Source organism: Natator depressus, chromosome 14, assembly GCF_965152275.1.
Source record: "Natator depressus isolate rNatDep1 chromosome 14, rNatDep2.hap1, whole genome shotgun sequence".
In the NCBI taxonomy this organism is placed as follows: Eukaryota; Metazoa; Chordata; order Testudines; family Cheloniidae; genus Natator; species Natator depressus.
Window position 1 is genome coordinate 13,795,220 of NC_134247.1, and position 141,510 is coordinate 13,936,729.

At 47.8% G+C, this 141,510-nt stretch overlaps 5 protein-coding genes and 1 long non-coding RNA gene across 6 annotated transcripts; 1 reads left to right on the forward strand and 5 right to left on the reverse strand.

Moving 5' to 3' along the window:
- Nucleotides 1–9,467: 9,467 nt before the first annotated feature.
- Nucleotides 9,468–26,330, reverse strand: LOC141998638 (CMRF35-like molecule 6). Its single transcript, XM_074971494.1, has 7 exons — nucleotides 26,291–26,330; nucleotides 21,121–21,447; nucleotides 19,884–20,022; nucleotides 13,565–13,674; nucleotides 11,191–11,243; nucleotides 10,561–10,701; nucleotides 9,468–9,923 (listed from the first exon to the last, which is right to left on the reverse strand). Exons 1-7 carry the CDS (start codon nucleotides 26,328–26,330, stop codon nucleotides 9,771–9,773), a joined length of 963 nt encoding a protein of 320 aa, XP_074827595.1. The 3' UTR covers nucleotides 9,468–9,770.
- Nucleotides 13,051–102,753, forward strand: LOC141998644 (uncharacterized). The gene is made up of 4 exons (XR_012641875.1): nucleotides 13,051–13,157; nucleotides 89,538–89,595; nucleotides 98,647–98,740; nucleotides 102,425–102,753. It is a non-coding gene; the product is annotated as an uncharacterized LOC141998644 (long non-coding RNA).
- Nucleotides 39,745–44,315, reverse strand: LOC141998643 (CMRF35-like molecule 2). The gene is made up of 5 exons (XM_074971501.1): nucleotides 44,236–44,315; nucleotides 42,612–42,947; nucleotides 41,335–41,494; nucleotides 40,462–40,589; nucleotides 39,745–39,829 (listed from the first exon to the last, which is right to left on the reverse strand). Exons 1-5 carry the CDS (start codon nucleotides 44,273–44,275, stop codon nucleotides 39,807–39,809), a joined length of 687 nt encoding a protein of 228 aa, XP_074827602.1. The 5' UTR covers nucleotides 44,276–44,315; the 3' UTR covers nucleotides 39,745–39,806.
- Nucleotides 46,427–61,381, reverse strand: LOC141998776 (CMRF35-like molecule 5). Its single transcript, XM_074971766.1, has 5 exons — nucleotides 61,137–61,381; nucleotides 50,469–50,920; nucleotides 48,927–49,044; nucleotides 48,340–48,480; nucleotides 46,427–47,716 (listed from the first exon to the last, which is right to left on the reverse strand). The coding sequence occupies exons 1-5, from the start codon at nucleotides 61,379–61,381 to the stop codon at nucleotides 47,710–47,712; spliced, it is 963 nt and encodes a 320-aa protein (XP_074827867.1). The 3' UTR covers nucleotides 46,427–47,709.
- Nucleotides 73,575–84,370, reverse strand: LOC141998640 (CMRF35-like molecule 6). Its single transcript, XM_074971495.1, has 8 exons — nucleotides 84,331–84,370; nucleotides 82,550–82,879; nucleotides 81,630–81,750; nucleotides 80,874–80,897; nucleotides 79,928–80,037; nucleotides 75,943–75,995; nucleotides 74,151–74,288; nucleotides 73,575–73,806 (listed from the first exon to the last, which is right to left on the reverse strand). The coding sequence occupies exons 1-8, from the start codon at nucleotides 84,368–84,370 to the stop codon at nucleotides 73,657–73,659; spliced, it is 966 nt and encodes a 321-aa protein (XP_074827596.1). The 3' UTR covers nucleotides 73,575–73,656.
- Nucleotides 102,754–123,068: 20,315 nt separating the features above from the next.
- LOC141998812 (uncharacterized) lies at nucleotides 123,069–136,017 on the reverse strand. Its single transcript, XM_074971794.1, has 8 exons — nucleotides 135,830–136,017; nucleotides 134,973–135,445; nucleotides 133,016–133,247; nucleotides 129,060–129,144; nucleotides 126,918–127,030; nucleotides 124,969–125,006; nucleotides 124,228–124,362; nucleotides 123,069–123,264 (listed from the first exon to the last, which is right to left on the reverse strand). The coding sequence occupies exons 1-8, from the start codon at nucleotides 135,867–135,869 to the stop codon at nucleotides 123,112–123,114; spliced, it is 1,269 nt and encodes a 422-aa protein (XP_074827895.1). The 5' UTR covers nucleotides 135,870–136,017; the 3' UTR covers nucleotides 123,069–123,111.
- Nucleotides 136,018–141,510: the final 5,493 nt, after the last annotated feature.

Here is a 141,510-nt window from a genome sequence, read left to right on the forward strand (position 1 = left end):
AACCTCATTGATCAGAGGGAAGAAGCTAGAATAGGAGCCCAAGTAGCTGCGGCTGAGCAGACCCTGGCTTCATGAACTTCAGCAGGTCCCTTTAACCAAGTGACTTGTCTGGGCTGTGTTTAGGGATCTCAGAGATAAGTCCTCAAGTGTCTATGGATGGGTGCATTACCCCTTTCAGCCAAAGCATCCTGGGTGCACTCAGGGAGCCCTGCCCTGCAGCTGAGCTATATAAACAGGAAAAGGAAGCAAGGGGCAGAACAGGGAACTGAAACCCAACTGCACTTTGGCTATCCCAGGCATTAGGTCACTAGTCCAGGGGTCGGCAACCTTTGAGAAGTGGCGTGCCAAGTCTTCATTAATTTAAGGTTTCACGTGCCAGTAATAAATTTTACGTTTACAGGGGCCACCGACAGAATCCCAGACTGGCAGCGGGCTGAGCGGGGCCGGTGGCCGGGACCCCGGCTGGCAGGCGCCGGCAGATGGAACCTGAGACCGGCAGTGGGCTGAGTGGCTCAGCGCGCTGCCGGTCTGGGGTTACGTCTGCTGCCCGCGCTGCCGATCTGGGGTCCTGGCCACTGGCCCTGCTGGCGGCTGGGAACACGGCTGGCAGGGGCCGGCGGACAGAACCCCAGGCCGGCTGAGCGGGGCCGGTGGCTAGGACACCAGCTGGCAGCAGAGTGCCACTAAAAATCAGCTTGCATGCCACAGGTTGCCGCCCCCTGCGCTAGGCTGATCTGGGCCCTAGGTGCTTTATTCTCAGTCAGGGCTCTGAGGTCAGGGCCTTATGAATTGAGCTCTGTGGCTCCTCTCCTGAGCTGGTGTCTAGGGAAAAGGCCAGCTTCCCTCCTGGAACACTGAGGAAACTAGAAACTCGCCTGGCTGGGGTTAGTTGGGGGGCTTCTCAAAGGGAATGTGTTTGTCTGGTCACTTGGCGTTGGCCTGCACAGCACGCAAAAGAATTGTTCGTGTTTCTGCTATTGGTCCCTGTTCTGAGAAAGTGAAGGGAGGTGCAGGAGGCTCTGTGGTGTGTGGAGTGGCTCTAGTAGAGAGCAGGGGGAAGAGACTTTCTTCTAGAAAAACTGACTCGGTCACCCAGATCCCAACACCAGATTGCTTCCTATGCTGTGGGTCTACCCTGCAACTCTCACTCATGCAGGTAGCCCCATTGAAGTGCTTGGGACTATTTGTCTGAGTAAGGGCTGCAGTCTTGAGTCCAGTTTTAAACAAGTCAAGTTTAACTTAAGTCTGCAGAGCTGGCAGGGAGGGGAGTTCCCTGCCTTGTTAAGTGTTTCCAGCTGAGCCCTGAGTGGGTGATCTTGACTTAGCTGCAGCCCTGAGCTCCTCATGACAGCTGTTGCAGTTTCGTCCTACCTGACAGTGGGGCTGGATTTCCGCATAATTGCAGTCAGAGTTAGGAAGGGTCTCAACATTGCTGTAAAATCTTGTTTGGTCAGTGGCTGCAGGAGAATCTATAACCGCATACTCTGGGCTGCCGCCTGCCGCATTGTTCCCAACCGCCTGAAACAAAGATGAGCTGAGTTCAGCGCAAGAAGATACACCAAGGGCTCCGTATCTTAGTCAAATTGACAATGTAGCTATTGGGAAGGCAGCTGGGGTGGAAATAAGCACCTCTTGTCATGGGATCTCCTCACCTGCTGAGGATGATTAAAAGCTGCAAGTGACCCAGAGCAAGAGATTTTAAAGGCAATGAATTTGCTTATATCCTAGTATAGTAAAGACACTTTCATAGATTCATGGACATTAAGGTCAGAAGGGACCATTATGACCATCTAGTCTGACCTCCTGCACAACGCAGGCCACAGAATCTCACCCACCCACTGTCAGTTCCACTCTTCCTCACCACTTATTTCAACATTTCCAGTTCTGCAGTTACAGGCACAACAGATGGACTCTCAGGTCTTCCAGACAACAAGACAACAGATGAAAATGAAGAAATGGAGTTACAGCCTGGGAACGTGGACATGGGAACGAAGGGGTCAGCCGGTCCTGGGTCTAAAGATGTTGACTTTCAATGAGGCAGGTGCATAGATTTGTACACACCTAACGTAAACAAATACGGCTCTGCCCACAGGAACTGGGTATTTTTATCCGTTCACTCGTCACCGCAGTCTGGCTGGGTTGGAGGGAAGGTGCGGCGCGTTAATGATGTCATAGCCATGCACATTTTCCAGCAGGGTGGTCCTAGAATCTCATCATGCTCAGAAAAAATAGAAATCCCTCCACCTGCTGGGGCTGATTGATGTGCAAGACTACATGTATAGCATTGCACCTGACTGACACTTGCCAGGCTATTCGCGCCTCTACAAATAATCTGTGGCGTGATTTGTGTGCACAGTTGGTGTAAGTGCTCATGCAAATGGGGCATGAAGATGTGCACAGCCTAGGGGTCCTGGGGTTTGCAGAAATCCAGCCCAGGATGGTTAATATGTGGATAGAAATGTTACTGGTGGAAGACAAAAATCTCAAGGGGAGCTGTAACAGGGAGGAGTGAAATTGACATAAGAGTCACACCAGCAACTCTACACCACCCAAGATTTCCTGTGTGCTGGGGTGACTTTCTGAAGGCCAGATATGCTGACTTTGGGGCCGCTTTGCTCTGGTAGAGGGGTGCAGCACTGTTCGAATGCAGGAGAGAATCTGGCCTGTTCATTTGTAGTGGAGTCACTCTGGATTTACACTGGTGTGAGTGGAGAATAGGTGTTTGTAGCTCCTGTTGCTTTATTTCCCATGAACTACTTATTCTAGTGGAGAGATACATGAACTTCTCCATTGTGGCTTACTACAATTAGAATATGGATGAACAGATCAATGAGCTACTGGTAAATGAAAGCATGAAACCAATGACACGCGCACAGTCGTGGCAAAAGTCCAGTTGTGGCTCATTGTTCTATTTTAGTTTTCCTGTTGCCAGTTTCCCTGTGTGAATTCAGAGATTCCCCATTTCTGCAGTTTCTCTTTTTTGGAAATGAGAGCATAGGTCACTCTGATGCAATTCAGTAAAATCTGAGTCGGTCTATTGAGAATGGTCCCTCTTGAAGGCTTGCTCTCTGGGCCCTCTTACAGAACGTGAGGTCCTGTGGGCTGATGTGTGCAGAGCCCCATGTACATGGGCTTCTTAGCTACCCAAGAACTGACTTAGACATCACAATGGTTTGGTGATTAGCTTTTGTTCTGGCAAGGAGAAACACAGTCCATGTCCTGGTGGCTGCATGACAAAATTTATATTTTCCAGTCTGGATCTGCTCACTGCCTTCAGTGAAGTGGATCTGAAAAATTTCTGCCTCTGAATTGAGCAGAATCTTTTGCTGTCTCTACCCCTTAGGACAGTGGTGGGCAATCTGCGGCCCGTGGGCCGCATGCGGCCCATCAGGGTAAGCTGATTGTGGACCGTGAGACATTTTGTGGACGTTGACTGTCTGCAGGCACGGGCCTCCCGCAGCTCCCAGTGGCCACAGTTTGCTGTTCCCGGCCAATGGGAGCTGCGGGAAGCGGCGGGCCCTGGTCAATGGTTGGGCTAGATGACCTCCTGAGGTCCCTTCCAACACTGATATTCTATGATTCTATGTGTGGTGGGGGAAGATCTTCAGGCCACTATACCTGGCCACTTCCTGCCAAAGAGGTGGGCCCGGGGATGACAGGCTGGAGGCATGCCTGGATCCCAGTTGGCTGTGCTGGGCTCTGGCTGCAGATCTGCTGTGTGCTGATGCCCAGCTCCCGGGCCATTGTCAGCTCCAGCCACCCAGGGGCCAGACAGTGAAGCAGGAACACCTCAGAGCTTCGAGTGACAGCACCAGGCCAGAGCTGCTGGGTGCATCATAGGAGGAGGGAAAGTTGCATTGGGAATCTCCTGCTTCTTTCCCCAATAACTGCACCTCCCTCCAACTTTCTCCAGCATCCACCCCATTATCCTGCAGAGGTGGCTGTTCTCTTAACAGAGAAAATTGGTCTCTCTCTCTCTCTCTCTCTCTCTCACTGCTCCCCTTCCAGCTCCCTTCATCCACATTTGGGCCCCAGCTTGCCAGGAGAGCAGAACATGGACTTGCCTTTTGGTTTGGTAAAAACAGTCACGTTGACAGGAGAATTGAAATCAGGTCTATTTTTTACATTTATCCCACACCCGTAGGTCCCAGCATCTCCCAGGGTCAGGTTCTCCATGGTCACACTGAATGTGCTCTTGGTGTGATTGTCTCAGATGGCGACTCTGCCCCACTTCACCTCAGCCTCCAACCCTGCGGTCTCAACATCTTTGGAGCAGGATTTCCATTCTGCTCCTCTGCACCAGTATTTCGGATATTGCTGAAATCCTTCCTGGTACCGACACTGTACAGAAACCAACCCACCCAGGGGCCCTCTCACCTCTCCAGGGGCAGTCAACTCACAGAAATAGCCTGAAAAACAAAACCAAGCAAAACTCTAATGAAGGGTAAAGGATACAGAATAGCACCTCATGGGACTCCTCTCTCAGCCCATGTTGCATTATACAACGTAGCATACAATGCACCGGAGGACCCTAACAAGAAGTATATCTCAGGGAGTCTCTCCTTTGGTGCCACTGGTGTTATATACACAATAACCAACAGTTAGTGCTAAGGTTACACAATATACCCCACCCCACCCCCCACATACCTGTTAGATTCTCTCTTTACTAAAGCAGACAGAGGGAGAAGAGAAGAAAAGGAATCTGAGTCCACTGGTGAATCAGGCTCCTGGGTAAAGTCAGTGGCATGAATGGATGAACGTGAACCTCTCACCTGGAAGGAGGAGAATCACCCCAGCACAGGGCAGCTGCATCTTCCCAACAATCACCCCTTTCTCACGTTTTTTCTTTAAAATGCAACAAAAATGCACACGGCTTCTGAGGTGGTGATGCTTCCGACTGGAGTTTGTGAAATTTTCAGTGTCAGTGGCACCCAAACACTTCTGCTTCTCTTTTCTTATCTAATTCCTTTTGATCTGTGTGAACCACATGTGTCCCTTATACACTTTATAAAGCAAGAGGGTAAAATAAAGAGAGAGAGAGAGACCAGGCAGTTTGCGATGGGAGCTGTTGAGGAGATGAGTTTTGGTTACTGCAATGCTTCCGTGATGTAATATATATTTGTTTAGCTTTATAGAGCACATGAAAAGCTTCTATCTGGGGCTCTAGCTGCATTTGTCATATATTAAAGATACACTCAAACTGTCAGTGACTGTGATGTGGGTGGTCATGCCTAGTGATCAGAGCAGGAGTCAGGCCTCACGGTCAGAGCCCAGGTGTCCAAACCAAGGGTCAGAGCTGGAGTCAGAGGCCAGATTCTGGCTGGCGCCAAGGATCAGAACCTGATTAACTGACGTGAGGCAGGGCTGGGAACAAGCCAGACACAGGAGCTAACACAGCCATGGGCAAGTGCTTTGAGCAGCTCTGCTCTGCACTGCTGCTGGGCTTAAGATCCATCTGCTGGCTCTTCCAGCCAATCAGGCAGTGGTAGCCGACCAGGTAGCCTACTACAGGCGAGCTATGCTCGTTTAGTCTCCCAGAGACTGGCTGCTGCAGGTCAGGATTCCTGACACAAGCGAGTACAGGCAACAGTAAATGCAACAGCTGCCTCGAAACTAGGAAGGGGACTGCCCCCAGCATTCCCCCTCTCCCCAGCACATGCACACTCACACACACTGAAATGGGGCTGGTCTGAAATGGCCCAACTTGATTATCATACACATTGTAAGGAGAGTGATCACTTTAGATAAGCTATTACCAGCAGGAGAGTGGGGTTGCGGGAGAGAAAACCTTTTATAGTGGTAAATACCCATTTTTTCATGCTTTGTGTGTATAAAAAGATCTTCGATACTTTCCACAGTATGCATCCGATGAAGTGAGCTGTAGCTCATGAAAGCTTATGCTCAAATAAATTGGTTAGTCTCTAAGGTGCCACAAGTCCTCCTTTTCTTTTTGCGAATACAGACTAACACGGCTGTTACTCTGAAACCTTTCATTGAAACAGTTTTCCCGTGGAAAATAATGATTTGATGAAAGTGAATGGTTTGGCGAAAGCGCATTGATTTTGGACAGAATTACATTTAGGGAAAAAATGGCTCTTTTCGTTTTGTTTTGTTCTGAAAAAGTCAAGACCTCTCTTTCTTTTTGACTTTTTCGGGACAAAATGTTTTGATTTTTCTGTTTCAAAATTGACTTTATGTATAGGCTTGAAATCACCAGGTTTTGAATTTATCCCAATGAAATGTTCCCGTGGACCTGAAACAAATTTTATTTTGCGAAAGTTTGATATGCTAATGAAATACAGAATTCAGAAACCCCTGCACATGGCATGCGGAGAGACAGAGGCCTCTAAGAGATTCCAAATGCTGGGACTATGGAAATACAGCTTCAGTGCAAACTACTTTTTATTGGCACATCTACAGTACAGAAGGAATTGAGATGGTCACTTATTACAGATTACAGTCTTTTTGTTAATTTGTGACAATATTTCCCCCCAAAATACTGACATTTTTGCAGCTCTCAAATCTCATTTTCCAACCAGCTCTACTCTTGAATGATACATTTGGTGGCAATTATGTTATTCAGCCACTAGTTGTCACAGTGTATTGCGTAGAGATCCAGGCAGGTTATTATCCCTGGTAAACAAAAGAGGTAAAGCTGGAATTTAAGCTATGTGGAAGCCTGTTTGCTTGTGTCTGTAGTTGTATCTGTTTTCTTTAATAAGCACTTCCTCTTTTAGAGAGGTGGTCATGCCACTCATTAGAGCACACTCCAGTCACTGATCCCAGCTCATGATATGCCATGAAATGCCAACAGTCTATGCATCCCTCCCTTCCAGTACCAGGTTTACAATGGTGCCATTGGGGCCATGGAACTGGGCCCATGCTCAGAAGGGGCACCAGCCTGCTCCACTTGCACTGCGCCCCAAGACCCCGCCAGCCCGCTGGCTACCCCCCGCCCACCACTTGCTCCTTTTAGCCAACCCACTGGCTGGCCAAGTCTCCTCTTTGCCCCCTGGTCCCACCTGCTGGTTTCTCTCTGTTCCCAGACAGACCACAGTGCACCTTTGGCTCTGGGCAGTCTCTGCTTCCCACCACCTGTGAGGCCTTGCCTGTCTCCCCAGAGCTGAACTGCCTGGGACTGGTGCAGAAGCCTGGCCAGTCTTGGCCTATTCGGGAGAGGGACAGTGCTGGGGGCTTGGCTGGGCCCCTCCAGGCAAGTGGGTCTTGAGGGTGCCCGGCTGGGGTAGGCCCTGGCCTGGCTGATCACGCCACTCCCGAGGCACAGTTGTCTCCCAGCAGGCCCCCCAGTGGGTGCGGCCGGGAGGCAGGGTGTGGGGGAGCGGGTCTCTGGGGGGGTCAGAGGGATGCTGGGATGTGAGGGGGAGGGGAAGATCTCTGTGTATTGGGGCACTAGGGAGTGGGGGTGCTGGGCAGTTGTGGTGGGGCTGTGAACAGCTGATCAGCGGTGACAAGCGGCACTGGGGGCGAGGGGGAGGAGCTGATAGGCGGGGCCGCCGGTGGGTGCTATTTTTTTGTGTGGGTGCTCCAGACCCGGAGCTCTCACGGAGTCAGCGCCTGTGGGGTGTTGGGTGGGGGGGCTGTGTGGCGTGGCAGGGGCCCGCCCCTGAGGGCAAGGGGCATGCTAGCAGCACAGGTCCGGGTGGGCCACTGTGTGTCTGGCAACTGCCGGTTTGTAAATAGTGCCCTCGCACTGGGCTGGGCGGAGCGGGGCTGCCCTTGCCATTCCATGCCCCTGGCTGGCCACTCGCTCTGGAGACGGACCTCCCCGTGCCATGCCCCATTGCCTCCGTGGGGGCCCACAAATATGTTTGGTGCCAGGCCACAAAAGGTTAATCTGGCCCTGCTCCCTTCCCAAACGCCTGAGGGAAGAGATGGGCTTTGTAGTGGCAGGACAGCTGACTATTTTGGTGTAGGGGCCCCTCATAAACACCCTGCCAGCAGCTTCCTCTTTAAACAGAGGCCACTGTGAGTGTGACGAGAGTGTGACTGTCTACAGCCATACTCACCTCCTCCTAGAGCCTGTTGGCCCTCTCATATTGATTAATCATCACACAATCAATATGTTATACCTTATATATTCGTTGTATGTTAATTAGAGTTGATTTGCAGGGTTATAGAAGTATAAGATTGATCCGTATTTAGAGGAACTATGTAGTAGACATAAGTGAGACAAGCTGAAATCCAAGAAACTGGGCTGAGGCCTGCAAGACTTAAGCTGAGCTTCTTTCGGCCTTGGAGACAAGAAATGACGGCATAAGTCAAGGACTGAGAAATAACCCGAAAGATTGTGGGAAAAGAGGTACCAACTGGTAATATTGCAAAAGTCTAGCTGGGAAGATTAAATTTAAATTATAAAATGCTGTAACAACACATATTGTCTCCAACGGGTGCCTTAACCGCAAGATAAAGGTGGTACCTACCCAGTCGATAGAATTCAGGGTTCCTTGTGTTTCTAGGGGACACAGTCAAATAAGAAAGAGAGGATTGACACTTTCATGTCCATGCACAGAATGTAGGTACAGACAGAATCATAGTATAAAAAAGGGTGCCCAGAGCAGGAAAATTGAGCTTCCTGTGAGAAACTCCAGCAGGAATCACTCCCGTATGGATGATCAATCCATGAGAGGGCCAACAGGCTCTTACACCATCTAGGAGGAGGTGAGTATGGCTGTAGTTATAACTAGTACATGGTACCTATCTTTATTTGGAATTGTATATGCTGGGACATTTATGATTTTGTTGGTAACTTTAATAAAACTGCTAAAAGCTAGATGCTCTTGTAATTGTCTGTGTTATTTGTCTGTGGTTTCATGTGTTCCTATGGGCTCTAGACCCAGAACAAACAGAGATAACTCTGTTGAACTTGAGACTGTAACTGCCACAGCTGAACCCACTGAAGCATAATTAATATTAAATAGAATAAAAGGCTTCACAAGGTAGCCTCTGTCTCTGCTGACTCTGTCTCTATGATTTCAGTAGCATTGCACTTGCTTATGCCATCTGTGAATCTGGCTCTTTGCTCTCCTACCTCTGCATCCCGTTTCACATGTTCATCACAGGGGGACTCTCCTGTCTCCCTGGCATGAGCTGTTCATTGGGAAATTTTGCTACTAATTAATTATAAGGATTCAGATACCCCTGAGCATGGGATGCAGAGAGACAAACACCTCTAAGAGATTCCAAATCCTGGGAGAGTGGAAATACAGCTTAGTGCAGACTACCTTTTACCGGCATATCTACACTACCGAAGGAATTGAGCTGATCACTTATTACAGATACAAGCTGACATTAGCCCCTTCCCATGTTGTCCCTTGCACCCTGTTATTAAGTCATTCCAAGGAACTCAGTCCAGAAGAGAGAAAAGAGCTTTTTATTAACAATTGTCTAACTTTAAAGCACCAAAATTCTGGTGGACACAGGGGGAGTGTGCTAAACCTGCAGACCCATACAAAGTCCTTCTAGAAATGCTCCCAGTCATCCAGAAGGTGAAGCCACCAGGAATATGTTCTGTGTCAAGTTGAGGTGAAGAACGAGAAGCACTGAGCGGTAAGTAAATCTGTGAAACCTGTCTTGCTGGGAATGGGTCACAATCAGCAGCAACACTAGCATCTCAGTGCAGGGGGGACCTGGCATAAGAAGAATAATGGAGGAACATGAATCTGAAAGCATCTATGTAACTGCAGGGAAATGAGAACAAGCTGCTAAAAATTCCAACAGTAGGAGGGCGAATGTTCCAAGAGCATTGAGCTTCATCCAGTATCTTTTTTCCCACGCTTTCCTTGAGGACGAGAGGGGGATGTCCTACTGCGTGTGTTTGGATTCATTTTGGGATAGGTGGTCTGCTGAAGTGAGGTTGGAAATTTCACTGTGCCAGGAACAACCTCTTCTGTCGATCTTGAAGCCTGAAACAAAACACCATGAATCAGAGGACGCAGATTATTTTGCAGCGGCTCCAGGCACCAGCGAAAAATGACCTCAACTGATTCTGTTGCACTTTCCTGTAGAGTTCATTAGCTGTTGCCACTAGATGAGACCAGTGATCTTTAAGACAGAGCAAAAGGCTCTGTGCCGGAAGGGCCAGAGGGAAGAATTTGCCCACAGATTCTTTTCATTACTTGATCACTCCATCAGTTAGTGGGAAAATGTCTCTTTTCCATGGAAAATTAAGACAAACCCAAATATTTTTGGCATTTCCATGGAAAACTTGGACTTGTCATCAAATACCCAAAACCCAGTTTTCTTTTGTTTTCAGCAACAAAAACCAAAAAAAAAAAAAAAAAAAAAAAATCCAGTTGAAAACTGCCCCAAACTGCAAAATGTTCCAGTTTTTGGATATTTGGTTTTCTGATGAAAAATCAAAACGTTGTGAGGAGGCCAGATGCTATCTATGAATTTTTTTGTTGAAAATCCAATTTTCCATTGGAAAACATCTGACCAGCCTTATCCCCTGCTCTGGTCTCATGAAGAATTCCCATGCTGGTGACTTACACTCTCCAGCAGCACTCAGCAACAGTGGTAACCATTGGGCTTTCTTCCTACCTGGGTCTCATGTATGGCATTTTCATAGACAGCCTCATCATCTGCTGAGTCAGGTGTCTCCTCCATGGTCATGCAGATGGCTGCCTTACAAGAGGCTTCAGGTTCACTGGTAACGAAGGACGACGGGGTATTTCCAGGTACCTGAAACAGGCATGTGAGGTGCTCAGAACAAAGAGAAAACTTCTTTGAGTCCCTTCTTCCCAAAGTGCCACACTGGGGAGCTCTAGGGCTAGAGAAGCCAGGAATCAGTTTCTGCTCTGCACCTTTGCTGACTGTGTTTGAAGAATGACCCCTAAACAGAGTGATCAGTGGGGCTTGAATTTGACACTTTCAGCATTAAAAGATTGAAAACGCCACCACTTACGCTACGGCAGTAACTCTGCTAAGTGGTGGTTGTAGTAAACTCTTGTATGTGGACCAGCCACTAGAGGGGGAGAAAGTCACACGTTGGGCTAGTGTGGGTCACATCTGCAGTTACTTCAGCCCAGGAGAGACAGGTGCCCCCTTTCGAGGGCTGATATTTAGATCCGTCCGCACTAGGTGACCGGTCCTTGGAACACTGCCTTTTCCCGTTTTTGAGCAATGTGTGAAATACTCTAAACTCAGGCATCTGCCTCGGGTCTGCCTTACCAGCCGATAGGGATGTAAGTTCTTGTCCCTTTGTCCAGGTGCTCCCTCAAGGGCTGAAAGAACAATGAAAGAACATCCGATGAAGTGAGCTGCAGCTCACGAAAGCTTATGCTCAAATAAATTGGTTAGTCTCTAAGGTGCCACAAGTCCTCCTTTTCTTTTTGCGAATACAGACTAACACGGCTGCTACTCTGAAAGAAAGAGGCAGTGCATCAAAGTGAAGTCAAGCTATTTTTATGTGTGTCTAGGTGTCTCTAAGGCCCGCGGCACACCAATATCTAAGCACCTTTATGCAGTGCCAGGTAAATGAAGTTACCCTCGGAAAAGGCATAACACACAGCAATTTTCATCATCTGAGCGCTTTCTGAGAATGAGTTTGGTAAACACCTCTGTGCCTATGTAGCCCACTGAACTTGGGTGATCCAGTGGTGCTAACATGGACTCAGCCCAGGAGGTCTAAATCAGTGGTTCTCAACCTATTTACCATTGTGGGCCGCATCCAATACTACCTCTATGACCCTGAGGATGTCACATGGGCCGCAGCTCTGTGCTGATTGGGCTGCAAGCGGCCTGCGGGCTGCAGGTTGAGAACCACTGGCCTAAATGAACCAGGTGAACCTCCCAGTACAGAAGTGGTTCTAAGTCTGTGGATCCCCAGATCCACTATGCTTTTCACTGCACGTGGAAAGTGGTAACATTGGTAATACAGTGTGTTTGCCCTTCTTCCACAGCTCAGCCCCTCTTTCCTGCTACCATGAGGTTAGGACTCTGCGGATATGTTTGGCAAGGAGAGAACAGAGCCAGGCAACACTACCCAGGGAGGACTTCCCATAGTTAAGCACTGCAGAAACTTGCCAGAGAGTTTAACACTGGTCTGACTGGCCTCAGCTTCACATGGTGGGATCATTATGCCCAGCTTTGGGAGCATTTCTTTGGTGGAAGGAGCCAGCCATGCTGCCAAAGGAGAGTCGGCTGCCACCAGCAATGCAGAGAGACATTGTGACAAGGTGGCCTCAGGCTCTGTGTACTTGTAACTGGTTTGAGATGCAAATAGAAGATCTTGGGCATGTGCCAGCAGCATTTAAACGCAGCAGGGTCATGTGGTTAAGGTGGCTCCAGGGTAATGGAGTGCAAACAGGTAACCAGGTAAGTCGCTTTGGGTGTGAATGACACACCCTGGGATAGCAGTTGGAGGGCGAATGGAATAGCTGTGGGTACAGTGGAATGAGGATGCCCTGATATAACCCCCACCAAAATAGTTAAGTTGCTTCCATCGAGATTTAATTTTTTTGAAATAAGGTGCAAGATAAACAGATAGATATAAGATATAAGACCGGTTTCAGAGTAGCAGCCGTGTTAGTCTGTATTCGCAAAAAGAAAAGGAGGACTTGTGGCACCTTAGAGATTAACCAATTTATTTGAGCATAAGCTTTCATGCGCTACAGCTCACTTTGCTGTAGCTCACGAAAGCTTATGCTCAAATACATTTCTTAGTCTCTAAGGTGCCACAAGTCCTCCTTTTCTTTTTGCATTTCTCACATAGATAAGCCCTGGCTCTTCTGCTTTGTATGTGTGCAATATAGGCAGGGTGGGAAAAATCATTAACTTTCCTTTTGCTTTCTAAATAGCTGCAGCGTTCTTTCTCACCTTGTGCCAGAGCTAGTAAAAGAGAACTCCAGGGTTTTACCCCCGTGTCTGGGGCTCATTAAAGCCCAGCTGCAGGTCATTGAAGCTAGGAGGAAAGATCAGTGTTACCCAATAAAAGGAGGTCTTACAGAGGTTGTTCCAGGAAGGAGGGAATTGGTCTGTTTGCTTCTGGCTATTAGAACCTGGCTAGCCCAGCTGCGGCTAATAAAGTCAGAGGTTCAGCAATTCCCAGAGTGCAAAATCCAAGCCAGCCTGGGGCTTTCAAGGTACAGAAAGCCTTTGTAGCAGCAGCTGGCAAAGAGCTGGTGATTCACCATCAGGTTAGTGAGAGACGCCCTGCTACTATGTGTTTCTCAATTGTTTTCTTTCCATTTGTATTGGAATGTATGAACTTAAAAAAATTGCAGGCTTCTTAGAAATAAACACGCCCACCCATCCAGTTGGCCAGTGTTAGGTGTCTATGCTATGACTGGGATTGGGGGTTCTTGGGGTTTGATCCTGTGGAGACCTACTGCCTTCCAATTTTTACGTCCTCTCTGTGTGAGCAGTTGCTGGGGTGGGAGTGACTGTGGCTAGATGCTTGTGATATATGTGGAGACCGTTTCTCTGCAGTGACCTTTGGTGGAAGGAGCACTGCGGGTCAGAGAAATGAAATGGAACATGCAGGCTGCACTGGCTAATGAGTAAAATGACTCATTACTTGGGAAAGTGATTGATAATTTTTTACCTTTGTGTCTCCTCTGCGACATCCTTCTAAACAGTACAGCAGTGAGCAAAATCAGAAGTAGAACCAGCAGGATGCATGGTGTCAGGATATGGAGGACTGGGTCTGTTGTACTTTAAAAACAAGAGAAAAAGAGAGTCTGTTTTTTACCCTGCTTGATACTTACACTTTGTTTAGGTAGCATTTTAATCAAAGAGCTCATTGCCTTTGACTGAGATGTGAGTATTACCCCCATTTTGCAGAGAGAGAAACTGAGGCATGAAAGTTTAGTGATCATCTCCAATGTGCTACAGTGAGATAGTGGAAGAGCTGGGAACAGACTGCGGATCTCCTAACTCCCTGCCTTACAGTCTAAGTGCTAGTCCCTTGACTTCAGCTGCCAGTTAATTTTTTACATTTACATTCCTAATGCTCAGTGAGGGAGAGCTGGGTTCAGATGGGAACTGGCAGCCAGTGAAGTGTGTGCTTTGTTTCGTGACTAGAAAACCTTGGGTGCGATTGCCTGTGGCCTCAGCCCCTGGAGGCCTGTGATGAGGGCAGTCTCAGCTTTCATTTTTAAAAAAGTCTCCAGCCCTCCTGCTTGCCGAGAAAGGCTTGCTGATGTGACCTGAGTGTAGCAGTGAAAATAGATCTGAACTGCCCCATGCATATCAATGAAGAGCTCGCTTCAAGAGCCTCTGTTCTGCAGGGCCCTGCCTACTGCATGCCCCCCAGCAGAGAGCTCTGTATGCTGCAGGAGAAAAGTGCAGTGAGTCCCTCCCGAGCAGTTACAACCTGGTTGCTGGGATGCTGCCCCTCTCCCCTATCCAGGTGGGGGAAGGTGACTTCTCATGCAACCTTGATCCCCTCAAGGGGAGGGGATAAGTGGGGTCCTATGCTACTTCCCCTGCTGCTCCAGCCTCCAGGTGGAGATGGTTCAGGGCTGGGCTGGGAGGGGGCAGGCAGCTATGGGGTCCTGTGTTGTGGTGTCACTGAGGCTCTGATTGCTTTAATCTAGCCCTGACTTCAATGCTGCTGCTTCAGACCAAAGATGTGAGTTCACGTGCCTCCAATCGGGTTTCGTGCTGCCTTCCGGCAGACCCTGGATGGTATTTGTCCTAGACTCAGGGTATGTCTACACTGGCAGAATTACATCACCGGCAGTTACAGCGCCGCTCAGAGCGCTGAAGGGAAACCGCTGTTGTGTGTTCACACTGTCAGTTGCCAGTGCAATAGCGTGTTCACGCTTGCAGCGGTACTGGGAGCGGTACGCTCTGGGCAGCTATCCCACAGAGCATCTCTTCCTCTTCTGCCGCTAGGAGTTGTGGGAAGGCGGAGGGGGTCGCGGGGCATCCTGGGTCCTGTCCCAATGCCCCGTGATTCATTGCTTGGCATCCCAGCAAGCCCTGTGCTTCTGTCCGCATTTGGCGCCTTCTTTCAATGCTTTGCGTACTGCGTGCTCGGCCTCTTCAGGCTGCAGGAATGGATCCCGCACTGCTGACCAGTGTGCTGCTCGCTCTCACTATCATGTCATGAGTGGCAGTGGAGTTATTCCTTAAACTACAAAGGTAAGAGGAGTTCAACACCGATCTCGCCACGCGTAGAAGCTACGACACGGGATTGATCGTGACATTCATGGAGGTGCTGACCACAGTGGAATGCCGCTTCTGGGCTCGGAAACAAGCACTGAGTGGTGGGATCACATCGTGATGCACGTCTGGGATGACGAGCAGTGGCTGCAGAACTGCTGGACGGGGAAAGCCCCATTCATGGGACTGTGCGATGAGCTCGCCCCAGCCCTGTGGCACAAGGACACGAGAACGAAAGCTGCCCTGCTGTTGCACTGTGGAAGCTGGCTACTCCAGGCTGCTACCGATCAGTCGCTAACCAGTTCGGAGTGGGAAAGTCGGCCGTTGGACTTGTGTTGATGGAAGTGTGCAGGGCCATTAATCACATCCTGTTCTGAAAGACGGTGACTCTGGGCAACGTAAGTGACCTTAGGGAAGCCCATTTTGCAAAGCCATCCACAACGGTGGAGGGGTGATAGATGGCACACACATTCCAATTCTGGTACCAGACCACCTAGACACCAAGTACATTAATCAGAAGGGGTATTTCTCTATGGTTCCCCAGGCTGTTGTGGATCACCGTAGGCATTTCACGGACATTAACGCAGGCTGGTCCGGAAAGGTGCATGACACACACATCTTTCAGAACACTGGCCTGTTCAAGAAGCTGCAAGCAGGGACTTTCTTCCCAAACCAGAAGATCACCATAGGGGAAGTCGAAATGCCCCTTGTGATCCTGGGAGACCCCGCCTACCCCTTAATATGGTGGCTTATGAAGCTATACACGGGGAACCTCGACAGCAGCAAGGAGCTGTTCAACAACAGGCTGAGCAAGTGCAGAATGACTGAGTGTTTGGCCATTTAAAGGCCTGCTGGTGCTGCCTATATGGGAGGCTGGACCCGGCTGATAGCTGCATGCTGTACACTCCAAATTCAGCCTCCAGGTGCAGAGCCTCAGCGGTCCAGCCCTGAGCAAAGCTTTCACCCTTCCCATCACACATATTATGAACAGCCAGAGATCAGGGCTATTAGAGGGGCACACTGCGGGGCCATAAGGATCAGGGATGCCTTGAGGCAACAATTTGAAGCAGAAAGCCACTAATAATTATTGCTGTGCTCGGGAGTGCAGTGCTTGTAATGCTAGGAGGTGATTGTGATTGGTGCAGACAATGCATTGTGAAGGCTTTGCAGGGCTCTGTTTGCTTTCAATTAATGAAATAAAGATTGCTTCAAGCCAAAACAATTCTTTTATTATAAAACAACTGGAGAAGAGAGACCACAAAAAAACACATCGGCACTGAGGGGGATGGGGAAAGGGAGGGCCCCAGGAGGAGGTGGGGTCCGGGGACAGTTAAAGATTTGTGTATGTCCAGGTATCATATGCAGCCTTGTCCTCTGGAGTACAGTGCAGCGGGTACTGTTCTTCAGCAGGGCTAAACTGCAGAGGGACGGGTGTTGAGTGCAGTGGGTACTGGGAGTCCGGAGGGCTGGACTGTGACGGGGCAGGAGTGGAATGCAGTGGGTAGAGACTGGAGTCAGGAGGTTGATAAGAGTGTGTTGGCGGTGTCTGGGGGATGCATGGGAAAGAGTTTTGTGACAGCGGATGCAGGGGAGGGTGGGCGCGGAGCTGCTTGGTTTGCAGAGCTAGTAGCGCCTGGAGTGTGTCCTCTTGGCGCTCCATAACGTTTAAGAGCCGCTCCGTGGCTTTGTCCTGGAGTGCCATGTTCTCCTTTCAGTCCCTCTTCTCGCTGTCCTGCCACTCCTTCAATTCTTGTTTTTCAGCCATGGAATGCATCATGACATCATGCAGAAAATCCTCTTTAGTTTTTTTCGTGGCCACTTTCTAATACTGCTAAGCAAGCGATAATAAAGAGGGAGGCTGGGCTCCCAAGGTCATGTCTGTGAAGCCAAAATGCGACGTTTTACAGAAGCAGTATTGTTTGCAACACACACACCACTGATTCAATGATTTAAAACACAGCCGCTATTCACATATCTGTGACTAACTGGCTGATCCCAGGCAAGCACACACAAGCCACAAGACCCCCAAAATGGTGAGTAACTGCAGGGGCAGGGGAAATCAGTGTTCCAGGACTATACTGTACACTGGGCACGTGGCTCTTGGGGAGAGCCAGCACTGTAGGGGGGGGGGCCTTATAATAATTTCTGTCCCCACGTTTTCCCCAGGCTGTGTTTATTATGGAAGATATCTTGCTGAGGGTGAGCAGGGAATCAATGGAGGGTCTTCTCCAAGACTGCGGCTTCCGCCCTGGCCCTTATGTGGCTTGCCTGTGTGCAGCAATGGTGTCTCCTACCCCCCGCCCCCATGACGGCAGAGTGCCATGGGAAAGTTACCCTTCATGGGCCAAGAAACAAAGCAGCTCTGCCAAAGAACCTGTGGCAGTGGATTGCCCAGTATCTCCGTGAGAGTTTCCTGGAGATCTCTAAAGCAGATTCCCGTGAAGGGAGGGAGTCAATCAATGCCCTGTTCCGCCGCTCAGACTAGGCATGTGGTGGTACACGCATCATACAGACAGAAGCCTGCTTTCTGCAACCCTCCTGCCTCCAACAACTCACTTCAGCAATTCCCAAAATCAAAGCTACTTACCAGGGGCCTCCTCTTCTGTTTGCGCTTCACCAAGCTCCAACCGTTGTGGCTGGCTAGCCTCTTCCGGGGTAGAGAAGAGCTCCTGGCTGCATGCATCTCTGACCTCCAAGTTGTCCTCTGCCTCTGGGTCCCCCTCCCCTTCCACGTCCTCATCCAAGATTTCCTCCTCCTGTCTTGATCCATTCTTGACTGGCACGTGAGCCACCGAAGTATCCACAGTGGCCTTCGCAATGGAGGTGGGGTCGCCACCGAGTATCATGTCCAGCTCTTTGTAGAACCGGCAGCTCGTGGGCGCAGCACCGGAGCGGCGGTTTGCCTCCCGCACCTTGTGGTAGGCATTCCGCAGCTCCTTCGCTTTGACCCTGCACTGGAGCGTGTCCAGAGGTGAAAGTAAGCCAGTACAGTCCGGTACGGCGTACTGGCAAGAGTCGGTACGTAGCTGACCATACTGGCAGAGGGCAGCTTCCCCAGGCCAGCGATTTAAAGGGCCCAGGGCTCCTGGCAGCTGCCAGAGCCCCGCTGCCAGAGCCCTTGGGCAGCGGCGGCGGCTGGGAGCCCCAGGGCTCCTGTGGCGATTTAAAGGGCCTGGGGCTCCCAGCTGCCGCTACCACAGCCAGAGCCTCAAGCCCTTTAAATCTCGACTTAAAGGGCCTGGGGATTTAAAGGCCCACCCCCTTCTGGTTGAGCCCCCCTGCTTTCCGGTTGAGGCCCTTCCTCCCTGCTCAGGACTCCGGCGTACCAGTAAGTCCTTTAGGTTACTTTCACCCCTGAGCGTGTCCTGGTCACCACCCCTTTCTGTCATGCATTGTGAAATCTGTCCGTAGGTATCATAATTTCTACAGCTGGAGCGTAGCTGGGACTTGACAGCCTCCTCTCCCCAAATGCCGATGAGGTCTAGCAGCTCGGCATTGCTCCAAGCTGGGGATTTCCTGGTGCATGGAGCAGGTGTGGCCACCTGGAAAGATGCACTGAGAATACTGCACATGTCACTGAGCAAACAGGAAGGGGACTTGCAAAATTCCCAAGGAATTTAAATTTACGGGGTGGGGCTCACGGTTGGTCACCTGAGGGCAGGGCAGTAGAGGTCAAACCAGTGACCAGAGAGGTGAGAACAGGCATTGTGGGACACCTCCCAGAGGCCAATCGCAGCACCGTAATCATAATTGGGGGGGAGGGATAGCTCAGTGGTTTGAGCTTTGGCCTGCTAAACCCAGGGTTGTGAGTTCAATCCTTGAGGGGGCCACTTAGGGATATGGGGCAAAAATTGGGGATTGGTCCTGCTTTGAGCCAGGGGGTTGGACTAGATGACCTCCTGAGGTCCCTTCCAACCCTGATACTCTATGACCAGGGTGTCTACACTGGCACTGCGGCATTGTAGCCTCGGTGCAGAAAGCTGCACACCTCTCGTCGGTGTGGTTTTTATTTTTTTTTTAACAGCGCTGCAACTGTGCAGTTTCTGCGCACTAAGTGGCTTGGCAGCGTGGACACCTCTGGAGTTACACCGCAGAAAGCTGCTTTACTGCACAGAAACTTGCCAGTGTAGACAAGGCCTCAGATGCTATTGGAGTTGAGCTTGTCTCTAAACCTCCAGGACTATGGGTGTCCTCTGCAGGGAGTGCCTGCCCTCCAAGGGCAGTGTAGAAACCCCAGCCATGCCAGAATGCTCCATGAAACCGGCTCCTCCATAGTGCCCTTTGGTCAGGGGCTGTGGGTATTGAACCCTGGTCCACAGGACTCTTAAAAGCAGGTATATTCCAATGTGCCACCAGAACGCAAACCTGAACTTAGACTGAGGACTCTAGTCCTGGGATCTGAGTAAGAAAACGCAGAGGATCCTGACCGGTTCTCTGCTTCTATTTAAACTGAGCAGAGGTACAGGACATGGTCTGTGCAACTCTGTTTTTCCATGCTTACGCCCGCCTCCCCTGGGCTACCAACTCCTGGTGCCTGCCTCTGACATCCTGACCTGGCGCACCCCGTGAGCCTGGGCCTCTGGTCTGTCTTGGACTCTGATCTCCTCGGAACACCTGACTCTTGGTCTGCCCTCTGGCCTATCTCCGGTACAGGTCTCCTGGTATCCAGATCTGGCCTGGCTCCTGCTCTGATCACTAGGTCAGACTGCCCACGTCCTGGTCGTGACCCCTCTAGAATGTGCCTGGACACTCACCCTGCAGGAGGGTTGCTGCTGTGAACGGTGGAGCTTGATTGAGCCACTTCAGGGGCAGTCCCTCTGAAAGGAGACTCAGTGGAGGCCGCGTGAACTGTTGTGTCTCTCGTTGGTGCTGGTGCTGGTGAGGTAGGAACAGCTGTAAACAGGCAGACTTAGCTGTGTTAACCGTCTTCTGACTTTTTGCAAACTATTTTGACTTCATATTAACTGAGCATGTACCTGCCTTTGTTTTCAGGGTATTGAACACGCTGTTTGTGCATTTGCGGGATGACTCCTATTAATAATACCTAGCTCTTACATAGCCGCGGTGTCTGGTGCTTTGGTCTTAACCCTGTGGGTCTACTTATATCTCCTGGTTTATTTCTTGTGGACTGAAACTGCAAATAGCTATTAAAGGTTTAGAAAGATGAAGCTTGGTTTCCTGTGCAGTGATGGCTGCCCTGTCCCATCTCCTTACAAATATAGTATTCACGGCCTGACTACGATGCATGCAAAGCTCCAATTAACTTGTAACAAGACTTTGACATTCAGCAAAAGCATCCCAGCTCAGGGCGGACAAGTTGCTACTGCACATGTGTAACTTAAACATTCTGTTTTACAGGTATTGTTACTATGCTCTCTGTCTGCCGGCTGTTTCTGGCCTCCCCTCTTCTTCCCTACGCCATCCTAGCCTAGGTCACTATTCTTTCTCCCACACCGATCTCTGGCACGCATTTATACTGCAACATGGGCATTGTCGTACTGGATCAAACCAGTGGTCCATGTAGATGTGCTTCTGACAGTGGCTGCTACTTTAGAGGAAGAGGCAAGAATCCCATAATGTAGAGAATAATCTGCTCATTGGGGACACTTCTTCCAGCTCCCCTCAGTTAGTGGTTGGTTTTTGCCCTGAAGCAGGAGGGTTTATATCCCTTACACGCTTCTCTTCAGTTTAGGCCTGGTCTAAACACGCAGTTGCGCTGATTTAACTACACGTGACTGAAAACCAATTTAGTTAAACTGGTACAACTTTGTACGTGGACACTCCGAGACCCCAGGTTTAAAATTGTAAGCTGAACTGTTAAAAACATCTGCAGACTGGCCTACACACAAACGTGCACTGCAATAATTACTGCTGGTTACAGTTCACACCCCTTGTTCCAGCATAAGTCTGTGTGCAGACACTTTGGAATAAGTGTCCTTAAATTTTGACTTAAGCCAGTAAAAATCAAAGAAGACTCATGCAGAAACTTACCTGGAAGAACATTCACTTTCACAGAGAACATGAGATCCACTCCCAGTCTGTCTATCCCACACCAGTAAGTCCCAGAGTCTCCCTCTGTGAGGTTTTTCATGGTCACTATGAACGTGCAGAAAGTGTGAATGTCTTTGATGGAGACTCTGTTGCTCTCCACCTTTGCCTCTGACCCTGTCGTAACAACTATGAGGCAGGATGTCCAAGTTGTTCCTCTGCACCAGTATTTAATATAATTCTCATAGCCTCTGCCGTACCAACACTGTACAGTGAGCTCTCCATCCAGGGGACCTCTTGCCTCCTGAGGGCCAATCAAAGCCCAACATCCTACAAAAAAAAAATCCAGAAAGAAATGGAGATAAGAACATAAGACCAGCCAGACTGGGTCAGACCAAAGGTCCATCTAGCTCAGTATCCTGTCTTCAGACAGTGGCCAATGCCAAATCCTTCAGAGGGGATGAACAGAACAGATGGATATAAACTGGCCATCAACAAGTTTAGGCTTGAAATTAGATGAAGGTTTCTAACCATCAGAGGAGTGAAGTTCTGAACAGCTTTCCAAGGGGAGTAGAAGGGGCAAAAAACCTGACAGTCTTCAAGACTGAGCTTGATAACTTTTACGGAGGGGATGACAAGACTACCTATAATAGTATGTAGCTGATCTGCAACAGCTATTAGCAAATATCTCCAATGGCTGGAGATGGGACACTAGATGGGGAGGGCTCTGAGTTACTACAGAAAATTCTTTCCCCGGTGTCTGACTGGTGGGTCTTGCCCACATGCTCAGGGTCTAACTGATCACCATAATGGGGTTGGGAAGAAATTTTCCCCTGGATCAGATTGGCAGAGACCCCGGAGGGGTTTTTTGTTGTTTTGTTTTGTTTTTTGCCTGCCTGTGCACCATGGGGCATGGATCACTTGTAGGTTTAAACTAGTGTGAATGGTGGATTCTGTATAACTGGAAGTCTTTAAACAATTATTTGAGGACTTAGTAACTCAGCCAGAGGTTATGGATCTATTTCAGGAGTGGGTGGCTGAGGTTCTGTGGCTTGCAATGTGCTGGTCAGACTATACAATCGTTATGGTCTCTTCTGGCCTTAAAGTCTGAGTCTATAAGAACAGGGCAATTTTTTGACTGATCCATCCTGTCATCCCAGCCCAGCTTCTGGAAGTCAGAGATTTAGGGACACCTAAAGCATTGGGTTGCATCTCTGACCATCTTGGCTAATAGCCATTGATGGACCTAGCCTCCATGAAGTTATTGAATTCTTTTTTTGATCCAAGTTATGTTTTTGGCCTTCACAACATCCCCTGGCAATGAGTTCCACAGGTTGACCTGCGCACTGTGTGAAGAAGTATTTCCTTATGTTTTAAAACTGCTATCTATTGATTTTGAGTGACCCCAGGTTCTTGTATTTATATAAAGGAGTAAATAACACCCCCCCCCACTTAGTCACCTCCTTTCTAAGATCAACAGTCACTATCTTTTAATCTCTCCTTGTCTGGAAGCTGTTCCGTAATCATTTTTGTTGCCCTTCTCTGTCCTTTTTCCAAATCTAATATACGTTTTGAGACAGGGTGACCAGACCTGCAAACAGTATTGAAGGTGTGAGAGTACCAGGGATTCCTAGAGTGGCATTATGTTGTTTTCTGTCTTATTATCTATCCCTTTCCTAACGGGTCCTAACATTCGCTTAGTTTTTTTTGACCGCTACTGCACATTGAGCAGATGTTTTCAGAGAACGGTCACAATGACTCCAAGATCTTTCTTGCGTGGTAACAGCTATTTTAGACCCCATTGTTTTGTGTATATAATTGGGATTATGTTTTCCAATGTGCATTACTTTGCATTTGTCAATATTGCATTTCATCTGCTATTTTGTTGCCCGGTTTTGTGAGATCCCTTTACAGCTCTTCACAGTGTGCTTTGGAGTTAACTATCCTGAATGATTTTATATCACCTGCAAACTTTGCCATCTCACTGTTTACCCCTCTTTCCAGATCACTTCTGGATATGTTGAACAGCACTGGTCCCAGCACAGATCCTGTCTCCACTGTGAAAGATGTTTGTTCCTATCCTTTTTCCTATCTTTTAACAGTTACTGATCCATAAGAGGACCTTCGCTCTCAACCCATGACTGCCTACTTTGCTTGAGGGACCTTGTCAAAGGCTTTCTGAAAGTCCAAGTACATTATATCTGTTAGATCACTCTTGTCCATGTGCTTGTTGACTCAAAGAGGATGAAGGCATGATTTTCCTTTACAAAAATTGTGTTGATTCTTCCCCAACATATTGTGTTCATATATGTGTCTAATTCTGTTCTTTACTGTAGTTTCAACCAATTTGCCTGGTACTGAAGTTAAGCTTATTGGCCTGTAATTGCCAGGATCACTCTGGAGCCTGTTTTTAAAAAATCTGTGTCATATTGGCTATCTACTAGTCAGCTCTTACTGAGGCTGATTTAAGCTATAGGTTACATATCTAATGTGAAATTGCAGAACTACCAACTAATGAGTTCCTTCAGAGCTCTTGGGTGAATGCCATCTGGACCTGGTGACTTATTACTGTTTAGTTTATCAATATTTTCCAAAACCTCCTCTACTGACCCCTCAGTCGGGGACAGTTCCTCAGATTTGTGTCCTAAAAAGAATGGCTCAGGTCTGGGAATCTCCCTCACATCCTCTGCAGTGAAGATTGTTGCAAAGAATTCATTCAGCTTCTCTGCAACGGCCAGTTCTTCCTTGAGTGCTTCTTTAGCACCTCGATCATCCAGCAGCCCAATAATTAATAATTTTTGGTTTTGGTAGCAGAGAAGATTTATAAATAGCATCAGGATGAGGAAACAATCTGACTGGCTAGTAGTACTGTCTGCATCTTTACAATCGGACAGTTCAGAACTAGTTAGCTGCATCTTCCTATCTTGTGTAGATTCCCATGTATCAAAAGAAAACACTGGCTTGGCTGTCCAAAAACAGACTAAATGTTTTCCTTTTGAGGTGTTTTTTTTTTTTTCCCCCTTCTCACTTGTGTGGAGGAGATTGGATCATCTGTAAGACCTTCCTCCTGCAGCCCGACCTAAACAACTTCTCTGAAATGAACTAATAACCTGAGCTTTCTAGTTCCAAAGTGCTTTGTTAAATCTCTCGCCCCCACCACCACACACACCCTCAGCTAGGATAGTGACACAAACATTCTGGCCTCTTTGCTCCACTTTCCCACACCTTTATTGTTTTGAAAAACAAATTGATCAATGGCAGGGAGTGGAAAAACACCAGTGCGCCCTTTAACCTAATATTTGTAAGATGCACTGACATTATATTATTTAAATCTAAAGAAATAAAATGCTTGATAAAGATGCCTCTTCAAGGCCTAACACATCATTAATAATAAGATCGCAACCAGCATTAAAGTAATCACCAGGAACTCGGCGAGCCACCTACCTACCAAAACTCCTTTCAATTCCTTCAATGTGCGGTAAGTATTAGAAACCTAGAGAGGGGAGGGGGACACTTCTTCCCTTAAGGATCATATTGCTGTTAGTCTGAAGTGTTTCTATGCTGTGACAGATCTGGCCATGGAGAGGAAAGCCCATTACTACACAGCCACCACGACAGATGACAGAAGGAGGGGAACCAGGTTGTTCAACAGGGCTTTGTTACGTCCATGTTGCACAGAAGAAGATAAAATGAATAAGAAACAAATACAGACAATTTTTAAACATCTACTCCTAATGTTTGTAGGACACCCAACAATGAGCATCAAGAAATCTGTGTCTTCTCACTAAAGTGAGGCCAAGACTTCGCAAAAGAGTCGTGATTTTTGAGTACCCCATTTGCAACCCCTTTAAAGAGTTCTGAATTTTCAAAAAGTGCTGAGCACTCACACTTCCTGCACCGGGGGGGAGGGGGGCTTCAAGGTACTCAAAATCACTAGTGACTTTATATAACCTTGGGCTGAAGTCTCAAACACCCACACAGACCAATTTGGAAGACGACTCACTAGCTACCCCAGCTGACTGTGTTACCCAAGCTAATCTCCAAATCGGAAATTCCTAGCCAATGCTGTACCCAAAAGCAATACTCATCAACCAAAGTACTTTCACAGAAGTGAATATGTTCATTTATAATCAAGGGAAATGCCTTTCTGACCTCTAACAATGTTTCCAGTCCTTTTTATCTTTGTGCTAGACTGCAGGCAAACATTTCTTTTATGACCAAACAGATATTTCAGCAGGTAAGTAAACCTAATACCTCCAAAGTAATTTTTCTCATGGTATATCCCAAGGTGCATCTGCACACTGGTTGTATGCATTAGGGACAGAACTGCTATCAGTCACATTGCTAACAATAGATTATCAGCCCAGCAAAGTGCATGAAGCTTAGAGTAGGGAAGAGGTGTTAATGCCACAGTTCAAAGCTCCTGACCTTTTCCAGCAGCAGGCAAGCATGGAAATATTCTAAGATCGTTGGCAGGCAAGATTTAACATTCTATGGTACCTGGATGTTTCCAAACCACTTAGATCACTTTCAAAAATGCTACCCAATCTACAGCCGATCAAAGGGCAGATTTTACAAAGGTATTTCACCAAGTAAAGATGTAGCTAGATACCTAGTGGGGTTTACAAAAGTGCCTAATGTGACTCTAGGTGCTTAGGCTGCTTATGTGTTTCTTGTGAACCCCACTAGGTGCCTAACAACAGTGATTTAGGAGCCTAAGTCCTGTTGACTTTCAATGAGACTTTGGCACTTAGATTAAGTCACTTAGCAGCCAGAGTCCCATTTGCAAAGTTACTGTAGCAGTATTCGCAAAAAGAAAAGGAGTACTTGTGGCACCTTAGAGACTAACATATTTATTTGAGCATCTGAAACCTGTAGCAGTATTGAAAACTTTCCCTTAATGCTTCAGCTCTTCAATTAAAAACAGTTTCCAGGTGGAGTTCTGCAGTTTGGGTTCCTACCTGGAAAGTGCTTCTGGGAATTTATTCTTTAGCCAAAATGTTCAAACGTGTGTGGTGAAAATTAGGCATGTGGGTTTGAAACCATTGCCTTTGTTCCAACAGTCCCTTCCTAGTCATATCCTCCTCCCACCGATACTGATGACAAAAATCCTGTAGCAGGATTCTTAGGCCTTTGCCCTTGTTCCACTGATCCCTAAAGAACTCCTCCTCACCTGGGAAAACAATCCAGCCCCAGCCAGGGAAAATTCTCATTGTCCTGGTTCCTTCTCCGCGCAGCAGAACACCAAAGGGAAAGTAATGCACTCTGCAATAAGTTGAGCTTTCTGTGTGGTACTAGGCCAACCAGGACCACCTTTCTCCTCTAATAGGCTACGGTAAAAGCATGACCCCTTATGGACAATTATTTAATTTTAGTTTATGATTTCCTGTTTTTTGACCGCTTCGCTTCCTTCTGAGAGGAGTAGATGCTGCTCACTCTGTTCTTTGTGGTTGGGTTATTTTAGGGGGGAGGAGTGTCACTCACTTCACCCGTTTTTAAACTTCTGTTTATATTTTCTTCACAATCAGGCCTGGTTTTTTTTGAACTCCTGCATCTTGTTCTCTCAATGGAATGTCTAATCATGCCCCAAAAGCATGAACAGTAACTGTGTGTGGTGCTTACATCATGAGGCCTAAAACAAGATCATAGTGGACCACAAGCTAAATATGAGTCAGCAGTGTAACACTGTTGCAAAAAAAAGCAAACATCCTTCTGGGATGTATTAGCAGGAGTGTTGTAAGCAAGACACAAGAAGTCCTTTTTCTGCTCTACTCTGTGCTGATTAGGCCTCAGAGTATTGTGCCCAGTTCTGGGTGCCACATTTCAGGAAAGTTGTGGATGAATTGGATTAAGTCCAGAGAAGAGCAACAAAAATGATTCAAGGGCTAGAAAACATGACCTATGAGGGAAGATTGAAAAAACTGGGTTTGTTTCTTCTGGAAAGGGAGAACACTGCGAGGGGACACGATAACAGTTTTCAAGTATGTAAAAGGTTGTTACGAGGAGGAGGGAGGTAAATTGTTCTCCGTAACCTCTGAGGATAGGTCAAGAAGCAATGGGCTTAAATTGCAGCAAGGGCAGTTTAGGTTGGACATTAGGAAAAACTTCCTGTCAGGGTGGTTATGCACTGGAATAAATTGCCTGGGGAGGTTGTGAAATCTCCATCATGGGAGATTTTTAAGAGCAGGTCAGACAAACACCTGCCAGGGATGGTCTAGATCAGTGGTTCCCAAACTTGTTCCACCGCTTGTGCAGGGAAAGCCCCTGGTGGGCTGCGCCGGTTTGTTTACCTGCTGCGTCCGCAGGTTCGGTCGATTGTGGCTCCCAGTGGCCGCGGTTTGCTGCTCCAGGCCAATGGGAGCTGCTGGAAGTGGCGCGGGCCGAGGGACGTACTGGCCGCCTCTTCCAGCAGCTCCCATTGGCCTAGAGCCGTGGACCGCGGCCACTGGGAGCCGCGATCGGCCGAACCTGCGGACGCGGCAGGTAAACAAACCGGCCCGGCCCGGCCCGCCAGGGGCTTTCCCTGCACAAGGGGTGGAACAAGTTTGGGAACCACTGGTCTAGATAATACTGAGTCCTGCCATGAGTGCAAGGGACAGGACTAGATGACCTCTCAAGGTCCTTTCCAGTGCTATGATTCTGAGATAAGACGATCCTGAGATGGAGTAAATTGGTATAACTCCATTGAATTTGAAGGAGTTGATCTGATTCCCACCAGCTGAGGATCTAGCCCAATAAACATAAAACCATCCACCTGCCTCCTGAAAAAACCTGAGTAGATCTAGAAAGATGGAAACACCTTGTTGTGATCCTTCAAGGTGCTGAACTCCACCTGAAAGAGGTATGCAGCATTAAAGTCACTAGGAACAGAGGATACCTGGTGGTGGAGGAGGGGCTCAGCACTTCACAGGACCATGTCCGCTAGATGTGTGTGTGTGTTTCAGAATACATTAAATCAATACCACTGTGACACTCTGTACCTCAGGGGAACCCCCTGAACCCCCATGTTTTCATCCTTATAAAATGATTGTGTGGTATCCAATACAAAGTTTGTCATGTTGGGTGCCTTTGGAAGGCTCCTGTTGCACTGAGCATTGTTGTTAATGTTGTAGGTTGTAATTTCATGTATATAGTTATGAGGCTGAAAATGTATCCTCATGGCTTAGAAAAAGCCCAGGCAAAAACTCTGCAGGAGCAGAGGCCCAGGCAAAACTCTCCAGAAGCAGAAGGGCAGTTCACACCTCATCAGGGCATGTATGGGACAAACCCAGCCCAGCCTCACAGAGACAAAGGATGCTGGCCTAGGCAGCAACAAATGATCTGTTGGACACTCGAGTGGGTCACCTTCCTTCCCTTGGTCAGTTTGGGACTACGATGAGGTAATGCTCACCTCACTCTGAAGTGGGGGGGGGGGGGAAAAGCCAAGAGGGAAGAAAGAACATGATAAAAGGGAGAGACATTGGCCATGCACTCACTCTTCCACTTCCATCTATAGATACCACCACCAAGTGACTAAAGCGCTGATCAAAGGGGAGAGCCTGACTGAAGGGCAACTAGCCAGCCTGTGGTGAGAAGCATCTAAGTGTGTAAGGGCACTGAAAGTGTTAAAATCAGCTTAGAATGTGTTTTGCTTTTATTTCATTGACCAAATCTGACTTGTGCTTTGACTTATAATCACTTAAAATCTATCTTTTGTAGTTAATAAGTGTGTGTGTGTGTGCTACCTGAAGCAGTGTGTTTGGTTTGAAGTATGTCAGAGACTCCCCTTGGGAGAACAAGCCAGGTACATATCAATTTCTTTGTTAAATTGACGAACTCATATAAGCTTGCAGCGTCCAGTAGGCATAACTGGACACTGCAAGACGGAGGTTCCTAGGGTTGTGTCTGGGACTGGAGATATTGGCTAGTGTCATTCGGTTGCACAATCCAAGCAGTTTACACACTAGATGCTGTGTGTGAACAGCCCAGGAGTGGGAGTTCTCACAGAAGAGCAGGGTAAGGCTAGCTCCCAGAGTCGAGGATTGGAGTGACCTAGCAGATCACCAGCCCAGATAACACCAGGGGAATGTCAGAGCCACCTCTAAAATAAACTGACCACTTCCCTCTCTATCGTCTTAACAGGCTGAATTTTGCTCTCAAACACTTGCAACCCATTGACTAAGTGTATGTCTAATAGTTGGCTGGCTGGCTGGCAGGCAGGCAGATCTGCCACTGGCAGCTGGCTTTGGATCAATCTCTTTGTGTCCATCTGAGTCTTGGATTGTAAGAATTTTTGCTGGCTGTGGTTAGCTGGATCAGGTCTCCAGTTACAGTATAAGAAACAAAGCGCTGGATAAGACAAGTTTTTTTTGTTTTTTAAATCCACCTCAGACAAGCCACATTGAGCCAGGACCGCAGAACAGAAACCAGTGAAGCTCCACCAGAGTTGATTTAACCAGCCCAGGCCCATAATCTCTTATGGGATTTTCTTCATGTGCATGTGAAATTAAATTGCTTATTACCTTGTTTACCTTCACGGAATATCTTTCTAGATAAATGCTCTATCAATGACGCATTCAAATACCAGGGAGGCTTTTTTATAGCACACCACAGATGTGCAAGGTGCTGTATAAGTACCAACAAAGATTGAAAACTATTCTGGGCAGGAAATCAATCTACATCAAGAAGAAAGCAATGGGGGGAGGTGGACTACTGAGGAGGGTGAAGTTAAAATTGAGTAGGATTGTGTGATGGCTAGGGAGACTAGCGCATGTGTCCAGGTAATGTGCAAACTCTTTATCTAGTATAATTTTAAGAGAGCCGTACTTTGGATTCAACCTTTAAATGGGGTTTGAAAAGGGACTTCAAGGGGACAGGAAAGGTGTTCACAAGTGAGTCTTTGGCCAGCAGTTTAGCCTGGGAAACGATTGCAGCATAAGCCCTTTGGAACTCTAATAGGTGGTTTGTTGGGCATCTCTTCTTCGTTCCTGTTTAAGTGTTCAGACTAACTCTAAAATGCACCATTTTAACACCCAACTACTCAAGAGGTTTCTCTACGGCTGCCCCTTTTTACATGAGGGTGGAGAACACTCATCTCTTAGGGACTGATTCTGTTTAAACCATTGTGGAAGTTGTTGAGGCCAAGACTTTCCAAAGTGACAAGCGTGTTTGGATGCTCCCCTTGAGCCATTTTCTTCTAAAGAGGGTGAATGCTCAGCACGTTCTGAAAACTGGCTCCACAGAAATCAAGGCACACACAGTCCCTGTGGGGATTTTTTTAACTTGGCCTGAAAGCCTTCCAAACCCTCATTTCTAGGTCAGTGTTCCATTGTTCCTCGATGGCCCACTTCAAGCCGTGGGGATAGAATTCTGGGCATCATCTGTCAAGATGACAATTCTCGCTGCACATTCATCCTGCCCTCCTGCCTGAGGCCTAGCCTGGCTGTGAACTAACAGGAATTGAATATGAGCCATCGTCTAGCCTGCAATAAGGGAAAGGAGGAACTCAAATACCACAAGCCTTCTACAAATAGAGAACTACATCTGTTACAAGGAAGTGTTATGGAACAATGAAATCAAGGTCACGATGGGCCAAACTATATGTATTCTTGTTTTGAGAACACTAAGCAAATAAATCAAAAAACCACCAAGAGCTTTTCTTTCACTCCTAACTAGTTGGAAGTGCAGAGGTGAACACATCATTAGGGATCTATCCTGAGATTTTTGTCTGGTTAAAGGTACGATGGTCAGTTTGCATTTGTGTGTATATCTATCTATAATATACATTTTTATCATGGTCTGGTTTTATTGTAACTCAGTTTAAATAAACTGGGGACAGATTAGTTAATCTTCACACCAGCCTTCCATCTTAAAGGGCTATGTTCCTTCTCTCCATGTGCAGAAGGCACCATTTACTGTTGAAAGCAGCAAGTGTAATCAATTAGAACTTGAACTCATTGATTTTTCCCTCCCCACCCCTTCCCCAGGGCCTTACAGATACTTCTGCATTTCAGCTGTCACTGATTGACCCACAGACCAATCCAGCCCACCCAGAAATCCATATTCTCACTGAAAAGATTTTATTGGTTTGGGTTTTAGCACATGACATAATGTGACTGTTCACGTCCTGCAGCATGAATGGCACTCCAATGCTTGTGCGTCTTTCCTTAGCTGATGCCTTTCAGGTGCTAACCTCATGTGCCTCTTACACACTTCATAACAAGAGGGTGAAGTGAAAGGAGAGAGCGAATGGGTAGTTTGTTATGGAAGCTCTAGGAGGGATGGCAGTTTTGGTTACTGGGATGTATTAGTGATTTGAATATTTTATCTATTTTAGATGTACAGAGAATATCAAAAATTCCTCTCCAGGATTCTAGGTGCCTTTGCCATATAGTCAAAATATACTTGACTAGTACAAACAAGAGTTAGGGCACTAGACTCCTCAAAATTAGGCCAGAAATGCCCCCCCCCCCCGCCCCGGAGACTCTGGTTCTCATTCTTGTCTCACTGACACTGGCTTTACACCAGTGTAGCTTGATAGACTTCACTGGAGCTGTTCCACATTCTCACTTGTGTGAGAAAATCGAGCTCATTCGGTGGTTGGGCAGATACACAGGGCTGTGGTCTGCTAACCTCTGCTGGTTCTGATCCATTCCTAACCTCTGAATGAGGCAGGTCATGAGCTGAAACGAAAAACAGAAGCCACCAGTTACTGGATGCAAAGCCCTCAATGTTGGTTGCTTTTTTCATACCCATCATGGTATAAGTCTGCTCCTATGGGTCTCTCTGAACTCCTGAGCAGGGCTATGCAGTAGTGTATGGGGGGGGATCTCCTCATTCATACGCTGGGGAATAAAACTACACTAAAAGTAATCGGATGCAGTGTAAAACTCCCCTGGGGGAGGCTCTCACCATGTCCATTGGGCACCAGCTTCTTGGAGTTTCTCTTGTTCTGTATGCTCACCCAGATTGCAGCACAGACTAGGCACAGGAAAATGGAGGTCTTCAAGAAGCCCAGGAGTAACAAAGGGATGAAATGGTTGCTGAGTTGGTATCTAGGTAGGAGAAAGAAAATGGCACCTGGTCTGTAAGGCTCTGTGTGAGAGATCAAACCTGTCTGAATAAAACTGGCCTGGCTCCTCTGTCTGAAAATGTTTGTGAGATTTCTCAGTGAAGGGGAGGCCTCAGCGAACTCCATCCATTTGCTCACAATATTTACCTGAAAGCAGCAGGCAAAATCATCTGGAATGTTAGTGTTGGCCCAGACAAGACCTGACAGATGCTTCAACATTTCAGCTGTTCCCCATTGACCTACAAATCAATCCTACCCTCTCAGAATCCATGCTGTCCTGAGAATAGACTTTCTTGTGGCATACGATATCTGTGAGAATTCTTTGCTCTTGTTAGGGAATTGGTAGAAAGCAGAGGAATAGAAGGTGATGATGGGGTTTCCTCTGTCCAGAAGGACCACAACAAACTTCAGCCTTATCACAAGAAATGCTGATTCTGGGTTTCTATAGTGCACCATGATGACAAAATGGTTTCATTGAGAAAAATTGGGGTGGGGTTGGGGTGAGGGTGGTAAATCTTAGAAAAAGAGAGAATTATGTGGAACGTTATCTCCAGCATAGGAGCACATGGGAGAAACCTCTTGTTTTCTCTGAGCGATATTGGCAAGGACGCCCTCAAACCTTCCCAGAATAAAGAAAGGTTAGAAGCTACATGTGCCATGGATTTCACTGAGATTGAAGCAAACAGACCTTCTGGACTCCAGCTCTGGTCCTGAGGAGAAGTTACTACTCTGCTGTGTGGGATGCGACATCTCTGTTTTTGGTGCAACTGGTGATGGAGGAAAGGCTAGAGATGGATATGGAGTAGAATAGAAAAACTCTGTTTGACAGAAAACAAAATATCTTGATGTGATTTATGCGATATTAACATTCACGCCGCACTTCTACCATGGCTTCGTGTGCTGAGCTGGAAGCTCTTCACAAATGTTAATTAACTCATGCCCAACCCATGTGCCATAGGTTCAAAAGGAATTAGGGAGAACATAGCGAGAATCCCACCACATATCGGCAGCTACGGCTGGGGTACTAGCCCTTATCAAGTAGGGGATTAAACATGGAACAAAGCATTCACAAGGAGCTACCAAACGTAACCACTCCTGTTGAGTCAACTGCTGTCCAGGGTTGAGGATGGTGCAAGATCCCAGAGCTTCCTGGTAGGTGCCCCTCCAAGGCACTGTAATGAGGACCCCGGCTCCCAGCAGGCAAGTTTGGAGTAGAGTGGAGGAGCTATCCTTTGCCCACAGCCTCCCTCTCACCTCTCTGTTGTGGGAGCTGATTGACTGATGTCGGGCAGCAGCTACCCCTCTTATTTTGCTGAGAGAGAAGATATTGAGGCTGCTACCCTCACACCAGGGCTAGAAGTCAGGCTAGAGCCAACCTTGGAGCCTCTGTCTCTGAGCAGTGCTGGCTCATTCCTGATCTACCACATGGTTCTGCCTGCTGGTTGGCAAAGCAGGCCTCGGCATCTCCTAGCTGCAGCCAGCCTGGGAGCTGATGCAGACCAGGCCAGGTTTGGAGAGGAGAATGACCTCTCTCTTCCTTCCAGGGTGGAGCCTTTGTGATGTGATAAATCATTACATGTGGATCCCAGGCCCCACTCTGACTTTCTCAAATCCATCCTTCCCCACCCCATTATTATCTTGTTGACCAAGAAGGGGAGGGGCCAGGCATAGCAAAGATTGGCCTTAACCCTGCTCTCCCCCACCTTGAGCTACATTTGGGCTCCGCTTTGCCACAAAGAGATCAGAGCAAGGACTCACCTTGGAGAACAGTCACGCTAACAGGGGAATTAAAATCACTTTTGCTTCTTAGATTTATACCACACCAGTAAATCCCAGTGTCTCCCAGTGTCAGGTTCTCAATGGTCACTGTGAACATGCGCAGGGTGTGATTGTCTCTGATGGAGGCTCTGTCCCACTTCACCTCGGCCTCTGACCCTGTGGTCTCAACCACTTTAGAGCAGCTCTGCCAAATTATTCCACTGCACCAATATTTTGGAGTTTCCTGATATCCTTCATGGTACTGACATGGCACAGACACTGACCTGCCCCCTAGCCCACTCACTGCCCTTGGGCCAGTCAGCTCCAGGGCCGCCAGCCCATGGAAATAACCTGAAAAACAAAATAAAGCAAAACTTGTAATCTCTGGCCTACACAGAAGGGTTGAGGATACAAGGCCACGCCTCAAGTGACTCCTCTCCCTTAGCTCAGGCTGGTCACTGTGTTCTACATCTTACTATCCCTTGCACTGGATGGGCATGACACCATGCAAGGAACCAGGGGAAACCTTATAAAAATATATTGGGGGGGGGGGGGAGTCTCTGACACCTCGGGGGAGTATAAACACAATAACCAACAGTGTTAGCGCTAAAGATTCCATCAGACGGAGATCAGAATACCCACCAGTCCTGCACTTGTAGGCGTCTCTTGTCTAAAGCAGATGGAGGGAAAAGGGAAGAGAATGAATCTGAGACCACTGGTTAAATTAACCTCTCGGGCATGAATGGATGAACATGAACCTCACACCTGGAAGTAAGAGAATCACCCCAGCACGGGGCAGCTGCATCTTCCCGACAGCTGATCCTTTCTTGCTCATTTTCTTCCAAACGCCCCAAAAAGTGAGTAGTGCTTCTGAGGTGGTGACATTTCCCTCTGGAGTTTGCAAAGCCTCCAGTGTTAGTAACATCCAGACACTTCTGCTTCTTTTACTCTTAACTGATAACGTGTTTCCTTTGGCTTTGTTTTAATTTCACATCCCTCTTGTACACTTTATATAAAAAAGAAGATAAAATAAAGAGAGAGACAATGGGCAGTCTGAGACAGGAGATCTTGGAGGATATGTGTTTTGGTACTAGGACAGCGGTTCTCAAACTGTGGGTCTGGACCCTGAAATGGGTCACAACCTGTGGTGAGCTGCAGCCGGTTCGCATGAACCGGTTGTTACATTTTTGAAGCAGTTTTAGAACCGGTTGTTAAAAATTGTTACGGCTCCCTGAGCTCCCGGCTGGGGAGGCTCCCCCGGCCCCTCCCCTGCCTTCCCCCCTCTCGCAGAGCCTCAGCGTGCCGCACCACCGGCACCAGCGCTCTGGACCGCTCCTGGGCCGCTCGGCAGCGCCTGTCCCTTTGAGCGGCTTCGTAAGGGGGTGGGGCTGTGAGCTCCAGTGGGCCGCGTGGCATCCATACACGCTGTCCTGAGCAGCATGGTGAGGGGGCTGGGCCAGGGCTGGCAGGAGGGGTTGGATAAGGGGCAGGGAGCGGTTGGAGGGGGCAGAGGTTCTGGGGGGGTGGTCAGGGGACAGGGAATGGGGGGGGTAGGCGTGGGAGTTCTGGGGGTCTGTCGGGGTGGTGATGGTGGATGGGGTCGGGGCAATCAGGGGACAGGGAGCGGGGCAAGTTGGGTAGGGGGTGGGGTCCTGGGGGGAAGTAAGAGTGGGGGGTCTCAGGAGGGGGTGGTCAGGGGACAAGGAGCTGGGGGCAGTTGATGGGTTGCAGGTTCCGAGGGGGGCAGTCGGGGGCAGGAAGTGGATGGGGGTCAAATAGGGGATGGGGACAGGCTGTTTGAGGGGGCACAGCCTTCCCTACATGGCCCCTGACACAATTTTGCAACCCCGATGTGGTCTCGGGCCAAAAAGTTTGCCCACCCCGGTCTAGTTTATTATTTTATTAAGAGGGGTCGCACTTGCCTCGTTCATTATGTTGATATGCGTTTAATAAAGCAATACTTTGTTTCTATTGTAATAAACATGTAAAATGTTTTTTTATTTTTTTTATTGTTAAGTATGACTCCCAATGACTCAGTGCATTGCCACTTCTTATGGCGAAAGGTACAAAAAATACATAGTGCGGCACATCCCTTAAATCCAAACTTTTTATAGGGAACCGGTTGTTAAGATTTTCGCAGCTCATCACTGGTCGCGACCCTGTTTTAATGGGGTCTCCAAGGCTGGCTTACACTTGCTGGGGCCCTTGATCTTCGGCTTGGCCCCCACCCTCCTGGGGGGGTGGGGCTCAGGCTTTGGCCTCCCCACCCGGAGCAGCGAGGCTTGGGCAGGCTCAGGCTTTGTTCCCCGCTCCTGGGATCGTGTAGTAATTTTTGTTGTCAGAAGGAGGGGACAAGGAGCATTGTCCCATTGTCAACCCATTGTCACTGTGCAATGAAGTTTGAGAACCCCTGTACTAGAATGTATCAGTGATGTAATATATGAGAACATAAAAATCATCTATGCAGGGTTCTAGGTGCCTTTGCCATATATTAAAAATACAAACTAGTACAATCAAAAATAAATGTACTAGCCTCTTCAAAATTAGGAAGGGGAGCCCCCTGCTCTTGAATTATGTGTCGTTGTAGTTATGCTATTCAGCAGCAAGTGCTGTATGCTGTATAGGTCCTTAGACAGGGTATGATTGGAAGTAAACAAAAGAGACAAAGCTGGAACTCAAGCTGTGTGGAAATCTGTTTGTTCCTGTAGTTGTTTGTTTTCTTTAATAAACATTTTCTCCTTAAGAGAGGTGATAACTCACTCCAGCCTTGATACACAAATATCAACTCTCAGTGCTCCCCTTCCTCTCCAGAAACCTGGACCAGAGACAGAAGTTGTACTGGCAAGACAGTTCCCTATTTTAGACTAAGAGTGAGAGTGAATTCCATGAAGCAGGTTCCCTCATGGGTCCCTGTCCTGGCAGCTCCCTCTATACATTGCAATCACTGAGAGTATGTGGACAGGGTGATTGTCCTCTCTGCAGACTCTTTTCTGATGCAGATCCTGTGTTTGACCCCATGATTTCAGTAGAATTGTGCTTCCTTACACCATATGTTAACTTGGCTCTTTGCTCTGTCACCCCTACATCTCAAGACAAGTTCCCCCCTCCCCCGTATGTTCTTCACATTCAAATTCTCCTGTCTCACTGACACAAACTGTTCATTGGGGAATTTTGAAAAGGATTCAGACACCCGAACCATGCACAGGATGCAGAGAGAGAGAGAGACTCCTGCAGGAGACTACAAATGGGGGAAAAACCCTTCAGTGCAAACCACCTTTTCCTCACAACCATGAAGGCTACAAATGCACTTTTTAAAAGATGAAAACTGAAAACTCACAAATCACATGACTCCAGGACCCAGGTCTTTAAGAAAACTATCAAAACATCACAAGACTCCCAATAAAATTATAAGAATTGGCAACCCTCTTATCTTCTCCATCAACAACTTTCTCAGGAGACTGATTTCGATGTAGGAACAGATTCTGCACAGCTTGTCAGTCCCATCTGTTGTAGGGTATAATCACTGCAAGGGCATATTTGGGGCTTTCAAGCTCCCATAGTGAAGCCAGAAGAGCTTGTGAACTTTGTAAACCCAATAACTTCAGTGTATTTCCAGTGATCCACAAAGAGTCTGTGAAGGGACACACACTCATCCTGTTATGGAGGAGGTTAACCAGCTCCTCCGGGCCTGCTCCATGCTAATGAGATGCACCTGCAAGGATTGTTCAGCCTGGAGGGGGAGCACCTTAAAAGGCAGGAACTCCTCACAGGAACGGGGGTGAATAGGAGGAAGGCAGCTCTGCCCAGGGACTGCTGGAGACAGAATGAGTCCAGCTGAGGAGGAGACAGCTGTGAGGCATACTGCTCACGAAGCTGGGCTGACCGATGGTAAAGCAATACGCCCCGGGGAGAGGGGTAGAAGGCAAACTCTGCAAAGGGGCAATAAACTCAGAGACACAGCTCTTAGAGATGACTCTCTAGGGGCTGCCTGAGAGACTGGTCCTTGGTCCTTGATCCAGCCAGACCTTCCCCACCTTGCAAAGGGAAGGAAAGAACAGGAGCCAACCCCAGCTTGTTGGCTTAGCCTGCAGAGAGCTTCCCCAAAGGCTGCCCACTGGGGGAGAAGAGGGGGTAAATGATGGACAATGGGACCTGTGGGGGTCCAGGGAGCCTGTCTCCTCCTCCCGCACAGAGCCCATGTCATTCTCACCTTTGAGAAGAATCCAAAACAAAACAGGGAGAACCCTCATTGTCCACCTGGTTCCCTCAGCAGGTGAATCTCTTGTCACAACAATCTGATTTCTCCAAGATAGCGCAGGGATCTTCTTTCTTTTGCCACTGTTGAAAATGAAACCCTGAGGCTCCCTGGCCAGTTCTTCAATTTGGAGTTTCCAGATTTCTCAGCTACCTCACTTCTCTAAGACGGTCCTGCGAGTGTACAGGTCTCTCTGAGAAGTTGGGTCTACTCTGAGGTTTATGGCAACTGGGGTAACAACAGCGAAGAGGCTGCACAGGTGCAAACCCCATATTGCCAACCTCAAGTGTTCAAAAATTAATGAGTCAGGCCCCAAAAAATCATGAGGCTGGCTTAAAAGTACTGAGTACGTGTGACCTGGATGCCCCATGTTGGCAACTGATAGAGGTACATAGTTACAAGTCTATTCTCAGGGACTTGCCTAAACAGGCATGGTTTACCTGCGATCACCATCTTCAAGATTTCACCTAAGAGTGAAATTTAGTCTGTGCCAAAATCTAAAAACTCTCCGATCGTCGTGGTTATTGCAGCTAACTCAGTCGAGTGAGAACAAGTAACGTCTTTTGACCCAGCCCAGCCAGGTGTTGACGCTCTAGACAAGGTGCAGACTTGGGCCTTTACAAAGCGCAAAAGAACTCAAGAAAATGACCTTGAATCGGGGGACCATTGTGGGCAAAATGAAGTTGTAAAAACCACCCAGGTTATGACAAGAGACTCTCTGGAACTGTATAAAAGGAAAAAGAAGGACACAAGATGGTAGCTATTACAGAGGCGACACTGGGCCAGCAGGAGTGTCTTGTGAAAGGTGGATTCCAGCTTTATTAACTGCACAAGCACTGTATGGGCTGACCATCGGGTGAGAAATACCTTCTTAGATGGGAAAGGAACTTATGAATAAACATAGGCTCTAGATTACATTTTATTTTTTTTTTTTTTTGCCCGTAGCCATGTGTTTCCAGTCCCTGTATTTGCTTCTATTTGAATCTTTATGTTAAGCTGCTTCCTCTTCTGGTGCACAGCTCCAAGAAAAGTTTCACACTCTGTGACTAAACCCAGAGCCTGTTGGAGTGTCTTTGGCCTCCTTTTATTCATCTTGATCTGCAAGTCCAAGTCCAGCTGAGCATCTCTAAATGGTCCATTGCCAATTGATCCTGGAAGGCCACGGTGCTAGCTGAATATGTCAGGAACACAAGTCTCTGCAGGCCTTCCACCACTTCAGGTGGGGTTACTACTTTCCCTCTCCTAGCTCTTAGCTGTGTCCGAGCCAGCTCAGATTGATGGCTAGCTCCAAACCACGTGTCAAGGGCTTGTGCCAGGTTTGGAAAACTCCGTCTTTTTTTCTGGGGGTAAATTCTGCAGCACCATCAGCGCTGGGCCACCTAAGTTGGCTGCAAGAATACCCACCTCCCCCTTTTTTCTTGCCAGCCATTCATTGTGTTTATGATGTGGACCTGAGCCTACACATGGGAACCACAGAGACAGACAGCTGCAGGAGATTATCCCCTAAGAATGTGGAGAAAATAGTTTGTTTACATGAGAGGAAAGTCAGGCCCACTCTGTGGACTTATGATGTGGGCAGAGCTGAGGGATGCATCCTTCTTCTGCCGATTCTGACCCATTCCTAAGTTAGGAGAGGGGCAATTCCTCAGCTGTAACAAAACACACAGACGTCGCCAGTTACTGGATGAGGAAACTGGATACTGGATGCTTTCTGTTCATACCTGTCAGGGTGCACAGCTGTTCTGCTGTGTATGTTCCTGATCAGGGATACAGAGCAGTGAGGATGTCTCCATATTCACCACCATACTCACCACAGTCATATACGGAGGGTTCGGGTCAACGGGCCCTGCTCGTGCAGCACAGACGGTTTGGGGGTGTGTTCTGGGTAGCCATGCAGGAGAGGAAGCGGTCTCAGCAGAGTTGTTACCTTACCCCAGTCACAGATGGATGCCGTGGTTGGGGAACGGGTGGACCATTGGCTCCCCCTCCCACAGTGCACTGGGCAGCAAAGCAGTGGTGGTGCCCCAAGGAAAATATGCTGGACCAGGGACAGACCCAGTATAGTTTGCCCCATCTCCAGAAGGATGGGGAGACTAGAAGGGACCATGTAACTTGAGCAGTTGCAATCTCCCTCCCAGGCTATGTGGGGCAAGTCAATAACTCACTGTCCCTTACTCTGTGCTCATGGTAAAGCTCTGACAGTCCCTGGGGAGCAACAGAGCAAGACAGCACTGGGAGCCACCCAATGGAGTGTCATGGTGTGAATGTCAGAGGCTCTCACCATGTCTGTTTGGCACCATTTCCCTGGAGTTCCTCCGGTACTGTATGCTCACCCAGATCACAGCACAGACCATGCACAGGAAGACGGGGACGATCAGGAACAAGGGATAGAGGATGTTGGGTTGGGATCTATGCAGTAGAAATACAATAGAAACTGTAAAGCTCCGTAGATTTGACTCAACTCCTCCCTCTAATACATTCCCTGGGTGCTCTCTGGGCAAAGGTGCAAACAAAGCTTCATTGGGGAGAAGAGGTAGCACCCATCGCCTCAGCACCCTGTCCTTATACCAAACCCCAGCACCCACCTCTAGTTATTCATTTATCCAGTCAACAATAATCTGATGTGACTGGACTCGGACAGTCCCTGTCCAGGGCTCCTCTGCATCTGGAATTGCCATTGTCCTTCATGTGACTCCAGCCCTACTGAAACTCCAGGTTCTTGCTGATAAAAGCAATGTTAGTTTTTCTGTGGGATGTTATCACCAGTCATGTCATTATTCTTTGTTCCTCCGCGCACAGGGAGGTGATGCAATGGTCACATTTTGTGATCTCTGTTCTCTTAGCTGGCTTTAGAGGTCTTAAAAACTCATTGATAGGTCCATGAGTTGATTATTTCGGGGGCTGGGGAGGACAATAAACAAAGTGGGTTTCCATAGAATCATGTAAGGGAAGTTGGATCCCAGCACCAACAGAATTCTCCGGAAAGTTACTAGGATCCAATGGAAAACCTCACTAGCATTCACTGGCTGGAACTACTGAGATGCTGCAGAAATCTTAGGCGGGGGGGAAGAGAGCCGAAGGACCCTACACTCCACAATTGACTGCACCGGGGGGAAGCCTACAGACCCAGTGAAGTGTGAGCTCTGGAACGTACTGTGCTTGGACGTCACTGCTGTCCAAGGAGCTGTTACTTGAGGACGTCCATGAGCTAGAGACATGGCTTCCGGTGGAAATCCGTGTGAAGGCAGGAGCAGCTGGCTGGTCTGTTGTCTGTGGTGCCTTTTCCATTGGGATTGAAGAAGGAAGAGCTGCAGCTAAAAACAGAAATTCAGCACAATTAAAAACACGCGCAACCACAAACGTCTCCACCTTGCCCCTACTTCCCCAAAAGAGCCTTCCATGTATATCATCATGGAGTATGTTTGTCATGGAAACAACACACTTAGTCCTGACCCACATCGGAATCCAAACCGTAGCATTTTGTCAGGGCTCCTCAGATCTAAGGCCTTTGTACCAACTCTTGGAGCGAAGGAGCGCTGAGCTCTGCACACATGTGTGGCTAACTCAGCTAAGCTGGGAAGGTATGCCTAACTTTTCAGGACAGCTGCTCTTTCAGTGAGACAGGGATCCGCAGGAGCCACGGTGAGTTTGGCCAGCACCACTCACCCCTTACATTTAATAGTATCAGCAGTGGTGGTGTAGCTGTGTCGGTCCCAGGATATTAGAGAGACAAGGGGGGTGAGGTAACGTCTGTTATTGGACCAACTTCTGTTGGTGAGACAAGCTTTTGAGCTACACAGAGCTCTTCCTCGGGTCTGGGAAAGGTACTGTCAGTCAGAGCCTGTATTTAGCTGTGCCACTCGGCGTACCTTTCCCAGACCCCAGGAAGAGCTCTGTGTAGCTCGGCTGCTTCTCTCTCCAATCCAATACAAAAAAATTAATAATCTAGTGATCCCTCCCACCTCATTTACATGCTACGTGTCTCTCTTCCCCCATTTGGGGAATTGTCCCCACCCCCATCACACCCACCCCCTTGGGGAATGACTCCCCCTTCCCTTTGGAGAATTGCCTCCCCATCCCCCTTTTCTCCTGCCCTCTCTCTGGCTAAGGTGGGACTGGGGGTGGGGGCTGGGCAGGAAAGAGGAGCTCAGTTCTGAGTGGCTTTAGGGCCTCAATCAAGAGTAGCGCTGCATGAAGGGTGCTGCAGGGCTGGAGCAAAGAGGCTAATGTACCTGTTTGCACTCAGACGGGAGTTCCTTCCCCACTGTCCCCAACTAGCTGGAGCCCTTTGAAGGAGGCAGCAGCAGCGTCTGACTCCCCTGGGTTAGAGGAATGTCTTCAGAGCTACAGACAACCCTCCCTGCCCCATCCATCCCTCCTCCAGCGTCCCCTCTCTTGTCACTGCCATGGGAGAGCAGAGGAAAGCTTTACCTGGGGAGACGATGACTTCGATGGAGTCCCTGGGATTAGGGAGGCCAATCCTAGCTACCCCACAGAGGTAAGTCCCCGCATCTGCCAGCGTCAGGTTCTCCAGGGTAACTGTGATAACGCGCTGGGTGTGATTGTCACGGATGGAGACTCTGCCCCACGTCTCCTCAGCCTCCGACCCCTTGGTCTCAAAGATGAGGTGATTGAAACACAGCACAACTTTGCGTCTGCACCAGAATTTCGGATAAGCCTCATAGCCTGCCCCGTACCGGCACCGCACAGACACCAAGCCGCCCAGCTGGCCATGTGCTGTGCCAGGGCCCGTCACTGCCCAGCAGCCTGCGAGAGACAGAGCCAAAGAGAGAAACTGAGAATCCTTCTAGCTATGAACAGCAGTGCACTGCAGCCAGTGCTGGGGGGCAGCGGATTGTGGGGGATGCTCGAGCATTTGGAACGTGTGTGTGCAGCAGGAGGAGCAGAGCTGGGAGAATTGGCAGGGGCAGGGTCTTTCCTAGCCCCAGTTGACTGGGAGTTATTTTAACTCAAGGGAGGACATGCTGGAACCCTGCAGGAGCAGGCATTGCCATTCAGCGTTGCTTTGTCTTTGCAGTAATATGAAGTAAATTAGATCTGGTTTTCTCTCTCAATATTGCTGGCTGGAGACTGGCTGGAGGTCACTCCTTCCATACAAGTTGCTCATATCTCGCTTTACCTTCTCTATTCTCTGGGGAGAGACACAAACCAGTGGCTTGTCCCACCACCAGGGTCAGTTACTGAGTCAAGGGGAAGAGGCGTCTCTGCACAGGGACTGCAGATTCCACAGGGTCTGGCTTCTGAAGTTCATGTCTCTAACCTTTTAAAAAGCTGACTTGGGAGCAAGAGCAACTCACGTGCTCCACGGCACGGGCATTTACACCAGTGCAAAGTACCGTAAACTACTGTCATGCTGATGTTGTAGCCTTTTACACCCACTTTCATTGACGTAAATGCCTATGCAAGGTGCAGGGCTGTGGTGAAGTGGGCCCGTCATTCCGCGCAGGGGTGGTGCACACCTTAGCTCACAGTAGGAGCTATGATACTTAACTGCAGCCATCGGTTAATATCTCAGTGTTACCAAATCCAAGCGTTGCAAAATCAGGTCAGTCCCCACCCCCACCCCCGAGCATAACAAGGATTTAGGAATCAGCAGATTTTAAACATAATACATCAGTGGTTCTTTTTTCTTGGCTTTCTGGATTTGAGTCTTTAGGCTGCATTTATGGCACATTTTCAAGTTTTTCTCTGCAACCACAAGGGCTAGAAACATTATCGTTTTTTCCTCAAGGAGTGCTGAGATTCTCACACATTCACATGACTGTCTGGGCTGCGTCTTAAAGCAAGCAAACAGATACACAAGACTAGACCTTTTTGTGTCTTCTCCACAGAAAGCTTTGTTAGGATACAGATTTCAAATCTTTACTTCCCTGCATGGTTTGCAAGCTCCATCTCCAGTAGGCTGTAACAACTGCAGGAACCTATCTGGGGCTTTCCAGCTCTGATGGTGAAACTGGGAGAGCTTGTAAACTGTGCAAACCCAATCACTTCAGTGTATTTCTAGCAATCCCCACAGTGCCGACATCACTCTCACCTGGGAAAAGAATCCAAACCAAAATGGGGACAGTCCTCATGGTCCTGGTTTCCTCTGCACAGGACTCACTCCCTGGGAAAATCAGGTTTCTCCGAGACCTCTGGGACCCTTCTTCTTTTAGGCCAGTTGACGATGAAACCTGGAGACTCACTGACCAGTTCTATAATCTGAAGTTTCTAGATCTCTCAGCTGCTCCACTTCCCTTTGAAGAGGCTGGTGTTTCACGAGGGAAGGAAGTTGCTCCACGTCCATTCCCTACGGTGGTGTTTGCTATTTGCATTGAGGACGAGCGGGGACACAGCATAAAATGTGGCTTATTCCAGAGGCTGATGGGAAAACTTTAGCCACAAAATACACAGATCATATGATGGTAGATCTCTTGAAAAAAAATGTTACTAATTGTAACACAACCTAGGGTTTGGGTCACAACCTCCAATTAGACACCCCTACCTCCTCCCAGTGGAACCTGGTTGGTTCCACTGCAGGGACCCCCAGAGAGAGAGACCCTGCTGCAGTTGGCCTGTGCTAGCTAACCAAGGCTAAGGAGCTCAGGCTACGGGGCTGTTTAATTGTGGTCCAGACATGCGGGCTCAAGCTGCAGCCTGAGCTCTGGGACCCTCCCACCTTGCAGGGTCCTAGAGCCCTGGCTCTGGCTCCAGCCCAAGCCTGAAGGCCGACACTGCCATTAAACAGAGCCCTAGCCTGAGCCCTGCGAGCCCAAGTCAGCTGGCACAGGCCAGCCACCGGTTTTTAATGCTGTGGAGACCAGTGGTTCTCAACCTGTGGCCCGCAGGCCGCTTGTGGGCCAATCAGCACACAGCTATGGCCCATGTGACTTCCTCAGGGCCATACAGGTAGGATATATATTGTGTGGATGCAGCCCACATAGCCACAGAGAGCTGCATATGCAGCCCACAATGGTAAATAGGGTGAGAACCACTGGTGTAGACATACCCCCTGAGGCTTCAGCTCTCTGTGTGTCTACATCACTTATTATTTCTATGTGGCAGGACTGATATTGTCCCCCCTCCCCAGCATTCAAAAATCATGTGTAGGTCTCAGCAACCATGAGATTGGCTTTACAATCTCAAGAGCTTTGGTTTATTTAAAGATGTCTTTTGGGGTTCTTTGTTTATCTTCCATTTTTTGAAACCTGAGGGTGCACTCAGGTCACCTTTTCAAATTTTTGAAATTTTTGAGGGTGGGCTGGAAATGTACTGTTTCCTTTTCTAAGGAAAGCTGAGATTCTCCCATAATCCCAAGAATCCAGGAGCTGGAACTTTTAAAAAAGCAGCGAATGTTGTGAGACTTGCATTAAAACCGTGAGAGTTGGTAACATTGGGGCAGCCGAGTGGATCTGGTGGCAGCTGTGCAGGCAGTGAGGATCAGCATGGAGGTGGTGGAGGGGACAGAGTTTAAAGAAGAGTGGAGCTCCTGTGGGCAAAATAGGGAGAAGGAGCAGATTCCCCACTCCCGCCCACCCCCCCCCCCAGCATCATTACTCAACCTGGGGTTACTAGAGGGTGGGTGGTATGAGGGCCCCTAGTGGTGCACATGGTGGAGATGAGGCTAGGAAGGAAAGGCTGGAGAGCATAAGGGGAAAATATGGAAACTGCAAGGGAGAAAGAAAAGAGGGGAAGTCTCCAAGTATGAAGACTGGAATATACCATGCTCCTCCCTCACCCCCCAGTTACTGTCTCTGTGTGTGTGAGTAAGAGAGAGAGAGAAAGGATGAAAGTAACTCTGAGTCCAATTGATAAGTGAAATGGCTCAGATAAAGTCACAGGTTTGAAGGCAAAACCATGAACTTCTCAGCTAGAAAGAGCAGAAATCACCCCAGCGAAGGGCAGGTGCGTCATCTCCACAGATGCCCCTTTCTCACTAAGCTGTTTTCTATCTTTTCTTCAAAATGCCTCAAAAGAAAATTGCCTCCCTTTGGGACAGTCACATTTCCTGTGGGACTTTGTGGAGCCTTCAGCTTTTCTGAAACCTGAAAAAAATATTTTTCTCATCAGGTGTCTCATTTTCTGTTCTCTCCCACTGCCCCTTTTACACAGTCTATAAACCAGAAGGTGGAAATGAACAAGAAAGAGAGTATGTGTAACCAACAAGCTGCTGGGGTAGCCTTTGAGATCTTATCCACTTGATTCCCAAGAACTCAGCTTGACTCCAAATGCATCACTGAGGTTTCTTTATTGGCATACAATCAGACTATATGTGAGTTGATCAGGCTCAAGTGTAGAGGGTGGGAACAGGGTATACCACACATCCAATGTACATAATCGTGAATCAGCTTCTAGACACACTCTTAATACTACTGGTTAATAGATCAGATCACACACTCTGTGATTGGTCCACTTATTTTTGTACCCAATCCCTGTCTAGATCATGAGCTGTACCCAAGCTGCAAGCAATCACATGTTGCCTACTATCTCTTTTCTACTAGCTATGTCTTTTACATATTTACAAGGCTACTGTTCACGCTTTGTTCATTGTTTCGTGTTCTTGCTCAGAACAGACAGACATGGACTACAATTCAATGTGTGACAATTTTGGTCACTGTAATGTTATAGTAATTTAATGTAAAATACTGTATCTATTTATTTACTTATCTAAAACATTAAAAATTCTATCCAGGGCTCCAGGTGCATTTGCCATAAACTAAAAATACAAACGAGTACAAACAAAAATAAACACAGCAGCTTCCCCAAATCTAGGAAGGGGTTAAAAAGAATATTCGACAATAATATGTGTGCTTGCAATTCCATCATTCATCCAGTAGGGGTCTGTGTGAACTGTACGTTGTCCCAGAGAGGGTGTGGGGCTGGGTAAGCAAGCAGGCAAGCTGGGACTCAAGCTGTGTGGAAGTCTGTCTCCCTGTGCAGTTGCATCTGTTTTCTTTCATAAATGGCTTCGCTTTAGGAAAAAATGTTATTCCATTAGCGTGACCCCGTGCCTCGATGCACAAATCCCAGGTCTTAGTACAGCCCAGCTCCCCAGAAGCCTGGAAAATGAGATGGCCTTTGCAGTGTCAACAGATCTGGGAGGATCCGGATCAAGGGAATTCCAGGTACAGAATCCCTTCTGGAGAACACCTGGTGGCAGCTCCCGCTTTTCACCTCAGGTCACTGTGACTATGTAGAGCCCAGCTGACTCAGGGGCAGCCTCTGTCACTGCTGGCTCTGACCTTGTGTTTGGTTCTGGGACTTCAGTGGAGTTACACTTGCTTAAACCAGGCATGAATTTGGCCCTGGGCTCTCCAACCCCCTGATAAGAACCTGGGTTCCTGGGCCTGGGAACCATCGAGACAGACACCTCCGGCAGACTTTATCCTCGGAGAACGTGAGGGCAATAGCTTCACTTGACAGGAGAAGAAAATCAGGCCCATGGTGTGGGATATTCTGCGCAAAGCTGGAAAATGAATCCTCCGTCTGCCGGTTCCGATCCATTTCTAAGAGCTAGCAAAGAGGCAGTTCATGAGCTGCAACGAAAACAAGGACACCACCAGTGACTGGAGGAGAAACACTTCATGCTGGAAGCTTTTTGTTCATAGCCGTCATGGGGTGAGTCTGGTTCTATGAATTCCTGATCAGGGCTATAGAGCAGCGAGGATGTCTCCCTATTCACACACAGACTCATCACAGTCCTATGTAAAGATTGAGGTCAAATCATGGCCCTGCTACGACACCAGGGGGCCATAAGGGGGTGCAACTTAGGGATCCATGCGGGATTGGAAGCAGACGCAGCAGATCACCGGACAGGTCGAAGCTAAAGGTTGGGGAATGGGTGGATCATTGGCTCCACCTCCACAATGGACCTGGCAGTGTAGCTTAGCCGATTCACCGCTGGAAGTACTCCGCATCAGTTATAGATCTGGAGGTTTACTCCATCTCTGAAGCAAGGAGGGGGGGGGAGAACGGAAGGGACATTGTAACTTGGGCAGTCATGATCTGCCTCCCAGGGTGCTCCAAGGGCCATGCAACAACTCACTGCCCCTTACTCTGCTCACAGGAAAGCTATAATTGAGCCCTTGGTGTTCAAGAGAAGACTGAGAACATTCCCATGGTCATGTCACCCCATAGTGGGAGTGTTAGATGCTCTCACCTTGTCTGTCTGTCTGGCATCATCTCCCTGTGACTCCTCCTGTAGCGTACGCTCATCCAGATCAGCACACAGACGATGCACAGGAGGAGGAGAACCTTCAATAAGACCAGGAGCAGGAAACAGATGATGATGGGTTGGAATCTATGCAGTTGAAATACAATAGAAACTTTAAAGCTCTGTCAATTTGACCAGACTCCTCCCAATAAAACATTCCGGGGCTGCTCTCAGGCTGAAGACGTGCACGAGTTTCACGGTGGAAGATGCAACACACAGAGCCTCAGCACCCTGCCCTTATAGAGAACCACAGCACCTACTTGGGGATTCATTCATCCTGTTATACAGTCTGATGTGACTGGACCCAGACAGTCCCTGTCCAGTGCTACTCTGCATCTAGAATTGCCATTTTCCTACATATGAATCCAGCCTCACTGGCCCTGCAGGTTCTTGCTGATAAAAGCAACATTTGTTTTTTCTGTGGGACGTTATCACCAATGATGTCCCTATTCTTTGTGCCTCTAGAGATGGATCTTGCTAGGGCATTGGGAGAAGTGACCGGAGTGACAAGGGACAGGAGTAATGGCACTCACCGTGCAGGAGTGGTGTGTGCAGTAGGGGAGCAACTGAATTCAGCCGTTGTTAGAGAAGACAAATCTGGCTGCTTTGTTCCTTGTGGTGTTGTTTCAGTCTGAATTGCATAAGGAACAGCTGTAGAGAAAAACAGAGATCTAGTCTGCTCCACAAATCAACCCAACCTGAAATGTTTGGCATAAGTCTGATCATTAATGAATCTCCTGCTGTCTCAGAACCTTCACGCTTAATCCTGGCCCACATCACAGTTCTAGCTTTTGTTTGCTGCCAGCTGTAACATTTCCTAGGATGGATTGCTCCTGAGGACTAAGCACATTATCTCCCTCGACTTCTGGCTAACTTGTGTGGCTAACTTTGCCAGATCATGAATGGACATACTCATTTGGTGTGCTTTAAATGAGGTCGGTCCATCTGCAGACTCTATTGTTTGCTGGGCCAGCATCCCTCTCTCCATTAATTTAATAGGCTAGGGATACATCCCAGCTCAGTTATTTAAACAAAAGACCACATGACTCTGGCTTCATCTAATCACATGAGAAAAAATATTGTCAAAAAAAATGAAAATGTTCAGAATAAAAACCTTCCTTTCAGAAACCAAGGGACAGAGAATTACTTGCCTGTCACTGCCCTTGGAAACTGCAAGCAGTTGAAAATCAAGGAAAGGGATATTTCAGGACACCATGGACCTTACACTGCCCGCATAGGAAAGGAACGAATCTTCTCAAGTATATTTCATCCCGACTCAACAGCCCCAACTCTGAGCCCAAATGAAAACTACTCGCGCACCAAAATCTCGCCCTTTGCCCCCAGCACTGTCCCCTGAATGTGAGTTTAAACAATGAGCCGGGGGCACTTGAAGGCCTCAGGGTCTTGATCTACATTCCAGTTACTCGGGGCAGGTTTCGGTTCGATCTGTCAAGAAGTGGCAAAAGCAAATTTCCAGCATGAAACTGAACGGAGGTCCCCGCTGCTGTTGACTGCGCCCATCCCCCCCCCCAATATTTGGGGTACCGATATCTATAGTGCAGGGGGACGGGTATGGAGTCTGGCAGCTCCCGCTCCTCTGGTGGTTCTGCCAAGGGCCTTCCACACGCCTGGCCCCACTTCTCTCCCCCTCTTCCAGCCCTTCTCCTCCTCCCCCCCCCACCTGTCGGGGAGGCGCCCCGCCCCTGCCTGGGGTTGCCCTCCCCCCTCGCTCCGGCTCACGCAGCCACTGGGGAACGAGGGGCCGGGCCTGGGGCTCTCAGAGGTGGGGTGATTAGCCGCTGCCCGGCGCGGGCGCTGCGGGGCTGGGCAGGGGCAGGGGCAGGGGCCGGGCGGAGCAAAGGGCGCTGCGGGGAGCCGCGGAGGGGCTGGATGGCCAGTGCGCAGCTGGGGGCAGCGCCCGCCCTCCAGCCCCTCGCAGCTCCGGGCCGGGCGCTGCGCCGAGCCCGGGTTACCGCAGATCTGCCGGTCCAGACACCCGCCCCCCTCCACCGCCCCCCGGCCGTGCCCCGAGCCCGGCAGCCCCGACACTGGCGGGGGGCGGCGCCGGGATTTACCTGGGGAGACGGTGAGTTCCACAGCGGCCCTGGGGTCAAGCCCAGCCTTCCCGACCCCGCAGTGGTACGTGCCGGCGTCTGCCCGGGTCAGGTTCTCCACGGTCACGGTGAAGGCGAGCTCGGTGTGATTGTCCCGGATGGAGACTCTGCCCCGCCTCACCTCGGCCTCCGACCCATTGGTCTCCACGATGCAATGCCCGTTGGAACAGCGCCAACTTCCTCCTTCCAAAACTCCTGCTTCCTGGCACCAGAACTTCGGATAATCCTCAAAGCCGCCCCGGTACCGGCACCGCACAGCGACCGACCCGCCCTGGGGCCCGCGCACTGCCCCGGGGCCCGTCACCGCCCAGCAGCCTGCGGGAGACAGGGACGAGACCCGGGCACCCTTCTGGCTGCCTACAGCGATGACATGACCCACGTGCCCGGGGCGGAGAGGGGGGTTGTGGGTGATGCTTCAGCCCTTTGGGGGGAGGACAGCGAGTCAGAGCCAGGTTCACCTGTCCAAACAGTGACTTTTAAAAACGGTGCAAGGGGACCAAGAGCAGTTGCCCCTCTGACCTGGGGCTGCGTGGGAGCAGGTGAATGGGGCAGGGCGGCAGCCATGGGCAGGGTATGGGCTGGTCTGCTCTCAGCAGGTTAATTAACTATAAAAGGGGCTCAAAATTAGGCTTGATTCTTATTTACCCGCAGCCCCCTTTGCACCACTCTGGCAGTGCACAGAGGCTTAGAGTGAATGCAGGTGTCAATGATATTTTCCACTAATATATTTTGCAATAGGAACATTTGCTGCAGGAAAAATTCTGTTTCAAAACAATATTTGGATTTTCCGTGTGGGAAAATTGAACATTGAAATGACCAGTTCAGTTTCAAACTGACTTTTCAAAATGAAACTCTCTTTTTTCATTTTCCCCTAAAATGTCATTTTGTTTTGGTTTTCCATTTCGGGTTCATATTTTGGGGGTTCTCCCCACCCCCTTCTGCTCCAGTGTGATGCTCCAATGTGCACCATGCTGGGATATCTCAGCAATGTAATCCTGACTAGTTTCGCACTTTCTAAAATACAGTTTGGAAGGTGTGAGTTGCATAGAGCTAGCTGCTTGATCTAACATAATATCGATGAATGCTAGTCTAGACAAGGGGTCAGAAAAGTGCCCCCCCTCTGTCCTGCAAATATTTACCCATGTGCTTCATTTTCAGTACAGGAGAACTCCTTTGGGGTTCATTGGCACTCCTGCTTAGAGCCAATCAGTGGGATTAATCATGTTGTTAAAATTAAGCATGTGTAAGTGCTTCTAGGATTAGGCCCTACATTGGTATTGTTTGGTTCACTTTTGTGACAGTTATTCTTTCTTTATTTTATTTTAAAAAGCAGCCTTTGAAAGTTGCTTGAAAGATACTTTGACGATAAGGGCCATATTCGCAACTAGGGAGACAAAACACAGCCTAGAAAACTAATTGCATCAAATACTTGATGGTGCCCCCTATGTCAAGGTTTCAGTAGGACTTACCTTCTCCCATCCTATTTCACAGGCTCATCACCAGAGCTGATCAAATAGTTTGTTGTGAATAATATTTGTTACAAATTCTGGCTATCTTTTCATCAAGTAGTTATTAGTGAATAAGGGTTTCCATTATTTAACTGTCTCTGCAGATAATGGTCTGAATAATTCTCCTCTTCAGCCGAAGTTATCCTGGCTTTGTCTGAGACCAGAGATGATGTTTTTGTGCAAAACCTCATCAGTGATTTTTAGTTTAGTCATTTTAAAAAAACATTTCCCCCCATTTAAAAAAGTATGTGGGGGCTATTTGAAGGCTTGTATCTAATTCAGAAATAGTACATTGAACATTCAATCTATTCAGAACATTGTAGTACATTGAACATTCAGACTATTCAGAAAGAGTACACTGAACATTTGAAACTTTCAGGAGTCGTAAGCTTTCAGGAGTCGTTTACGCCAGTGCAAAGTGAGTAGAAAATGCTGCCATTCTGAGATTGTCATCTTTGACAGCCACTTTGCATGGATGTAAGTGACTACACAAGGTGTAAGGTATGGTGAGTCAGATCTTCCATTCCATGCATGTGTGGTGGGAACTTTTGGAGTAAAAGCTGCAATACTTAACTGTTGCAGTAGGTTAATATCTTCAATATATCCAACCCTCAGGACTAGTCTACACTGGGAACATACATCGGCGTGGCTACGCCGCGAAGGGGTATGAAAAATCCACACCCTGAGAGAAGTACCTATGCCGACCTAACCCCCTGTGTAGACAGTGCGAGGTCGATGGACGAATTCTTCCATCAACCTAGATACCACCTCTTCGGGAGGTGGATTACCTGTGCCAATGAGAGAACCCCTCCCGTGGTGTAGGTAGTGTCTACACTGAAGTGCTACAGCGGCGCAGCTGTGAGACAGGAACAGTTTAAGTGTAGACATACCCAAGTGTAATCAAAACTCATGAGTCAAGCCACCCCCCCCCATCATGAGACTTTTTGAAAAAAATAATAAATTTGTGGGGGTTTTTTGCCTTTTGCATTTTGAGTCTTTAGGTTGCACTTGGATCATGTTTTCAAGCTTTTTCTCCACAAGTATGACAGCTAGAAACATTTTTTAAATGAAAGCTGAAACTCTCCCCAAATCACAGGTATCTAGGAGCTGGAGTGTTAAGAAAAAAACCTCCAAGTACTGAGAGAATTGCAATAAAACCACAAGAAATAACAACACTGCAATCACCTAATATAGACAGGGTGCACCAGTGCAAACCGTGTCTTCATTAGGGGTTTGCTCCCTTGAGCTCACTCCTAGTGGCCCTCAGCCTGGAGCTACAGTTTGATCTTAGCTCTATATTGTGGTGAAGACCCTGTTCTCCAAACCAGAGGCCTTGTCTCGTCAGTGACTGATCAATCTTTCCCAGCTCTTATCTCTTTAGGGACCTTTCCAGCTACAGGCCTTTTCAATAACTATTCCATTCCCTGTGTGTGTGTGTGTGTGGTGTACAACACAGATAAGTGATCACACACCAGTAACTTTAGCCACTGGTGCTCAATGTCCCCAATAGCCAGACAGGGGAAGCCGTAATGCCCCAAAATGCACCAGGCTGGGATGTCACACCTACCGCGGAACTCATCTTGAGCATGATCTTGCCTCATAGAAAGTCTGAAAAGGTCCAAACTGTACGATTTGGTGCACTTTTGCAAACATTCTTTGAAAGATGCTCAGAGTCTACAGTGATGAAAGCCATTTTCTATAGCTAGAAATAATCACACCCTCTAGAATTAGTTATAACTAATACATGGCTCGTGCCCCATATCATCAAGGTTACAACATGACTTTTATTATAACTTATCGTTTTCATATGCTCATGGCTAGAGTTCATCTTATAGGAACAGTGGAATAACCAGACTAGATGAGACCCAACGTCCAGTATTCTGTCTCCAACAGTGGCCAGAGCCACATGCTTTAGAGAAACGTGTAAGAACCCTGCAGTATGCTGATGTGGGACAATGTCCCCCCGCCCCACCACAATAGGTCTCTTCCTGAACTCTAATAGCTAGACATCGCCTTAAGCCCAGAAGTATGTGCTTTCAATTCTCATCCAAAAGTTTGGTTGATGCTAATTATGATAACTCTGGATATTCTCAATATCCATGTAAATATCCAATCTCTTTTTGAATCTGGCTACATTCTTAGCCTCAGTATTTGTTGCAACTAATATTGTTTGCAAATGCTGGCAAAGTTTTCATCAAATAATTCTAATGAATATTGTTTTCTGTTCTTTGACCAACTGTGCTGAGAACGTTCTGAAAAATTCTCCTTTCAGCTGAAATTTTCCTTGCTTTGTCTTCCTAGAAAACTTTCTCCGCAGACACAGACACAGAGTCTGTGCTGAAATCTTTACTGTCCTGCCCACTTTGTAAGTTCCATCTCCCGTGTGAGTTAGCTCCACAGCAAGAGCACAGCTGAGACTTTCAAGCTCTGTTGGTGAAGCTGGCAAAGCTTGTAACCTGTGCAAACCCAATACTTGCATTGTATTTCTAGTGATCCACAAAAAGACCATGTCATACTCACCTGGGAAAAGAATCCAAAGCAAAACAGAGAAAATCCTCATGGTCCTGGTTCCCATGGTGGGGGAATCTCTCCGCTGGAATATCTGGGCTCTCCAGGAGATCCCAGGGACCCTCTTCCTTTAGTGAGAGTTGAAAATGAAACCCCAAGACTCACTGACCAGTTCTATTGTCAAGTTCCTCAATCTGTCAGCCGCCCCACTTCCCTTTGAAAAGGCTGCTGGTTGACCTCAGAAAGAAGTTGCTCAACCTGCATTCTCCGGCGATTGGTGTTTGCTTCTTTTTTTAAAAAGGAGACGCATGATTAAAGGAAATGTCACGCTCACTGAGAGAAAAGCTGGGCCACAGTTCCCATCATTTGAAGGTTTCTGAAAAGTTTTACTGAGTGCCATGCTAAGACTTTGTCTCCACTGCGGCTTAGCGGCTGACATAGCTACAGCGATTAGAGCTGAACTGGTGCAAACCCAGTACTGCCAGCTTCAAGCATTCAAAAATCACATGATCAAAGAGTTCACGCTTGTGGCTCTCTTATCCAGGCACCGACATGGCCACAACCAAACAGCAAAAACTACTAAGTGTCAATATCACATGTCAAGATATACACAATAAATATCCTAAAACCAGAAAGATCTGTTGTTCTGTGTGGCATATAGAAGTTGAATTTTTTTTGCCCAAATCGTGTGATGTGACATAGTGTGACAAACGTGGGGGGTGGGGGGGGGGGTTGTATTTCAGGAAACTTGTAAGGAAACAAAATGTCGCCAGTACCTAAAAAGAAGATGTCAGATGCACGGAACAGGAAATGGAAAGCTGCGAGAATGACTGGGATGAAGAAAGATGCAGATGCAATGAAAAAATACTTGAAATCTGTTAACAGCAACCCATGCGGTAGTAGCGAGACAGTCAGAGCGGAGACGTCAGAGGAGAAGTGCATAGGTCATCCACAATTCAACGTTCAAGAATCATTGCCAGAGAAACAGAGACCCAAACAAAACTGAAATTCTTTATCTAGACCAGAATAATACTGATGCAACTAGTGATAGAGGTGAAACAATTCCCACTGTAGGCGCTGGTGATGCCATTTCTGATCCTGCTTTATGGCCCAATCTAACACCCAGAATTCGAGATCTGTTAGCGACCAATGGTCCACCAAAAGTAAAGGATGTGGATTTTCCTCTGGATAAGCAGAATTGCCATTTTCCTATGAAGATTTTGTGCAGAAAGCTTGAAAATGGTGAAGTTCTGAAGCGGTGCTGGCTGCTTTACTCAAAATCCACTAACCTGGCTTTCTGCTTCTGCTGCAAGCTCTTTGACTTGAACCCAAAATCATCCCTAGCATTTGAGGGAGTCAAATGATTGGAAGCACACACCTCAGATTCTCATGTGTCATGAAAAGTCCATAGTCATTTCAATTCCTTCCAAACATGAGTCAAAGCAGAGCAAAGGTTAAAATTGGATAATTGCATTGACATGGAGCTTCAACATGTGATTCAACAAGAGACAAAAACAGTGGGAGAAGGTTATAAAGAGACTCATGACAATAATACTTTATCTTTCTAAAAATAACATGGCTTTCCGATTCTCATCTGACAGGCTCTTCACAGGAACAACAGGAACTTCCTGGGTTTGGTGGAGTTACTAGGAAAATACACTGAAGTAATGAAGGGGCATTTGCAATGCATACTTTCCAGGGAGGTGACGGATCACTGTTGTGGAAAAGAATCCAGAATGAGATAATTGAATTGTTGTTGAAGAAAGTGCTGCAAGACATTATTAAAAGGTTAAGGGGTGGCAAGTACGAGTCCGTGGTATTGGACTGCACTTCAGATGTGAGCCATTCTGAAAAGATGTCTTTCACTGTTCGGTTTCTTGACACTTCCCATGGCAAAGTGACAATTCAGGAGCACTTTATTGGTTTTAAAACAGTGGATGAGTCCACAGGGAAGGACTAACTGATACTATATTCACTACTCTGCAGGAATGTGACATAAATATCCAAGACTGCTGGGGCCAGGGTTATGACAATGGTGCAAACATGACAGGGAAAAACAAGGGTGTACAGGCAAGAATCCTTAATCAAAACCCAAGAGCATTTTTCATTCCATGTGGATGCCGCTCGCCTAGTCTTGTGGTGGGGGAGGCTGCAACATCTTCAGTAGAGTCCATGTCCCTCTTCAGCATTCTGCAAAGGATCTACGTTCCGTTCTCTGCCTTTGTTCGTCGTTGGAAGATTCTCACAGATCATGTCAATGTCACTGTGAAGCCAGTATGTGAAACACGCTGAGAGTGCAGAATTGACGGTGTTAAAGCCATTCGATACCAAATAGCTGAAATCTACGATGCCCTCATCGCCTTGGCTGAATCGGAGCAAGCGGATGTTGGAGTCCATCATGAGGCATTTAGCCTGGCATGTCATCTAACTGAATCCAAGTTTCTTGTCTCTATTGCGGTGTGGTATGCTATCCATTTTCAAGTCAATGTGGTGAGCAAAAGCATGCAAAGCAAGAAAAACATGGACATTGTTGCAGCCACAAACTTGATAAATGCCTGTCGTAACTATATACAGGGAAGTCGGGTATGAAGGAGCTCTGACAACAGCTAAGGAAATAGCTGAAGATCTTGATGTTGATATAGGGTTGAATTTTTCAATTGAAAAATTGAATTTTTCAGCCAGCTTTTAGACACTGTATAAGTGTCTCTGGAAGAATGGTTTGAGTAAATGAATCAACATGTGAACCTTTGGGGCTTTCTATATAACGTGACCAGACTCCTTGACAAAGAAACTTTGATGAAGCACTGTAAAGACCTTCATTGTGTGTTGACATATGGAAAGAGTTCTGAGTTCTGACATTAATGGCGTTGACCTCTCAAAGATCTTGGCTATCTCAGAAGTCTGCTGCCAATGGACTGTAGGGCTCCTCAAGAAGTTCTGCAATTTATTGACAACAATCAACTTCATGGCATCTTCCCAAACAGTTGGATAGCACTCAGGATCCTGTTAACCATGCCCTTATCAGTGGCAAACAGTGAACGGACCTTCTTGAAGTTGAAGCTCCTAAAAACATACTTGCGATCGACCATGGGAAATGACAGGGCTATCTTCACTGGCCATCCTGTCTATCGAGAATGCTGTGGCTCAAAATATAGACCTGTCCCAAACAATATCAGAGTTTTCAGCAGCAAAGGCACGCAGGGTTTTGCCTCCTGATTCTTACACTCTTGGTGAGCAAAATATTGTATTTGTTATTCATTAGTTTAGTGTTTCATTTAATATTTAGTTCATTTGTCACTTAGCTATAGTGTTATTGTTATGCCTTACATCGTTTATTGTTTGAATAAAATTGAATGCAATAGAATCACATTTTGTGTCATTTGCTCCTTTGTATTTTTTTTTAGTAAATTATAAAAACTTTTGAGATTGCAGCTTTAGCTCTGACATTGTCACTAGCACTACTACATACTTCAACTCAAAGGGCGCCAAAATACAAGTTCGCCCAGGGCGCCATTTTCCTGAAGGCTGGCCCTGCTGCGGCTGGCCTGCGCGAGCTGAGGAGAGCTACGGAACTCCGGCTCCAGGGCTGTTTAATTGTGGTCCAGACATGCGGGCTCAAGCTGCAGCCTGAGCTCTGGGACCCTCCCACCTTGCAGGGTCCTGGCTCCAGCTCCAGCCCAAGCCTGAAGGCCGACACTGCCGTTAAACAGAGCCCTAGCCTGAGCCCTGCGAGCCCAAGTCAGCTGGCACAGGCCAGCCACCGGTTTTTAATGCTGTGGAGACCAGTGGTTCTCAACCTGTGGCCCGCAGGCCGCTTGTGGACCAATCAGCACACAGCTGTGGCCCATATGACTTCCTCGGGGCCATACAGGTAGGATATATATTGTGTGGATGCGGCCCACATAGCCACAGAGAGCTGCATATGCAGCCCACAATGGTAAATAGGGTGAGAACCACTGGTGTAGACATACCCCCTGAGGCTTCAGCTCTCTGTGTGTCTACATCACTTATTATTTCTATGTGGCAGCACTGATATTGTCCCCTCTCCCCAGCATTCAAAAATCATGTGTAGGTCTCAGCAACCATGAGATTGGCTTTACAATCTCAAGAGCTTTGGTTTATTTAAAGATGTCTTTTGGGGTTCTTTGTTTATCTTCCATTTTTTGAAACCTGAGGGTACACTCAGGTCACCTTTTCAAATTTTTGTCGACTGCGGGGTGGGCTGGAAACGTATTGTTTCCTTTTCTAAGGAAAGCTGAGATTCTCCCATAATCCCAAGAATCCAGGAGCTGGAACTTTTAAAAAAGCAGCGAATGTTGTGAGACTTGCACTAAAACCGTGAGAGTTGGTAACATTGGGGCAGCCGAGTGGATCTGGTGGCAGCTGTGCAGGCAGTGGGGATCAGCATGGAGGTGGTGGAGGGGACAGAGTTTAAAGAAGAGTGGAGCTCCTGTGGGCAAAATAGGGAGAAGGAGCAGATCCCCCTCCCCCCAGCATCATTACTCAACGTGGGGTTACTAGAGGCGCTAGAGGGTGGGTGGTATGAGGGACCCTAGTGGTGCACATGGTGGAGATGAGGCTAGGAAGAAAAGGCTGGAGAGCATAAGGGGAAAATATGGAAACTGCAAGGGAGAAGGAGAAGAGGGGAAGTCTCCAAGTATGAAGACTGGAATATACCATGCTCCTCCCTCACCCCCCAGTTACTGTCTCTCTTTTCTAGAGGTGTGTGTGTGTGAGAGAGAGAGAAAGGATGAAAGTAACTCTGAGTCCAATTGATAAGTGAAATGGCTCAGATAAAGTCACAGGTTTGAAGCAAAACCATGAATTTCTCAGCTGGAAAGAGCAGAAATCACCCCAGCGAAGGGCAGCTGCGTCATCTCCACAAATGCCCCTTTCTCAGTAAGCTGTTTTCTATCTTTTCTTTAAAATGCCTCAAAAGAAAATTGCCTCCCTTTGGGACAGTCACATTTCCTGTGGGACTTTGCAGAACCTTCAGCTTTTCTGAAACCTGAAAAAAATATTTTTCTCATTGGGTGTCTCATTTTCTGTTCTGTGTTCTCTCCCACTGCCCCTTTTACACAGTCTATAAACCAGAAGGTGGAAATGAACAAGAAAGAGAGTATGTGTAACCAACAAGCTGCTGGGGTAGCCTTTGAGATCTTATCCACTTGATTCCCAAGAACTCAGCTCGACTCCAAATGCATCACTGAGGTTTCTTTATTGGCATACAATCAAACTATACTTGAGTTGATCAGGCTCAAGTGTAGAGGGTGGGAACAGGGTATACCACACATCCAATGTACACAATCATGACTCAGCTTCTAGATACACTTACACTTAATACTACTGGTTAATAGATCAGATCACACACTCTGTGATTGGTCCACTTATTTTTGTACCCAATCCCTGTCTAGATCATGAGCTGTACACATGCTGCAAGCAATCACATGTTGCCTACTATCCTACTATCTCTTTCCTACTAGCTATGTCTTTTACAGATTTACAAGGCTACTGTCCATGCTTTGTTCATTGTTTCGTGTTCTTGCTCAGAACAGATGGACATGGACTACAATTCAATGTGTGACAATTTTGGTCACTGTAATGTTATATTTCAGAGTAACAGCTGTGTTAGTCTGTATTCGCAAAAAGAAAAGGAGGACTTGTGGCACCTTAGAGACTAACCAAAAATTGAGAGCGTGTGGCACAAGCTGTCAGCATAGTCTGTGTGGTATGTAGATTGTAATGGATTTTTTACCTTCAGTCCTTTTGGTATGATGTCCATCTGTTTGCATTTGGAAAGGAAGATGATGTCTGTCTGTATCTGTACAAGTTTTTTCATGCAGTTGATAGATTTCCACTCCATACGGCTAAAATGCAGTGCCTTGCATAATGACAGGTTTCAGAGTAGCAGCCGTGTTAGTCTGTATTCGCAAAAAGAAAAGGAGGACTTGTGGCACCTTAGATACTAACCATTTGTTATAGTAATTTAATGTAGAATACTGTACCTATTTATTTACTTAACTAAAACATTAAAAATTCTATCCAGGGCTCCAGGTGCATTTGCCATGAACTAAAAATACAAACAGTACAAACAAAAATAAACACAGCAGCTTCCCCAAATCTAGGAAGGGGTTAAAAAGAATATCTGACAATAATATGTGTGCTTGCCGTTCCATCATTCACCCAGTAGAGGTCTGTGTGAACTGTACGTTGTCCCAGAGAGGGTGTGGGGCTGGGTAAGCAAGCAGGCAAGCTGGGACTCAAGCTGTGTGGAAGTCTGTTTCCCTGTGCAGTTGCATCTGTTTTCTTTCATAAATGGCTTCGCTTTAGGAAAAAATGTTATTCCATTAGCGTGACCCCGTGCCTCGATGCACAAATCCCAGGTCTTAGTACAGCCCAGCTCCCCAGAAGCCTGGAAAATGAGATGGCCTTTGCAGTGTCAACAGATCTGGGAGGATCCGGATCAAGGGAATTCCAGGTACAGAATCCCTTCTGGAGAACACCTGGTGGCCCCGACACTGGCGGTGGGCAGCGCTGGGATTTACCTGGGGAGACGGTGAGTTCCACAGTGGCCCTGGGATCAAGCCAAAACCTCCCTACCCCGCAGTGGTACGTGCCGGCGTCTGCCCGGGTCAGGTTCTCCACGGTCACGGTGAAGGCGAGCTCGGTGTGATTGTCCCGGATGGAGACTCTGTCCCGCCTCACCTCGGCCTCCGACCCATTGGTCTCCACGATGAAAAGCCCGTTGGAACAGTGCCAACTTCCTACTACCCAAACTCCTCCTTCCCGGCACCAGAACTTCGGATAATCCTCAAAGCAGCCCCGGTACCGGCACCGCACAGCCACCGACCCACCCATGGGCCCGTCCACTGCCCCGGGGCCCGTCACCACCCAACAGCCAGCGAGAGACAGAGATGAGAGCCGGGGCACCCTTCTGGCTGCCTACAGCGATGACATGACCCACGTGCCCGGGGCGGAGAGGGGAGTTGTGGGTGATGCTTCAGCCCTTTGAGGGGAGGACAGGGGGTCAGAGCCAGGTTCACCTGTCCAAAAACCTGACTTTTTAAAACTGCGATTAGAGCTGAACTGGTGCAAACCCAGTACTGCCAACTTCAAGCGTTCAAAAATCTCAGGATTTAATTAAAAACAACACATTTGGGGATCTTTGTATGATGCCAAATCTTGTGATTTTATCACAAGTGTCATGATATTTGGTGCTTGTCTTTAAGCACCCAGCTCCTGGAGCCATGTGATTACCAGAGAATCTCAGCTTTGCTTTAAAAGAAAAGTATGTTTCTAGTCCTTATGGCTATGGAGAAAAGTTTGAAACCATCACAGAAGTGCCCCATAAAGGGCCTAACCCAGAAGACCAGTACAAATTCCTAGAGTAGATCTGCTGCACCAGTGAAAATCATGTCCACAGTAGGGGTTCTGCTCCCTTAAGTTTCTTCATTGTGGTCTTTTCTCTGGACCTTTATTATGATTTTAAGCACATTCTGTGGCAGAGACCTGTTCCCCAGAGCAGAGTCTTTGTCTCTTCAAAGCTGAGCATTCTTTCCTCCTGGCTATTGGCTTATTCTAGAGGGCTTGGAAGCAGGACTTCCAAGAAAGTAACTTAACAGGCTTAACAGGGCGGTCGGGGTCCTGGGCAAGGTGGGGAGGGCGGCTCTGGGCCCCCAGAAGGGGTGGGGCCTCAGGCAGAAGGAGCAAGGCTGGGGCCAGACTCCCCCAGCCAGCCCTCCAGCACTGCCCAGCTCGTGCTGCCTGGGGCTCCGACGGCTATTTAAAGGGCCCATGGCTCTGGCTGCTGCCAGGAGCTCCAAGCTCTTTTAAATCGCCAGTCCCTGGGGCAGCTGCCCCTTCCCCCTCATCAGTGGCCCTGCCGGTACGGTCAGCTGTGTAGTGGCTTTCTTACCAGTACGCCGGACCGGACCAGACTGGCTTACTTTCACCTCTGCCTGGAAGACTATACCTGTCCTAGGACCCTTTGGCTGATGATAGCACATTGACTCTGCTCCCCTGAGCCTCTGATTCGGCCATGCCTCCCCCTAGCAGCTGCTGCCTGATCCACTGTGGCCTTGGAACTGTTTACACCTCCCGTGCCTTCCCCGTTTAGTTGCTGGGCTTATGGCCCCTCATTACTAACTCTGCTCCTCCTCAGCAATTCCCATCCGCCTCCCCTAGCCCCACCATGCAGCTGTCTTGGTGTTGTGTTGCTCTCCTCTTCTCAATCCTGCCCTAGGCCACTTGAGGACCCCTCCCACCAGCCCATCGAGGCCAGCTCCTCCTGGCTCCACCTCTACCTGCAGCCATCCCTCAGGTCCTGCTGCTTGGTCCTGCCTCTGCAGCCACTGCCCCCCCTGCTCTCTCTTCGTGTTCCTGATTTCCAGTGCCCTTTGGCTGTCCCTTCCTGTTCCTGGTTAATACATATCACACTGTGCCCTCCATGGCACTCATCCCTGCCCTGCCTTGTGTGATTCATGCCCCAATCCTTGTTCTCCAGGCCATGCCAAGGGAACAGGGACTCAGCGCTGGTCCCCAGGTCACCTTAGAATCTAGGGATGCAATGGTTGCTTAAAGTCACCTTTGCCACCCCACCCCTGGAGGCAGAGCACAGAATTTCACCTGTCCTCATCAGAGGTGGTGGTGTGAGGCTCAGGGGTAAGTCCTCCCTGGCAGGCATAGTTTGCCAGTGCCCAGAGAGGAGCTGACTCCAGCAGAGGCAGAGAATTCACCTCAACCCTCCCATCAGCTCCCCAGCAGGACTTTAGCAAGGAGCCACCTTTGCTTCCTGACTGTTCAAAAGGGAGGATTTTCTGCAGTTTGGTTGCAGGATTATCCTTCCTTACATAAGTCAGTGCAAGGCTGGTTCTTGCTGCCTGCATTCATAGGCAAAAGGACATTTGAACATGGAAAGACCTTCTATATAGAGGCTGGGGATGCAGTGAAGAGATGAAACTGGTGCTTTGGGGAAGCTGTAGAACTGGCAGAGGAAACTGTGAGCAAGTGCAATGCTGGGATTGCTGCAGCTGGTTGATCTACGAGCCTGATGTGTCACTGTGGATTAGACTTTTCTCCCCATGTCAGAGGCTTTATTTCCTCACTTGGAAAAGTGCCTTCTGCTCTGTACTAGCATTAATCTATCTGTCTACAGACAGGTTTCAGAGCAGCAGCCGTGTTAGTCTGTATTTGCAAAAGACGATATATACAAAGACTTCCTGCAGATGCAGGAAATGGCTATTTAGCGAGGCTTTTAAATATTCAGCTGTGCAGAGTTAAATTATCAAATGTATTTTGTATATAGCCTCCCCCCCCAAAAAAATCCTCAAAAAAACAGTTTCCAAAAACTGGTGAGAGGTTGTGGTTTCCCAAATCTTAAATAATAATAAATAAATACATTTCTGAGCCTTTAGGTGTGGCAACTAATGGTTTGTTTGCAGTACTAATGGGTGAACCATTGCAGCTGCACATGGACCTCCTCACTTTAACTCCTGCTCCTCAAGGAGCTGTGGAGAGGGGGGTGGCTGTGGCGGGATGCAGGACAGTGATGGGGTAGGATATGGGGATGGGAAGAATGGCCCATGCCCCAGGAGAGCGGCAGTGCAATCCACTTCAAGCCGCCAGTGGGGAGATTTGCATTTTGTGTGTGTGCCTCAGGCTGAATCTCCAGCCGGAAACGGTCACAAAGTAGGAGGCAGAAAAACCAACACACAAACAAACCCTCCTTTCCATATTTGATTACTTTTTAAAAACACCATGATTGTTAAGCCAGGCTCATGATTTCTGAGCCCCGAGGGCTGACAATATTGCAGGTGGTAAGGAGCATGTTCTTGAGGTAATTGTAATTGTACCTCTCACTCATTTGTGGCTTCCCGGAGAGCACCCCAAATGGGTCTTAGGCCACTAGCCATCACCTTTCATTCCACTTCCACCAGACCTGGGGATTCTTCTGCCATTCACTGGAATCACCTAAGCAAACCCGAGTTTACTGCTGTTCTTTCTCAGAGGGCATGGCAGAATTAGCTAGTGACCAGCCAGCCTTCAGACAGCAAAGGAGCCATTCAGAACAAAAGCATTGCAGAGACAATGTATCTTGAGAAGCACAAACAGCTTATCTGCATGTGTAGTTTATCAGGTGTCACCCATCTTCCACATGGAGACCCTGGTAGGTCTGAAAGTCCTCCAAATCCATTCAGCAGGATCTGTCCCTCTTGATCGCAAGGTATTTCAGTTCCTGGATAGGGTGAATGTGTCCCCTGTTCTGGATCAGGCTGTCCACTTTCTACAGTTCTCGATTCTTTGTCTGCTGGGTCTCTTGATCCCAGTCAAAACCAGTCTGTGCAATTCCTTCCAGGAGGTGGGACTTCCACAGACTTGGTGATTTGTCTAGGGATTTGCATTAATCTCTCCCCGCCTCAGTGGTTTTCGTTCTTGTTCATTCCTTTTTTTAAAAAAAGGAGTCCTAGTGGCACCTTAGAGACTAACAAATTTATTTGAGCATAAGCTTTTGTGAGCTACAGCTCACTTTGAAAGCTTGTGCTCAAATAAATTTGTTAGTCTCTAAGGTGCCACAAGGACTCCTTTTCTTTTTGCAGATACAGACTAACATGGCTGCTACTCTGATTCCTTTTTAGTGATTCTCCCCCTCCTCCAGACATGGCTTTGTTTGTCCTTTTCCAAGAAAGAAATGAACCCCTTTGTACCCAGCAGGTAACAAGAAAAGGTAAGAGGGGAAACTGAGCCGCACATATTCTTTCCCCACAATAAATCAGATGTTTCCCGGTTCTCCACATTTACTCCTTTTAAAAGTGGAGTCCAGATTTACACCTGTGTAAGTAAGATGAGAATCTTACCGATGCATACATTTTGAATTCAGAAAGGACCATGGGGATCATCTGCTCTGAGCTTTTGCACAGCACAGGCAAGAGGATTTCACCCAGGATTCCTGCATCCAGCCAAGTAACTTCTGGTTGAATGAGAGAGATGCTTTTTTGAGCAGTGGTTCTCAACCAGGTGTCCATGTACCTATGGAGTTATGCAAAGGCTTTCCAGGGGTACATCAACTCATCTAGATATTTGCCTAGTTTACAACAGGCTACATGAAAAGCACTGGCGAAGTCCATAAAAACTAAAATTTCATGCAGACAATGACTTGTTTATACTGCTCTATTTACTATACACTGAAATGTAAGTACAATATTTATATTCCAATTGATTTATTTTATAACTATATGGTAAAAATGAGAAAGTCAGCAATTTTTCAGGAGTAGTGGGGCCGTGATACTTTTGTATTTTTATGTCTGATTTTGTAAGAGAGCAGTTTTTAAATGAGGTGTAACTTGGGGTACACAAGACAAATCGGACTCTGACAGAGGTACAGTAGTCTGGAAGGGTTGAGAGCCACTGTTTTAGAGGGAGATCCATTCTGGTTTAAAGCCCTTACTCCAATGAGTAGGTTGTTTCAATAGTTGATTATCATCACTGTTGCAAATCTGTATCTTATTTCCAAGTTCAATTTGTCTAGGTTCAACTTCCAGCTATTGGATCTCATCAAGCCTTTGACCGCTAGATTAAAGACCTCCACATGTGACCAAGTCACCTGATACTGGGCTCCATCATAGAATATTAATGTTTTTCCACTGAAAGGTGTGGGAACTAAAAGTTGGAAACAAAGGATTCCTGCCATATGCAAAAGTTATTTAAGGCAGGGGAGTGACATCATCATGGTTCATATTCACTGACTCCCCGCCCAAGAAGATTGCTGGAAACACCTGAGAAACAAGGGCTGAACTGGGGGAGAAGGGCTGAACACAGGCTAGACAGATTTCTAGCCTGTGAAAGGTATAACTGGGGTTTTAAGCTACAAGCAAGTGCAGCTTGCCCTCAAGAATCTCTGCGAGCTACCTAAACCAACAAATAGGGTGAGAATTTGCTACTCCTATCTGATTTCTTTAGCATAGTAATCTTAGACTGCGTTTCTGTTTTATTTGCTAGGTAATCTGCTTTGATCTGTTTGCTATCCCTTATAATCACTTAAAATCTATCTTTTGTCATTAAAAAGTCTGCTTTTGCTTTACCAAAAAACAGTGTGTGTGTGGAAATCATAATTTGAGGCAGAAAGCTGTGTATATTCCTCTCCACATTGAGGAAGGGGGTGAATTTCATGATCTTATGCTGTACAGTTCCCTGTGCAGTGCAAGACAGTGTAATTTTGAGTTTACCTTTCAAAGGGGGTGTGCACTTGAGTAACTGGGCAGTTCCTTAGCTGAGCCTTCCCATGTACAGCTGATCTCAGCATCTGTGTGAAGCTGCAGCTGGGTGTGTCCCTACCTGTGTGCTGGTGAAAGTGTGAGACCGGGAGCATGTCTGCAGCTTGTCACAGCATTACAGGGTGGGTGGGTGGGAGCCCAGGATGGTGGGTCGGGGGGCTCAGTGGTACCCCAGATCCAGGTGGCACCCCGAGGGAGGGGAACCCATCACAGTGAGCCTTTGCCAATAATTATGCTTCAATATCTATCATTCAACCAGTTTTTAAATCTTTTAATGGGACTTACTTGCCCTATTTCCTGAAGTCCTCGAAATCTCCTTCCTAATAATACCCACCAATCCCAGAAGCAAGAAGAACCTGAAGGGGGAACTTAATTCCTTGCATTTCCACTCACACACAGTGTCCATTTCAGGCTCACAGCAGCTAACTCCTTATCAGGAAACAGCAGCTAACTCCTTATCAGGATCCTCCTTATTGCTCTGGTTCTCACTAGGACACTCACTGCAAGTGACTCTCTCTCCAAACAATCCTGCTTCTGGGCATTAGAAGGCGCAGGCACATCCTTGCAGTCACACTTGCATTCTACACTGATAGCCGAAGTCATGTTGTCCAGTACTGAAATGAAGAAATAGCTGAGAGATCAGGACTCTGTTTCCTTCCAGGAAGGTGTGTACAGTATGTGCAGAAGGGTGTGAGGTGGCTGCTATTTTAGTCCTTGTGGTTGTGTTGTCAGTTTGAGCTAAATTCAGCTGCTTTTTTATGAAGTAATAACTGGTATGACAGCACCAGGGCTATGGGAAGTCATGGGACTGGAAACAAAATTACCCCATGATGCACTTAGTGAACTTTTGAATGTTGCTATTTTTGCTGGTTTCTCTTCAGCTCAAACTTGCACATCAGGAAATGGTGATGGGTGGCTGCTATTTGAACACTGTATCCCAGGGTTGTGTGTGCTGGGGACAGGCTGTGGGGTAGAGTAGCAGTCTTGGCTATTTCCTGACATGTGCTTCTCCATACTGCCCTCGCCCAGCCTGGCCTGTTCTCACGGGGTGTTTGCTGTATGATGCCAGAATTGGGGGATGGCTGGTAGTAACATTTAAGAAATGGAGGCCCTGATCCTGCAGAGACTTATGCACATGATTAATTTTACTCATGTTACATGTTAATGTCATGTTTTGTCATGAACTGCCGCCCAAGTTTTCTGGTTTGCAACGTGCTTTGAATCTGCTTCCTTTCAATAAACTCAGTGCCTTTTTTCCTGGGAAAGCAAAGGAATGGATTCCCCAGTTCCTCACCCCCTCCTGTCTCTAGCACCCACATCCCAGGGATATACAGGGTTTTGCGGGCTAAAGGGGGAAATGTGTTAAAGCAGCAGCATATCACCTCTTCAGGCTGCAAAATGCTTCCAGCAGGAGAATCTCACTAGTTCTGTGTTATGGTGTGGGTCCCTCATTCTGCTCTAAGGGTCCAAAGTGAAATCCGGAGAACTCGGTGCCTAGTTCCTTATCTCTCAGCTGCTGCCCTTCCCTGCTTTTAATCTGTTCTTTTTGTGGTCAGATGGGTGGTTTTGGTTCATTGCACCTGCTTTTGCACTAGGCAGGGGGCTGAATTTACTTAGCTTTTGTCTACAAGTTGTGTTGCTCTAGGGACCCAGCAGCAGTGCAAGCTCTGCATCTGCCTGGGGCCTGCTCCCATCATAAGCATCGACAAAACTCCTGTTTGACAGCAGTGGGTGCAGGATGGGGGCCTGACTTCTCACTGAATGGAGCCTAAAGTTGAGAGGAGGCTATGGACCTCCACACCCAACCCAGAAGAAGTGTGAGGTTCATTCCTTTGAGCAAATAGGAGCACGTGGGAGCTTCTGCCCAAGCGTGGGAGCCTGGAGTTGTCACCATTTCATCTTTCAAAACCTTGACCCTGCAGCTTAGCAAGAGCAGTACTGTGCTGTCTTCTCCTCTAAGCAGCTTCTGAGGATCTCACTGCTCTTCACAAACCGGAGGGAATTTAGCCTACCACCACACCTGTGAGGTAGGGAAGTGTTCTATCTATTTTTCATGATGGAAACTGAAGCCCAGAAAGGTCACCTTTGGCTGTCTTGGTCACCTTGGGCATAGCACCCAGATCTCTTGACTCCCAGTGCTGGGCTTTAACCCATGAGCATCCTTCACTGCACTCCCTTGGCCTGAAACAATGTCTAGATCTCCAGGACCCCAATTTAATCAACCCAGAGATCCAAGTGACAATTCAACCCTTCAAGTCCAACTCTTGCAAATTGCCTACAGCCAAGTTGCCTGTCCAGTACAAGGGCAGGTCAGGAACATGGACTTTTGCAATCTATGATGATTATCCCATCCCCATGCTGTTGGGAGAAGACTTGGCCAATCATGTGAAGCTAGCCAAGAGGGTGGGAATGGTCAACCGCAGCCAGGCTAAGCAAGCCGTCACACCTAGCTCTGTTCTGGAAACTTCTACCAGGACCCGGTCAGAGGTGATGGACCCGGACCCCAGGCCAACATCTGCAATAGCAGTAGTGGATCCAGTCCCAGAGACCCAGACAGAGCCAGTCCCAGAACCGGAACCGGCGGAACAACCAGCACCAGACCTACTGCCAGCACTGAATCCAGTACTTGCAACCCCAACACCAGAAGGCCCCACCAAACCTGAACCAGCAGCAGCCGATAACCCTACACAAGAGGCTCAGCTGGAGCCTGAACCCCAACATAGTGCACCAGCGGAGAGCGGTTTGCAGTCAATGGAAACAGCCCCATCCCCTACATTGCTTCCAGAGGGACCAAGCCTAGGTCCACAATCCAATGAGGAACTGATGTCTCCATCATCAAGGGAACAGTTCCAGACCGAATAGGAAGCAGATGAAAGCCTCCAGAGAGCTTGGACGGCGACACGGAGCAACCCACCGCCTCTCAGCTCTTCTAATCGATCCAGGTTTGTTGTAGAAAGAGGACTTTTATACAAGGAAGCTCTTTCTGGTGGACACCAGGAAGACTGGCATCCTCAGAGACAGTTGGTAGTTCCAACTAAGTACCGGGCCAAGCTCTTGAGCTTAGCCCACGATCATCCTAGTGGCCATGCTGGGGTGAACAGGACCAAAGACCGTTTGGGGAGGTCATTCCACTGGGAGGGAATGGGCAAGGATGTTTCTACCTATGTCCGGTCTTGTGAGGTATGCCAAAGAGTGGGAAAACCCCAAGACCAGGTCAAAGCCCCTCTCCAGCCACTCCCCATCATTGAAGTTCCATTTCAGCGAGTAGCTGTGGATATTCTGGGTCCTTTTCCGAAAAAGACACCCAGAGGAAAGCAGTACATACTGACTTTCATGGATTTTGCCACCCGATGGCCGGAAGCAGTAGCTCCAAGCAACACCAGGTCTAAAAGTGTGTGCCAGGCAGACATTTTTGCCAGGGTAGGTTGGCCCTCCGACATCCTCACAGATGCAGGAACTAATTTCCTGGCAGGAACTATGGAAAGCCTTTGGGAAGCTCAAGGGGTGAATCACTTGGTTGCCACCCCTTACCATCATCAAAAAAATGGCCTGGTGGAGAAATTTAATGGGACTTTGGGGGCCATGATACGTAAATTCGTAAATGAGCACTCCAATGATTGGGACCTAGTGTTGCAGCAGTTGCTCTTTGCCTACAGAGCTGTACCACATCCCAGTTTAGGGTTTTCCCCATTTGAACTTGTATATGGCCGTGAGGTTAAGGGGCCATTACAGTTGGTGAAGCAGCAATGGGAGGGATTTACACCTTCACCAGGAACTAACATTCTGGACTTTGTAACCAACCTACAAAACACCCTCCGAACCTCTTTAGCCCTTGCTAAAGAAAACCTAAAGGATGCTCAAAAAGAGCAAAAAGCCTGGTATGATAAACATGCCAGAGAGCGTTCCTTCAAAGTAGGGGACCAGGTCATGGTCTTAAAGACGCTCCAGGCCCATAAAATGGAAGCGTTGTGGGAGAGGCCATTCACGGTCCAGGAGCACCTGGGAGCTGTTAATTATCTCATAGCATTCCCCACCTCCAACTGAAAGCCTAAGGTGTACCATATTAATTCTCTAAAGCCCTTTTATTCCAGAGAATTAAAGGTTTGTCAGTTTACAGCCCAGGGAGGAGATGACGCTGAGTGGCCTGAAGGTGTCTACTATGAAGGGAAAAGTGCTGGTGGCATGGAAGAGGTGAACCTCTCCATGACCCTTGGGCGTATGCAGCGACAGCAGATCAAGGAGCTGTGCACTAGCTACGCACTGATGTTCTCAGCCACCCCAGGACTGACTGAACAGGCATACCACTCCATTGACACAGGTAATGCTCACCCAATTAAAGTCCAACCTTACCGGGTGTCTCCTCAAGCTAAAACTGCTATAGAACGGGAGATCCAGGATATGCTACAGATGGGGGTAATCCGCCCCCTGGCAGTGCATGGGCATCTCCAGTGGTTCTAGTTCCCAAACCAGATGGGGAGATACATTTTTGCGTGGACTGCCATAAGCTAAATGCTGTAACTCGCCCAGACAACTATCCAATGCCACGCACAGATGAACTATTAGAGAAACTGGGACGGGTCCAGTTCATCTCTACCTTGGACTTAACCAAGGGGTACTGGCAGGTACCGCTAGATGAATCCGCCAAGGAAAAGTCAGCCTTCACCACACAGGTCAGGCTGTATGAATTTAATGTACTCCCTTTCGGGCTGCGAAATGCACCCACCACCTTCCAAAGACTTGTAGATGTCTCCTAACGGGATTAGGAGAAAATGCAGTCATCTACCTTGACGATGTGGCCATATTTTTGGATTCTTGGGCAGAACACCTGGAATATCTACAAAAAGTCTTTGAGCGCATAAGGGAGGCAGGACTAACTGTTAAGGCTAAGAAGTGTCAAATAGGCCTAAACAGAGTGACTTACCTTGGACACCAGGTGGGTCAAGGAACTATCAACCCTCTACAGCCCAAAGAGGATGCTATCCAAAAGTGGCCTGTCCCAAAGTCAAAGAAACAGGTCCAATCCTTCTTTGGCTTGGCCGGATATTACAGGCGATTTGTACCGCAATACAGCCAAATCGCCACCCTACTGACAGACCTAACCAAAAAGAAACAGCCAAATGCCATTCAGTGGACCGAAGACAGTCAGAAGGCCTTTAACCAGCTTAAAGCGACACTCATGTCTGTCCCTGTGCTAAGGGCCCCAGACTTTGACAAACCGTTCCTAGTAACCACAGATGCATCTGAGCATGGTGTGGGAGCAGTTTTAATACAGGAAGGACCGGATCAAGAATTCCACCCTGTAGTGTTTCTCAGCAAGAAGCTGTCTGAGAGGGAAAGCAACTGGTCAGTCAGTGAAAAAGAATGTTACGCCATTGTCTACGCTCTGGAAAAGCTACGCCCATATGTTTGGGGACAGCGTTTCTACCTGCAAACCGACCATGCTGCGCTACAGTGGCTTCATACTGCCACGGGAAATAACAAAAAACGTATTCAGTGGAGTTTAGCTCTCCAAGATTTTGATTTCGACATCCAACACATCTCAGGAGCTTCTAACAAAGTGGCTGATGCCCCCTCCCGTGAAAGTTTCCCAGAATCAACTGGTTAAAATCGTCCTTGAGATGTGACAAATATTGTTAGTCTTTATATACTTGGTAGTATATTTAGAAGTGCATGTGTCTTATTAACTCTGTTTTCCCCTAGTGCTCCAGGAAGAAATCACAGCCAGAGTTTCACCCTATCTGTGATTTGGTGGGTGTGTCATAAATATAAAGGGAAGGGTAAACACCTTTAAATCCCTCCTGGCCAGAGGAAAAACCCTTTCACCTGTAAAGGGTTAAGAAGCTAGGATAACCTCGCTGGCACCTGACCAAAATGACCAAGGAGGAGACAAGATACTTTCAAAGCTGGAGGGGGGGGAGAAACAAAGGGTTCTCTCTGTCTGTTCGATGCTTTTCCGGGAACAGAAAAGGAATGGAGTCTTAGAACTTAGTAAGTAATCTAGCTAGAGATGTTTTGTTTAAATGGCTGAGAAAATAAGTTGTGCTGAATGGAATGTAGATTCCTGTTTTTGTGTCTTTTTGTAACTTAAGGTTTTGCCTCGAGGGATTCTCTATGTTTTGAATCTGATTACCCTGTAAGGTATTTACCATCCTGATTTTACAGAGGTGATTCTTTTAATTTTTTTCTTCAATTAAAATTCTTCTTTTAAGAACCTGATTGCTTTTTCATTGTTCTTAAGATCCAAGGGTTTGGGTCTGTGTTCACCTATGCAAATTGGTGAGGATTTTTATCAAGTCTTCCCCAGGAAAGGGGGTGTAGGGTTTGGGGAGGATTTTGGGGGGAAAGATGTTTCCAAGTGGGCTCTTTCCCGGTTAAATATCTGTTAGACACTTGGTGGTGGCAGCAATAATTTCCAAGGGCATAAGGTAAAATAGTTTGTACCTTGGGGAAGTTTTAACCTAAGCTGGTAAAAATAAGCTTAGTGGGTTTTCATGCAGGTCCCCACATCTGTACCCTGGAGTTCAGAGTGGGGAAGGAACCTTGACAGCAATTATTTGGCATTGGAGCAGAGAGATGCCACAACAAGCACCAGAGGAATACCTCCAGCCCTCCAGGAACCGAAGCCACCAGCCTTTGTGCTATTTCAAGCTGATGTCCAGGAAAAGAGAAGCATTTTGTAGTAGCTGTTGTCCCACAGTACATTTCTGAAGACAGTCATGCTGGAAGTGGGACCTCCCCACCACATCTTGCTGTTGGCAGATTGCTCAGCAGAAGCAGGGCAGAGGGAATGCCCGTCTGGAAGCTTTCATGGGACAGTAGGAAAATAAGGACGAACTGTTAAATGTCCCGTAAGTAGGAAGGGCTTCAGCCTGCAGCTTTTCTCCCACACTTTGCTTGACGACAAATCATGGGGGGACGGGGTGTGATTGGGCACATATTGACGTAGGTGTCTTCCTGATCTGTGGCTGAGCAGTGCTCTGGGCCAGAAGAAACTGCTTCTCTCCCTCCTGAAACCTGAAATAAAGACACCATGAATCAGAGAGAAGAAACTACAAGAAGAGGAGATGGAGTAACTTGGAGCAGGTCCAGGCAGAAGACGAGAACCTTGCAAACCACAGCTGATTCTTCCAGGTGACCCCTGGCTTTAATTAGGTTGTGCGTTTCCTGAAGAGTTCATGAGTTGCTGCTGCTGAAAGGGGCTGGTTAGTGGTAAGAAAGAGGAAGAGGAAAGGTTTTGCCCCTGAATGGGCGCAGATTCCCTTTTGGAACAGTGTCCTCCAGGCCTGGAAGCAGGGAGTCTCAGAATGGGGGAGTACACCCTCCAGCAGCAGTATGCTGTCACTGGGTTTTCTTCCTACCTGATTCCTCAGTGGGACGTTTTCATAGTCGGACGCTGGATCGGCTGAGCAGGGCAGGTGCTGCTTGTTCATAAAGGTTGCTGTCTGGCCTGTGGCAGCAGGATCTGATGCACTGAAGGAAAGGGTGTGCCCAGGATTCTAAAACAGACATGGGAGGTGCTCAGAGCTAACAGGAAACTCTAAGCGACCCCTCTTACCAAAATGCCACACTGAGGAGCTAAAGGGGTGGGGTTGGCAGGAAGTGACTCCTTCCCTGTACTGCCCTAAGCTGCAGCCATGTTAAAAAGGGCGCCCTTGCTGTCTGAGTCTAAATAATGACCCCTCCAACTCCACACTGGTTAATCAGCAGGGCTGGGAATTTTCTGCTAAAAGCACAAGTCTCTATGAGGTGAGTGTGACCCAAGGAACTCTGGTGCCAACTTCCAGAGGGCACCAGGGGTGCAGAGGGTTTACAAAGATCCCCTGGGTCAGATATATACATAGTTCACTGACGGGTGGCATGTGCCGTCTCTGCCGAGCGTCAGTTGCCCATTGGTCCTCAATCATTGCACAATGTGCGTGTGGATAGTATTGAAGGAGTTATGTATCTATACAGAAATTACGTTCATGAGGGCTTGGAATTAAGACAGGTCACCAGCAGGTGAGACACCTCGGAGATGTTCCTTGCAGGCAGGAGGTAACACACACCTCTCTCCCTGTCTGCCCATTTGGATACTGTGTATCGTATGCCGCACACTGTCTGCCTATTTACACCCAGAGCTGGGGAGGACTGAGAGACTGTGAAGTCTACCAGCGAGGAAATCTACCTGAATAAACAAACAGCCAGGGGAGGGGAGTGTCCTGTTTATGAATAAAGACAAAGGGTTGTCTCTTAGAGTACAAAGTGACATGTTGGATCCTTCACCTGGGAGGCAAACTGACAGCATGCTTGGCTCATGAAAGGGGAACACAGCCAACCTGGTTGTAAGGCACTGTACAGATTTAGGGTGAGGAACACTCTACAAGACATGAGAGGAGCTTGCTCATTAAGTCTAGGCTCTAGAATGCGTTAGGATTTTGTTTTATGGGTAACCATTTGTTTCCAATACCTCCGCTTGCTGTTCCTTGAATTTCTCTGCTTTGTTAAATAAACTTCTCTAAACGCTGTTTGTTCAGCGGAGCGGTGACCTGAGGTGGAACTGGCCAGCTGGGGTGCGTTGCTGTTTGGAAGTGTTGAATCTGTGAGCACAAGTCTCCAGCGAATCAGGGGCTGGACACTCCAGGGAGATGCTTGGAGGGTTCAAGGTTTGGGATGTACCTACCGCTAACCTGTAGCAGAACAGTGAGGCCTGTGGGGCCTAGAGGGGAGGGCTTATGGTGCCTGTGGCTGGTGGAGCTGGGGAGCTGACCCACGACAGGCACAGACAGGGCTTCCTCATGCTAAGGGCAAGCGGTAGCGAGGTGCCCCCACAATCTTGGGTACCGTCGGAAAGCGTCACACTGAGCTACAATAGTAACTCCCTTAGCTGGTAGGGGTAGCATGTGCTTAACTTCTTATGTGAACCATCCACTAGAGGGAGACAGACACCTGCTGCGCTAGTGTAGATTGACTTGGCTATGACATTATACCTTTCCTAGGACTTAGTAGCACTGAGTGAATGGTGAAGGTGTGTCACCTTTTCAGGGGTTCAGTAATGTGTGAAATACTCTAAACTCAGAGAGCCACTGACTATCGTCTGTTCTATCCTGTATACGTTATTGTACTGAGCTAATCACCACTGTATCTGAGCACCTACCCGAGAGCCTACCTTACCTTGTTGTAGAGATAGACGTTCTTATCCTTTTGTCCTGGTGTGTCCGCAAGGGCTGAAATAATCAGAAACAGGAAATGTATCAAGCTGATGTAAAGCTATTTTTATTTATGGCTAGGCCTTTCTAAGGCACTTGTTGCAGTAGTATCCTGCACCCTAGATGCAATGTCAGGGAAGCAGAGCCTTCCTAGGACCAAGTGTTACTACTATCTCCATCTGGGAGCTTTTGCAAAGGAATTTGTCAACCATTGGACTGTGTGTGTATGTAACTCACTGGGGGACCGTCCTGTGTCAATGTGGACCCAGCTTTTTAGATCTAAATGAACCAGGTCAGCTTTCAAGGCCAAACACAGACCCAGCCCTCTGGATCAGCAAGTGGTGCACAGATCCATAGTGCTTTGCAGCGCCCAGGGAAAGCGGTTGCGTCAGCTCCTTGGTGGGCTACACTCCTGCTCCATGGCTCATGGGAGCCTCTCACCACCAACACCATGAGGTTAGGGCTCTGTGGATGTGTCTGGCAAGGAGAGACATCCCCAGTGTCTTTTTAGAGATCTCCAAGTCTCTGGGGACAGTTTCCCTTTTAAGGATTAGCAATTTGGCTCAGAGCCTTGAAGTTATTTAGGCTCCTAATTTGTTAGAAACCTAAATTCCTTTGAGGATCTGGACCTTTCTGCTTTGAGAATTCCTTTTTCATGCAGCATGCAAATGAAAGACAGAGAGCTACAGTTGGGGGGTGAAAGGTCAGTAATATTTCTCTGTCTCTAACTGGCTGCTGCAGCGTTCCTGCTGATCTCTTCCCAGAATTAGAAAAAAAGAGAACCCTGGAGCTGTACCCCCACATAGGGGGCTAACAGTGCAGGGTGGCTGCAGCTCAGCTGAAGTTGAGCGGGAAGATTAGAATTGTGCAATAAAATGTGGTGTTCTAGGCTTCATTTACATGCAAGAATTGCCCCAGTTTAAAGTAAATCAGGTCAAAATCCAATTTAGATAAAGAAGGGCAGAACTCTGGGTAGACTCGTATTTCAGTATGAAAACGTCTTGCTTCAGTTTAGCTGAAGTGAATACGAAACTGGCTTAAACTAAATCCATATAAGCCACTCTTAAACTGAAATAAATAAATCATTGTGGAAAAGGCAGAGGTGCTTAATGACTTCTTTGTTTCGGTTTTCACCAAGAAGGTTGGTGCTGATTGGACGTCTAACAGTGAATGCCAGTGAAAATGAGGTAGGATCAGAAGAGACTAAAACAGGGAAAGAACAAGTTAAAAATTACTTGGACAAATTAGATGCCTTCAAGTCACCAGGGCCTGATGAAATACATCCTAGAATACTCAAGGAGCTGACTGAGGAGATATCTGAGCCATTAGCGATTATCTTTGAAAAGTCGTGGAAGACGGGAGAGATTCCAGAAGACTAGAAAAGGGCAAATATCATGCCAATCTATAAGAAGAGAAATAAGGACAACCCAAGGAATTACAGACAGTCAGCTTAACTTCTGTACCCAGAAAGGACAGATTTCAGAGCAGCAGCCGTGTTAGTCTGTATTCACAAAAAGAAAAGGAGTACTTGTGCCACCTTAGAGACTAACAAATTTATTTGAGCATAAGCTTTCATGAGCTACAGCTCACTTCATCGGATGCATGCAGTGGAAAATACAGTGGAAAATTCAGTGGAAAGTACCCAGAAAGATAATGGAGCAAGTAATTAAGCAATCAATTTGCAAACATCTAGAAGATAACAAGGTGATAAGTAACAGCATGATTTTATCAAAAACAAATAGTGTCAAACCAACCTGATAGCTTTCTTTAACAGGGAAACAAGGCTTGTGTATCGGGGGAAGCGGTAGATGTAGTATATTTTGACTTTAGTAAAGCTTTTAATACTGTTTCACATGACCTTCTCATAAACAAACTAAGGAAATGCAACCCTGATGGAGCTACTCTAAGGTGGGTGCAAAAGTGATTGGAAAACCATTTCCAGAGAGTAGTTATCAGTGGTTCGCAGTCATGCTGGAAGAGCATAACGAGTGGGGTCCCGCAGGGATCAGTTCTGGGTCTGGTTCTGTTCAATATCTTCATCAGTGATTTAGATAATGGCATACGGAGTACACTTAGAAAGTTTGCAGACGATACCAAGCTGGGAGGGGCTGCAAGTGCTTTGGGGGATAGAATTAAAATTCAAAATGATCTGGACAAACTGGAGAAATGGTCTGAAGTAAATAGGATGAAATTCAATAAGGACAAATGCAAAGTACTCCACTTAGGAAGGAACAATAAGTTGCACACATACAAAATGGGAAGTGACTGTCTAGGAAGGAGTACTGTGGAAAGGGATCTGAGGGTCATAGTGGACTACGAGCTAAATATGAGTCAACAGTGTAACGCTGTTGCAAAAGAAGCAAACATAATTCTGGGATGTATTAGCAGGAGTGTTGCAAGCAAGACATGAGAAGTAATTCTTTTGCTCTACTCCGTGCTGATTAGGCCTCAACTGGAATATTGTGTCCAGTTCTTGATGCCACATTTCAGGAAGGATGCTCATGTGGACAAATTGGAGAGAGTCCAGAGAAGAGCGACAAAAATGATGAAAAGTTTAGAAAACATGACCTATGAGGGAAGATTGAAAAAATTGGGTTTGTTTAGTCTGGAAAAGAGAAAATTGAGAGGGGACACGATAACAGTTTTCAAGTATGTAAAATGTTGGTACAAGAAGGAGGAAGAAAAATTGTTGTTCTTAACCTCTGAGGATAGGACAAGAAGCAATGGGCTTAAATTGCAGCAAGGGAGGTTTAGGTTGGACATTAGGAAAAACTTCCGAACTGTCAAGGTGATTAAGCACTGGAATAAATTGCCTAGGGAGGTTGTGGAGTCTCCATCATTGGAGATTTTTAAGAGCAGGTCAGACAACACCTGTCAGGGATGGTCCAGATAATACTTAGTCCTGCCTTGAGTGCAGGGGACTGAACTAGATGACCTCTCAAGGTCCCATCCAGTTCTCTGATTGTGTTACTTGTATTATCATAGGGTCTAGGAGCACCAGTCATGCCTGAGGACCCCCGTTGTGCTAGGTGCTGTACAAACAGAACAAAGAGACCCAAAGAGCTTACAAACTAAGTAGAAGACGCGGGACAACAGATGGGTTCTGATAGGGGAGGACCAGGAAACTCTGTGACAATAGTTGCCAGCATGATAGGCCACGGTCTCCACACACTAGCAGCCTTATAAATAAATAATAAAATAAATGTCTACAGAGACTTTGCTCCAGTTTAGCTAAATCATGTCTTGACCCAATTTAAGTTAAACTGGTGCAGCTTTCTCATGCAGCAGCGGCCCCGGCGTTGGTTCGGTTCTTTTTGCTGAGGCAGTGATTGCATGCCCTCTGGCTGAGGTGACGGAGGAAAAGACTTTGTCAGCTATTTCCCTGTTATTAGTACCCATCAGAACCTGGCAAGCCCAGCTGCAGCTGATTGGAAGTCACAGGATTACCAGAACCTGAGGCAGCATGGGTCTTGTGGGGTAGACAGCTTTGCAGGAAAAGCTGGGAATCACTACAGGCCAGAGGAGCAGTTCTTAGGAGCAGCTGATGAAATCAGGTAATCAAGGGGAATTTGTTTCTTTTGCTGAGTGTTAATGAATCTTATTTAAACAGCTGATTTCTACTTGGTCAGAAACAACTGGTTTGTTTGCTTTTTAACTAGCCAGCTCCTGTATCTAGCCTGAGCTAGGTACCTGCTCCATCACTGTGGCTGGGGATGTATGATAGCGGGGGCTGGGTGAGCTGTGGGGATCTACCAGTTTGTACAGCCATGCGACCTGCTGCATGGAGTAACTGACGAAGTACGTGGGGTGAATTTTGAGAGTGTCTGTCTTGTGCTGTTATTTTGGGGACAGGAACAGTATGGTCCTTAGGAAGGAAGCAAAATAATTGGGCTGCACCATCCGGAAAATGAAGTGACACTTAGTAGCAAAATTGATCAGAGAATTTTTACCTTTGCTCCTCCTCTGTAATGCTCTTCTAAACTTTACAGCAATGAACACAATCAAAGGTAGAACCAGCAGGACGGATGAGATCAGGATATGGAGGACGAGGTTTGGTATACTAGGCGAAGGAGAAGAGAATGTTTATTTCTACCCTTAACGGTCACACTTTGTTATATAAAGACTAGACATATATCTTGCTTCCCTCTCAAGTTGTTTGAAGGGGTGGGTAAGTATTAGGCAACGCCTATCTGTTTTTTACAGATGGGAAACTGAGGCACAAGTACAGTGACTTGCTTCAAAGTAGCACATTGAGTCAGTTGCGGAGCTGAGGCTAACACCTTGCTACGCTGGATTTCAGCATCCAACTGAATAAACAGAAACCATACTGCAAAGGAAAATTTGGCAATCTAACTAGCAGGCCTAGCTTTCCTCTTTGCACAGCGGGGTTTAAATGTGTACTGGGGCCTAGGTCTTTAAAGACATTTAGATGTCTCACTCTCCCTGCCCTCAATGAGAGTTAAGCACCTAAATACATCTGAGGATCTAGGCCCAGGTGACCAGAGACATGAGTTTGCTGGCCTCAGCATAGTGCCTAACAAAGGTCTGATTTCAACAAAAACCTACAGAGTGCGACAGCAGTGGGCACGATTCTAGTGACCCTAACAGGGCCCCTGTGGTTGGCACTTCAAAAACAAACTCTTTTTATTGATTAAATTGACTTAATTAAATGATCAGGTTACAACTGTTAGACTCTTTTCAGCTGAGCTAGGGTAAAACCCCTGTTCTGTTTAGGGATGGCAGTGTTACCTAGTGGTTAGAGCCTTGGACCCAGCATCAGGAGACCTGGGTTCTATTCCTGGCTCTGCCACTGGCCTACTGGCTGACCCTGAGCAAGTCATGTCACCTCTTGTGCCTCCGTTTCCCCATCTGTAAAATGGTGTTAATGATACTGACCTCCTTTGTAAAGTGCCTGGAAATCTGTGGAGGAAAAGTGCTCGATGTTGTTATTCTCTTAGAGACTTGCACTGCATCTTTTGCCATGAATTTTTGGCTTTTCTGATTAAAAAGTTAGACACAATCGTACAGAATGCAGTGTCACACACACCCCTTCTGGTGCTGGGGTTTGTCAACTGCTTCTGCCGCAGTGTGAAGGAAACAATGGACAACAACTTCAAGATGGAAATTTCAGATATTCTGTCATGTGATTGACATGTTCAGTACATCTCCCTGCCTGACTGGAAAGCCCAATAGAATAGCAAGAGTCCTGCATGTCAGATGTGAGGGGAAATGCAGCGCTAGCTCTTTAAAATTGGACCATGACAGGCTGGAAGAGTGGTGAGTGTGGGTGGAGGGGTGTTTTTTGCTTTCTTTTTGTTTGCAAGTCTGGGCTTGATACAGTATAATGCAATGGAATTCACCTTGCAGGGCAGAAAATAGTTTGCAGGACAGGAAGGACTGTATAGCAGCAGGACTGTCTGGCCCTGACTTGGATGATAAATGACCCTATCTCAACTTGTAAACTCAGCTAAAAATCTCGCCGTGACCTGTGAGTTCTCGAATCCTACATGCTGCCTGAGTTTGACTTAAAGCCTTGGCATCTGTAAGGATTGTAGCCCTGACTTCGGAGGGCTGTGTAGAGACCCCAAACCTGCCATGGAGCTTGGGGAAAGGAGACCTCACAGTGCCTCTAGCATGAGTTTGGGCACTCACCCTGCAGGAGCATCACTACTGTTAAAGGAGGAGGTGGATTTTTCCACTTCAGGAACAGTCCATGGGGAGGTGGCAACGGTCAGGTCCTTTTCTGGCGTCATTGGCGGTGAGGTAGGAACAGCTGCAAATGAAAGCAGACAGAGCTGTATTACCACGCCCTTGTTTATCGATTTCCTGTTTGAGACGGCACCTGCCTTCATGGTGGCTGGGCTATTAAAGCTCCTTGACGTGTGTACTAGCTAGGCCATTGCAAGCGGAGAAAGGTGGTGTGGTGTTGTTTTAACACAGTAGCTGTAATTCGGTATCCTACTTCAACCGCTGATGGCCCCCAGTGAGATAACGTAGCTTTGCAGTATGCCAAATAAAGGAACCTGAGGGACGAGACTGGAGTGGGACTGAGTTCTTGGGGAGCTAAGTGGAAGAGGTTTGGGGGGAACTCCAACAATATTGAGGGACTGGGGAGAGTGAGCGAGACTTGGCTTCCTCTGCAGGGATCAGTGGTGGCAGCGGAGGAAGGAAATGAGACAGAACTATTCTGACATGAGCACATGGTGTTTAAATGCCTCGTCCTGCATTACTGGCCAACAAGTGAGCAGATAGGCCCTGGCTTCTCCTCCCCTTCCCTCTGTACCTCTATCTCAGTCCTTATTCTTCCCCACTCCATTGAGATAGGAACATGGGAATCAGCACGCTGAGGCAAATAAACTGTCCCTCTAGCCAGGGAGACTCTGGGAACTTGGGAATTGCGGTTCACTGATTGTTACTGGCCAGGCAAGGTTTCAACTGACAGAGTCCTCAGGAGTGTGCTGGCCAGGCAGACAAGCTGGTGTGCCAGGGCACTGACTCTTAGCTTAGCAGCAGCCACGCTGCTCACGGTGCTGGGTGACTGGCACAACACACCACACCCTTGAAGGACTTACCTGGGGAAACACACACATTGACAGCGACCATGCCGTCAAAGCCGCTCTTCTCTATCCCGCACCAGTAAACATCCTGGTCGCCCAGTGCCAGGCTCTCCATGGTCACAGTGAACGTGCATTGCGTGTGATTGTCTTGGATGGAGACTCTGTCCCCTGCCACCTCTGCCTCTGAACTGTTGGTCTGAACAGCTATGGAGCAGGATATCCACATTTCTCCTCTGCACCAGTATTTCTTATAGTTCTGGTACGCCTCGTTGTACTGGCACTGCACAGACACCGACCCTCCCACGGTGCCGCTCACCTCCCTAGGGCCAGTCAGAGCCCAACAGCCTGCAAAAGACAGAATTGCTTTCATTGCTTTCCTGCTGAGCAAAAACAAGTGACAAAGAGACACACTTCAGAACTAGTTAGCCAGATCAACCTTTTGTGCGTGGATATTCCTGTGTGGAAGGAGACAGCTGCTTTGTGGTGGATCTAAGGTGGTGAAAGCTGATAGCCTGGGCCTTAGAAGATCTGGGTCCAAGTCCCCAGTCCTCCACAGACTCTGTGTGACCCTGGGCAAATTTCTTCACCTCTCTCTGCTTCAGTTCCCTTGGGGATAATAGTGCTTTCCTGCCACACAGGCGTGTTGTGCGGATCGGTTTCACAAGAAATGTTTTGGTGGCCTCAGAATGCAGCCACCAATTCTTGCTGGGGGCCGTTCTGACACGTTTCCCTAAAGTACTTAATTAACTTTAGGAAAAACAAATAAATATTTACATATCCATGTGCAAATCATTGTAATTCATTTAGGTAGGTTTTTATTGCAGACTCAGTAATAAAAATAATGTACAGTTGTCTCTATTCTTTACTGGACCTAGATAGAATAGAAACAAATCAGATGCTTTGCAAGTTCTTGTCTTTTGTTATTGTTTCTTTTGCTTGTTTGGTTCCTTTTTTTAAGACTTGCCAGCTAGGAAGTCTGTTTCTGTGAAAAGTGATATCTGTATGTTTGTTAACACTGCTTTGCTTCTCATCTCCCCCCTGCCCTCCCCCACCCCATAAGATCATGGAATTTGTTCTCCTTTTGTGGCTTTTCAGATAGAAATACTCACTGCATTGGTCAGGTTTGTCAGCTGTGTCTAAGTGACTTAGGAGCCCAAGTCCCAGTGCCTTTCAGTGCCACTTGTTCTCCTGCGTCATGTGTGACATTGAAAACCCGACCTCACAATACTATTTAAAAAGCAAGCAAACAAAAAATAGGTGCATAACTGGTCTGCATCCTACTTGGAAGTGACTGCACTGGGGACGTTACTATCATCTGCAGAGCACTTGATTGCAGTGAAATTCCTTCTCAAACCAACTTGCTGCATGGGGGTTGAGGGAGGAGAGGAAAATGTGTTAAGGGAAGTTAGAGGACAATCCTCCAGAGCCATCGGTGGCAGGGAAGGGTACAATTATTAGACTTGGGGGAGGTAATTCCTCCCCCTATCTTAAAGGAAAAACTGTAGTACTAAGGTCCCTGGTTTGTGAGATCTTCCAAACCACTTCAACCCACTGCAGCATTGAAATGTTTTGGCTTTTAGGTAGGACATTTTCTCCAGGGCCATGGGGATTCCTGCAGGTTGGCTTTAAACTAGGACATTCTCTCCTGTTATCCGTTCAAACCTGTGCTTAACATCAGGCACTTGGGTGGGGGACCTGAGGGCAGAAATGATTAGCAGCCACAGCTCCTATTGCTCCAACAGGAGCAGATCTGCCTCCTGGGTCTATTTCTATTGACCTAAAGAATCCTGTCTCACCTGGCAAAAGAATCCAAGCCCGGACAAGGAAACTCCTCATGGTCCTGGTTCTTTCTTCAGACAGCAGAATGTGGACTATCAGCATATCCGGCGTGGTCTCAATGAAGTCAGGGCTCTGTGTTTTCTCGAATCTAAAATGTATCGACAAATGGATTTCGTTTCAGACTTCCTTTCTCTTGACAGTTTCATTTCCTCCTAAACTCGTGGCAGCTGAATGGTCTCATTCTGTGGGGGTGGCTTTTTTAGAATGTGTCATTTCAACCGCCTTTATTCAGGGAAAACCAGATCTGTGTGATGTTTCTGTTTCACAGTCCAGTCAAAGTCTAATTCTTAACTCCTGCACCCCTCCCAGAACGGAACATCTCGAAGTGCCCTCAAAGCACAAGTTTCCAGGGCTATCCAATGCCTAAAATGAGATACAAAGTGGGTGGATGGTTTTAGATTTAATAACCCCCAAGAAACCTAAACATATGGGTCTGATCCTGTGGGGTGCTAAGCATCAGCACCTTCAATTCCTGTTAGTCTGTGGGAGTTGAAGGCACCCATTGCAGAGACTGCTTAGACCTAGTAGGATCAGACTCAATATAGGGAGAAGGCAAATGTACTAGAAGTCAACATCACCACTAATAATAAGCTGTCTCTGCTATATTCTTAATGGGCTGGACTCTGCTTTCACTTATACTCCAGCAGACCATTCATCAGATTTGCCTAGTGATTAGAATGTGAGAAGTGAGTGGAGGTGAATACCCGGCTGCGCACATGGTGTCGCCAGGAGGGCTTCAGCTTTCTCAACTGTGGGATGCTGCTCTGAGAAACAGGAGAGATGGGGCCCACCTATCAAGGAAGGGAGGAGCATCTGCAGAGACAGAATGGTCACAAATCTTCTATCAAAAAGCTTCGTTGATGGAAAATGCCTTTTTGAGGGGAAAGAATTTTTTCCATACATTTCCGTTTTCATCACAATTGTTTGGGTTTTCATAAAAATATTGACATTTTCTACGTTCAGAAGCTGAAAGTTTGGGGGCTTTATTTTGGTGAAAACATAAAAAATGTCAACAAAAATGAGAATTTCTGTTTTTGCATCATTGTTCGTTTGTGCAGGGGGATAATTTCCTGACCCTCTCTCGTGGTGTATCTCTCCCTGTATCTAAAGTGTTCAGAACGTCATTGTAACGATATTGTACAGGAACATCTCAGTCTCCTGCTCTGTAACCAAAGGTAGATAACACAGTCGAGGGACTGACTCTATTTAAACCGCATTAACCACAATAGTCTTAGTGCCTCGCTGTTGTCTTTGCTCTCAACACAACATTAAAAGTAAGAGGAAACCGCATGAACACAGTTGGGTTCCAAACAACCACGTGTTTACTAACTATATACAACACCGAGCTGGATATACACTTCTGTTACAGAAGTCAGGGAGACCCATGTGAGGTATCCCCGCTATTTAAATGGATACTGCCCAATTCCTGTACACTTACATGCACTAGAACTCCAGCTGTATGTGATCATCATTCCCTTATAACTCTCGCCCAATGCTGGGTTAATAATCTAGTTGCAGCCCTGCACATCAACTGTCCTTATGAAAATTCTCCCTTACTGTGACGTTCCCCAGGTACAACCTGAACTGCTGTGTTCCCTCAATTCTCCAGCCTGGGGCACCTTTTAAATTGCTTCACTGTGAGAGCAACTGCTCCTGGTTTGCTCACATCCAGCCTCCAGCATGACAATCACTCTCAGGTATATTATGTGAGTGCTATGCCAGCCACTCATGAATTACACTACAGGGAAACACCAGCAAACTCCCAGTCCCAGACTTTCCCCCAGAAATGTGTCTTGCACTTCCCAGCACTCTCCTGGACAATACAAGCTCATATAAAGTCCGTCATTTATCAATAGAAAATGCTATGCACAAATCCTGTCATCCCAAATGGAGTTTCCCAAATGCTTCAATCCAAACACACTGGTTTAGAAAAACATGTCTATTGACTACAGAAGGAAAGATCTTAATGATCACAAGTAACGAGACATAAAAGTCAGCATTGGTTACAAAGAAATAAAAGGTAAAATGCAACTAATACCTAACTTACCAGGCTAAATGAATTCAAAGCAAAGCTTTCTCTCATCACATGCTTTTTAAGTCTTACTGGCTGGATGCCTTTCATCCAGGACCTCTCCTCCTGTCCAGTGCTCCTTTCCTTATCCTTCGGGTATTGTTGATGCTGTTAGCAGGGAGAAAGGGAGGAAGAAAACCTTTGGAGCATTTGCCTTCTCCTCTTATAGCCATTTCTGTTTCACAAGAATTCATCTTCAGCTGAGATTCAGGAAACAGAAGGTCTGAGAAGACAGGAAACCCCAGCTGTTTGTTTGTCAAAATGTAGATTTCTCACTCACCTCCTTCTTCCTGCCAAAGAAGAAGAGGCCATCTCATTTTGTTGACAATTGGCTGAGGCATCAATTTGCCTTTTGTCTGTGAGAACTTGGAACATGTCTCAGGAATGTTATGCAGTAGGATCTTGTAACTTTACATACAGTGTTGCCACCCATATTTTATTTGACGATCAGCAGATTATGAGCTTGCAAATGATACCTCGCAAAGCATACTTTGTACAAAAATTTTCATAGAATCATAGAATCATAGAATATCAGGGTTGGAAGGGACCTCAGGAGGTCATCTAGTCCAACCCCCTGCTCAAAGCAGGACCAATCCCCAATTAAATCATCCCAGCCAGGGCTTTGTCAAGCCTGACCTTAAAAACTTCTAAGGAAGGAGATTCTACCACCTCCCTAGGTAACGCATTCCAGTGTTTCACCACCCTCCTAGTGAAAAAGTTTTTCCTAATATCCAACCTAAACCTCCCCCACTGCAACTTGAGACCATTACTCCTTGTCCTGTCATCTTCTACCACTGAGAATAGTCTAGAACCATCCTCTTTGGAACCACCTCTCAGGTAGTTGAAAGCAGCTATCAAATCCCCCCTCATTCTTCTCTTCCGTAGACTAAACAATCCCAGTTCCCTCAGCCTCTCCTCATAAGTCATGTGTTCCAGACCCCTAATCATTTTTGTTGCCCTTCGCTGGACTCTCTCCAATTTATCCACATCCTTCTTGTAGTGTGGGGCCCAAAACTGGACACAGTACTCCAGATGAGGCCTCACCAATGTCGAATAGAGGGGAACGATCACGTCCCTCGATCTGCTCGCTATGCCCCTACTTATACATCCCAAAATGCCATTGGTCTTCTTGGCAACAAGGGCACACTGCTGACTCATATCCAGCTTCTCGTCCACTGTAACCCCTAGGTCCTTTTCCGCAGAACTGCTGCCTAGCCATTCGGTCCCTAGTCTGTAGCTGTGCATTGGGTTCTTCCGTCCTAAGTGCAGGATCCTGCACTTATCCTTATTGAACCTCATCAGGTTTCTTTTGGCCCAATCCTCCAATTTGTCTAGGTCCCTCTGTATCCTATCTCTGCCCTCCAACGTATCTACCACTCCTCCCAGTTTAGTATCATCTGCAAATTTGCTAAGAGTGCAATCCACACCATCCTCCAGATCATTTATGAAGATATTGAACAAAACCGGCCCCAGGACCGACCCCTGGGGCACTCCACTTGACACCGGCTGCCAACTAGACATGGAGCCATTGATCACTACCCGTTGAGCCCGACAATCTAGCCAACTTTCTACCCACCTTACAGTACATTCATCCAGCCCATACTTCTTTAACTTGCTGACAAGAATACTGTGGGAGACCGTGTCAAAAGCTTTGCTAAAGTCAAGAAACAATACATCCACTGCTTTCCCTTCATCCACAGAATCAGTAATCTCATCATAGGAGGCGATTAGATTAGTCAGGCATGACCTTCCCTTGGTGAATCCATGCTGACTGTTCCTGATCACTTGACTCTCGTGTAAGTGCTTCAGGATTGATTCCTTGAGGACCTGCTCCATGATTTTTCCGGGGACTGAGGTGAGGCTGACCGTCCTGTAGTTCCCAGGATCCTCCTTCTTCCCTTTTTTAAAGATTGGCACTACATTAGCCTTTTTCCAGTCATCTGGGACTTCCCCCGTTCGCCATGAGTTTTCAAAGATAATGGCCAATGGCTCTGCAATCACATCCGCCAATTCCTTTAGCACTCTCGGATGCAACTCGTCCGGCCCCATGGACTTGTGCACGTCCAGCTTTTCTAAATAGTCCCTAACCACCTCTTTCTCCACAGAGGGCTGGCCATCTACTCCCCATGTTGCGATGCCCAGCGCAGCAGTCTGGGAGCTGTCCTTGTTAGTGAAGACAGAGGCAAAAAAAGCATTGAGCACATTAGCTTTTTCCACATCCTCTGTGACTAGGTTGCCTCCCTCATTCAGTAAGGGGCCCACACTTTCCTTGGCTTTCTTCTTGTTGCCAACATACCTGAAGTATCATCATCTTGCAGAAATGGTGAACATAAGGGTACAGACTGTCACACTTATCCACTCCACTGGAGACTTAGGTTGTTAGTATAGTGCAGAAATTACATGTTGAGTTCATTCGGGTGCACCAAAGAAGGAACTCAAATTCCACAAGAAAAGTATCGAGTTCTAGAACTCTAGGGCTGTATCTGTTAGCAGGAAGTAGTGTGGTTGTGTGAAATGCAATGTCAGTATTTTCTGCATTAGCCACAAAATTCCTTTTTCAAAACCAGAACAACAACCCCAAAACAAAACCGAACACAAAAGGAGTTTTCCCTTCTAATTGGAGAAGTGCTGAACATACCACCTGGCAGTCTATCCTACCTGTATCACATTTCATTCCTATAAGCACGGCCCACTGGTATTCTGCACCTGCTGTTCCTTCCCATATTCTAGAACCTAAACTTTCATTTAAAAAAGAAAACCGTTCCTATTTCCAGCCTTTATTATTGCAGAGAACTTTTGAAAACATGAGCCAAAGTATAAACTGATACAGCAGTGTGAGAAGGCAGCCTGAAAGAATAGCTCACATATGAGCTGCCACATTGTTTGCAATCTGATGTTAATTCTGAAACCTAATGGTGGCACAATGTCAAAGTGTTTCTGCTCTTCTTTACTGCACCGAAAGTTGGCGCTCTCAGAGGTCTATGTCCTGTGACTGAGCTTTTTATTGCTTACCTTCAGGTAGAAGAATGAAAAGCAGGTAAACAAATCCTCCATTCCAGATGCTGCTGACATTAAAATTCCCTTATTTTCTAGATGTACCGCAGATCTCCCCCTTTCAGCCAGACACACTTGCTGAAAAGATCTACTTGAGGTAAATGAGTTTTTCAAATCTCTTCCATTTTGTTAACTTAAACCCTCCCCCCCTCCTCCCCCAAGAAGAGACCTGTGGCTAGTGGTGAGTGTCTGCGACAGCCGCTTTCACCAGCTTGGCGTCTCCTCTCACCTGTGAAGCAACAGATCTAGAGTGCTATGTAAAGGCAGAGTTATTAGAAACCAGGTCTTATAATGGGGAAGTGTCAGGCATCTTTATGTATAGGTGACGCTACCCCCACTGCCTACAATGAGATAAGTGACAAAATTCTCAACATGCACCGACAATGAAATGTAAGTGCTGACTGCCCCTTTCATCGCTGGCGCACCTCTGCGTGAGCAATGGTCCAGAGCAGGGATACCGCTGGGATTCACTATGTGGTGAATAAGTTAGGCGGGGCCTCAGGGAGATGGAAAGTGAGAAAGTCCAAATGATTTCATCGGCTAGAAGGAAAGGAAGGGGACTTAGCAGTTAGGTAGGGTTAAAGGGTTTTGTCACTGGGAGGAGAACTGAGCCTTATATGATAGGAGTGTGCGGGAGGGTGTCATGGCGTGCAAACTGGAATGGGTGGAAGCTGGGACTTCTGTTCCCTAGAGGAATGACAGATGTGCAACAGGGAGAGGATTGAGTAGTTTGGAGGGAGGAGGGAAGTGCATGATCTCCTGTCCATATATGACCTTGCTCAGGCTCCTGGATGGGCTTGTAGAGCAGAGGGCTTCCCTTCTTTCTAACCTATGCACTGTGGTTCACGGATGGGTGGACATAGGAAACTTAGTTCACAGGTTGTACATTAAACAGGTTGTCTGTCTTCTCTCCATGCTTTGGGCCTGAAGTCTCCAAAGGCATAGGTCATGCACAGCTCCACTCCTGGCATGAGTTTAATATTAAACACTAAAATGCCAGATCACCACGTTGAAATTAAGTGCATGAAGCAATCTGGGTTGGTGCCACAAAGGTGTTTAAATTAGACTCCATGCAGAAAGGGGATTCAAACAACAAAAAAGGCACTTTCTGGCAGTGCTGCAAACAAGCTCTCAAAAGGGGTTAGAAGTGAACTGAGAGAAAAGTGAACTAAGATGATAGAGCTGGACAGAGAAGCCCTTGAGTGCTGAAACAAGGAGTCCTATTCCACTACGAGCTGTGATTTTTATACCATGTAATGCAAATATATGTTGTGTCAGTTCAGAATGGTATGAAAAATAGATCAGAGCAAAACAATTCAAATGGAAACAAATGCAGCAGAAATCAGGACTGCAATCACATCGCTTGTTCACATTTCATCACATTCTGAAAAACTATATATGAAACCTGTATTCCCTCATCCACCTTGTGTCTCTCTCTATCAAACAAACGCAAACACCGCTACCCTGCTACCTTCCCCTCTGTATCTTAGTGTCACTTAGCCTGCAAGCATCTAGGGTTTGAGAGTGTCCATCAATATTTATTTGCCTTTTGCTGCATGCAGCACACTGCTGCCGCCTGAGAAATTAAAAAAAAAAATTATTAAAGTTGGATTGGAACTGTGTTGTGAAGAAGAATGACATGCAGGCTAATTAATCACTAGGGGGCAGCACTGTACTTTGCAGACTTGACTGAACTCATCACTCTGATGTGCCAGTGACAGGTACACTTTACAGTTTCACTGTGAGCCAGTGAGAGGGACCTCTTGTGCTTGATGCTCCTCTGTGGGGAGGAGAGGCATTCATACACAAGTCATGCCTCGTGATACGGGGGAAGGACGCAATGTAAAGGTGGGGGCACGTGACCACCCCATGTGCCTCCTTTGGGAAGAACTTCCAGCCCCACCTCCCTGGGCCAGGGCAGCCCATCCAGCTGGTTCCTGGGAGATGGGGCCCCAGGAGTGGGGAGCATGTGCCTCTGGGCCTGGCTGGGGCTGGCCGAGTCCAGGCTGAGCAGAGGCCAGGGAACCTGCTCCTGGTGCCTCCCCCAGTGACCCCCACCCTGCGCCGAGCCTGGGGACAGCCACACTCCACCAGTTACCTGCGGGGTGGGGACTCTGTCTTCCTGCTGCACCTCTCCCCACCCCCGGCACATTCAGCCCCTGTCCCTGGCAGCTGGGCCAGATGGGGAGCAGGACAGAGCACTTCTCATGGGGCTGAAGGTGGCTGCTCTGGGTCACTGCTCTGTTCCCCGGCTTCCGCTCCCCACCCAGTCCTGGCTGCCTGGGACAGGGGCTGAACAAGCGGGAAATGTGCTGGGAGGGGAGGAGGTTCTGACTGGCTGGGCCCATGTCCTTGGCAGCTGGGCCCAGGTGGGGAGTGGAAGCCGCCACCTCCCCAGCCAGGCTCTCACAGGCAGCCACTGCACTGCACAGAGCAGCTACCTGGAGTGGCCAGCTTGAGAAGCAGCCGGGCCCACCCCTTCCACTCCCCACCTGGGTCTGGGTGCCAGAGACAGGGGCCGAATGTGCCGAGGAGCAGGCATGGTGGAAGAAGGGTAGAGCCTCTCTCCTTCTCCCCACCTCTGGCAGGTCAAGCAGAAATCTGAGGGGGCACTTGCCCCTGCATGCCCCCCCCCACACGTGTTCCCTGTGCTTCTTAGCATATGCAAAACATGCCTCAAGGAGCACATGACCAGGATTCATCACTGAATTTGGTCTGCTGGTTGGATCATTAGCTTCCCTGGCCCAGGCCGGGACTGACATGGAGCACGACATGAACACTGATTCATGCCTCCAGGAGAAGCTAGTATAAAATCTCTGTGTACATCTCAGGAAATAATCCTCGTCCACTTAATCTTTAGTCCTGCCATTCTGGGCTTGAGGAGAGGCCCCATTTGGATTGGCCTTCCTGGCCGTAGCCTGGATCTGCTTTGCTCTAGCACTTAGGGGTTGTTCATAAATGACACAACACATTTTTGGTTCTTTTTAAAGGCCCTCCTATGCCTTCTAACACTGAAATAAACATGCAAAATTGAGGACCCTCTCTCCCCTTCCCCCAAAAAATGCCCTAAATAATTTTTGGACAGCCCCTTACTGCTAAAAGCCTTCCTTCTCCACTTGGACAGCTCCATTAGCAAGGGGGGGCATTCCAGCCCCCCACTAGGACTGGTGGGATTTTCTTTTCATCAAACTATTTCAACTCAATCTTTGAAAACTTCCATTCGGGTCAAACTTTTCTGGGCTACCAAAGACAAAAATCAGAAACTGGAACCCAACTTTTCGGCTGTAAACTCTCTTGAGGGGATTCAGTTTTCAGCCATTTCCACCCAAAGTTTTTATTAATTATTATTATTAATAATTTTATTTTATTATTTATTATTATTTCCCCTTGGAGGGGGCGGAAACTTTCTTTGTGGGGGGCAGGGGCACAAGCCCTTTTGCATTTAGTTATCGTTTTAATTTCCCGAAACAAGTCACTGACCCTGTTGGACCCGCGCTCCCCTGCGAAGCTGCCCACCCCGGGGAACGAGCGGCGCAAGGAGCGCGGGGACCTTGAGCTGGGATCTGTCCTTGGTCCTGCGCTGGTCCCGCGGGAAGGCGCGGCCGGGCGGGAGCTGTCTATGGTGCTGAACTCCGGGGGAAGGGGGGATCAACTCTTCGCTAGCCCACATTGAACGCATCTCCTTCCAGTCCCTTCAGGATCTACCAGCAAACGGCATTTCAGTCTCCCAAGGGACTCAGATGCTCTGGGGAGGAGACATTTTAATACTCTGACCGCCCCAGGCCGGCCTCACGTCTCCCCCTCACCTCCAGGGATGGGCGTGTTTCCTTCTGTCTCCCCCACCCCTCACGCTTCCCTTGTCACGCGGCTCTTGAGCAAGCCGGCTCGCTCCGTGCACGACTGTGTGTACAGGGGGTGAGACGGGAATGAAGGAGGTCATTGGTTCGGGTGCTGTGAGCTAGGTACTATCCCTAACTACTCACTTCACCTCTAGGCATGTACAGCTTTTCTGCCCAAATTACGTGCTATAAAATAACTATTTCTTGGGGACATTGCATGTGCCCTTTTTATTTTGTGTGTTTTCTTTGTGGACTTTTCTATAGCTCCCAGCCCTATAGTATCTGCCCCCCACAAGCACAGTAATGGATTTATCCTTGCCACACCCCCATAAGGTAGGTGCATATTAGTGTCCCCATTTCTGTAGCTATCTCGTCAGCAATGCTTACGGAAGCTTTAATTGTAATATAGTCGTGCCTAGAGACACCAGAGGTGTTCAGTCCCTCAGTGTGCTAAGCACTGGACATACATGGACTGTAAATTACTAAGGGCAGGGACTGTCTCTTCCTAAATAGACTAAGGTGGGGCGAAAGGAAGTAATATTATCTCCATTTTACAGTTTCACAGAAATATTAAGTGACTTTCCCAAAGTCCCAGCAGAAGCCAGCGCTCCTATGTCCTAGTCTGGTGAAAGCCTTAACTACAAGACCGTCCCATCCTTCCTTGTAACCTTGGTTAATGCTTCTTACAATCCCACAGCCCACGTTCTAGAGCTCTGAACACTTTAGCATTTCTGGAAAGGAGGATTCACTCCTATTCTGCATCTTCAGGTGAAGGACCAAAGTCAACCTTTGTCGTGTTTGTTCCCACCTTGCTGGAGGCTCTGTGTTCCCTGCCCTCCCTCTTGAAAACCAAACTCACGAAAGGTGGGGATAACAAATGCAACCAGACGTGATCCGAGATGCTTTTCATGACCTTCAAAGTTTGCTCAGTTGCAGAATTGAACAACCTGGGCCTTACAGGGGAGCTATTGAGGAAAGAAAGCAGCTTTGCTGTTCAATGTGTGACAGAGGAAAGGGAAGGCTAATAAGTTGTTTCTTATTTTAGTGCCTTGCACTGAAGTAAGACCGGATTTCTTTTATTATTATTGATCAATCATCAGGTGTCTCTTGCTGTTGGCTAAAACCACTAAAACAATAAACAAGCAAGGCTCCAGAGCTTTGGAGTTCCAAGAGAGAGCTTTATAAACCTCGTGTCAAATCCGGCAGCCTTTCATCAGTGGTGCTGGACAGGCACCGCAACAGTGAGCGGTGAATATTCATTTCAGCGCAAGACTCGGACTCGCAGGCACTGAGCAATGGACTGAGACCTGGAGGCTGCTCCTAACAGTGAGAACAGCCATCTTTACCTTTGTCACTAAGAATATGTCTTCAGCAGAGCTGGAAGGTGTAACCTCCAGCTTGAGAAGTCATACCCACTCTAGTACCGATCAAGCTAGCATGCTAAAAATAGAACGTAGCCACAGTGGTGTGAATGGTGGGACAGGCTAACTGCCATACTAAAATCCCATCCAAGACCTTAGGCATGTACTTGGCTGCCTGGCCCCACCCACTGTTTGTGCCACTGTGACTACACTTCTTTTTTTAGTGTGCTAGCTTGATCAGCACTAATGTGGGGATGTCTCCTTGAGCTGGAAATTACACCTCCCATGCCAGTATTGACATACCCAAAGTCTCCTGATCCATCCTTGCAGGCTTTAGCATTGAGCCCTGTTAGGTGAGCGTGCTTTTCTCTGGTTTTTGTCTATCTTCTATCTACATTTTCCTAAGTGGTGGTGAAGTGCAGCTAGAAATTGAATGTCACTTTAATGCTGCAGCATAGGTGCTAACTGAATGCCCCAGGAATGAAGGGATTTCTATCCTTGGGCAAGGCTAACTGGGCAAGAGGTTCCCAAGGTCATAAACAGGGATGCAGCCTCTGCTATAGCCATATATTACGGACAATTGACTGGAGGTCCTGATCCAAAGACCAATGAAGTCAACGTGACTCTCTTCCACTGACTTCACTGGGCCTTGGATCAGGCCCGTGTTTAAAGGCACTGTGGTAATCACTTGCCCACTTTTTATCTGAGCCAGACTCTCTGTACATTGCTCAAGTTCGGATGCCAGAATGAGCTGGCTGCTCTTTAAATTTGACAATTGACATAATAATAACAATTAACCTAATTGCATAACATGCAGCACTTGACCTGGATTTGTACTAGCGCTTAATAGAAGCTCAGCAGCTCTGTGCTAGTGCAGAGAACAAGTGCCCAGGGACTTGCGAGCAGTTCCGTGGCCATATGTAGGTGCAGAACTCTGGTAGGAATTGTTGTTAAAATGCACATGTATTTCCGTGCCCTAATTAACATAGTTAATTACTCTCCAGGGGCCGTAAAGCAGCAAGTGCTTCCTTTTTCTTGTGGAGCTTTCAAAAAAAGCATTTAAAATGGTTCAGCTTGAAGCCTATTATAGCTGCCTGCTTAATTATGCAAATATTATTTCCTTTTTAAAGAAAGCATGGCTTTTTAGTCAGTAGCCACTCAAACTGCTACTGGAAAATAATTGCATCAAATCCCAGTTTAGGCCTTGATCCTGCAAATGCACACCCAGGTTTAACTTTACCAACATGAGGAGCCCTATTGAAGTCTATGGAACTACTTCCATGCTTCAAGTTAAGTGTTTGCAGGTTCTGGGCCTTCGTGCTTCAGTTGAGAACTAGGGACAGCTGGCAAATGGGCAATTAGGACAACTAGCACTGAGTTCCTCACTAACGGGACCTGGATCCTGTTCCTGTCACACCCTGAGTGATATCGAAATCAGTGGGAGTTGAGTGCTTAGCATGAAGCTCACAGCTCTACTAAAGCTTCCCAGTCCCGAGCTGCATCAGCCCCAGTCATCTCCCCTCTGCTGAGACTGTCAATCATGTGGAACTGCTTAGTGGTCTTGTAGATATCACAAGTGCCTGTGGGGATGACCAAAGTCACTATCACTTGGAGCCTGTATTGGATTTGGGCTCCTGTTTCCAGAGGTAAAAGGCCTGTACTTTAATATTCTGTTAAGCCAGTGATGTGCCTCTATTAAGAGGGAGAGAGGGGAGGCTGTCTGCCAGAGCAAGCAGGTAATACCATTAAACTGGGATGTAAAGACATAAGGTAGGAGAAATAGCTCTTCTGAAATGCTAAAGTGGAATTCGTGCCTGTGGATCCAGTTCACTGCAATTTGCTCATCTCTCCACTGAAGAGCTCCTAGTCTGAGTCGGGACAGAATTGTCTTCATTCTTGACAAGAATATATGGGCTGAATGTTCACACTATCCAAAGTGAAACTTCTTTATTTTCCCCTGGGAGTGTGAAACAGAAGCACATTCTGTTATTGGTGACAAATGAGAATACGGCATGTCATGATCAGCTAACACCTGCTCATATCCAGCAGCACCTCTGCTGCCAAGATTTCCAGCCACTGGGAATGACTGTTACCTGATCATTTGACAATAAAGTGAAAGGATAGAACGACTAGCTGAATCTGCCCCCTTAGCTGTGAAATGCCAGCTCCATGGGCCATCTAGCCCAGTTTCCTGGCTCTCACAGTGATCAGCACCCGATATTTCAAGAAACCCAGTTGTAGACAATTACTGAATAACCCCCGCAAGAAAAGATGTCTTCTCTCTCCAACCCCCCATCCCAAACACTTAGGGACTGATTTTGAAAGGCTTTTAAGTGCTTGAGGATGCAGGTAAGCTTGGGATTTTCCAAAACACCTAGGCACCCAATTCCTTCTGGTTTCTGTGACAGGTGCTTTTGGAAGTCCTGATTCCTATCTGCCTCTTTAGGCACTGCCTTTCCAAAATCTGGCCTTTAGGGTTTATAGTACCTCCGTTTTATTTACCCCATCTCATGTACTTGTCAGAGTCTCATCATTTTCCATGCAAATGGCCAGCCTTTCCTGAGTCTTCCTGTGCTCTTGGCTTCAGTGGTCTCTGTGTGGCAGTGAATTCCATAGGTTAACTGTGGGGCTTTTGCAAAATAGTGTTTTTTCAGGTTTTTTTCTATTTGGTTGCTTTTCATCTTCAGTTAAATTGTCCTTGTATTGTTCATCTAAGAATGGGGGTAGACAGAAGTTTCCAGTTTACCTTCTCTAGGACAAACACATATTCTCTGATTTCTATCTTCAGACCCCACCACTAACAACCAGAAAAAACTGTAATGATTTGCCAGACCCACACGATCTTTATTTTATTAGTAAAACTAATAAAGCACCCAGGAGAGTGCGGGTTTTAATGTGTTTTATATTGTTTGTAAATTGAACTCTCTAGCCAGCAAAGGGTTAAAGGTTAGGAATTGTGTTGAGAGGAGTACTTAAATATATAGGATTAACCCTGGCCCTATTGTAGTCAATAGGAATATTGCCACTGACTTCCAGTGAGCCAGAATGTCACCTATAGAGTAGACAGCATTGGTTCTACAACTCCTAACCCCATTTAGAGATTACAGCCCTCTTACCTACCGTTTTCTATGGCAAGTGATCAAAACAAGAACAGTGAAGAAAACGTACCAGAAACTACTGCCTTAAATGTAGCTTTTCCTCTTGTGCCTGCGCTGCTCTGGGTAACCGGAAAGTAGTGAAACTGATCAGTTTACATTTTGTCAGGCCAATAAAACAAACTTAATGTCGAGCCAAATGGCAAATAAATGAACCATGCACTTTCTTTCTGCTTTGAGAGAAGCCAGGGCAAGGATGCAGCCTGTCTTCATCGATTTCAGCTGACTAGTACTTAATTAGGAACATGAGCTGTTCAGTGGGCTACATGGACTCTCTGCTTAGGCCTATGGCTAGCAGGGAGAGGGGTTCTGCGTCAGGACAGAGGGGTGGGGGCTCACTGGTCCCTAATTGGAGGAATACGCTTTGTAGTCCTTGTCAGGCAGGCTTGAGGCCGCCGAACTCTGGTAAAATCAGCTTTGTGATGCAATATATATCTCATGGGCTTGATCCTTATCTGCTATCAGTCCATTTAACTTAATGGGACTAAGCCTGTTTACACCAGCTCAAGGTATGAGCCTGTATTTGCTTCTCATTACTAGGGTCTGTCTTTTGCTAGCAATATATTGTATCTTGAAACTGAATTACAGTTGACAATATCATGAGCGCTGTCTTGCTCCAGAGTGCTATGAAACATTCCCAGGCTGGATCTGGCCCTTGACAACTCCACTTAATTCTGAAGGTAACACCATTCTCCCTGTTAGACCCTCAAAGCTTCACACTGGAGAAAAGTCCTAGAAAAAGCTGTTCCTTCCTCAAGATTTTTTTGTAAAGGGAAAACACATCTTTTTGCAGGCCTGCACAGCGGGGGGAGACTTTTACACTGAATAAAACCTCTCTGCTGTGATTGAGACAGAAAGGCACAAACCCAGGCAAAGATCCTCTCCAGGTGAGCTATCTTACATTATCGGTTACCCCCTGAGAAGGAATAACATAGAGGAGCTTGATAGGATCACTTACCCTTCAGTACTGCAAGGAAGTGAGGGTAGATGGAGTTCTCGGGGGTGAAGTTCATGCATGTGCTAATACAAGGCCTCTGCACCACTTAAGTTCCCAGAACTAGGTTTAAGTGCTGCCTAGTACTTGTGTTAGCCCTCCACATGGGGATGACTTTAACCCTAGGTGAGTCTGAGCATGCGTAAGGGCAGAGTTTGGACACATGGACGTGAATCCCATTGACTTCGTTGGGAAACGTAGGTACTTATTTGAGGACAAAATTTAGCCACCGGTAAATACTATTTTATATAAACTGTTAAAATTCTGCTCTGTTACACTGGGGTCAATCCAGAGTACTGCTATTGACTGCCGCGGATGTGCTCGAGAGTCACACTGATGGAGCAGATAGCAGATTTTGGCCCACATGTTTTGTTTAACCTTGCGGGCTTCTATAAATAACTGTAAATATCCCAAACAGAAAAGGAGGACTTGTGGCACCTTAGAGAGTAACTAATTGATTTGAGCATAAGCTTTCGAGAGCTACAGCTCACTTCATCGGATGCTCAGATAAATTGGTTAGTCTCTAAGGTGCCACAAGTCCTCCTTTTCTTTTTGTGGATACAGACTAACACGGCTGCTACTCTGAAACTTGTAAATATCCCAGTTCAGTATCCCAGTGTGTTTGCCTCAGGACTGACCCAAACCTAGCGTTGTCAGTGGAAAGACTCACGTTGACTTCAATGGGCTTTGGATCAGATCCTTAAAACATTAAATGGGAAAGGAAAAAGACCTGTGATAATGGAGAATGAGCCTGTTCCCACTGAAGTCAATTACAGTCTTGCCTCAGGATCGGTCCCATGCTGGAAACCATATAAATCTGGTTTACTTTCTTTGAAATAGCTCTGCATGAGGCAAACTGAGATGTCAGTTCTGTAACTTTTAAATGATCACGTCCTGACACCATTTTTAACGTATTGCACTCTGTCAGTGCTCTTTAATAGGTCTTAGATTTTTGGATCAATGTTGTGTGTCAGTTCAATATATCCTAAGCTGTAGCAGTAATATTTTTATGTCTGACTTCAGTGTCACTTCTTGGTTGTGGGAAACATAAAGGGCTCTCCCTGTTTTTTTTCCTGTTGCTGCTGAGGCTGATCATCTGACCTGGCAGAAACATTTATGCTGTCAGAGGAATTAATAGACAGAGGTAATTAGCACTGGCAGGAACAGGCCGTGAAACAGCAGATTACATGGGTGCAGATGGTTTTGGAATCCGTTTCTGTTTTTCTTGCTTGGGGTCCTTCTGTTGACCTGGAAGGAGAGAGATCTGTGGACTGAAGCCCAATTAAGCTGTGATTTTATTTTTAAATAAACTTCTCATTACAGATATATTTGCTGCAATTAAGCTTTAAGCATCAGCTCTCTCCAAAGAGTTTCAGAAAGGAATAAAGGGATCTAAACAAGATATTGCCTAATTAAAATAAAATCTTAAAACAAATTAATCCTCTTTCCAAATAAATACAGTTTTTATTTTTCACTTCAAACATGCCTCTAATCCTGGTATTTAAATATAGTGGATTTTAAATGAAATATGACCCAGTAGATTAACTGTCCAACTCGTCTTCTAAGATACATCAGCCAAACATCTGGCTCGCACTCCATTGCTTTGTGCCACTCTCACACAGCAAAGCAGATGGAGAACTGGCTTGACTGGCTACCATAAGGGAAACCTCCAAGTATCCTACCGCTAGTATAGTGGCTCTGTGCAACCACTTTCCCCCAGTCACATGGCCATTCCCAGGGGGAAGGGATACGGCCAGGGTGCCTCTGCTCTCTGACTATCCTCAGCTGCTAATGTGATCCATGCAGTTAGTTAGAGGAGAGTTTAAGCAAACTTTGGGCAACTTCAGGATGTGAGGATAGCTAAGGTGGATTAAAGCCACTTTCAGACCCCTCCTATCCGCTTCTCAGTACTGTGCTAAGCACAATTCAACCAGGCCAAAGAATCTGGCTTTGTGTGTCCAACTCAATATCGCATTATGTGCAATTTAGCTTCTTCATCAGGCTGCTGGGCCCAGCCTTACAGTGGATTATTGTTAATCTTCATCCATGTCAAAATATATATCTCAAACGTTCCCTGTTAGCTAACAGAATATAACTGGTTTCAGAGTAGCAGCCGTGTTAGTCTGTATTTGCAAAAAGAAAAGGAGGACTTGTGGCACCTTCGAGACTAACAAATTTATTTGAGCATAAGCTTTCGTGAGCTACAGCTCACTGATGCAGCTTGTCCTTGAGAAGGAGGGGGTTTCTGTTTATAAAGTGTTCCCTTCCTCCCTCAAATGCTTGAGGCATTGCACAGAATAACAGAAACTTAATACAAATATAACTGAAAATCACAGTCTTAAAATGTGAAGTGATAATATGAACCAAGGGGGTCTACATGCAAGAAGGGGTGGGGGAAAGGGTGAGGCTGGAAAGGTAATAAATACTGGGACAACCTAATGAAAAGGAGCCTACCAGCTTGGCATGTTTTAAATTGGTAGGCTTAATTGAGAGGGGAGAGACGGATGTTGGGCATGCTGAGGGTGGAAGATATCCCCGCATGCTACCGTCCACCCCAACAAAGGTACAATCATCTTCCAATCAGAGACATGACAGTGGCATCCATGAAAAGGCAGGTGGGATTGGAGCACACCTTCTCTTCAAGGAGGAGGTCTCAAATGCAGCCAGACCCTGTGCAGATAGGATCTGAAAAGCTAACAGGGTCCACTTCAAATCTCTGTGCTACTCCCTATAGGCAACTGGAGTAAATAACAAAGGGCGGGTGCACTGTGATTGCACTACCCCAACCCAATGGACAGATGTGAGGCTGTATTCTGAGCAAGCGGCAAGTGATGGAGGTGCAGTGCTCCGAGTCCTGGGAAGAGGTAATCCAGCCTCCTGGTCAAAAAGGCACTGCTGCTAACTTGTTATGGGACAAAGGCCGGTGTCTGTACAACACTGGGCACACTGATCCTGCACAATGGGGGCCTTTGTGTGCTATTACAATACACCTGCCTACTCCTGCTAATAGTCCTATGCAATCGGCACATGTATACTAGCATGATAGAGTATTGCACTCAGAATGCCCATGGTCCATGTAGCACCGTGGCCAGTATCGAATGCTTCAGGGGAAAACACAAGAAACGTCAGAGTGAATAACTTGCTCATCGGAGAAAATTTTTCTGAGCCCCCATCAAATAGTGGCTAGTTTGTGCCTCGAAGCATGAGAGTTTACACCCTTCATATTTTTTTAAGCTTCTTTAACGTAACTTTGGAAATCTCATTATCCTTTAAATGTCTAACATTTAGACATAGAGACACTATCCCTATAAATGCAGTCATTCTGAGCTCTTAGCCTCAGTGCTACCTTGTGGCAGTGAGTTCTGCAGGTTAATTATAGGTTGTGGAAACAAATGACAATAAAACAGAACAAAACCAATCCTTTAACAGCTTTTAAATTGCTACCTTTCACTTTCATCAAATTGTTCCTGTATTTTGAGAGCAGTCACATAGGGATTCCTGGTATATCTTCTCAGTACAAGTCATTTATTTTTGTATGACTCTAAATCATCTGCTTTCTTGTCTTCTCTCTAAACAGTTCTCATCTTCTTTATTGAAGGCCCTCCAGTCATGTTGTTTGCCCATCTTTGAACCTCTTTCTTTACTGAGAAAATAGGTGGGTGGATAAATAGCTGATAAAGCAAGTGAAGGAAGAACAGCTTCAGAGAACATATTTCAAATGACATGAAGGAACAGAAAATTCTCTTCAAAAGTGTAAGGGGTGTGCAGGAAGGAGGGAACCCTAAGGAAGTCAAGGAACAGACAAATTTCCAAAGTAAAAATAAAGAATGAAGACATCTTGCAGCATCAGCAAGATACATGGAGATCCTGGAGAGAGACAAAATCACCAGAGATGTTGAGAGGATACCACCAATGATCAAAGAATTAGTCTAAAGACTGGCTAAACTTCAGGGACAAGCTGAGATCCTGCCCAAGAATTCTGAAGCATGTGGTAAGGATAAAAAGTTCTCTTTTAAAATAGGACAGCTCCTTTCCTAAAGGAGACCAGCAGAGAAGTCAAATAGACTTTTTCAATGTGGAAGTGGATGTGTTCTTATTCTGTAAAAACCACTGGGCCAGATGTGCATAGGTCCATTAATGTGAGCCCGTTCATAGCACTGCTTTGGTATACACAGGTGAAGCACTGTCCCAGCTGTGGAAAATCTTTTACTTTTTATCAACAATATGCATGACTCAATTTACCCATACTTTGTATTGTTAACCATTGGCTATGAAGCAGTTAATTTCCTCCCCTGGGACAGTGTAGTAAGAGGTGGGTGGGTGTCACATGCCTGGGTGGCTTGACCCAAATGCCCCATCACGAACTGAATGGCATGGACACACATGAATGGAGCACCCTGGGGAGATAATGGAAGACCTGATGATTGAGCATTGACTCAACAGCGGGCAGCCAAGAAGATGGGGAACACAAAAGCAGGGCTGTAGGGGGGACAAAGAAGCAGGAGGTGTCAGATGGCTGGGTTAAGGACTGGGCTCCAGACTCACAGAACCAGAGAGAGACTGGGATGGACTCCAGCAAACCGTGGACAAATGGGGGGCAGTTGGTTCTGCCAATATTAAACTCAGTCCTAGGCTTGACTTTTCCATGCCAACTTAAGGGCTCTCAGGGGCTGCACTGCAGTCGACTAACAAACTGCTGGCTTGCCTAGAAAAGGCTGCCCTGTGTCTCTGCTGACACTTAGTGGCTGCGTTGCTCCCTGAAAGGGTAAAACCCTTAACCAGGGAGTCTGAATGCATCGGACAAAGTGAGCTGTAGCTCAGGAAAGCTTATGCTCCAATAAATTGGTTTGTCTCTAAGGTGCCACAAGTCCTCTTTTTCTTTTTGCGAATACAGACTAACCCGGCTGCTACTCTGAAACCTGAACTCCTGTGGACTCAGTGCACTGCGTGGGCTGAGCTAGGGGGCGTGCTGGAGCCTGAAGGCTCGGGCTTGGAGAAGCCGAGCGGCAGACCTGGCGAAGCGGAGGGCTTGGCCAGTAAGAGGGGCACTCCCAGGAGACTGTGCAAAGGCCGGGTAAGGCGCTCCCCCCGGACGCCCTGTGACGCCCCCGTCTTAGTCCTGTTTTAAGTGCTCTGAGCAGTGGAAATGATGATGGCAGCACCCCTCTCCTGCAGCCTGGCTGGCATAGTGCCCAGCCTTCGTAACAATAAGAGGACGTATTCCCCTAGTCAAAAGGCCCCTCCATAGTCAATCGCGCCGGGTTGAGCGCACTGAGCTCTTGCGGCTCCCGGCAGCGCTCTCCTTCCTGCAGGAGGAGAAGGGATTTGAAAACCACAGGGGGAACGGGGGCTTTCAGCCCTTCCGCAGGGCGCTCTGGTGAAAAGGGCCGGGTCTGAGAGCAGCCTGCGTGGCCGCAGGCTCCTCTGGCCGCTCGCAGGACGGGACTTGTGCCAGAGGGGATCGAGCCGTCTCGCAGCTTAATTGGGATCCGAGAGCTTCTGGGCGCCGGGCGCTACGGCGACAGCTGAGGCTTTCCAAGTCCCTCCAACTCTTCACGGGGCCCTTCCCTTGACTGAGCTCTAAGATGATACGTTCGAGGTGCAAACTCCTCTTCTCCGCCTCGCCGCGTGTACGAGGCGCCCGGCAGTAACCTGGCCGGCGAGCCCCGCGCCCCCCTCTTGGCTGAGTAATCGCGGGCGCCCTGTCATTCGGAAATGGCCCCTTTCCGCAGCCCCACGTGCTCCCCCCCGCTCCGCTAATTCTGCGGGGAGGCCGATGCACTGTGCCCAAGTCAGGGGCTGCCAGCGCCCAGGGGCCGGGGACGCTTTTGGATGGAAACAGCTGCTGTTGCAGGGGCACCAGACCTTGCCGAAAAGAACGAGGGAGCCCCTGGGCTCCAGTGCGGCTTCCTGAGCCTTCCCCTGGCTGCTGCAGTCCTGACTGGCTTCCAAACAGGCAGCTGAGGCTCGGGAGCTGCTGGGAGAGACAGCGGGGGGAGGAGCCGGGGAGGGGGGGCGGAAGGTGAGACACGAGCGCTTTCAAGTTTGGGTAACCGCTGCTTTCCCCTTCCAGCGGCAGGGCTTCAGCGTCCTGCCCGGCCGCTGGGGCTGGGAGCTGGCTCTGGTGCTCGGAGCTGTGAGTAGAGGGGACGTGCGCCTGGAGCTGTCCCCGGTGCTAGCCCCGCGGGCTGCGGGAGCTGTCCCGGGTGCTGAAAACCGGCCCGGCCCGGGCGGCTCTAGGGCTCCGCCAAGGCCGCCGGGGTCCTGCCTGCTCAGCACTTGGCAGCCCCGGGGAGCTGCTCCGGCTGCTGAACCGGACTCGCTCGCCCCGCCTCCCTGGGAGCGCTCGCAGGAGCCGCGTCTGGCTTGCGCCGCGGCCCCCCGGGCCATGCTGCGGGCCGGGTAGCGCCGGGCTGCCTCGGGGAAGCCGCCCGGCCCCGCCCGCTGCGTTGGGGTCAGCCGGGAGCAGCGCTCGGCACCTACGCAGGGAAATTGCAAGGGGTGGAGCCAGGCTGGGGCGCTCGGAGCGGGGCTGGCAGCGCCCGGGCAGCCTCGGGGATGGACGCCGATGGAGCCGGCAGCCCTTGCTACGATGAGGATCTTCTGCACAAGGTGGGGGACCCATTCGGGCGGCTCTTCTTGGGGGGGTGGGGGGAGAATAAACTCGGAAACCAGAGATCCCGCAAAAGGGGAGCAGGGTCCTGAGCTCCCTAAGGTAGCGGATGCAAGGGGCGGATGGGAAGTCTATGGAACTGCACCCATACGATCGGCTGCTAGCCGCCAGAGTCCGGGCACACGCCGGGGGGGAGCCTGCCAGCAGTTGTGGGGTTTATTCCTGGCTGCAAGCCTAGTACGGTGGGTTTGCTGTTTCCTGGAGCCACTCGGTCATCCCCGGGGTGAATAGACGCTGTTTGTGTCTTACCTTCCCACTAAACACGGCTGTTTGACTTCTCCGCTGCCTCTTGCAAACTGTAGTTTATTTATAGTATGCAAACAACTGCTCTGCAAGATTCTTTGGGATTGCCAAGTAATTGGGAACTAATGATCTCTCCCCCTCCCCTCCCTAGCAGCAGACAATGTATTAACAAAACGCAGCGCTCCGCAGGAGCAGCTGTTAACTCGTGTTTGTTTCCAGGCACTAATGTGTGTAATTAGGAAAGGAGACAGACACCCAGGTTCAACAGAATCCGCAAACCAGCCCCTCCGAGTAGCTCTGGGATTCCGCCAGCCCGAGCCATGGTGCCGCAGCTAGCAGCTAAAATCGGGGTGCAAACTGTTCCCTGAAAGCACCGACGCTGCTCTCCCGACCACTGCCAGAGCTAAGTTTTTAAAGCTTCCTTCAGTGTTGGAGGCGACGGGCTGGTAGAGAATGACAAGTAGAAAGACAAATGGGGGAATCCGGGCTCCGCTGAACTGAAAGCGAGTTTTGCCATTGACTGAACTGGCTGCATGTTTGGTCTTGAGAGAAGAAGACTGAGGAGGGACCTGAGAAAGGTCTTCAGCTAGGTTGGGGCGGTTGTGAAAAGGACAGTGATCAATTTTGCTCCCTGACCACCGAAGGTAGGACAAGATGTAAAGGGTTTGATCTGCAGCAAAGGAGATTTAGTTTCGATATTGGGCAAAAATTCCTAATGATAAGGGTGGTTAAGTACTGGAACACGTACCAAGGGAAGCTGTAAGATCCCCATCACTGGAGGTTTTCAAAACCAGGTTAGACAAACATGTTAGGGGTGGTCTGGGTTGAGGTAGTGATAGGTGGACCGTGGGCCAAATCCGGACCACAAGACACTTTAGAATGGACCCCCAAATCTTTTTATTTACTTATTATCATTATTTTATTTTTTATTATTTTCTCTGGAGTCTGGACCTTGACTATACCTTGACCAAGAAATTTGATATTGACAAAAATATCTGGTCAGGGAGGATTTGGTCCTGCCTCAGGGCATGGGGGATAGACTACATAACCTCTTCAGATGTCTCCCAGCCCTGCATTTCTATGACTCCGTGAAGTCAGGATTTCCCTCCAAGTCCCTGCTCTTGAGCGCTCACTGTGTGCATTTTCTTAAAGAATCCTCAAAGTAAATTGAAAGGAGTAGAGCAGGCTTCTCTGATCTGCCTTCAGTGAAAGTATCTGTATCCCAAAATACACTTCTCCCTACTTTCACTTCTTCAAATTCCTGTCTCTGAGAGCAACCTTAGAACAGACCTTACAAATGCCCCTGAGCATCAGCTTTCCCAGGAGCTTGGTCCTATCAAAAGTGCTGTCACAATAAGCATTAAGCTCACCCTTGCTTGGAAGCCTCAGCAGATGGGCCAAGAACGGACTAGCTCAGGAGAGTGTATTTCCCTCTCAGCCCTTGCTGTGGTCTCTCCAGGTTCAGCTACAGCAGCAGATTGGGGAAGAAGGCTGCTGCTCACTGTTCTGATCTTGTTTGGTCACTAAAAATGTTGTAGGCCTCCCTACTTCACATCACTGCCTTTATTGCTATCTAGGGGCAGCATTCCTAAGGCCTTGAAAGTTTAATGCCTGAGTCCTCTGGGCAGAAGTGAGGGGCCTTAGAAATTGTTGTGGGTCGACTGGCTGCTTGGCAGCTTCTCTGTTTGCAGGCGGACGCATCGTGGCTGGTTTAGAGTCCCCTGCTCAAGGGGACAGGCCTATTAATTGCAATGGGGTTACTCACCGCAGCCAGGGCTGTACGACAGGGCTCATGCTTTTCATGAGAAAATTCATCTCGAGCAACTCCTTTTCTCCCCCGTTACTCAGAATACGCCGACACGCTGGAAACCCCCCCCAGGAAAGGACTAAGGGTCCTTTGGGTCCTCGCTGTGTCTTCTTGCTGCACCAATAATTTCCTGCTAACAAACCACGTCAGCAGAAACACATTCTATGATCTGATCATGTGATTTCACAGCAGAATAAATGCCCAGGGAAATGGGCCAGGGAACGGGGGTGGGGGGAGAAGCTCCTGGAATATACAATTGGCTGTTATCTTACTTGGCAATTTAGTACTTTTCACGTCTTACTTATTTTTTGATCAGCAGCTAGTTTCCTCCTGGAGTGCAGCCGAGGCTCCCTATGCCCTTGACACAGAGCTGCTTTGTATTGCAGTGCTGCCTGGAAGTCCCAAACAGGGATCAGAGCCCCATTGTTTTGAGCCCTGTACAAACAAGTAGTTAAGATAGTCCCTACTGCAAAGAACTTACTGTACCTCATCCTTAACCAAGACTGTAAGTGAATGAAACAAGCAGAAGAAGAAGGAGAAGGTAAAAAGTTTGCTATGGTGTAGGCTAGCTTTGGGCACAATTGCCACTTGCTTTAGGCCAGGTCTCCATTTAAAAGTCCTGCCAATGTAGCTATGCCAGTAAAAGCCCCTGTGTAGACACAGTTACACCAATATAACAGTGCTCATTCTTGTACAGCTTTCCTGGCCCAGAATAAACTCTATTGGCATAAGCACCTAGCTGGTGTAACTACATTTATACGAGAGGAGTTTGCTGCTTTAGCTGTGTCACGTGTCACAGCGTAGCTGGTCTGTGTGAGTCGAGCTGGGCCCAGCTGCACCCTTGGGTCAGAGCAGGTGAGCCCAATCCGGCCAATTAAAGGAGGCCAGCAGCAGCTGGGCCTTTAAAGGGCAGGACGGGCAAGGTGGAAGGAGGGTGATTGAGACAGGCAGTGCCTGGGGAAGAGAAGCCCCAGTGGAGCAGAGCCCATTGTGGGGGTAGGTCTGTGGAGCATGCGGCCATGTGCTCGGGGAAGCAGCCCTGGGGCTGCTGCTCCAGGACGGGAGCAGAGCTGACTGCAACTTGGAAGCTGCCAGGAGCAAGAAAACAGAGACCCCTGGGAGGGGTGGCCAGGAAGCTTGCGATGAAGTTAGTCAAATGACTGTTTTCTGTTTTAAGAAAATTAATTCTCTTAAAGGGGACTTGGTGTAGCACTGTGTGCTTGGAAGCTACGAGAAGCCCCTGTGACACCCTGTTTGCTGCTTTAACTGTCCTGGCATAGTTAAAGTGTTAAGACCTTTTATCAGTTGCAAGTGTTCTGTATGCAACTGGGGTAAGTGAGTCTTATGGAGGAATCTGAAGGAGACAGGCTCAGTTATCCTACTTGTCTGAATATTAGTACAACTTCACAGAAGTAAGGCTGCTGTAAAATATCATGTGTTGGCATGAGTAAGCTGTTCTCCTGATATGCTCATCAGTTTTATCTGCCTATAAGTCACTATCCAGTGATCTGACTGGATGACCCAGTTTGCATTTGGTGATATGTCTTCAAGGTGCTGATCCTAACTAGTTCAGTGTGTAATTTCAGCATGCATAGCCCCATAGAAGTCAATGGGGCAAGTTGAATGCTTAGTGCTGAAGCATGTGCTTAAGTGCTTTGCTCAGACTGGGGTTTACATGCTCTCTGGGTCTCTGAGACAGCTATGATAATAGTGTCTGGTGACTATTTAAGATGGTTACATGTGGCTGAGTGCTTCCTTGCCTTATGCATTTCCAAGAACTCCGGGAGCAACATCTGACCGCATACAAGCTGTCCTGAATTAACCCCATGAAGATTCTCGAAGGAAGGAAGCTGCCCAGACATGTACATAAAACATTTTTAAAAATACCAACTAAAACAAGCATTTTAAAGAACTTGTGATCACTCAAAGGAGTGGGGGAAAAAAAAAAGGTTTTCTCCTGGTAAAAATCACCAAAGAGCAACTGAGCAGGATTTGGGGGAGGGGTTACCAGAATGCAGTGATCTTGCTGGCTGGAGAATGTCCTCAGAACTACCAATGATTTTAAATGAGCTCTGTGTGTGTGCGCCTGTATAGTCAAGTTTTGCTCTGTTTTGTAGAGTGCCTAGTACAATGGGGGCCCGGTCTACGGGTGAGGCTCCCGAGTGCTACCATAACTCTAATAATAATCTGTCAGCATTGAAGATTTGCCTGATGGGAAACGCTCATCCCATCCTCCTGACTCTTCCAGTTCCTTGCATTAATCATGTATATCTCCTGCACCATTACGTGTATTGAGCTACAAATAATGGCTCCCATCATCATTAGCCCCAGCTCCAGTGTGTATCAAATAGCAAACTATCATTAAATGTGTTTCTCCTTTTGCAGACATGCATCAAGGTAGCTTTGTCCACTGTTTAAAACTATCCTAAAAATCCTGCAGTGAGCTCCCCACCCTTTCTGTGGGAGCCTGTCAGGCAGCAATATGGGAGAAAAGGACAAGGGCTATGATGCGGGAGCTCCCAGAACAGTAGACTAATAAGGTATTTCAATGAGTATATGTTAGAAGTACATGAAATAATGATAGATCAGGAGCATCTATTCTTCCTGCCTCAACATAAGAACAAGGGGCAATACAATGAAATTAACAGGTGGAAAATTTGAAACTAATAAAGGGATTTTTTTTCCCCACACACAATGTGTAATTAGACTGTGGAACTCATTGCCCCTGGAAGTCACAGAGGCTGAGAATTTAGCATGATCCAAAAAAGGTGCTGGATGTTTATATGGTTACCATAATTATAATGAAATCTTTGGAGCCTTATGCTTCAGGGTTTAAGCTGATCTTTAACTTTTGGAGATCAGGATGAGACCTATATTGAGGGGGCAAATGATCTCCCACCTCTGCCTACTGTGGGGTTCTTAAACCTTCATCTGAAGCAGCTGGTGCAGGCCAGTGTCCCACACAAGATGGACCTCAGTTTTGATCTAGTAAAGCAAGACCTACATTCCTATGTAGGCAAAGAGAACACAATTTAAATGCTGGCTTCTGCATTTGCCACCACTTTGTGCAGTTCCAGCTCTTCGAGCACTTGGCTGGCTTTTAAAAAATCAAATGTCTTTTGCAAGACTGTCTAGACAGCATATAAAAGCTTTCATTCTCTGGCCAAATTAGCCTACCACGTGTCTTGATGGGATCTGCTTATTAAGATTTGTCATCCACATGCCAACCCAGTTACAGGAGATCTGACCGATTGGAGCCTCACTTATTGTTTGCTCTCACTCATCACCCCTCCCCACCCCACTCCATCCCATTGTCTTTCACCAGCAGCTCACTGAATCAATTACTGCTGTTACAGTAAACTGTATATATTAGAACCAGCAGAGGTCCCAGGATTGGTTCTTGTGGGACTCTCTCCTCCCCCAGCAGTTTGATGGGGCTTTCAGACAAGTCTGTTTCTGTTTTCAGCAAGTTGTGTGGCACCCGCCCTTTATCCCATCTTGGTTCATGTAGGCTCTCTAAGAAGGGAAGTTGTCCGTGTATTACAATTAATCCACAACACACAATCCATGGCTTTGTTGCCTAAGCACTGGGTTTTAAATAGGGACTTTCTGGAAACCACAAGTTCAAACCCTGGCAGGGATGACTCCGCTCTTTTTATGTGACAGATGAATTGAGTTCCATGCTTTCTGTGTGGTGGGTCCTGCTGCTTTCACGTTAGTCCTGGAAGGACCAAGATCTTAAGTGCTCTGCCTTGCCTGTTTGTGCTGTCATTAACAGCTGTGTGTGTGAGATGCTATTGCCAATGGGGGTGCGGAATAGTGATCTGGTAGTACTTGGCAGCACGTCTGTACAGATGTCCAATACTGCACAAGAAGCAAGGCAGTGACAATTCAAGCCTTACAAGTTTCATGGCACTCTTCAGAGAAGCAGAAGTTTTAACCCAGTGTCCTAGATCAAACTGTCCTTATCCCACCCCAGTGACATGCAGGGTGCTATGGGCCTGCCGGCTGCTGCCCCCCACTTGGGAATGGCTGTATTTCAATGGGGCTCTATGTATGCTTGTAAATACCTCGTGATCCTGTAAGATAAAGTGGAATATGGGTCCAATCCAGCTTCAGGTCAAGTCAGGGGACAGGCTGCCATTGGCTTCAGTGGCATGTGGGTCAGGCTTTATACATATAGAAACCTGCCTTTTTTTACCACTGTTACTCCAGTGAAATCCCATTGGTGTCACTCAGCTGAAATCAATGTAAAAGCTGGAGTAATGGATACAATAAAGCAGGCCCACTTTTATTTAATTGGGGTAAAGTCTGTCAAATTCCTACCCCGCCACAACTCTCTAGTTAAAATGTAAACCACCAGGCTATTTCTATTGCATTGTTTTTAATCTCTGTGCATTTGCTGTCTCATTCACTTAACTCCAACTTGTGTTTGTCCTAAAAACTAGTGCTGGTGAAGACTTTCAACTTCCAGATTCTAGTACACTTGGCCCAGCTGTAAGAGACTTTGTCAACTGTTGCTAATTATCTTTGCATGGACTAAGACCTAGACATGAGCAATTCCCTTCAGAGAGACAGTCTTCTTGATTTCATAACTCTCTCCACTACTGCTTCAGCTTCCACTGTTCTGAGGTTTACCAATGTGCCAAGAATACCAGGCAAGCTGAGAGTTAAAGAATACAAGTGCTGAATTTGGTCATGGGGTTCCATGTCTCTCTCTCTCTCTCCTTGTCTTTTGTTCTGTTAGAAGTCTCTCCCCTCAGGACTGCAACGAAGAGTCTCTTAGCTGTCTTCTCTACTAGCTCAATGCAAATGGATTCACGCTATTGATTTAAAAATGGTACTTTTAATCTGACTTTTTTTTTTACTGTTTGGAAATATAAATCCTATGCTCTGGGCACAGTCCTATCCTTCTCTTCCTTTGCCTGACTTCCAAATGGTCTGCCAACTTGGTAAGGAAATTCTAGCCTATTTTCTTCTAGTTATTCATGATCCAGTGGTGGGGGAACTAGGATTTGAAAGTCTTTCTTCTTAAAAACTTGATTTCCAACTTTTGGAAATGTCACTTTCTTCTCCAGCACTGAGTTTGGGACTCCATCTGACTCCCTGACCATATTGCATGTGTGCACTGTGAAGGGGACAACAGTATTTCCAGAAAGTAAAAATTCAGCTCTTCATTAGCACTAGAGGTCTGATGCTCACTTACACTAAGGCCTGTTTATGGTGCTCTGGGTGTGTGTATACACTCATATTTTACTGGGTGTATAATATGACTCCATTTTGACCAGAGCAGCTAGTCAAAGTTTGGAGCCCTGGGGCTGTAGGAGTAAATTGATGATAGTCTGGTGTTTTCTTTGATGCAGTTTTCTTGGTATAGAAGGAATGTACAAAGTCCTGTTTTCCTAAAAGCAGAAGGAACCAAAAGCAAAAGGAGTAGGATCTTCTCTTACAGGCCCAAGCTTCTTTTCAGCCAACACCACCAACCCCGAACCTCTCTAGATTTCTCTGAGGGCCCTACCATGCTTACAGTCTTCTGCTTGGATCTCTTCAGGCACATGTGCACACTCTCTCATTCTGTGTTCTACACACACTTACCCAAAACAGTTCTTGGCAAAAAACCCTCCACCCACACCATCTGAGCTTATGGGATGGGTTCACATGATCCTCTTGTCTTAGGTGGGGGGGCTATGGTTAACTTATCCTTGCCATTGAAGAATGATGGGTATGAAACAACCCATCTCAACACGCTTTTAACTCAACCTGTACAAAGGTTTCACACGGTTCATAAGAATAACACAGAAGTATGAAGTCAGAGTGCTATCAAACACCTAGTAAAACGAGTCCTTTGTAACTATTGTGTAGTAGTCTTATGTTTTGCAGAAATTTTGCTATAAATTACTTTCATTTATAGAAATGTATTCCCTGCTGAAAATAACTGGTTTGTGGCACAGAGCTAGCTATCACAAAACTTTGCAAGCCAGCAAGTGGGTGAATAGGGTGCTATTGCCTCTCTGTTCTTTTGGAACGTTATTATTCAGAGTAATGAAGCAATTCACAAGTTGTCCATATTTTTATAAATGTCCCATAAATTATTGAAGTGTGATTAAGATCGCCTGCCTTTTATGAAAATGTCTCTAAATCCTGTGCCTACGAGGCCTTAATGTTCACTCCGACTAGCTTTCCTCTCTACATAATTCATGTAATCTTCCATTTTAACTGTTCTCCAGGCGAACAATGTTACGAGGCTGGGGACATTATTATTTATGGGACTCGGGTATGACTGTACTCTCCTTTTGTCAGAGGTACACCATTCCTGAGTTAAGTGTCTCTGGTGATGGAGTGCATTAATTCAAGGAGCTATCCTCTTCATTGAACATGTCCACTCTGAGCCAGAATGTGATCTCCACGTGGAAGTGTCCCTGGACCCAGTGTGACACCAGAGATGGAGTCTTGATGGGTGGCCTCTTCAGTTACTCCAAAGTCCTCACCAGGAATACAAGGCCAGATCCTCAGCTGGTGTAAATTTGGCGTAGCACCTTTGGAGTCAGTGGAGCATCTGCCCGTTTGGAGTGGCACAAGCCAGGGTGTTACTGTTACAACATATGACTCGGCCTCCATCCCCTGTTTAATCCTTCCCAGTCCCTTCAGGGTGATGCACCAATTAACTCTCTTGAGGGCTGAAGTGGGTTTAGGACTTTGGTTCTGCAAAGTACTGAGCACTGTGGCCAGCAGAGGGCTTAGCCTCATCCTGTAGGCACATCTGGCCTGAAGGTGCACCACTGAATCAATGGGAGTAACTGCGAGGAGGGCGGGATTGAGCCCATCGGTAAACTGACTTAACTGGCTCTTGAAATAGAGCTCAAGTGGTGCACACACCAGTGCTGTGCAGAGGGGTGAATTTCACCAGGAGGGATAAATCTCAAATATGGCTTCAGTGGGAGGTTTGCCTGAGCCAGGGCTGCAGGATGTGGCCCTATCGTGCAGAGAGACATGTTTACACTGATGCAACAGAGCTGGTTTGAGTCGGCATTTAAGTTGCCAAAGCAACACACTCCGGTACTTGTAGAAGGGGAGAGAGATTCCCTCAGTGCTCAGCACCATAGAAACCAGGAACATCCTAATGCACAGGGAAATTGCCTTGGCAGAAATAACTTTTGTGGGTTTGCTGGTTCCTGGTTCTTGTTTAAGTGACTTTGTAGGATCTCACTTTGCTCCAGACTCCATCTAAAGCAAAAATGAATGACTAAAAATGCAAGTAGTAAAGAGCAAGAGATGAGATTGCTGGAAGAACTAGTGAAGCTGTGCAATGCTGATTTGGGGGTTCATAGTTGGCCTTTACTGGCTATTTGACTCAGTCAAATCATAGCTTCTGGAAAATAAAGCTGGTAAAAGTGGATTTGAGCTAGTGAGGTCTAGTGGAAAGGACACTGGATTGGGAGTCAGAAGACGTAGAGTCTATTCTTGGCTCTGCCACTGACTTGGTGTGTGAGGTGGGGCAAAAAAATATTTCTGGACCTCAGTTTCCCCATCAGTAAAAGGAGGGTAAGGATACTCTCCAACTTTGATTAACCCCGGGGAGAGCTGTAGGTGAAAAGCACTGGGTAAGAGCTATCTATTAATTTGCTGCTCTGTTCAAGAGCAACTTTGTCTTTAGTTTTTTCTTAACGTCTTAAAAAAAAAAATTTTTCTTTAAAAAAAAAAAAAAAAAAAAAAAAAAACAGAAGCTGCACCAGTTTAACTTAAACAAAAACAATTGTTAAACTGATTTAAACCTGTGTGAACCTATTTAAAACTGGTTTTATTAGCTTAGCTTGTCCCTGTAAATTCTTCAACAGAAGCCAAACTAATATAAGCTAGAGCTGGTTGACACTTGAGAATTCCATTCTGTGGGAAATTCAGGCATCCTGGAATGGTCTCTTCTCCCAGTTGAAACACCAAGTGGCAATTTCCCATGGAATGAAACATCTGGAAAACTTCATTTTGGAAATATGGGAATGACTTTCCTGTAGTTTTTTATAACAAAGGAAAAATGAAGTGCTTTCGCCAGGTCTGAAATGAAGCACGTCAAACTGGTTTTCTGGTGGGGAAACCTGTTTCACCAGAGTTTCTTTTATTTGACTAGCTATAGTTTTAAACTGATTTAAGAGCATCCACTCACCAAGTGCCACCAGTATGCCTAAATCTGTATTAAAATAACCTTTCAGTTAAACCAGGGCTCTCTGTGCATAGACCCAGCCAAAAGAAGGCTGACGAACCCTGGTCCCATTCAGTTTTTAGCAACAGTCCCTTTTACTTGAATGGGACCGTCTGGCCCATGATATGGAGGAAAAATTTTATTTAATGATCCCGGGGAGTGTGTTTTCTTCTTGGATGCAGCACAGCTGCAGGAGAAGACTTGTACCTTCTCATGTACCAGTGCCCACCAGGACTCTCGGCTTGTTTATAATTTCATTTAGTGCTGAAAGTTCCTTCCACAGGAAGATACTTTGTTGCATCCAAACAGAAGATGCATGAATCCATAACCCTGTTGCCTGTCCTCTGGAGTAAAGGGCCTGGAAGAACTGCACTGCGCACAGCATAGCATTACCTTGCATAGTACCCGGCCTCTTCATGCTCCTGGAAGGCTATGCCTGGGCCATGAGCTGAACTGCTATGTGGTCAATGACTTGGATTCAACTGTTCTGGGGTGGTTCAGGGGACTTAGACCAGGTGCTTGAGAAATGGTAGAGGGTTTCTGGTGCTTTCTGTGTTTTGGGAGCCTGGAGCCTGAACATCTCTTAGAGCAGGGGTTCTCAATCTTTTTCCTTCTGAAACCCCACCAACATGCTATAAAAATTCCAGGGCCCACCTCTGCCACAACTGTTGTTCTGCTGATTTAAAAGCCAGGGCTGGCGTTACAGGATAGCAAGCAGAGCAGTTGCCCAGGGCCTCACGCCACAAGGGGGCCCCGCGAAGCTACGTTGCTTTGGCTTTGGCCTGGGGAGGAAGGGCTCCAGCTTTGGCTTCAGGGGCTTGGGATTCTGCTTTCTGCCCTGGGCCCCAACGAGTCTAACACTGGTCCTGTTCTCATTTATTTTGGTGGACCCCCAGAAACCTGCTCATAGCGCCCCCCCCTCCCCCGGGGTCCCAGACCCCTGTTTGAGAACCACTGTCTTAGCCTTCCATGAAGAGAGGTGTTGTCTAAGACTGGAATCCTGAATTCTAAGCACAGCTCTGACATTGACTCCCTCTCTGCCTTGGGCAAATCATTTAACCTCTCTGCCTTAGGGAGACCCCAACTTACCTGCCTACCTCACCCGTGTGCTGTGAGGGTTAATGAATGTTTGCCAAGGGCAAGGAAGAGGGGGGGAAAATAAAGGGCTGTGTGACTATTCTGTCCCGGGTACCTGCAAATATAGAACCCTCCACAGGATGAAGGCACTGTGAATACACTGAATTAATGCATTGTGAAGATGGCATATCGGACTGGGAAGGTTAGTCCAATTAATAATTTATAACCGCTTTATGCCTCCAGCATTGTGCGCATGCATCAGCCATCTCGGTGCTGGGGGAGGGATACAGTATATTTGCATCATTTAGGGCCTCATCTAAAGCCTATTTGACATCCATGGGAAGACTCCCGTGGACTTTCTTTTTAGACTCAAAAGCCTGATCATGTAGTTCTGACCCAGGCAAAACACCCATTGCATTGAGAATCCTGCCGGAGGACAGACTGGAGCAGCAGGACATTAGAATGTAACTGACTGCAGCTGAGATGTCTGTGAGTCTTTTCCAACTACAGTACTCTCTCTAATGGGGTGAGATTTTTATCTTTACAAGTAATTTCTCCTCTTAAAGATCTAAAGAAGAGCTCTGTCTGGGAGATGCTGATGGTTTCTCCAATTCCTTTTCTCCAAGCGCTGTTGCCGAGTAGAATTCATTACTTGAAACTCTCTTCCTTCTTGTTCAGGAGCAACTCTTGTGTATTCCCTGGCTGATTTAACCAATGCACCATTGGGGTCCGTAGTACATTTGAACTTTGGTGTGAGAACTTGACTCTTTCCCTGTAAGAATAAGATTTCAGGACAAAGTCCCCTTTTGCATATCTGAATCTGAACTTCGCCCTGATGTTTGGTACTGAGTTGGCCCCATCTCTGGCGAGACCCATTGAAATAAAAGCGTGTGTGGTATGTTAAAATAGCATCTAAGAGGCTTTCAGTGTGTCTTACGTTTGTGCTGATTCATCTATCCATCCTTCTGCAGCTTTGAAGACCTTGTTCAGTCTCATACAGGGTAGAGACAGTTACACCTGGAGGTGACAGCAGTTTATTGGGACTCATTTATGCTTGACTCTGCCACTCAATTTACAAGTCCCTGAACCTTGCTTTGCCTTAACCTGCTCATCCGTATAACGGGAAAGGTACTAGCCTCCGAGGGAGGTGACAGCCTTCATTAATGTCTGTGACGTGCTTAGGCCTGTTGGCTGTAGGATACTGTGGATCCGCAAAGGACTCTGCCTAATAACTGCATTTTCATTTCCCAATCTATTTCCCCAAATAAAAGGGACTGGCCAGCTGAGCTAAGTGGGAAGGACACAAAAGGAAGCCTGTCTATGGAGTCAGCAAGGTGCAAATTACTTTCCACCCACTGAGTTGCAGCTAAAAGAACGAGGAGTACTTGTGGCACCTTAGAGACTAACAAGTTTATTTAAAATTAGACTTAGTTTATTTAAAATAAATTTGTTAGTCTCTAAGGTGCCACAAGTACTCCTCGTTCTTTTAGTGGTTACAGACTAACATGGCTACCACTCTGAGCTGCAGCTGTGATGCTCAAACACCATCTCTTCCCCCCACCCCCCCCGGCCCTTTCATTAATACAGGGATGAAAATATTGAAGTGATGCTTCCCTCCGGGGGGCCTGCCTGTCTGGAGAAACCTGCAGGTGCAGTTAGAACGTGATCTCCATCTAGCAAGCCACACATCTCTGCCCTCAAAGGGAAACTCCACCCCTCAGGGTGCAGTGAGAGTTGGTAGCCCAGGGAGCTGGTGGTGGCTGCTGCTTGCTGGGGCAGGGGCTGGAGGCTTAGTTTTGTGACTGGAAAAGGACTCTAGAGCTGCCAAGGGCAACTCTCAACTAACCCCCAGTGCAACAATAAATATAGGCCCTGCTCCTACATGAAAGGAACTCTACACAGGTGTGTTCATTGGGGTTACTTCAGGTGCCTGTCAGCAGGATAGGACTGGGAGGGAGAAAATAGCTGGAGCTAACAAGGTACATCCTCTAGCTCCCTGATCACTGTGTGAAATGCAGCCCTGTGCAGACAGCCTGCCTGTAAGGCCTAGCACCACCTAAATTCCACTTCAGCTGTATTTTCAGGGCTTCAACTAGACCAGGGGTGGCCAGATCATGGCCTGCAGGCCAGATCCGGCCCCTCAGGGCTTTGGATCTGGCCCACAGGATCGCCACCCCTGTGGCGCCACAGGCCCCATGCCGCTCTGGGAAGCGGCCAGCACTATGTCCCTGCAGTTCCTGGTTTGCAGGGTGGGGGAGAGGGCTCTGTGCACTGCCCTTGCCTCCAGGCACCACCCACCGCAGCTCCCATTGGCCAGGAATGGGGAACCACGGCCAACAGGAGCTTTGGGGGAGGTACCCACAGGCAAGGGCAACATGTAGAGCCCCCTGGCCGCATTGCGCACCACTACCACCCCGGAGCCGCTCCAGGTAAGTGATGCCAGGCTGGAGCCCAAACCCCTCCTGCACCCCAACTCCCTGCCCTGAGCCCCCTGCCGCACCCCTCCTCTGCCCCAACCCCTTATCCTAAGCCCCTTCCTGCACACTGCACTCCTTCCCACACCCCTGCCCTAGCCCTGCATGCAGTTTCCCCACCAGATGTGGTCCTCGGGCCAGAAAGTTTGCCCAGCCCTGAACTAGAGACAAGTGGTGCCCAAGACTGCGTGAGCTCTCCGTATAGGGGTAAATTTCACTCCTCCCAACCCCCCCCCCCCCCCATATATTGTATCCCTTTCCTCTCCTTAGACCAGAAGATGTGTGGTGCAGTGACCAGGTTGTCCAATGTGTTTATACAGCCCCTGGCACAGTGGGGACTCAATCTTGTTTGGGGCCCTCTGAGTGCTACTGTCATATTAATAGTGGAGGTCCCCAGGCCCATTTCCTGCAGCTCTGACACACCCATTCATTCAGTTCTCCCTGGTAGAGAAGAGCCAGTACCAGAGCAGCAGCAGACTTTCACTTAGCAGACCCGGTTGCGTCAGATGCTTCTGGTACAAAGGCTGCCATGCTGCTTGCATATTTGCAAATACACATTGTATTTTCTCCCCCCTACCCGCTCCGTGGTCCCTAGAAGGCACCCAGGAAAGATTTCCAGCTCCCAGCCATCACCTCTCCTGGGTGGAGACCTGCATCTCGCTCTCTTCTGACCAGGGTTTCTAAGGCTGCACAGCTCCCTGATCTACACTGTGATAGACTGGCTTGCTGGGGCTGCCTCAAAGGCAAGTGTCTGTGGTTTGCTTTCTCCAAGAGCTATGACCAGTGTATTGACAATAGTGACAAGTCACTGCCTAGCTCCTGCTAAGCAAGCACCTTTATTCTTAAGATAAAAGCATTACAGAGAGAGGATCTAAAGCAACAAAAGATGTATGATAAAAAGCTGACCAGTGGTCACCCCTCCCCCCCCCCCCCCCAACCCCAACACTGGGCTCTGGAAGATGCTAGTCCTTTCAAACCCTGAAACTGGGTTTTTTCCTGTGATTACAAGTTTGTATCACTTTTTAGATCATGAAGCAGAAGGAAGGCCCTGAGTCAGTTTAAATGTGAGTTAATTATCCCAAAAGTTCTTTTTGTCTGGTCTCTGAAGAATCCAGTCTGAACCAGAATACCACTCCCCAACCCAGGGTACTTATCAGGAAACGTTTTATACCCTGTCTGATCTGCCTTACTCCTCCCCTACTGCCTTCACTGTGTGGAGGAGCTGTGGTAACCTTCCCCCCCCAGAGTGCACGCAGTCCCTGGTTCATGCAGATTCATCTGACTCCTGTCAGCCCTCCTGCTTCTCGAAACGTCTCTGTCTAGACAATCACCAAGGAGGCAGGAGTGGGCGCTCAGAGCTGAGTAGTTGTGCATTGGTTCATTACGGTGTCCTGAATGAAGATGCAAGTGAAGGGTCTGAGCTTGTGCCCGTCCCTCTCTGTGCACCTCGCAGCAGAACCACAGTAGACTTGGTGTAATTCATCAGCTGGCAGCCTTTGCTGTAGAAAAGCCCAGGATTAGTAAGGCAGGCCCTGAAGAAGGGTGAGACCATCAGCAGACCTGGGGGAGAGCTCAGGAGTTGACTAGCAGGATGTGGCTGTGGGTCAGTATTGGAGTGATTTGTTGGCAGAACTGTAGCACAATGCATGCTCTGTGTGCCTGGATCAAACCAGCCCTGTAAATAACCCTACTGAACTCTTTTGTATATACCACTCTTCCTCCATAGATCTCTCAGTGCACAGCCATTTGCCATGCTTCACAATGGGGGAAACTGAGGCACAAAGAGGTGAAAGGCTTGTCCAAGATCAGACAGTGGGTCAGTTGCGGAGCTGGGAACAGAACTTATGATTCCTGACTCCCAGTTTGGTCTCCTGTCCTTGGACCATGCTACTGCTGCTTCCAGCCCCTGACACCATACCCCCCTCCTTTCATAAGCATTAAACTTACTCCCAAACTTGGAATGTTGCAGCACCTCCACCCCCCCCCCCCCCCGAGAGGCTGTATCTTCAGTGAGTGAATTCCACACTCTACTTGGCAGCTGTAACCCACCCACCGTCCCCAGCTAGCGGAGTCTGGGCCACCCCCTGGAACGCCATGTCCCTGACTGTAGGTTACACTAACTAAAACAAAAGTAATGTAAAAGTCTGACATCACTGGCTTCTTCAGCTTCCTCTCGGTGGTTGACACAACTGAGGCTGAGGTTATGGGCCTTATAGGATGTGACCGAGGTCTTAAAGCACCAGGCTTTGCCACTGTCTCGGGGCTGCAGTCCTACCTTCTGTGTTCAATAGCAATTTGCCCATGGCTACAGTGATTTCATCGTGGCATTCAAAGAGTTAAAATAATGTGATTTGTTTCTAGTCTGCCAGGTTACTATGCATGAGCCTGATCCAAAGCCCTTTGGGAGTTTTTTCCCATTGACACCATTCACTTCAATGGGCATAGGGGCAGGCCCTGTGCAGTCTCCAGAGTCTGAAAGCCGTAGAGTTTAAAGTCAGAAGGGACTATTATTCATCAGGTCTGATCTTGTGTGTATCACGGGCCATCAAATGTCACCCAGTTACCCCTGTAACGTGTGTGTGTGTGGTTAAAGCAGATAGGCAGCCAGCCTTGGTCTGAAGGCATCACACCATCGAGCCTCGACCTGGATCGTCCTACTCTAGAGATGCTGCTGACTTCTGTTCTGTAAGTGCAAGGCAGAAGCCTCCTTGGCTGTGGGGAACGACAGACAAAGGATGGAGACTGTTCAATAAGTCGTCCAGCTTCCTAGCTGTGAATTATTTATCAGCTCTTCGTGGTATCATGGCAGTGAACTAGAACACGCATTAGTGCTGCCGGCCAACCCTATCGAAAGGGAATGTATTCTGCACAGGCAAATACCACTTTCCCTGTCCCATGGTGCTGTGGGAGCTCCCCCTTGAAAGGTCACTGCCCATTTTGCAACAGAACGCATGCAGTGAAATGATGCAAAACTCCCTCCCGCTTCCTGTCTCTCTCTGGTCCAATCTTGCCAACCCGCCCCTCCCAGGGCTGCTGTCTTTTCTCTCCAAGGCCTATACCCCAACAATGCTGCATCATCTCCACTGAGCAGGTGCCATTCCATGTTGCTTGGTTTCTGAGGTCTTTCTCCTTTCCTCCCTGGCACTGTCTCCCATTGGGGGCCCATTCCAATCAAAGTCCCGGCTGCCTTTTTTTGGGAATGCTCCTGCCTAAGCATTGTCCCCAGATGCCAGCTGCACTCCATCCCTTGTCTTTCTGTGGTCCTGCTCCCACAGTTCTCCCTTATCTCTCTGAGCAGCTATGACCCATGCAGCAGCTTCACTGTCTCAGGAGAGCTGGATGAAGATGTCGCCAGCACCACCAGGCTCCTGGGGTCTGGCTCCCAAACCCAACCTCTCTCCACTCAAATCTAGGAAACTGGAGCAGACCTACGTGACTTGGACCCATCTCCGCAGAATCAGATTTATTTTTTTCCCTCCGGCTTTAACTTGCATGAGAGAGCGCAGGTGAGGACTGACATACATGTAAATAAATAAGACTGAGGAAGTGATTCTTTTGTCTCTCCACGGCGTTTTCCCCCCCCCCCCCCAATTACACCACATCATGTTCAGCTGCATCAGACCATTCTGGCGAGACAGTCTACTGAACTGGGAGACTATCTGGCCTTTGCTTAATCTGGCTGGGTCTCCACCAGCTCATCTCGGGCGATTCCATCCCTTGCAGCGCTGCTCCAAGAGGTTGCAATCTTCGCACTTCCACACAACTACAGGGAGGAGGGAGATGTTCCGGGGGGAGCCTATTTCCTTTTCAGCTCGCAGTACTCTGTTTGTTCCAGAGGGCTGCTCAAGGGGGGTTGGTTGGATGACCTGCCCACGTTGACATAGATTGCCTGCTCATCCAGGATTGGATATTTCACTGTGGCGTAAAAAATATCTGACATCCCTGGAGCCTGAAATTTTAAAACAGCCTTGATCAGAGAAAAGAAATGAAGGGCGAGAGTCCGTAACTAGAACAGATGCTGAGGAACAGAGGCACTCATACCCTGGCTGCTTTGTCTAAGTAACTCAATTGCTCGGATGAGGCTGGTTGCACAGCACAGGTTTCCTAATGCTCATGCACATCCCTGTCGCGCACGTGCACGTGCAGATCTTTCTGCACTTGGAATAGTTTTTTCTAAGAATGGCATGGTGGTGAGTGGAACTCCAGTCCTGTGGATGAGCATGTGACATGGCTGCTGGGCAAGTCACACGAGACTGGAACATTTAAATTTGCAGCTGACTCTTTGTGCATGGCCTGTTTGCATCCTACCTGCATGGGCTGAGATTGGGCCTGCAGTTTCCCAGCTGGTACATGCGGTTACCCACATGTAGGCAAATAGCGTAAAACCCACACACCTTCTGGGTGTGGTGTTGTCCCATCTAGTGGCACTGAGACCCCTTAGAGCTAAAATGAGTCTGCTCTACTGCCTTCACTGACAGCCAGCTGGCTTCTAGCTCATGCACTAAGCTTCAGAGGCCCCAGGTTCAATCCTGCCCGCCAGCAACTACGGTCTGTCAACATTGTATGTGCAAAGCAGAACAAAGCAAAATTGGCCCTCTATGCTCTGACTTCAGCTGCTGTTCTGAGTGTGAGGTGGTCCAAACTTTTCCAGACCTGATGGAGATTAAGCTTTTCTAAAGCCTCTAGAAATTTGATAAACTTTTCTAGAGCCTTTCCTGAACTCCTCTTGCTGCTAATGAAAGGAACAGGGTTCAATGTGCTAGAAGACTCATGAACATTGCATGCAAGTGCTCTTGTGCAAGACTCGGCATGCCCTGTAGAACCCAAAAGCAAGATTTAAAGAGAATAAAGGGGATCAGAAGAATCTCTTCAAACATCCTTGCATTTTAGAACTGAATACCAGAATCCTTACTACAGCTGAATATTCCACCCTTTCTGGACTGGGCTCGGCCTGAGCAGAGTCAGGGGATGGGGCTGTAGTGATGGATTTTCTAGGCTTCGGTTTCACAGTTGCATAGGAAACATCACTTTCGGTGCTGGTAACTGCCTGAAGGAGGGGAAAAAAAAACACAATCTGGGTTGGGATCTCTGAGCTGGCGTTCTCTGCCCCTGCAGCAGCACCAGGCACTGCTTCTGGGGTGATCCAGGGGCACAGCCTACCTCTGTTATCTGTCCCCTGGTTTTTCCTCCCCTCTAACTCCCCACTCCCCAAACACCTAGCAACAGTCTCCCTGCTTTCTCCAGCAGTGCTCCTAGTGCTGACCTAGTGCTTTTCAGCCAGGAATCTTCAAGCCCTTTGCAAAGGGAACTAGTGTTTTTCCCATTTTACAGACTGGAAAGAGAGGCACAGAGAGATGGTGACTTACCCAAGGTCTCGCAATGAGCTATTGGCAGATCCAGGGTTCCTGACTCCATCCAATGCTTTGTGCACCAGACCAAATCATGGCTGGGGCCCCCCTACAATGACCAACCTCCTTCCTAGGGATTCAGCCTGTCCCTCACTCTGGATTCTCCTCTTATTTTTAGTTCCAAGGGGTTGAATAACTGAGCTCAGCCCCCTCTTACTCGGACTTGAACTCAACTGTTAAAGCCACCCTTGGGGCTGGAGAATTAACCCACTGTCTCAGAGCCCAGCACTCATTCCCCCTCTTACCTCATTCACTGCTGGGCTAGGCCCAATGGCTCCAGCAGCTGAAAGATAACAGACCCTTATTACACTGATGTAACCGTGTTGAAAGAGAAGATCTACAGAGGAGGAGTGACGAGGCTGGGAGTGGGGAAGGGAGGTGGGCTCCTCCAGATCCTACATAAGGAGGGGTAAAATGCTGAAGCGTTCAGCCCTTTACCACTATCATCACAAAAATGTTGGCCTCTTTCTCCAGGGCTTAGTTCTGAGCTGTTAGTGCTTAGACTAGGTGGGCATAGACTTTTGGAAGTGACGCGGGATAGCTGGGATGAGGCACAGGGCATGCACCTAGAACTGGTGAAGAACACAGATGGAGCTAGACCCTCTTGCCTTTCAAGAGGAGAGAGATGGATCTCCTCTGGTTCCACCACCCCTGTGGCTGAGATGCATCCTACAAGCCAGAACCACCACCTGCATCCCTGGAACTCCTGAGCCTATTTCACTTACACAGCCTTCACCAGTGTAATAAGCACCAGTTTTACACCCAGATCCCCCCACGCACAAGTGGACAGCAATTGCTGCTCCTGCTGTGATTCTCTGGAGTTGCCCTTGCACCGTGTCCAGTGGGCAAAGAGCAGATGGAGACTGTGAACAGGAAGGAATTCTGAGGCCCTCTGTGGCATTGGGCACTGGCAAGCCATGGTCCATAAACACAGATGAACTGTAGGCAGAGCTATGGGGCCAGATCTCCTCCAGGCAGATGAGTGCAACCCTGGAAAAGTGGAACTTCCCTGGGAGAAGCAGATGGCCTGCTGCTGTTTGCTCACTGGAAATCTCTGTACCAGGAGGGCAAAGTCAAGTGTGTGGGGTGTAGTCAGCTGCATATATCCCCTTGGGAGTGGTGGCTTAGCCCCCTAGCCGTGATAGCGGGGAAGCTGTTAGCCTCGTCTCTTTCTGAGGTGTATTACATTGCCTGTCCAATAGTGTTAGTACAAACCCCCTCTCCCCCCCGGCTTCCTCAGTCTCTCTCTCATTGCTCCACTTGGGGCTGAGCAAGTGTCTTGGGTAACTTGGCTGTTGCTATTTTTGAAACTGCACTAAACCACAGCTCTGCCTAATCATTGGCTCAGGGGTGATGCAACCTGGAGCAGGAGAAAAGAGAGTACGTGTGTAAAATAAGAAAATAGGCATGAGTCTGCAGGGGGCTGAGCACTCTTGCACACTCACACAAGGCATTTAGCCCATGCTTACGTACTGCATGAGTGTGAGTAGGCTCCTTGACTGGAAAATGGGGCTGGCTGCTCACCCCCTTGTAGGACTGACCCTGGCGTGGGTGGCAGAGACTGGGGTGAGAGGGGGTTAGTGCAGGGAATTCAGTATCTGTCAGAGAAGAGGAAGGGGGTTGTTGCATAGGATTTTCTATGGTGCTTCTCGCTGTAGTAACCAAGTGCCTCCCATATGTTAGTGGACTAAGCCTTGAAGAATTTTTATTCTCATGTTGCACACAAGGACAGGACCCAGATGTCTCCAATCCCTTAGCCCTTACCACCACCCCCCCATTCCAAGTTCAGACAGGGGGAGAGAGATTTAGACCAAAATCAGATAAGAGAAACAGTGAAACAGGGCTCAAACTCCCCTCCCCTACACTGGGCCTGGGTGTTGCCTGCTTCAATTGAAAGCCTTTCCCTCTAGGAACTGTGTCTTGCTGTGTGTCCCTATTGTGCTTAGCACAGTCTGGCTGCTCTCTAAATAGTTGCAGTTCTGTTTAAACCACTTCCCTTGCACTGAACGTAGAAATGGGAGAACTGGCTACTGAGGCAAAACTCCTGATTTGCATGGGATTTTTGGCAGACTAAGCAGTTAGGATCAGGGCTTCACGAAGCTTTATTGACCAAGGGAGTAAGTGATTGGGGGGGGGGGGAGGAAATGAAAGGAGGGCAGAGCCATCTGAGACCAGGGCAGCCCCCACCTCTCACCCTTTTTCCTCTTCAGCATCATTCTTCTGGCCAGGAGAATGGCTCCGCTCAGTAACATAAGTAAAACCAGCAGGAGCACTGGCAGCAAGAACAGAGCGCTGGTGAAAGGAGAACTGGAAGACAAAGGGAAAAATACATCTCTGAGACACTGCCTACCTGTCAGTGAAGGGGGTGGTGGAAATTCAGTCGGGGAACAAAGCCAGCCCTGCCCTAGGTATTTGTGCAAATGCACCTCTGTATACTGGACTGCCAGCAGCCATTTACAGGCCATGCCATGACCCTCCCAGCTCTAGGGATTGTTCACCCCCAGCCCCAGGGACCCACAGCCACTCCTTGACCCAGTGAATACCAATTCCCATTCCAACCAACCAAGCTCCAGAGAGAGGCCCAGAGCCAGACTTGATACTGTCCAAATTCAGCCTACTGGGCATTTCATCAGAGCTGAAAAAAAGTGACCCTCTCCCATCTCTAGTCTCCTCTTATAAATGCAGAAGCCCTTCCACTACCTTCTATAGAAAGAGACCTCCACAAAGCATGGCTAAAGCAGTGCTGCTCCCCCCTGGGAACAATGCACAGAATTATCCAGTCAGGGGTTACCTGCGTGCCGAAGTTGCACTACTTTAACTCAAAGTAGTTCAAAAACTGATGCTGTTAAACTATTGCACGGCCCTGCGTGAAGGCTCCTCTTATCAGTTTTTCAAACTGGTTATATGGGGTTTAGCGTGGACCTGATGATTTACTGACCCAGCTGAACTGCTACAATCCAGCTTAAGATCCGTGTAAGTGTCCACACACAAAGTTGCACCAGTTTAACTGAATTGGTATAAAACTGACCCCTTTTCGGGCTTGTCTACCCAACAGCGCAGTCACTGTGCTGCCGTAGTGTAGACACGTGCTTCAGTGATAGAAGGGTTTTTTCCATCGTTGTAATAAATCCACCCCCACAAGAGGCAGGAGCTAGGTAGACAGACAAATTCTTCCATTGACCTAGTGATGTCTATACCGGGGCTTTGGTCAGCTTCATGACATCTCTCAGCAGTGTGAATGTTTCACACCCCAGAGCAACATTGCTAGGCTGACCTAAGTTTTGGTTTAAACCCTGGCTTTGGCTGTAGACCAGCCCTCGGTTTCTACACCAGGGGCTGAAGGGTGAGACCCACGTCAGCTAAAGGGAGATCTTTGACCTGCTCATGTTACGGTACAAAAGAGAGACAGGGCCAGAGCAGGGAAATGCGAACTGGGTTCTGTACAGACACTAGAAGCTCAGAAACCAAGACAATTTTATTTATTAGCATGTGTGCCAAGGGAGATGTGATATAATTAGAGTAAGTGAGTTGGCTAAGTTACCATATCCAGGGGAAGATTTAATTTACCAGCTGTAGCTACAGCTGGCGGGGAGGGAAGGCAGAGCAGACAGGGCTGGCAATATGAATAAGAGGGAAAAGCAGGCCAAGAGAAAAGAGAGGATTTGCCTGCTGCCGCCGTGTGTGGTTGGAGCAGTGAAGATTGAAGGAGGAGGGTGATCTTTGGGGAAGGTCTCTACCTCTCTCGGGAAGGGTGAGAAATAAGATGGCAGCTTCTTGTACACTGATTGCCAAGCGTTATTAGGGAAACCAATAGAGAAAGTGCAGTTAGACAGAGTAAAGGTCTTGAGGAAGCCTGGGCTAGTGGCCTGACCACAGAACCGGAGTCCAGGAACACCCGAGATCTAGTCCTAGCTCTGTCACACCGGTAAGCGCTGAGAGACCCTGAGGCAGCGGCTCTACTCTCTGTGCTGTGTAGCTTCCTGAGCCTGCAGAACGTGTGCCGTTCTCCCACAGACTTTTACAGTGTGCTTGCACTCCCTCTGTGCATGTGTAAATGATGACGCACAGGGCCGGGAAACGGTGCATCAGCCTGGCAGTGCAGGGTCACGAGCACCAGCAGGCGCGTGGGAACTTCTGGTTTTGGATGTGCAAAATCCCCATCTGCAGGCACCAATCAGGCAGCTAGGCGCTTGGCCCCTTAGCGTGCTTACATAAACCAGGATGTGCCCGTCTCTGCCGCTGCAGACTGTGACAAGCGTGCAAAGCTGGGCCTGGAAATTCAGCCCTGAACACCCCAGCTTAGACCCTGCTTTTACATTTACTTAACTGCCCTTACCTTTTGGGGTGCTCAGCTGCGTTTGTTGTGCTTATTGCTGGGGAGAGAGATTCAGTGGTTACCATCACCGCAGTGGAAAGCGCTGAAAATATAAGCCAGAAAACACAGTGCTCTGAGGTCTTCAAAATGTCACTTCTCCATAGGCTGCTGCGTTCTTAGTCTCGACATTTCAGGTGAAAGGTGCCAGCCTGCCCATGCTGGAGCCTGGAGCCCTCTCTTCACCGAACACTCCCAGCACAGGCAGAGCAAGCTTCCCCACTGCACTCCTAGGAGTGAAGGGAGCCATCGGTCTCTAGGGCCAGTTCAGTTCATAGAATCATAGAATATCAGGGTTGGAAGGGACCCCAGAAGGTCATCTAGTCCAACCCCCTGCTCGAAGCAGGACCAATTCCCAGTTAAATCATCCCAGCCAGGGCTTTGTCAAGCCTGACCTTAAAAACCTCTAAGGAAGGAGATTCTACCACCTCCCTAGGTAACGCATTCCAGTGTTTCACCACCCTCTTAGTGAAAAAGTTTTTCCTAATATCCAATCTAAACCTCCCCCATTGCAACTTGAGACCATTACTCCTCGTTCTGTCATCTGCTACCATTGAGAACAGTCTAGAGCCATCCTCTTTGGAACCCCCTTTCAGGTAGTTGAAAGCAGCTATCAAATCCCCCCTCATTCTTCTCTTCTGCAGACTAAACAATCCCAGCTCCCTCAGCCTCTCCTCATAAGTCATGTGCTCTAGACCCCTAATCATTTTTGTTGCCCTTCGCTGGACTCTCTCCAATTTATCCACATCCTTCTTGTAGTGTGGGGCCCAAAACTGGACACAGTACTCCAGATGAGGCCTCACCAGTGTCGAATAGAGGGGAACGATCACGTCCCTCGATCTGCTCGCTATGCCCCTACTTATACATCCCAAAATGCCATTGGCCTTCTTGGCAACAAGGGCACACTGCTGACTCATATCCAGCTTCTCGTCCACTGTAACCCCTAGGTCCTTTTCCGCAGAACTGCTGCCTAGCCATTCGGTCCCTAGTCTGTAGCGGTGCATTGGATTCTTCCATCCTAAGTGCAGGACCCTGCACTTATCCTTATTGAACCTCATCAGATTTCTTTTGGCCCAATCCTCCAATATGTCTAGGTCCTTCTGTATCTATCCCTCCCCTCCAGCGTATCTACCACTCCTCCCAGTTTAGTATCATCCGCAAATTTGCTGAGAGTGCAATCCACACCATCCTCCAGATCATTTATGAAGATATTGAACAAAACCGGCCCCAGGACCGACCCCTGGGGCACTCCACTTGACACCGGCTGCCAACTAGACATGGAGCCATTGATCACTACCCGTTGAGCCCGACAATCTAGCCAGCTTTCTACCCACCTTTATAGTGCATTCATCCAGCCCATACTTCCTTAACTTGCTGACAAGAATACTGTGGGAGACCGTGTCAAAAGCTTTGCTAAAGTCAAGAAACAATACATCCACTGCTTTCCCTTCATCCACAGAACCAGTAATCTCATCATAAAAGGCGATTAGATTAGTCAGGCATGACCTTCCCTTGGTGAATCCATGCTTGGAGTTCTTGGCCTCTCACTGAGGGGGACAATTAGCGCACAGTATGAGTGTCAGCTGGCACGCAGAGAGGTGACCGCTGGGGTCTAGACTGTCACTAACAAATGCACCGCACACAAGCGACCACACAACCAGGCGATGGCAGCTACCGTCCATCTGTGAAAAGCCGAGCTCTGTAATGGAGCAAAGGCAAGGAGCTGGGGTACGCTGCATGGGAGTGGGCTGATCTCAGGGTGGGGACTGGATAGGGAGGGGGGATTTCGCATGGGATACATAGCATGGAGCTCCGTAGTTAAGGTTGCACTTAGGGCCTTATGCGCACTGAAGTTAGTGGGAGTGTATCCAGAGACTTCAATGGGCTTTGGATCAGGGCCTCAGAGCAGCAGTAAGTTCCCCCTATGCTGTACTCCAAGCATTGATGGCAGTCTCCAGACTGAACGCACTCAGCCTGCGGGGGCCATTCGATTTGCTGTAATAGATATTGGCCAAATATTTAGCCCCTGCAGCAAGGGAGATATTCAAACCTGAGCCCCTCTAGGGATTTTCTCTGAGATCATACAGGCTTTCCCCCCCGCCTTGCTCCAGGACCAGATCCCCAGACACCCCTCTGTTCTGCACACTGATCCTGTCCCATAATAGCTCTCACACAGGCCACTGTGTGGATTTTAAATTTCAACACGCACAGTTGTTCCCTTTATTTGATCTTCACAAGGAAATGTCGACAGAAGGAGCAGGTTCCGCTGGCTGCTTCTGTTCCTAGTGCACCGTGGCTTCCTGAGCCAGCCCAGAGCGGGGAGCCCTCAGGGACTAGCCCATACTGCCTGGGGTTCCAGCTTGATCCAAGAGACCTGCTGCAATGGAGCTAGGCATGCACAGCAAGGTACCCAAGGTAGAGCACACCCCACTCTGTGCTCCTTCCTGCTCCCCCTCTCCACACCTGCCCCCCCAGCCTGCTGCTTCTCCCCATCCCAGTCCTGCATTCAGTAGGGGAGTCTCCCCTACAGTTGGCTGCATTGCCAGGAGTCCCTGCCCCCTGGTCCCTCTGCCCCCAGCCTCAGGTCAGCAGCGACAGGATTGCCTTTATGTGTGACGGGGAGGGTCTTGCAGCCCACTGCTGCCATTCCCCTGCTTTGGTGCTTGGAGGCCTCCAGCAGCACCCTGCTGGCCCTCCAAGCACTAAGAGTTGTTGCAGGAGTGGGTGCACGGGGCTGCCCGGGAGTAGGTGGTGTAGCTTGCACACACATACATACACTAACCCCTGGGCGCCCACATCAGCTCACTCCTCCAGCCTCACCAACCCAAACACAAAGCCTATTGCTGTACACTAGGGTTGAGTGACCAGGATGCTATCCTGGGGATAAGCTAGGGCCTATAAATAGCTGTCTGAGTCTCTCACCAGCACTCCCCAATCAAAGACACTTGGGTTCCAGGCAGGGCCAGATTAATGAAGAGGCTTTAGGGGCTGCAGCCCCGGGCTAAGGGGGGCCACTGCTCAGCAGGGCTCAGGCAGGCTGCCTACATGCCACGGCTCCATGCTGCTCCCGGAAGCAGCCAGCTGCTGGCACGTTTCTGCAGCCCCTGGCAGGAGGGCGACTAACCACATGCTGCCCCTGCTGCCAGCACCGTCCCCGCAGCTCCCATTGGCTGGGAACTGGGCACTTGCAGGTGCGGGCACTGCACGGAGACACATCGTTCCCCTCCCCCCCAGGGACACGCAGAGACGTGTCAGCAGCCGGCGGCTTCCCATTGGTGTGGGGCCACGGCATGCAGGCAGCCTGCCTGAGCCCTACGGTGCTGCTGGCTGGGAGCTCCCTGTGGTAAAGTGCCTCCCGGCCAGAGCCTACACCTCGCACTCCCTCCTGCACCCCAATCCCCTGCCCCAAGTCAGAACCCCCTCCTGCACCCAAACTCCCTCCCAGAGCCTGCACCCCTCACCCTCTCCTGCACCAACACTCTGCTCCAGCCTGGAGCCCCCTCCGCCCGGCATCCAAACTCCCTCCCAGAAAGAAACTAATATAACAGCTGTTCTTAGGTAAGAAGTAGGCTATTTTGAATTAACTTTACTATATTCTACATGTTTTAAGACTTAAATGTAACCACAGAATGACTTTATGTTAACTAAAAGGCAAGTTTAGTATAGCATTAATAGCCTCAATGCCATAATTGTGATAATTTTATTTTAAATTAGGAAAAAGACTTGTATACAGGGGCCCCACAAAATCTAATAGCCCCGGTCCCACGGGAGAGTTAATCTGGCCCTTGCTCCAGGTTGCCATCAATAGATCAGAGCAGAGACTCACCTGCATCCAATGAAGTGAGCTGTAACTCACGAAAGCTTATGCTCAAATAAATTGGTTAGTCTCTAAGGTGCCACAAGTCCTCCTTTTCTTTCTGGGAGAACAGTCACCTTAACAAGGGAATAAGGATCACCTGCACCTTTTATATTTATTCCACACCAGTAGATCCCAGCATCTCCCAGAGTCAGGTTCTCCATGGTCACAGTAAGTGTGCTCCTGCTGTGACTGTCTGTGATGGAGACTCTGCCCCGTTTCACCTTGATCTCTGACTTTTCAGTCTCAACAACTTTGGAGCGGCTGTTCCACTGTGCTCCTCTGCACCAGTATTTCTAAAAAGAAAAGGAGGACTTGTGGCACCTTCGAGACTAACAAATTTATTTGAGCATAAGCTTTCGTGAGCTACAGCTCACTTCATCGGATGCATACAGTGGAAAATACAGTGGGGAGATTTTATATACACAGAGAACATGAAACAATGCGTGTTACCATACACACTGTAACGAGAGTTAATCACTCTCGTTACAGTGTATATGGTAACACCCATTGTTTCATGTTTTCTGTGTATATAAAATCTCCCCACTATATTTTCCACTGTATGCATCCGAGGAAGTGAGCTGTAGCTCATGAAAGCTTATGCTCTAATAAATTTGTTCGTCTCTAAGGTGCCACAAGTCCGCCTTTTCTTTTTGCGAATACAGACTAATACGGCTGCTACTCTGAAACCTGTCATTTGTACAGTGCTGCTGTGAAGACAGGAAGCACCGTATAGGTGCTAAGTGTTATATATTGAGTTGCCCTTCCTGTGTCTCACACCAGGTCATCAGACACTTGAGACTGCAGCTTTGCTGTTAACTGTTGATATTTATTATGTGTAAGGGACTTTTAAAAATAGGCATTTACTCTTTGAAATGTAGCTGTAGTGATTTGAAAATCATTTCTATGCAGTTTTCCTTCAAATTAGGGGTGGGAAGATCCAATCCCTTCCCGAACATTGGGGTGGGGGTCGGGTGGGGGAGAGAATTCTGGATCTGAATTTTGGAGTTGGCCCCTATGCCTGTAAAGGGCTGAGTCAAAGCCCTCGATCTGGACACACACACCCCAAACCTTGTGGGGTGAAAAATCTGGATCCATATTTTGTGGCTTGGGCCCCTCTCTTCTCTAACTAGCTGCTACAGAGGGAGGCTAAATGGCCTAAGTGGGTAATGTCCCTCTGCACAGTGGTGAATTTCACACATAGGAAAGGTTAATATTTGTGATTGTAGCAGTGGTGAGTTGCAACTGGCCAGCTGAGCCCCAACAAGAGTTTGTCTCTACTCCCCAATTGGGTAGCTGTGTGAGATATTCCACATCCAAATGTCAATGTAAAATTTGGTTTATGAAAATGCTTTCCCAGAAAAAACTCAGCGTATGAATGCCCATGGAAAGTACGCAGATAAGGAGCATGACCAGGACTGGTGTGAGTTCATTTACAAAGGTGATTGAATATACCTGGAGCATCTTTAGCAGGTTTAATCTGCCCCCTAGAATTTTTAGTCCTGGTGATGATGAGCTGCCAGGAAGGAGCCCAGCATGGCCCTCAGATTCCAGGTTTGCAGGGGGCCTACAGCTGGAAAACTAACATCTTGGTGCTCGTAAAGGGAGCGCGTTTGACCTGGAATCCCTGAGAGACCATCAAGGTGCCAGGTTTTTTCCAGCCGGTTTTCAGACCAGAGCCACATTTTAAAGAAACTTCGATGGGGATCGGGAGCTTCAGCCAACATTCGCTGCCTTCGGCTACTGCTCTGCTCCTGTGCTGGTTAGAGCCTCTTGGTTCCTTCCCTGGCAAGCTCCCTGCTGGATCCCTTAGTCAACGTGGGGCTGCAGTTGTGCCCCCGGTTCTTCCGAGCTGGTCTGGGGGAGGGAGCAGCTGTGGCTGCCTGGGGAGGTGTAAAACCCACCCAGACAATAAACTCTGACTCGAGCATGCCCACGGCGACGGCCTCTTCCAGACCCGCACGTGTCTTGCTCGTGGCCCACAGCAATACCAGAAGGGGTGAGTCAGATCAGGAAATCACCTGTGGGGACAGGTAGGGATGTACGAACATCCTGCCCTCAAGTGCCCGTCTCTCTTTCTTACCCGTCCCCCATTCAACCTTACTCGCAATGTAGGAGTTGTACAGAGATCTGAGCAGACACTCACCTGGGACAACAGTCACCTCAACAGGAACTCCTGGATCGTATCCAAGTCTGCTTATCCCACACCAGTAAATCCCAGCATCTCCCAGCGTCAGGTTCTTCATGGTCACTGTGAATGTGCACAGCCTGGGGTTGTCTCTGATGGAGACTCTGCCCCTCTTTGCCTCGGCCTCCGACCCTGTGGTCTCAACAGCTGTGTGACAGGTTCTCCAAACTGCTCCTCTGCACCAGTATTTTCTGTTTCCTTGATACCTTTTATCGTATTGACACTGCACGGACACCGACTCGCCCAGGGCCCTGCTCACCTCCCCAGGGCCAGTCAGCTCCAGGGCAGCCAGCCCAGAGGAGTAGCCTGAAAAACAAATCAAAAAGCAAACCTTGTCATTTCCTCTTCACTGAATGGTTGAGGAGGCAGAATGGCAACTTGAACTCAACGCCCCAAGGGGCCCCATTCCCTCCACCCCAGCTGGTCCCTATCAGACCATGCAGCGTGCTGCCGACCAGCAGAGAAATATAGGGGGAGGGTCTCGTTTGGCTCCACAGGGGTTGGACTTGGGTGATTCCCATTAGTGTTAATGCTCAAGTTACCCAGCATAAATCCCCAGTAGAAAGATGACAATAAACCCCCTTAGCCTCTCTCCTTTTGAAAGGGAAGCGAAGGATACTGACTCTCAGTGGGTAGATCAGCCTTTCAGGCAGTCTCTCTGGTGTGACTGGATCAATAGAAACCTCTCACCTGCAAGGAAGAGAATCACCCCAGTGAAGGACAGCCGCATTGTCCCTCCAACTGCCCCTTTCTCCCTAAAGCTCTGTCAGGTCTTTTCTTTAAAATGCTCTAAAAAGAGAGCTCTGGTTCCTTCCAGCCTGGGACATTTCTCTCTCTCAGGTTTGCAAATCCCGTGTCTGTGGTAAGTGACATCCAGACACTTCTGCTTTGTTCTTTCAGTCAGTCTTTTCCTGGTGCTCTGCTTCATATCACAACCTGGCCAAGTTACAATCACAGGAGCAGAAACACTAGATGAAATACAGAAGAAAGAACCAGGGCAGAGAGGAAGAAGGGAGGGGAAGCAATCAGCTGCAATCCGGCTTCTGTTGGAGGCTCTTGCAGGGGGTTGGAGAACTGTTATTTAACTCTGTGTGTATCTAAAACACCAACCATGCCAAATGCTAATTGTCCATTCAGCTATGGTGGTTCGCCTCTCTTGAATGGGTTATTAATGTATCATTAGCTTTGCCATCCTCACCTGCCCTTCGTTAGAGCAGGTGAGTTGTTTTTGTGCTTCATCTGGCAAAATTCAGCAGAGAGACAGTGTGGTCTAGTGGCTACAGTGCTGGGCTGGGACCTGAGTTCTAGCTCTGCCCCTGACTTGCTGTGTGAAGTCACTTTGGCTCTTCTGTGGCAAGTGGAGCATGGATACAGGGGAGAACTGAGCCGGCTGACTCCTTTTGTGACCTTGGTCAAGTCACTTCATGTTAATGTTTCAGTTTCCCTATCGGTAAAATGCAGGCTGACAATAGTTACTTTCCTGCCCCTGGGGGAGTGGAAGGGGGGGATTGTGCAGCGCTATGAAGATGGAATGCACTGTATAATTGCCAAATATTATCACAACATGTTGAGTTGCTCTTCCTGTTTCTCTAGCCGTGTTGAAACGGCAGCTTTCCTGTTAACTATTTTTATTACATGTAAGGATTTTTTTTTTTAAATTGTGACTTTCTCTTTGCAATATAATCGAAGTTCACAAGGCAGCTTCCCTTTCAATTAGTGACAGGTTGGAAGCAAAACCTCAGGTCCAGCTCCCACTCTAACTTTTTGGAAGGGAATCTAACTTCAAATTAAAGGCGGACTTGTGGCACCTTAGAGACTAAGAAATTTATTAGAGCATAAGCTTTCATGAGCTACAGCTCACTTCATCGGATGCATACAGTGGAAAATATCGTGGGGAGATTTTATATACACAGAGAACACGAAACACCACTTTCTACAAGCCAGGACCCTCTGATCCCACTGGGGGTTACCAAAAGAAACTACACCATCTGCTCAGGAAACTCCCTGAAAAAGCACAAGAACAAATCCGCACACACACCCCTAGAACCCCGACCAGGGGTATTCTATCTGCTACCCAAGATCCATAAATCTGGAAATCCTGGATGCCCCATCATCTCAGGCATTGGCACCCTGACAGCAGGATTGTCTGGCAATGTAGACTTCCTCCTCAGGCCCTACACTACCGCACTCCCAGCTATCTTCCAGCTTGTAAAGTGCTGGAAATGGCCCACCTTGATTATCACTACAAAAGGTTTCAGAGTAGCAGCCGTGTTAGAATGCATCCGATGAAGTGAGCTGTAGCTCACGAAAGCTCATGCTCAAATAAATTGGTTAGTCTCTAAGGTGCCACTAGTACTCCTTTTCTTTTTACGGATACAGATTAACACGGCTGCTACTCTGAAACCTAACTCCCAATTGGGTGGCTTGCCCTTCACTCTGTAAGCGAGTGAAACACAAACCTGAATCCAACCATCGTCAAAGTTTGTGAGAATGCAAAATCTTGATGTGGACTCAGTTCTGGATTTTATAGCGTGAGGTCCATCTTTGTTTTAAACAGAGGCCAGAAAGAGAAAAATAAATGGTAACTGTAGCATTTCGATCCTGGAGTTTTCTTCGGTCTTTTCCCTACCTTACACTCACTATTAGAGCTGAGAAAATAATTGATAATGAACGTAGCCTGTTTTTTCCCCCCTTGGATATTCCACAAACAGGCTGCAATCTCCTCTCATTTATCCATTGTCCAATTCTGGGGGTAATTTTGGAAAATTTTTGGCCTGACCCTGGGCAGTTCTCTGTGAATATTGGTTATTTGAGCTGTATTGTGGTTGGTTGATCAGATAAGTCACGTCATGTTGTTTCTGGTCCCTGATTAGATGAGCGTGCAAAGAATTCCAGCCCGAATACTCTTGTGCACATATGTAACATTCAGTTTTTGTGAACGCTCCCACTTGAGACTTTGAGCTCAGTATCTGAGAACATTGGTGCCTGCAAATCTCAACCACTCCTGTCTTCGTCAAAAGCAAACACAAAAGGGGTGGGAACCTGGGTGAAGCAATTTCCTTTCAAAATGCGGTGCACCTTTTCAGAGTAAACGTGTACTGCCTGTGGGTCCGATCCCGCGCGATGCCTTTGGAGGGAGTTGACAGCTGGGAGCACTAGGGCTGGCTGCAAAACAAAAATTCCAGTTTGCGAAAAATGTCGCGGTTTCGAGGTTTGTTTTTATTCTGCAACAGAATGAAACCATAACATTATAAAATGTATTTGCAATACAACTGGGGTGGAGTGTGTGTGTGGGGGGGGTCTTAGGGCACTCACCTGGGGCGTGGGAGACACTAGCTTCAAGTCCCTGCTTTCCCTTATTTAGAGTTCCCTATTGGACAGAACACTGGACTGGGACTCAGGAAAGCTGGGTTCTATTCTTGGCTCTGCCACTGGACTGCTGAGTGACCTTTGACAAGTCACTTCACTTTCCCCATGCCTCAGTTACTCCATCAGTAAAACGGGTATAATGACACTGACCTCTTTTTTTCATAGATTCATAGATACTAAGGTCAGAAGGGACCATTATGATCATCTAGTCTGACCTCCTGCACAACGCAGGCCACAGAATTTCACCCACCCACTCCTGCGAAAAACCTCTCACCTGTGCCTGAGCTATTGAAGTCCTCAAATCATGGTTTAAAGACTTCAAGGAGCAGAGAATCCTCCAGCAAGTGACCCGTGCCCCATGCTACAGAGGAAGGCGAAAAACCTCCAGGGCCTCTTCCAGTCTGCCCTGGAGGAAAATTCCTTCCCGACCCCAGATATGGCCATCAGCTAAACCCTGAGCATATGGGCAAGATTCACCAGCCAGATACTACAGAAAATTCTTTCCTGGGTAACTCAGATCCTACCCCATCTAACATCCCATCACAGGCCATTAGGCCTATTTACCATGAATATTTAATTACCAAAACCATGTTATCCCATCATACCATCCCCTCCATAAACTTATCGAGTTTAATCTTAAAGCCAGATAGATCTTTTGCCCCCACTGCTTCCCTTGGAAGGCTATTCCAAAACTTCACTCCTCTGATGGTTAGAAACCTTCGTCTAATTTCAAGTCTAAACTTCCTGGCGGCCAGTTTAAGGGCCTTTGAGATTTATGGATGAAAAGCACTAGATAAGAGCTAGGTGGTGTCATTAACATCCAGTTTTGCTCTAAAAAGAGAGCATGTAAAACTGACACCTTCTTCTTTCCAGTGTCCAGTGTCTTTCCGAGTTGTAGGTGACAAAAATAAGGTTTTACTACCTAGTTTACTCCTGTTAGCCCTGCCGAGCCAGCACGGCTAAGGTACAGGGGCACTGGAGGGTCTGGATTCCATTCCTCCTAGTGCATCATCAGAAATTAATGCTAAATTCCCATTACAGAGCCAATCAGTTACACCTATGCAAACCTAGTTGTATATGAGGTTACCTGGATGTTGGGTGTTTTTGCCCTTCAGGCAACAAACATAAAATAAAGGAACCACATGGGCACAGTGGAGACCAAATAATTGTATTTGCTGAATGTACATAAGATTAGAGGCCTCACTATAGCTAAACATACTGCTGATCCAATTGGGCTGTGGTGGCTTCTAAAACAGAACATGGTGAGCATCATTAGAGGGCTCCCAACTACTTAAAGGGATACTACACTATTATATACACTACATCAAGCATCACTGAGGGTATAATCTGAAGATGGTGGCATTGCATGGGGGTAAATAAGGGCCAGCAGCACTTTTATTACTGGTGATGATATGCCAGAAGGAGAGAATCTAGCCTAACTTTTGAATCCTAGGTTGAGTTTGCAGGGGCTGCAGCTGGGGGAAAAAATATCGGAATAAACATGGCACCCGGCATGTGTATGGGGTCACTTTCCAGAGTTGAACCATGGTTTCAGGAAGGACATTGGCGAGAGTCAGAGAAAAGGGAGGGCCCAGGGAGAGTGAATCCATTTAAATGAGGTCCTCTGTTCATAACATTTCTCAGGCCATGAGGCAGGAGTTTATTGTGGGACGGTGGCATCCCGCTGAATCTGAAAGGAGAGAAGCCCAGGGAGCCATCATAATTCTCCATCTCTAGGGCTGGCTTCTGGGTAGTGCTGCTCTGTGCAGTTAATATACAGGACTGGATGGGTTTCCTGTCTGAACTCAGTTATTTCCGAGATCATTGAGAATTCACCAGGAGAGCCATGCGGAATAGGGTCCCCACCACAGAGGCAGAGAAAGAGGAAGTAGGGCTGACCCTCTCCTCTGAGGGGCCTCTGTGTTAGCAGGAGCCATTATTTGCACATGAAAGCTGTTGATCAGATGCTGTGACCACATAGCCAGATGTGGTTGGATTTTCACAAAACTCTGTGCCCCTAAAGCCGAGGAAAAGAGGAACAGGAAGGTTGGGTGTAAGAGGGTAGCGGTCTCTTGGCCTCAGGAACTACTGTTTTTTGAGCCCTGCTCACCTCTTCCCTTCCGTCAGGAACAAAGGAAAGCCCTGTACAGTGGCAGGGCCACAGCAGAACAGAGGAGTGAGGGACACATTTCAAAAGGAGGGAGGTGGGCTCTCTGGAGAATATTAGGATGTGAGGAGCTAGCATGATCCTGAGAGACTCTTTACACACCCACATATGCCCACTAGTCCTATGCACACCCGCATCTTTTCTCACACATGATATGATCCAGCTCCCCCTAAAACTCCCATTGACTCCAATGGGCTGCAGCCCTGGGGTCTGATCCAGCACCCATGGAAATCAATGGGACTCCTTCCCTGTACTTCATGGTCACTAGCTCAGGCCCATACTGGTGGCTAACGCACTCACAGTACTGGTCCCGGGAGATGCGAGGCACCTCCTGCGATGCACTGACGAGGGTGAACTGAAGTCTGTGTGCTGGGCCCTGGTTTCTACAGGTACTGAGTCATTGTGCTGCTCAGCACTGCAAGCCCTAGGTGGTTTACACGGCTAAGTCCCAAGAGTGATTTAGAGATTCAGGAGCCCAACTCCTAATGACTTGCAGTGAGTCTCCTGAGCCCAGTGATTCCACATGGTCTCTGGCCCAAAAGTGCTGGCTAAGGACTCCGAACGGAGCTTTCCATTTCCCTGGTGCTTGAGGGTTAACGACAGTCGGCTGGGTCGGATCCCCCCACCTTCATCACTTGGGTGTTTGCTGCTGCCTGGATCCCTCAGAGATGCCATGGGACTGATTCTGACCTCACTTACATTGGTGTAAATCAGGAGTAACTCTAACGGAGTCATTGGAGTCAATCTAGCGTAAAACCAGCATGAGGGCAGAATCAGACCCTAGGAGCTAGATCTTTAGCTTGTGGAAATTGGCATCACTCCATTGACTTCAACA

Excerpts from the sequence above, each read along its gene's own strand:
- LOC141998638 (XM_074971494.1), bottom strand. The coding sequence starts at position 26,330 with ATGAGAATTTTCCCTGGCTGGGGCTGGATTGTTTTCCCAG. Across the intron at positions 13,675-19,883 it reads AGCAGCAACCCTCCTGCAGG|TACAACAGACCCAGTCCTCC; the intron begins GTGAGTGTCCAG and ends TTGTTTTTAAAG. Across the intron at positions 10,702-11,190 it reads ACTTACATCCCTATCGGCTG|GTACCTGGAAATACCCCGTC; the intron begins GTAAGGCAGACC and ends TGCCTGTTTCAG.
- LOC141998643 (XM_074971501.1), bottom strand. The coding sequence starts at position 44,275 with ATGAGGACTGTCCCCATTTTGGTTTGGATTCTTTTCCCAG. Across the intron at positions 42,948-44,235 it reads GGTTTGGATTCTTTTCCCAG|GCTGCTGGGCAGTGACGGGC; the intron begins GTGAGAGTGATG and ends TGTCTCTCGCAG. Across the intron at positions 39,830-40,461 it reads AATGGTGCCAAACAGACATG|CTGAGGAATTGCCCCTCTCC; the intron begins GTGAGAGCCTCT and ends GTTTTGTTACAG.
- LOC141998776 (XM_074971766.1), bottom strand. The coding sequence starts at position 61,381 with ATGGGTGGGTCGGTGGCTGTGCGGTGCCGGTACCGGGGCTGCTTTGAG. Across the intron at positions 50,921-61,136 it reads ACCCGGGCAGACGCCGGCAC|CATCACCCACAACCCCCCTC; the intron begins GTACCACTGCGG and ends AAAGGGCTGAAG. Across the intron at positions 49,045-50,468 it reads GGAACTCACCGTCTCCCCAG|CTGTTCCTTATGCAATTCAG; the intron begins GTAAATCCCGGC and ends TTTTCTCTACAG.
- LOC141998812 (XM_074971794.1), bottom strand. The coding sequence starts at position 135,869 with ATGCGGCTGTCCTTCACTGGGGTGATTCTCTTCCTTGCAG. Across the intron at positions 135,446-135,829 it reads GGTGATTCTCTTCCTTGCAG|GCTACTCCTCTGGGCTGGCT; the intron begins GTGAGAGGTTTC and ends TTTGTTTTTCAG. Across the intron at positions 123,265-124,227 it reads GGGTGGAATATTCAGCTGTA|GCTCCAGGGATGTCAGATAT; the intron begins GTAAGGATTCTG and ends TTAAAATTTCAG.
- LOC141998640 (XM_074971495.1), bottom strand. The coding sequence starts at position 84,370 with ATGAGGAGTTTCCTTGTCCGGGCTTGGATTCTTTTGCCAG. Across the intron at positions 82,880-84,330 it reads GGCTTGGATTCTTTTGCCAG|GCTGTTGGGCTCTGACTGGC; the intron begins GTGAGACAGGAT and ends TGTCTTTTGCAG. Across the intron at positions 73,807-74,150 it reads ACGTCCCACTGAGGAATCAG|GTTTCAGGAGGGAGAGAAGC; the intron begins GTAGGAAGAAAA and ends TCTTTATTTCAG.